This window comes from Aquarana catesbeiana, linkage group LG07 (assembly GCF_042186555.1).
Source record: "Aquarana catesbeiana isolate 2022-GZ linkage group LG07, ASM4218655v1, whole genome shotgun sequence".
NCBI classification, from domain to species: Eukaryota; Metazoa; Chordata; class Amphibia; order Anura; family Ranidae; genus Aquarana; species Aquarana catesbeiana.
The window spans coordinates 40,917,882-41,062,060 of record NC_133330.1 but is presented as its reverse complement, the minus strand read 5'-3'; the positions used below and the strand labels follow the sequence as shown (position 1 = coordinate 41,062,060).

The 144,179-nt window shown below is 43.5% G+C and overlaps 3 protein-coding genes and 1 long non-coding RNA gene across 5 annotated transcripts in view; 2 read left to right on the top strand and 2 right to left on the bottom strand.

Annotated features, from left to right (window-relative positions):
- The window catches only part of LOC141102984 (uncharacterized), a 66,336-nt gene extending 51,391 nt beyond the window's left edge, over nucleotides 1-14,945 (top strand). Inside the window, exon 3 of the long non-coding RNA XR_012235231.1 lies at nucleotides 13,799-14,945. This is a non-coding gene — a long non-coding RNA (uncharacterized lncRNA). The remainder of the gene's footprint in view (nucleotides 1-13,798) is intronic.
- An 18,904-nt stretch (nucleotides 14,946-33,849) lies between these two features.
- Nucleotides 33,850-88,586, bottom strand: EIF4E3 (eukaryotic translation initiation factor 4E family member 3). Of its 2 annotated transcripts, none has more exons than XM_073592041.1 (7): nucleotides 88,308-88,586; nucleotides 49,465-49,537; nucleotides 47,288-47,382; nucleotides 47,054-47,114; nucleotides 44,740-44,806; nucleotides 42,740-42,895; nucleotides 33,850-36,596 (listed from the first exon to the last, which is right to left on the bottom strand). In XM_073592041.1, exons 3-7 carry the CDS (start codon nucleotides 47,311-47,313, stop codon nucleotides 36,550-36,552), a joined length of 357 nt encoding a protein of 118 aa, XP_073448142.1. In that variant the 5' UTR covers nucleotides 47,314-47,382; nucleotides 49,465-49,537; nucleotides 88,308-88,586; the 3' UTR covers nucleotides 33,850-36,549. The 2 variants fall into 2 exon arrangements, with proteins under 2 accessions (XP_073448142.1, XP_073448141.1); XM_073592040.1 differs by lacking the exon at nucleotides 88,308-88,586 and adding an exon at nucleotides 65,809-66,052.
- GPR27 (G protein-coupled receptor 27) lies at nucleotides 88,323-92,637 on the top strand. The gene has a single exon (XM_073592038.1). The coding sequence runs from the start codon at nucleotides 88,534-88,536 to the stop codon at nucleotides 89,626-89,628; it is 1,095 nt and encodes a 364-aa protein (XP_073448139.1). The 5' UTR covers nucleotides 88,323-88,533; the 3' UTR covers nucleotides 89,629-92,637.
- A 30,714-nt stretch (nucleotides 92,638-123,351) lies between these two features.
- PROK2 (prokineticin 2) lies at nucleotides 123,352-144,003 on the bottom strand. Its single transcript, XM_073592037.1, has 3 exons — nucleotides 143,730-144,003; nucleotides 135,425-135,550; nucleotides 123,352-128,039 (listed from the first exon to the last, which is right to left on the bottom strand). Exons 1-3 carry the CDS (start codon nucleotides 143,811-143,813, stop codon nucleotides 127,938-127,940), a joined length of 312 nt encoding a protein of 103 aa, XP_073448138.1. The 5' UTR covers nucleotides 143,814-144,003; the 3' UTR covers nucleotides 123,352-127,937.
- Nucleotides 144,004-144,179: the final 176 nt, after the last annotated feature.

Here is a 144,179-nt window from a genome sequence, read left to right as displayed (position 1 = left end):
TTTACTTCAGAAAATTCGCTTTCTGGTCACAAGAATATTGATTTTGTCACATTTTTTTGTGACAAATATCTTTTACTGTATATAAAGCTAAAAAATAAAATTGTATGTACAAGTATAGTATAGCAGCTTAACAGTCCTTAGATGAGGTGGCTGTATTAGTTTTTTTTTTTTTTTTGTCTCAAGACTTTTTCCTTTTTTTTCCACCGGCATGTTGTTCTTAGTGCTCTTAGGAGATGCTATTCTCTATCAAGACATAATTTAGGTCCTCTACTGCAGCAGTCCCCAACCTTTTTGGCACCAGGGACCGCTTTTAGTGTAGCCAATTTTTTTCACGGACTGGGGGGGGTATATATAGGGGACTGCACTATAATGATTACAGTGCCCCTTTACAGTGCAATCCCCTTTATATCACAGTGCCCCTTGCAGTCATTGTCCCTCCTTTACAGGCCTCCTTGCAGTCATGGCCCCCCATCACAGTCCTCCCTGCAGTCATAACCCCCCATCACAGTATCACAGTCCTCCTTGCAGTCATTACCCCCATCACAATCCTCCTTGCAGTCATGACCCCCCATCACAGTCTTTCCAGTCCTCCCTGCAGTCTTGCCCGCCCCCCCTTTTCTTCTTTAAAATCACAGTGCCCCTTTTAATCCCTGCCTCCCCTGCAGTGTCTTACCTTTGGCAGGGCAGAGGCACTTAGCAGCCTGTGTCTATTCTCTCATGTCTCCCGACCAGCCGCCAATGTCAGCCTATTGGCAAGACAGAGAGCAGGAGCTGCCAAACTTATATTAACAAGCGGGCGATTACCCACTTGTTATTATGAAAAGTCTCTCTGCAGCTGCTTCCGCCCCCTGCCTTGCTAATAGGCTGACATGGGAGGCTGGTCGGGAGACATGAGAGAATAGACACAAGCTGCTAAATTGCCCGGGGGCCGTGACAGAACTTCTTGCTGTGTGATGGTGGCCTGCTTAACAACAGGGCACGAACCGGTACCGGTCTACGGTCCGGTGGTTGGGGACCCCTGCTTTACTGCATTTTATAGTGATTCTAATAACATCCATTGCTTAGGCCTTGAAAAAGGTGCGAGGCTTTTATCCCCTGAAACGCGTTGGCTGCATCTGATGCTGTTAACTAATAAATGTTTCAAAAATACTTTTTTAAGTGATACAATCCTTTGTACTGCTCCAAGACTGGAGCAGCCAGAATCTATAGCAGTTGTGCATTGAATTTGCAACCAATCAGCTTCTGGCTTTCATTTTTAAAACGTAGGCCTCATTCAAACTGGCGCTCCTGTGTTTAGATGTTCTAAATGCATGAGAAATGATCTGGGAAGTATAAACTAAATTTTTGCTTCCCATTTCCCTTATTCTTGCATTTAAATGTTCCTGCTTTAGACGCATTTAGTCACATTTAGGCCCACTGGTGTGCACAGGGTTCTGGCGTTTAGCTGCAGGGGGAGGGCACAGGTACACCATCCACCACGGCTGCTGCCGGCAGCCTATAAAACCCTATTAGAGGCTGACAGCTGGACAGTGCACCTGGTGGTATCTTTATTTTGGGCAGTATGTGCCCAGGGAGAAACACGCTGAATGCAGACTCTGTGTGTTCTGGGCATTTATCCCTGGGCGCACTCTGCACTAAACATAAGTACAGCTAGGTGCACCATCTAGCCACAGCAGCTGTCAGCCTCTCAGTTTGACAGGCTGCTGGTAGTGGGCCTGGATGGTTCCCCTGTGTCCTTTGTCCACGGCTAAATGCCAGAGCCCCACGCACCAGGGCTAAACACGGTGTGTGCATGAGGCTCAAATATGTCTAATCAGATCCTGGCTGCACAGAATTCTATTCTCTCTAATTGTAGATAAGCACACAGTGTGAATGACACCATTGAAAAAAAAAACATTACATGCATTTATATATAGAAATGTCCTCTAAAGTCAAATAAAAGCTTGACAATGTCCGCGTGAATGAGGCCTAATTGAACAAGCTTAAGATAGAAGCTGAATGGTTACTATGCACAGATGCTTCAGTTTTAGTAAATCCCCCCCCCCCCCCCCCATTATACTTTCATCATTGATCTGTTTCCAGACATCTCAAGTCTCCCGGAAGGTGCAGAAGACTCCCGCATTTCTGCGGCGGTTCCCGCACACCCGCAAGCGCCTCCCGATCTCCCGGGAATGATCAGTGCAGCGGGGATCAGCTATGATCACCGATCTCCTTTGTATAGATTTTTAGTTGACAGCCGCTTTTCCTTCTCTTCCTCCCGTGGCTGTCAGCTAAAAAGCTATACAGGGAGATCGGTGATCACAGCTGTCCCTCCAGCCACATCGATCATCCCCAGCTGCTCTGTGTGCTCCTCCCGGGCCCCCTCCATGTCCTTCTCTGCCCCCCGTTCTCCTCTGGCCCCCTCCATGTTCTTCTCCGCCCCCCTGTGTCCTGTGATAACTGTGTTTACTCTGCTCAGTTTATGAATGGACAGGAGCCTCTGACTCCCGTTCAATCATCTTTAGTGCCGAGAAAGGGACTGGGGAATGTGTGTCCTCAGTCCCTTTGTCTGTCTCAAATGGGAGATGTCAGGGGTCTGTTTAGACCCCTGACATCTCACCAAAGCCCCCCCAAAAATATTTTAAAAAATTGTAAAAAAGTTCTAAAAAAGTGAAAAAGTGTAAAAAAAAAAAAACTACTGACACCACTCTCCCCTGCCCTACCACTGTCCACTGTCCCAACCCCCTCCCCCCAAAAAGCATTGTGAAAAAAAAATTAAAAACAAATTAAATTGTAAAAAAAATCAATTATTAAAAATAGAAAAAACTAATAACACCGTCCACATACCACCCACCCCTACCCCCTTCCCCAGAAGCACTGAGAAAAAATATTGAAAAAGTGATTTAAATAATATTTTGCTGCGGGGGGTGGGGGTGGGGGTGTTTGCGGGCGCGAAGCGCCACCTCCCTGAAATGAGTTTACCACCTCCCTGAAATGAGTTTCTGCAGGTTGGGATGTCTGTGTTTCGTTAAAGGAAAACGCACTTCACTGTCTATCCATCAGAACCAATTCTCACTTCTATCAATCCAGCCCTATAGCACACATGTTAAAATTTATTTTGAACCTGGTGATTTTGTCAGTAACGTGCTAGCAACAGGGCAGGACGGGTGAATGCTGGCTATGGGAGTTTTTCAGGCAGGCTTCTGGAGGAGTGACAATGGTTTGCAGCAAAAGCAGGTACAATATTTAATATTGTTCAAAGAAGCACAGTTTATTTTTATCCACTGGTGCCCCTTAACTGCATAAGTAGTTTATTTTTGCAAAGGTGAACTAACCTTTTAAAGTCCAACTTTTGTCTCCAAACTCCTGCCTAAAGACCCCCTAGTGTTTATTACATGCTTAAGATTTTTAAAACATTACCCAGTCATATGACCCACAGGATCCATACATGTATTATTACACTCTGAGTGCATGGTGCCATGATGATGCCCCCTCAATGGATCTATGACCCTCTGTGCTCAAAAAAGGACTGAGGACATCTTGTGGTAAAGATGAGGTACTGTGGCGGGAGACAGCCCCTGCATTGTGCAAAGTCAGACTGTCAACACTGCAACAACTGTCAGGCTTCGGGTGACCTATAACCCCTGACTCCTAAGCTGAAGAGTCAGGCTCAAACATGCTTGCCTTAAGGCTGGTTATTTTGAACTTGTACGATTGATAGCCCTCTGAACTCTTTGGGAAGAATATAAAATGTTTTGTGATTTAATACAAAGAGGTACATTATATAACACCCAAATATACTCTTCCATAAAAGTTATAAAATAAAAAATTTTTGTTAAGCTGAAGAAACCATTTACTCTTAGCAACTTAATTAGAGAACTATTGTGGTGGTTGAGCATCGATGTTGGACAAGGCTTGGCCCCCGGCTGACAAACACTTTGAATTGTATGGGATTTTGCGAGGCGTTGGGTTGAAAATGTCTTGCCAGACATTAAATCTCCTTCAACAGGTCTGTTTTGCTGTGTTTATATTGTGCTGTGTTTACCTCCAGGTAATTTCCATCCAGCAACTGACTCAGAGCCCAGAAGTTATAATTATGTGTACAGAGTCACTTTTGTTACATGTCTGCCGAGCTTGGCGTTTTGTGGAAGAAGATCTCGGTCTAACTAATGTCCCTTTGTGCTCTTTCCTAATCCTCTTGTTTATTGTATACTGCTGAGAAAGAAAAACACGCTTTGAGACACTATCTTTATTTTCTTATTGTATTTGTGTGATAATTATTAAAGAGGTTGTGTTGACCTGTCTGTTATGCCCATGATCCAAAAGGCAGGTGCAGCCACTGGCAACTGATCAAGGGAGGTGACATTATTGTAGGTTTTGTTGTAGTTATTGCCACCTGCCTTTCAGAGTGACGACACTCATAGGTAGGGTTTACATATTGGCATTACTTCACATTGAGAGCCCTTCGGCTTAGTGATCATGAGACCATAACAGAGAACAATGGCAGGTCAGACCCTTTTTAAGGTATTGATGCAGGCCTCAGTTCTCTTTTGTTAGTCCCTAATGCTTCCAAATTACATTTATATGGTGACAGGTCCTCTACAAAGAAAGGAGAGAATTCTGACACACTTAGGAAAAAAAGAGGGTGTCAACAGCTTGACTTGTCTGATACACAAGTGGAGGTACTTACTTAGCACATGTGTCCTTCACAATTGGGCCTCCTAATTGATTTTCACATCACACTGTTCTCAGTGAGGTCAACCAAGCAGGACGCAGGGTCTTTCCTACACTCTGCCTTTATGGGAATCCTCCAAGCCCTGTTCATGCTGACTCATCACAAGACATGCCCTTCCAAATGAAGTCATCAAGTCAGGACATAAAGGGTATCTCCCATGCTTGAAAGAGGCTTCCTGAACATAAAGAATACCTGAACATAAATGTCTGATGCCCCTTGCATCCCCATGCTGCTGATTGTCATTGTAAGAGTGACAGGACCTGGGTCTGAACCTGCAAACGCTGCCGTGTCTGGCAATGTCACTTCTTGCTGAGCCACCTGTGATGTTCCTTGAATGATCTTGCCTTGAATCCTGTATTTTATGAACCTTGAAACAAAATGTTGCCGCGCTAAACATAGATATTGAATAAACAAGTGTCCATAAAGTGTGAACAACTGGTGCTGTTCTAAATAGTGCAGATGAATTCCTTGATGAACATCCAGTAACAATTAGTATAATTGATGTGCCTTTTGATCACCCAAGTGCACCTCCACTGATATTGATATAAAATTTCTCCTTACCAGAGGTCTAGACAAATGATAAGAGTCTAGACAGACGTGATATGCAAGTATAGAAGATCCAATCAACTTCCTCTATTATATTGCAGGTGGTGGTACTGTCATGGCTGATGTTAAAGTTTACTCCACAGTAGGGCCCATGAAGGAAAGATAAAATAGCCACATAGTGTAAAACTGCTTAACAGTTTTTAAAAGAAATCATGGCTAAACACTTACAGAAAGCCAGTATAAAACGAGCATTAATAGATCTAAGACATCCTAGAAGTCAATCAACCAGTATACAGGATTGGCTTACGTGGTACCTCACAGACATGGACTCCACCCAGCATGTTTCGTTAGAATTAACATCCTCTGGAGCATGACCTGGCCTGTTTGCCAGATTACTGTGCTCTCTCTAGGCAATATCTCGCTCTTGAAAGTGTAAAGGGCACTGATTCTATGTAAAGGGTGGGAAAACCCACAGTGGTATAAAATATAATACACAATAATGTCGCCCAATGTGAACACAATAGATATATTGGAAACAGGTGTGTGCTCACATTGAGCAATATTATTGTGCATTATATTTTATACCACTGTGGGTTTTCCCACCCTTTACATAGAATCAGCGCACCTTTACACTTTCAGTCATTTTTCATTTCTGGTATCCAGGGTTTTTCAGGTGCAGTAGACTTAATTAATTGCATTGCCAGCGCTTCCCTTCACCTACACACAAATATCTCGCTCTTGTCACTCCTGCTTCCGTCCGTATCTTCAATACCACTAGTTGCTGACCTTTGGTTTCTTTACTGCACTTCTGCTTGATCCCAACCTGCAACCAATTGTTGCCGACCTTTGGCTTGTTTATTGACTATGCTTCTGCTTATCCCTACCTGCTATATCTGCTACTGGACCTCTGCTTGCTCACCTCCTGGTGGGCGATCCTGAGGACCATGACCTGGTACTAACATACAGCAAAATTCATCTCCACTATCAGGAACTTTGCTGAACACCGGTTAATTTATAGACTCTGCACCCCTGGGGAGCCTGTGTCATCTGCCAAGGTGACCTGTTTCTGTACTTATCCAGCTGGTTCATCTCTACTGCAATTAGCTACTGGCCTCCGAGCCTGACTCCAGACTCAAAACAAGTCACCAAAGAGTTAGAGGTTGATTTAGTAATACTGGAGAGTGCACAATTTGGTGCAGCTGTGCATGGTAGCCAATCAGCTTCTAACTTCAGCTTTTTTTAAATTAAGCTTTGGCATAAAACCTGGAAGCCGATTGGTTTCAATGCAGAGCTGCACCAGATTTTTCACTCTCCAGTTTTAGTAAATCAACCCTCTAATGTCCTGGCAGAAGTTTTATTTTTGTTATTTAACTTATATTTAGGTTCTACCATTCCTCGGTTCCTCTTGGACATCACAAAAAGATACAATTGAAATCATACAAGCCATATGAGCTCATTTTAAAGGCAGGAGCTCAATTCTAAGGTCATTCTTCTGCACTTGCTTTTGTTTCTTTGAAAAAGATAGCATTGGGCATGCCACTCTAACACTTTGATGGTATGGCATGTATTAACCTTTATGGGCAGGGTTTCAACGAGTATAACAAATATCAGCAAGGACATTTGAAATTTGCTGCACCAAGGTAGATGGCCTATGGGTTTTTCCCTCAGTAGGCAGCAGACACATTGACAGGGAACTGAAACGAAGACCCCAATCATCGGGCAAGAGCACAGTCTAAAAATAAACATAAGTTAAAGATGCTTGACAGTGTGGGGGTTGATTTTTTTTTAAAAAGGCAAATAGACTGTGCTTTTTGCAAGTGCAGTTGCTCCAGAAGCAGGGGTCTCCAAACTATAGCCCTCCAGTGGTTCGGGAACTACAATTCCCATCATGCCTAGTCATGTCTGTGAATGTCAAAGTTTTACAATGCCTCATGTGACGTGTAGTTCCACAACAGCTGGAGGGCCGTAGTTTGGAGATCCCTGCTCCAGAGCTTAGTGAATGAAGGAAGTTCTGTTGGCTTCCATCATCCAATCATGTTGTGGTGGCACTATACCACAACCCAGAGTTAAGCCAGTGGTCAAAAACAACAGAAACCTGTGGGCGGGTGTCATAACCAGAACAAATATCAGGGTATGAGCAGCAGATTACTGACAACTTTATAAAAGTACTGTCCCTGCATACTAAACAAAATTTATATCAACTGCTGGATGATTTCACAGGACACACTCAATCCTTTAGCAAGGGTGTACAGAGAAGAAGAATGGCAGAATGGAGCTAGCTGTAGGAGGCCCAACCTTTTACATTTGCCCCTCATACTGATGACAACCTGGAGGAATTTTTTTAGAAAACAAAATATGAATGTGATATATTAAAATTGGTGCCATTAATAAAACTGAAATACTAAATTAGTCAATTGTTTGAACCTTCCTTTGTTGAATTTAAAGCTGTCACAAACTTAGGCAATTTAAACCAAGCATATGTGTAGCCCTCTTTTGGTGGTTGGGGGGGTTATGAGAAATGGCTCTCCCTAAACAGGATATTTCACTAAACCTGTAGGTTCTCTGTGATAGGGAGACCAAAGGGGGTTCCTTTCCTGGGGAATTGATCAGTAATCTAAATAAAGTAATTGGGAGCAGGGGAACTACTGCATCTGGTATATAACATTAACGCTAAGCATATAGATGCACACCAATATTGAAATAATACAAGCTATATAAAAGAAGAGATTAATAACAGTACATTATCCAATGTACAAATGGGCAATATCGGCAAAAGGGCCCAATAGGAGTTCTGGTGGAATTGTGAAAATACCGTATACCTGGGTATATATATATATATATATATATATATATATATATATATATATATATATATATATATATACAGTGCATCCGGAAAGTATTCACATCGCTTCACTTTTTTCACATTTTGTTATTCCAAAATGGATTAAAAACAGTATTTTCCTCAAAATTCTACAAACAATACCCCATAATGACAATGTGAAAGAAGTTTTTAGGAAATCTTTGCAAATGTATTAAAAATAGAAAATGAAAAAAATCACATGTACATAAGTATTCACAGCCTTTGCCATGACACTCAAAATTGAGCTCAGGTGCATCCTGTTTCGACTGATCATGCTTGAGATGTTTCTACAACTTGATTGGAGTCCACCTGTGGTAAATTCTGTTGATTGGACATGATTTAGAAGGCACACACCTATCTATATAAGGTCCTACAGTTAACAGTGCATCTGTCTTAGGGTCAAAGACCCGGAGACAAGATCAGTAGTCACGAGGATGTCCTTTAACTGTTGTCCGACCAGCCTGGAATGGAACTTCTCATCGGCAGGAATAGTGGTAAAGCACTGTGATTCAGAATCATCCTATCTACTTTGTGCATTAATCCCTCCATAGTAGTGTTTATAATAACACGGTATATAAATTTTATTGCAATAAACAAGTTCACTTACTATTATATAGCAAGATGACCACTACATACATACAGTACCACAGAACTAGCTATCTGGCACTGTGTATGTGAAATAATAACAAAAAGAGGACAGAGATACTTTGTCACAAATGTATTTAGATGTACACAGAGCAGCTTCAGGTAAACTATTAGCTCATAGAAAAATACTTTTGCCTCTTTACGTCCAGGATTTAGTAGCAAGGTCAGGACATGTGGCTAAGGCTTTCTATCTCTCTCCATTTTCTCCTTCTGGGGCTTTCAAGCCAACAACCAGGAGCAGGAAGTGCATACATAATATATTTACAGGCATTTACGAATTCAGACAGTAGAGGGAAATAGATCCCTACATATAACAAAAATTTGAGTTACTTTAGAGGCTACTTTCATAATCATCAGTAAATCCAGAGATATAGGCAGCTGAAATTATATGCAAATCCAGCTTGACCCTGTCCTGTTCCACCTCCAGAGCCTCCCTGCTGGCTGTTAAATGTCCAATAGGGTGGTTCAGGAGATGGGGTCAAGTTCAATTCTATGGGAACAGTTGATTGTTTGACATCTGCTTATATCTCCAGATTGATTCATCGTTTGGCATGCGGGTTTCACACTTTATATATTTTTTTAATCACATGTTTATCCACATTTAACAAGTAAATTTTAAGTATATCAGTTTCATGTTCTTTTACATGAATACATGTCACAGATATAAGGTACATATATATATATATATTTGTATACAGGTGTGTGTCTAGCTTTGTAAACTGTGTGACAGAGCTGTTGGAGCTTGCCAAAGACAAGGGGTCACATACCATGACCTCTATTCTGTTGATTTAATTAAATAGCTGAAGGATGGATTTGGTTAGCTCCAGGCACCAGCAAAGAATCAAAGGTTTGTTTGCACGTGTTGTTCTGCGAGAGGAAGAACAGGGACATTTTTATAATGTCTCAAACAAAATTAATTTTCATACACAAAACATAAGTCTTTCTAGCCGGGCCCAAGGGGCCGATCCCAGGCCGCCTCTCACAGTATATCACTGTGATCTTCTGCTGGATTATTAGGTTTCAACTTGCAGGGAAGAGAACACCTGTAGATAAATTCTGATTTAGAAGTTTTTCTGTGTACATATATGAACATATGCATGTGTATTTTCCATCAAGGCCTTCCCTCCAACCCACTCAAGCTCCACCTTATGTTTAACCCTTTATGGGTGGATCAAGCCCATAGCTTTTAGAATGCAAAAAATAATGACTGTTTTTAAAACAGATTTTTGGTTGTAAAACAGCACAGACAGTTTCTATTTCAGAAAATTGGTTATAGCAGGAGTCATAAAACATAATCTTCTGCCCGGACATAGCATTGCAAGATCCTCAATTCCTACCTGGTCTTACTGACCCAGGAGGTAGTATGCCCTGCACTTGCAGTAGTCCTGTTAGTAGTGTTCATAAAGTGATATTAAAGGCTTGTTTTTTGTTTGTTTTTTTTAATAGCAAACATGTTATACTTACCTGCTCTGTGCAGTGGTTTGCACAGAACAGCCCCAATCCTCCTTTTCTCTGGTCCCTCGCCGGCGCTCCTGGCCCGTCCCTCCTGCCGAGTGCCTCCAGAGCAAGCAGCTTTCTCCGGGGGCACCCAAGCCGAGCCCCTGCTCTGTGTGTCCATTCAGACACGGAGCCGTGGCTCAGTCCCACCCCCTTTCTCTTTTCATTGGCTCAGTGACTTTGTTTGACAGCAGCAGGAGCCAATGGTGCCCGCTGCTGTGTCTCAGCCAATCAGGAAGGAGAGATCCTGGACAGCCGAGGCTCTTGTGCAACATCGCTGGATTGATATGGGGCTCAGATAAGTATTAGAGGGGCTGAGGGGGTCTGATGCACACAGAAGGTTTTAAAAAACAAAAAAAAAAAAAAACTTCTGTCTTTAGAACCACTTCAGCCCCGGAAGGATTTGCCCCCTTAATGACCAGGCCATTTTTTGCGATACGGCACTGCATCGTTTTAACTGACAATTGCGCGGTCATGCTACACTGTACCCAAACAAAATTGATGACCTTTTTTCCCCACAAATAGAGCTTTCTTTTGGTGGTATTTGATCACCTCTGCAGTTTTTATTTTTTGTGCTATAAACAAGCAAAAAGCGACAATTTTGAAAAAAAACATTTTTTTTAACTTTTTGCTATAATACATATCCCCCAAAAAAGCTAAAAAACAAATTTATTCATCCGTTTAGGCCGATATGTATTCTTTTTGGGGAAAAAAATCACAATAGGCATATATTGATTGGTTTGCGCAAAAGTTATAGCTTCTACAAAATAGGGGATAGATTTATGGTATTTTTATTATTTTTATTTTTTTTGCTAGTAATGGCAGCGATCTGCGATTCGTAGCGGGACTGCGACATTGCGGCAAACAGATCGGACACTTTTGACACTTTTTTGACATCATTGACATTTATACAGCGATAAATGAGCTAGAAATAGCCACTGATTACTGTGTAAATGTCACAGGCAGGGAAGGGGTTAACACTAGGGGGCGATCAAGGGGTTAAATGTGTTTCCTGGGTGTGTTCTAACTGTAGGGGGGATAGTCTTACTGGAATATGACAGAGATCACAGAGAAAACAGTAGATCCCTGTCATGTCACCTGTCAGAACAGGGAATTGCTTGTTTACAAAGGCAGTTCCCCGTTCTGCCTCTGTAATAGGCGATCGTGGGTCGCCAGCGGACATCGAGTCCGCCCAACCCGCGGTCACACGGCCGCAAGCACCCACTTGCTAGCGCGCCTGCACAAGCCACCGTACAGCTACTACGATTTGCATTGATGGGGGTCTGCATTGATGGAGGGAGGAGGGGCCGGAACTGAGTGGGGTCTGCATTGATGGGGGGGTCTGCACCATGGGGGTCTGCACTGAGGAGGGGTGGTCTGCAATGAGGGGAGTCTGCATTGATGGGGGGGTGTGAACTGATGGAGGGGGGTCTGCAATGAGGGAGAGGAGGTCTGCACTGATGGAGGGGGGGTCTGTACTGAGGGGAGGTGTGAACTGATGGAGGGGGTGGTCTGCAATGAGGGGGTCTGCGTTGATGGAGGGGTCTGCACTGATTGAGGGGGGGTGGTCTGCATTGTGGGGGGCCTGCACTGATGGAGGGGGGTCTGTATTGAGGGGGGGGGTCTGCACTGATGGAGGGGGGTCTACACTGGGGTCTATAGTGATAGAGGAGGGTCTATACTGATAGATGGGGGTCTGCACTAAGGGGGTCTACACTGATAGATGGGGTCTATGCTGATAGAGGGGGGCTATACTGATAGATGGGGGGTCTGCAATGAGGGGGGCTATACTGATGGATGGGGTCTGTACTTAGTGAGGAGGATCTATACTGCAAGAGGGGGGTCTATACTGAGAGGGGAGTCTGTACTGAGGGGGGGCTATAGTTGGTGGAGGGGGGTGACACCAATTTTTTCCCCACCGGGTGACACCAACCCTAGTGATGCCACCGGAGAGACACGCTCTCCGCTCAGAGCCGTGCTGTCCTGAGAAGACAGAGGACTCTGATGGGCACTGATAGAGGACTCTGATGGGCACTGATAGAGGACACTGATGGGCACTGATAGAGGACACTGATGGGCACTGATAGAGGACACTGATGGGCACTGATAGAGGACTCTGATGGACACTGATAGAGGGCACTGATGGACACTGATAGAGGACTCTGATGGGTACTGATGGACACTGATAGAGGGCACTGATGGACACTGATAGAGGACTCTGATAGAGGACTCTGATGGACACTGATAGAGGACTCTGATGGGCACTGATAAGATTTACTGATGAGCACTGAAGTGGAGGCACTGATAGATGATTCTGATGGACACTGATAGAGGACTCTGATGGACACTGATAAGATTTACTGATGAGCACTGAAGGGAAGGCACTGATAGGGGACACTGATGGGAGGCGCTGATAGGATTTACTGATGGGCACTGAAGGGAGGGATTGCGCTGGATGCCCGTCCCAGGGGGCATGCAGGAAGCACGGTTTTGGGAGGATGTCCATGGATACCCTCCCAAAATTGGAAGCCTGGAGCTCGGATGGAAGGGGGGCCCATCACTGTTTCTTGCACCGGGGCCCTGAAGGTTCTAGTTACGCCTCTGCATAGGCTACCCCCCTTCAGTCCATCATGAATGCTGCTGCCAGACTCATCCACCTTACAAACCGCTCAGCTTCAGCTACCCCTCTCTGCCAATCCCTCCATTGGCTTCCACTCACCCAACAAATTAAATTCAGAATACTAACAATAACTTATAAAGCCATCCACAACTTGGACCCCAGCCACTTCACTAGCCTAGTCTCAAAATACCAACCAAATCGTTCTCTTTGTTCCTCTAAAGACCTTCTGCTCTCTATTTTCCTTGTCACCTCCTCCCATGCTCACCTCCAGGACTTCTCCTTGGCCTCTCCCATCCAATGGAATTTCCTACCCCAATCTGTCTGAAAGCACTCAGGTATTTTAGCGCTAAAAATAGCACCTGTAAAGCGCCTGAAAAGCGGCTCTCATGCCTACCCAGTGTGAAAGCCTGAGGGCTTTCACAGTGGGACGGTGCACTTGCGGCACGGGAAAAAAAAAGGCATGCAAGCAGCATCTTTGGAGCATCATTGAAATGAATGGGCAGAGCCCCTAAAAAGTGCTTCGGCAGCATGGGTGCTTTTAACCCCTTCTTTGGGGTTAAAAGCGCCCCGCTCCCACCCACAAAGTGGCTCTGCAGCGCCGTAGAGCGCTGCTAAAACCAGTGGCGTAGTCCTTTACCGCGACCGCGGGTCGGTCTAGGTGTGAAAGGGTACTGTTTTCTCTCATGTGCCCAGTCTGGGAAGATGAAAGAAAACTTTTGTTAACTTTCTGTGGCTTGTGCATCATATAGAACCTGGATTTGGTACTTGTTTAGACTGTCATATAGGAGCCTTTTAGCAGTACTTTAAATATTTTTTTAAATAAACTCTACCCCTAAAAAAAAGTCAATCAGATATAAATAGTTTCAATAAGTGTTAACGTTTTAATTTGCCTTGTTTTATGTTTCGTTTGTAGGTATATATATGTGCATTTGTGCAGCTATATTCAGTTATACAACACAAAGAATTCACTTCCAGCGCTAAGAGGTCCTCCACAGGTGGATAGGACTATAGGACAACAAATCCAAATGCTTGGCAGATGCAGCCCTCCACGAACAAGGGAATCCAAAGTGAAACTACAAAAACGATCAAACCGGAAGGTGCAAGCACCTAGTGCATTACCAAAAATGTATTGAAGCAATAAAAACTGGTAAAAATGGATACTCACAAGAGTGCAAGTAGCAAAAGCCAATAAACCACAAGATGCCATAAAGTGCAGGATCTGTGTACTCCAATTACACTCCGCTGTGGTGCAAAGCTGCTGCGTTTCAGGGGGCGCACCCCCTTCCTCAGAGCTATATTCAGTTATCACATACACAGGGTATGATTCCTGCTTTGAAGAACTACACAATGATTGTGTTTTATTGCTCCTTCCCACAATACAACATAATAAATCTATGTTACCCCCTATGTGGCTGATATCTTTGGACTGAATTCATTTATTTTATTTAATACAGGTACTTATATAGCGCCGTCAATTTATGCAGCACTTTTACATATATATTGTACATTCACATCAGTCCCTGCCCTAAAGGGGGTTACAATCTAAGGACCCTAACTTACATTCATACATACACATACTAGGGCCAATTTAGACAGGAGCCAATTAACCTATCAGAATGTCTTTGGAGTGTGGGAGAAAACCAGATTACCCGGAGGAAACCCACGCAGGCACAGAGAGAACATGCAAACTCCATGCAGGTAGTACCTTGGTTGGGATTCAAACCGATGACCCTAGTTCTGCTAGGCGGATTGCGAAAGGACTGGAAATTGTTCACACAATTTTGTGTGAAAATTCACCTAATTTATCCTATCACATGAAAAGACAAGCCCTATTTGCTAATTTCATGTGTACATGACTGGATAATTAAAGTAAATATTCACGCAAATTATTGTGTGAACATTCCCACTTAACCACTTCAATACCGGGCACTTTCGCACCTTCCTGCCCAGGCCAATTTTCAGCTTTCAGCGCTGCCACTTTTTAAATGACAATTGTGTGGTCATGCTTCATTGTACCCAAACTAAATTTTTATCATTTTGTTCCCATAAATAGAGCTTTCTTTTGCTGGTATTTGATAACCTCTGCGTTTTTTATTTTTTGCTAAACAAATAAAAAAAGACCGAAAATTTTGAAAAAAGAAAAAGTTTTTTCTTTGTTTTTGTTGTAAAATTTTGTAAATAAGTAAGTTTTCTCCTTCACTGATGGGCACTGATAAGCTGCACTGATGGGCACTGATAAGGCGGCACTGATGATGTGGCACCAATGAGGTGACACTGATGGGCACTGACGATGGGCACTGACAATAGTCACTGATGGGCACTGATAGGCAGCACTGATAGGTGCCACTGATGAGCATTGATAGGCGGCACTGGTGGGCACTGGTGGGCACTAATAGGCGACACTGATGGGCACTGAAAGGCTGCACTGATGGATACTTATGGGTGGCACTGATAGATGGCACTGATGGGCACTGATAGGCGGCATTGATGGGCACTGATGGCTAGCACTGGCACTGGATTTCACTGATAGGCATTACTGGCACTGGCAGGTATTTTTTCAATGGCATTGATTAGCTGCTGCCTGGGGACTGATTGGCATTTCCCTGGTGGTCTAGGGTGGCATCCCTGGTGGTCCTGGGTGGGCATCCGAGGGGGGGCTGCGCTGATAAACAATCAGCACAGATCCCCCACTGTCAGGAGAGCAGCCGCTAGGCTCTCCTCGCGTTTGTCAGACGCGAGTGAGGAAAAGCCGATCAACGGCTTTTCTTGTTTACACTGTGATCAGCCGTGATCACGTCTGTCAGGCTGACACACCGCAACAACGGGGCGCGCAGCGGCTTGATATCCTGGCAACGTCATATGATGTCCGGTCAGGATATCGCAACCACAGGCGGCAAGTGATTGAAGTGGTTGTAAACCCTTACAGACCACTTTTGATGTGCACGGTTTAGGAGATATCCCCTGTATCAGCATGTGCCAACGTCATCGGTACATGGGCACTGAAGAAACGGACCGAGCGTGCCGTTTATGCAGCTGATGTGCAGTTACCGGCGGCTCCTACGTGAATGTGCGGGAGTGACGTCATCACAGCGCCAGAGCCCGCGATACGCGCAATAACTCCGGGGGACATGTTGCTGGCCAGAGCAGTGTGCCGGGACCGCTGCGGGGGCTTCGATCTAAGGTAAATATTTAATAATGAGCTAGTATGCTATGCATACTAGCTCATTATGCCTTTGTCTTGCAGTTTTTTTTGTTTTTTTTTTCCGGTGGGTTTACAACCACTTTAACTTCTAGTAAACCAGCCTCCTAATCTCAACAGTTGGTAAACAGGGAGGTTGCATAATATTAAATCAATGACAGAGCTCCCTCTAGTGGTTAATTTGATAATTTCTCCACTTAGCACAATTATTATTATTATTATTATTATACAGGATTTATATAGCATCAACAGTTTGCGCAGCGCTTTACAACATGAGGGCAGACAGTACACTTACAATACAAACTAATACAGGAGGGATCAGAGGGCCCTGCTCATTAGAGCTTACAATAAAAAACATCAAAAATATAAAAGTAATATTAAAAGTGACAATTATAATAATAATAATAAAAACAACTCACACTATGTACTCACTGAAAATACGTTCTACTACCCCAGTAGGGGTGGCAAATGTTCACTTTTTCCTGCTATCATGGATGATGTCTTTGGAATCTGGTCTCTATAAAAACAGAACATTCCATACACACAGCAGTTTTTAAATATAGTTTAGACCACTAATGCTGTCTAGAAACAGTGACTGCACTAAAGTCAGAAAGTCTACCCAAATTAATTTTAGGGCCAGTTCACACCCACATGCAGTCCAGTGCGGTTTTTTTTCTGCATCAAAAACGCATGGAAAGTTATATGGTTTGCAAGGGCATAGTTCACACCAGTACCTGCAGTGCCAGTGCATTCCAGTTCCAGAAAAAAAAGTAGAATGTCCTTTTTTCCTGCACTGGACTGTACTGGAACGCAAATGCACTGGAACACACATATCCTTATTTAAGGTTAAGAAAAAAGAGGGGGAAAAATGCACTGGGCTGCATCAAAAATGCACTGCAATGCATCTGGAACGCGTCACAAACATGCATGCAGAAAAGCATCTGGAACACATCCAGACTGCGTTTCTATGTTGTGAACTGGCCCTTAGGCTCGATTCACACTAATGCGTTTTTTGATGCATTTTGCAGAAATGCAGGGAAATTTTTTAACATGTGTTCCTATGAAACATGTTCACATCAATGCATTTTTGTGCCTCTGCGTTTTTGGAAAGGGTCGGGGACTTTTTTTCCCGCAAAATGCAGCGTTGTTCTTGTAATAGAATTCAATGGACCCGCATCCAAAACACAAGATCCGCATTTTTACCGTTATTTTGCCACGATTTGCGGGGTTTTTTTTATTTCTTTTTTTTACACTGTATATAACTGGTTGCTAAGGAGGGGGCCAGGAAGCTGGCCGCCATCTCCCTAACAACCAATGAGTCATCAGCTGCCAGTTGGCTTCCCGCTCAATGTAAAAAAAAAAAAATGCCGGCTAAAAAAAAAAATTGTAAAAAAAAAAAAAGAAAATGTGTGGGGTCCCCCCGTTCCATACCAGCCCCTTGGGTCTAGTATGGATTCGGAGGAGACCCCCATGCCAACATTTAAAAAAAATGGCGAGGGGGTCCCCCCAAAATCCATACCAGACCCCCAAGCATGCAGCCCGGCAGGTCAGGAAAGGGAGAGGACGAATGAGCGCCCCCCCCCCCCCCTCCTGAACCATACCAGGCCGCATGCCCTCAACATGGGGGGATGGGTGCTTTGGGGCAGGGGAGCTGTGCAACCCCCCACCCCAAAGCAGCTTGCCCCCATGTTGATGGGGACAAGGGCCTCTTCCCGACAACCCTTGCCCGGTGGTTGTCGGGGTTTGCAGGCAGGGGGCTTATCGGAATCTGGAAGCCCCCTTTAACAGGGAAGAAGGGGAAAATCAGAGAAGACAGGATCAAACAGCCTTTTTTACACAATGCGGAGGATTAACCCCCTAGGTTCCACAGTGAGTATAACAAGCATGCTTTACTTTATATACAGACTGATTTCACTGTTGTGAGTTTAGTAACACTTTAATAAACATTTTATATAAACCACTGTACATTTGTACAATTCTGTGCTGTGCAACTTCACTCTCTGAGAAGTATAGGGTGGCAGAGCTCAGAATTTGGGAAAACTTTAGAAATCTTAGTTTTATTTAGAAGTTAGGAACACCAATACCATGCCGGATGAAAATTAGAGACAATCAACAGATAGACTATGTCCCCCGAGTCATTTAAAGCTGAACTCCAGGCAGCTATAAAGTACTCTTTAATTCAACTAAGTATTTGTTACAAAATCAATGATTGCAGTTTACAAAGAATATTCAGGTCTCATTCCTACCAACCCTGTTGGGTTGCATTGTGCAGTGTTGCTTAACGCAAAAACCAGACAAAAAGCCTTAATTTGAATAGGGCCTGTTCACAGCAAAGTGTTGCATTGGTGTGCTCTGTGATAAAATGATGGAAGCATACGTGTATCAATGCACAGTGTTCTATATAGTTTAATTTAAATCAAGTTAAAAAAAGCAAACACTTCATTCCATTGTAACAATGAATTGCAGCGTATTTGAACAATGTACACCGGCATCAATGGCGTCTGTAGGGTTAGTGTCACCCCCCCTCAATAATTTTGATTTGATTTTGGACCTTAGCTGCTGACATGGTGTCTTGCTAGCTGCTAGCTTGCTAGCGGGATCTGATGGCCGCAGGGAAGATGGCAAGGTGCTGTGACCTGCCGACAACAAGGAGTGTTGCTACAAGGCCCTGTAGTCAGCAAGCAGAAGATAGTAGCTGAAAAGAGAAGCACTCTGCAGGGGGCGGGCACACATGACATAATTGGTTGCTAGGATGCTGGCGGTCCTAGCAATCAATGATAGCTCTCAGCAGAGATTTGTCTTGCCTGGATCAAGGAAAATCAGGCACTGCAGAGTGGAAGGCTATTGGACCAATGGTCTATACAAATATATATATATATATATATATATATATATATATATATATATATATATATATATATAAATCGTGGTTTAAGATTGTAGATCGGGAGGTGCAGGATAGTCAGTGTGGTGGGAGTATATTGTAATGGATATGGTACACGGGACACTTGGCATGTATGCTGCCGCTTGGAGTCTGTCCTGTCCTCAGCACTTACTTACTGAAGGAGGCAGGCAGCGAGAAAGCCGAGTATATTACTCCGCCAGCAGCAGGAACTGCGAGCCAGGACTTTATGCAAGTGCGGCACTGAGTGTTGTGTAAGTCCACCTGTGCTGAAAAGGAAAAAAAAAAGTTCCTCTATCCTGTAGTCTCCTGGGCCCCTCTGCATGAACTGAATGCCCCCCCCAGGGAATATGATTTACCACCAGTGGGCCACAGGGGAACATTATTTGTTTACAGTATGTATGCCCATGTATACTACATTATGAAGTTTGAAGCTGCTGCCCGTTAAAGTGACGGGACCGGGCCCCCAACAAGAGGCCCGATGGTACCCCCATCAGCATCAACTTTACCTGTATATAATAGTATATAATAGAGCTAATAAACGGCGGAGGGGGGGGGGGGGGAGTGCTGCTGAGCACAGATAGCTATATCATATATATATATATATATATATACATACACATATATATATATATATATCCAGCAGTAAAAAAAAACGTCCCCCTCTGGCAGCTGGAGAGGACACCCACATTGTGCAGCCACGCCGCCCGGGTGGAGCAAAGAAGTGGCAGGCTCAGCTCAGCAGAGCAGTAGTGACAGGGGAGGACTCAGAGGAGGAAAAGAAAGACCATGAGCAGCCCGGCGCGTGCCAGATGTGTTCAGGCTGAAAAAAAAAAGCCAGGGCTTTCTCCACCCTCGGGATGGTGTCACCCCTCTGGCGGGTGTCACCCAGGTGGTCCAGAGGGGGACGTTTTTTTTTTACTGCTGGACATAACCCCCCCCGCCATAGCGATACCACTGCCCTGCACAGCAGCTTTGCGCAGTGCTATCTGTGAACATACTAAGGAGTGTATTTATAAAAAAAAAAATAGCAGAGCTATTCATCCTGTGAAACTACATGTCCATTTGTTCTGTGAAAATGGAGGCATAATTGAATAGTATTAGGCCATTTTCTCTCCAGATCAAATGTTGTTCATTCATACAAATTAGAGTGAATCAGGAAATACTGCATTGTGGTCACTAGATGGAGATGACTAATAAAGTAGTATTAAAGAGAACCTGTTACCCAAAAAGCACTTATTATTATTTTTTATTATTAGGAAAATGAAACTGTAGTTATAAAAACAAAATTCTTCCCCCACCCCTATCCTCCATTATCCTGATCTAATGTGTAAATGCAGTGCATGTGACATTACCATGGACAAATTCCCAAGACCTGACACCTGTCCTGAAATTCAGGACAGTTGCCAACCATATATATATATATATATATATATATATATATATGCAAGAGGAATGTAATTGCTGTGAAATACAACATGTTTACTCCATTCTCTGAAATGCATAAAATTTGGATCAGGATCTGAATATATACATTACTAGGTGGTTCTTACTGTGCCCACTGGATAAAATAAGAAGATATTCAGGCTGTTGAAGGTTAAAATTAAACATGTTTATTGATCTCCCCAGGTCAAATAATAGGGATCTGTGAAGATTTTATAAAATGCTTTCCTGCTGTCTGCAATTGTCTGGTCTTTGCTGATATGCCCATTCATCATCACGGGGATAGCTGTTCCCAGCTGTGGTATATTGATAAATTAGAAAATGATGAGATTGCACAGTGAGAGCCCTTAAGAGATGGCGTTGTCCTGCCAACAACTGTTTTGAGCATTTAGTATAAATATGATTCCTTCCTGCAGTTTAATACAGTAATATCACTTTTTTTTTCCCCCTCTGGAAAGCCTTTAGCAGGTCTATGTTTTTTTTATTGTTTATTTGCATCTTAATTGTATAACATCTATAAGGTCTTGGGGGCGGATGATGTATTATAGTTTGTCCACTAGATGGCAGCAGTTGATGCCTTTTCATTAAAGGTTCACTGTAGAAAGTTTATTGGCTAACTTAAAGTGGTTGTAATTTTTTTTTTTTTTTACCCTAATGCATTCCCTAGATTAAGATAAAGAAAAGTTTCAGTATGTGTATCCATTGCACAGAGCAGGTAAGTATAACATGTTTGTTATTTAAAAAAAAAAAAAATGTGGCTTTACAAACGCTTGGAAAACTTGGGGAGTGCTCTGGCCGTCTTGTCTTACAGATACAACTGGCCCTTTGAGGGTGGCCATAATGCTGATGTGGCCAACAATGAAATTGGTTTGATACCCCTGTGTTAAGATATCCCGTTAATTTTGAATGAGCTGCCAACACCTTACAACGCAGCCAAAAGTGGACATGCCACAGCACTACAATATTAGTACATTGGGGTGCAATTCAACACCCTCTCATTCACTATCTTACCCCCTGTGATGGTGTAAAGGTAAGAACAATACCCAAAATAGGGCAGCATGACCATCTTAGCTGGAAAAGAATAAAACTAAACTGCATATCTTAGAGAATAATAATTTTAACCAAGCAAATACTAAAATTAAGTGTGTAAGTTGTACATATTAATTGGTGAGACATCAGAAAGGTTTATGTAACCAGGTATATGCGTGCTATACTAGACATCAACTTTCTAAAAGAAAAAGTAAGAGACTTAAAGCAGTAATAAACCCAAAACCAAAATGTATTATATTGCAGCTTACCAATCTTAAAGCTGGATTCCGGCCACTATAATTTTTTTTTTAAAAGTCAGCAGCTACAAATACTGTAGCTGCTCACTTTAAATAAGTAGACTTACCTGTCCTGGGTGCCCGCGATGTCGGCCGCCCGAGGCCGACCCGTCCCTCGGCACCGCCATCCTAAGGGAAACAGGCCTTGCGGCTTCACTGCCAGTTTCCTACTGTGAACACGCACGAGCGGCGCTCTGTGAATGGCCCCGTGATTTTCTGGGAACACACACAGTTCCCAGAAGGCAACGGGGCCGTTCAGCTAGGAGCAGAACACGCCACGGAAGAGGCAGATTAGGAAGACTGCCTAGCAACAAGGGTTCAGGTAAGTTTAAAATGTTTTTTTTTCAAATGTTTTTTTTTTTTTTTTTTTAAAGATTTTTCATGCTATTTTGCTATTTTCTATTTTAGGGTGGCTCTCCACTTTAAGACATGGTGGCTGCATTTGTTTTCTTTTTTCAGAGTTTTTTTCCCTCTGTTTTCACCTAGTGCTCTGACCAGTAACAAACCTCCTGTATTAGATCCCCCTCCCCCCCATCTGAATGAAGGAGCACCAGGGCACCTTGGGATAGCAGCATTATCAGTCTAAGGAGAGGGGAGTGTTCGTTGTACTAGAAAGTTTAAATACACTAACAAATTGACGCTGAACTCCTGCTCACACTTTATAAGCAGTTACATCAAACAGTTTTTTTTCCTTTTGGGATAAAGGTTTTGGACAAACAAACAAAGCTGGTCATTGTAAGCAACCCTGTCAGTGTTAAATGGTTTGTCTAATCTCTATAACTCACACACTTGTTTGGGGAGCGTGTTTTGTTGAAAAACAACAGACGTACTGTTGGCATGGGGTTCCCCTTAAAATTCATACCAGACCCAAAGGGCCTGGTATGAATTGGGGGGGGGGGGGGCAATGCTGTTTTTTTTCTCAAGTTTTATTGCCAGCAATTCTTTTGTTTACATTCAGCTGCCAGCGAAGAACCCCGTTGACAGCTGAGTCATCGGCTGTAAAGGGTGGTTGGCTTGCCGGCCCGCTCCTTAACAACCAGCTATTGTTAAGGATGCCAGTGGCAGCCTGCTTCTACAATTCGCATGAGAACCGTGTCTAAATTGCAGCTGAACCGCTACTTTGGAGATCCGCTCTGCACATGCGTGAACCCGGCTAAAGAGGGAAAGCCTAAAAGAAAGATAATGAATGCAGCCATCTCAGCTAGGAATTGGTAAGCTGCACTATAGTAAATGTTTGCTTGTGGGTTTAATTCCACTCTAAATTGTAGTGAATGCTAATTTTCAATCCACAATAGTAGATTGACTTTGTAAAAAGTTATTTAATGTGGAAATAAATAGGATGCAGCAGGTAGAATACAACTTTCCTCACTCAGACAATGGAGAGAGGAGGTCTTTAAAGCAGACCTTGCATCAAAATGCAAGATCAGCTTATTCATCATCACAAGGAAGAAATGCGCTTGTCTTATATCCCAAGGCTTCAATTCACTGCATTTGGGCAACAGTGGCATCATGGGCCATATGCCAGGATCCTTGGCACATCTAGGATCTCAAAACTCATGGGAAGACACTTCTGCACTGTGCTTTTGTTGGATACACTGTTTTAATAAAAACCCTGTTTTTATTTTAATACAGGTTGAGAATATGCAAAAACGAAAATTAAAAAAAAAAAATATTTTGTAAATACTGTAATTGTATCAGATTATTACAATACTAAACAGATGAACACTGCCGCCTTCAGTTAGCAGTGGCATTTGCAGTGCCATGTACAGGGTGAAAGCTTATTTTGTAAATGGAGCCAGCTTATAACTATGTCCTAGTAAACACAAGATTGAGAACATTACAATTGGTTCACAATTGTCAGTAGGGACCAGAGCTATCAGTGACTGATTGAGAACCACCAACCATGCAGTGTTGGCTTGGGAAGGATGGGTTTACAAAGGGCAGACATGTATTAGTTATCCACACCACAATGTTCTTTTAATATACAGATTGTAGGAATGAAGGGGTTAAAGGGTTCTTTACAGTAAGAGCTCAGTAGACAGCTCTTAAAAAGGGTCTTCAGTCCCATCATGTGACATCAAGATGGGCTGCTCCTGAATGCTGCAGTTTAAAGCCTCATAAAGCAGCACACCAATACCCTGAATTTGGCACCTTCGAAGCAGTGAAAAGTTTTAGTATGTAAAACTGAAACAGCTACAACCAGCGCACCAATACCCTGAATTTGGCAACACCGAAGCAGTGAAAAGTTTTAGTATGTAAAAAAAAAAAAAAAAAAAAAAAACTAAAATAAATCACAAACCAATAAAGTTTGTCCTTATTAGTGTGTAAAACAAAGGTAAACTGTTACCAGCAGATGGTGCTCTGAGCCCAGAGATCACACTTGAGATTTCAGTAATTACATAAGTTTTCACTGTATTATTACATAGGGCCAACAAAGGCTGTGAATTTACTGCAATAGACTGCAGAAAGAATTCAATTTTAAAAGCCTGGAGTGCTTTTAAAAAAACCTGCTGTAAACTTTAAAATAACACATTGCAGAGCTTTATTTGAAGGTTCCAAACACTGCTACTACTGGACCAAAGTGTCTACTAAGGATCCTCCAGGGGTTGCTAGGGATTCCTTGAGCAATCGGCAAGTTCCAACTGACACCATTAATATTTTTTACTATCTGTAAGGAGGCATTCTTCCCAATGACCACAAGAGTAAGTAAGGGGCATTCTTCCCACTGGCCATCACAAGTTGTAATTATTATTAGAGGTTCCCCGAGCCCAGAAAGTTGTGTTTAAGGGTTCCTCTGTGTTGAAAAGGTTGAGAATGGCTCTTACAAACCTTAAGCATTCTTAACTTGTTTTACACATTAAGCAATTTATATTAAAAGAACATTTATGCTACTGGATGCTAAACAAAACTACTGCTAAGGCCAGAAGAGGCAATTTATAGAGGTCAGGCAATACATTGTCATCAATGACTGAAAGGGTTAATTCTGCCCAGTTAATATGAATGACCAGTGGATTCCTCTACAGAGATCTGGGAGCAAACAATCGAGGAAGACACAAAATAGTCTCAAAGTATGCACAGCTTTAATGGTAGCTTGGCTCGAGTTTTTATAAAAACTCAGAACAAAAGGCGTCATGTAGCACAAGGGGGAGGAACAAGACATTAAGCATATACATGTATATAGTATGACATTTTAGACATATAGTTCAAACTAGCAAGTAGCAACATGCATCACAGGATATTGGTGGTCAGCCTGTCCGGGGACATAGGGGGTTATTTACGAAAGGCAAATCCACTTTGCACTAAAAGTGCAAAGTGCACTTGAAATTGCACTGAAAGTGCACTTGGAAGTGCAGTCGCTGTAGATCTGAGAGGGACATGCAAGGAAAATAAAAAAATAGCATTTTAGCTTGCACATGATTGGATAATAAAATCAGCAGAGCTTCCCTCATTTCAGATCTACCCCTCAGATTTACAGCGACTGCACTTCCAAGTGCACTTTGCACTTGTAGTTTGCACTTGTAATGCAAATAATCCCCATAGTCTCACATTCAGTTATTTATGGGGTTCATTTGGTCTGCAGTTATGCTATGTGTGAAAGTACAGAAGGACACTTTGTTTCTCAAGCATTTAATGTTACAGTGCATTAACTCTTTCTAATCCTTCAATCCCCTCTTAGATCACAACGTGATCTAACCATGGTTTCCTAATAACCTTTGGGTGACTTCAGTATTCTGTTCACTGTATTTGCACTGGATAAGTTTGAGCAAAAACAAACAGCAGTTAAAATTAGCATTCCAGCTTTCCTAAACCATAAAAAAATGGAGCCAAAAAAATCACCAAAGCTTCCCAATCCTTTAAAGGGATTCCATCCATCTTTGGCAAGGTCTCTGGCTTCAGCCTGGAGGAGCGACACCTCCTGTCAGTGTTTGTTGATTATCTCATAATAATCAAGTAATAATATTTGTATTATGAATCCAGGTACAGCACTCGTAGTCCTTCGTGACTTCACAGAGTCCTCTCAGGGCAGCACTTATGGACTTGATTGCTAAATCGTGCATTTCTAGTTCCTTACAAATAGCTCTTGGCTCAATACTTAACAATTTGATATCTGCAGAGTTCTTTTCCATAACCTCATCTATAATTTTGGAGTAGTTGTTTACCTTTTCATTAATTCTATACCCCACCCTGTCAATGAGGGGAACCATGCCCAAGTCATGTCATGTTCCAAAAACAGTTTCCTTTTTCCTATGTGTTTAAGGGGATACCTGGGATGTGTATTAGCCTTCAAAAGGTGTTTACCTTCTCCATTCCCTATGATCCCCAGTACTGGGATCAGTAAGGCCAGATAACACCATTCTCGCTCTTTAACAGGAATCCAAGGACAGCACTTCTTGCCGCAACAGATATATACATTATCACCCAGAGAAAATGGTCGTCTACTGATGGTATCCTGGACATTTTCAGAAAAGGTGGCCAGGGTTCATTGGCCTAGGACAAAACCCACAGGGGGTGTCCCGTGCTGTAAAGAGGGAATTTAGAGTAGAATTGATTTCTGGGTCGTTGGTGTGAAACATGAAGGATAAATCTTTATGCAAGGATATATTAAATAGTGACTTCTAGCATATTTTGTTTTGACCTTTATCTGACGAGTTTCCTAGCGTAAAACACCAATCTGGGAAATAACGCCTACCTATTATTGAGAAGGAAATTGTGTCATTCAAAAATACAGCTGATATATTGGTTATAGTCACAGGAGGGGTACCATTCAGAAATGGGGTTATATTCAAGGGGACAGCCATTAGGGGGATTCGAGCCATGCTGGGATGCAATTTGCTACACACCCAGCATTTCTCAAATCCTGATTTCTGGGCGCAAGAGTACTTAAACTGAAGCAACTATCAGTAAAAGAGTCTGGGCTCTGTGTATTAGTCTCTCTCTTGTTTTGGGTCATGGTCTCATTGCTAGGGCGGCCACATATAATACCAATGGCACCCAAGTCCTCAGGGTGGTAACTACAGTTAGTGTTTTTGCCCACTTGGATCATTACTATTAGTGCCAGCATAAAGAGCAGACATAAGATCTTTCCAGAAGTCTGTGGAGAAAGTAGTGACAGAGGGGGGAGACGATTGTTTCCAGTTCATCGTAATGGCCTTACGTGCATAGTACAATAGCAGGGACAGGAGTATTTTCCTGGCTCTGAGCATTGACAGTTGTTCCACCAGCCCCAGCAGACAATATTTAGGATCATAAGGAACAAGAGTCTTAGTGACCTTAGCAATCACCTGGAGTACTTCTTTCCAATAATGTTCGATTGCTGGGCAAACCCCCAAAAAATGTGGAAAAAGTCACGTGGTTGGTAGGAGCAACACCAGCACGCCGGAGAATGCGACAGCAACATCTGGTGCAGCCTGTGAGGCGTGTAATGAGCTCTATGCACAATTTTGTATTGGACCAGTTTGTCCCTAGCTGAGACCAGAGGGGAGAAGGGAAAGTCTGTTTTTAATTTTTTACTTGCACCTGAAGTGAAGCTTTACCCCATTTACTAAGCTCTGGAGCAACTGCACATGCAGAGTGCAATTGCACTTTGCAAAGTGCACAGTCTATTTGCCTTTAGTAAATCAACCCCACAGTGCTGCGGGAGATGCCCGCTGTGTGATCCAGGGCAGGCTATGGTGAGTCTGCATTCATAGGCAAAGTGAGGCTGCGATTATGGGCACAGAGAGGTGACATTGATGGGCACTGAGAGGCTGCGATTATGGGCACAGAGAGTCGGCATTGATGGGCACCAGTGAGACTGCATTTATCTCTTGTATCATGTCTGCAGTCTCTAACCATCTCTTGTCTTATATCATGTCTGCAGTCTCTGAGGACAGTTTGCTTAATTAGCAATGGTATTGGTAATATACAGCAGGAAGGGGGTTAATGCACTGTCACTGATGCATTAGTATAGCTCCCATTGTCTGCAGGCGCTGTAGCTTTTCACAGCTGGGGGGCAGGGCGCAGTTTTTCATCTTCGCCCTGGGCACCGAATGACCTTGTCCCGACACTGGGTGACCCAGTGTAAATGATGTGGCCATCTCCACAACCATGGCACACGAGGCCAAGGCCCAAAGACACGCCGGCATACCTTGTACCGAAACTGGCACTACTCTAGAAAGAAAAGCTACAGGTCTCAGCTTTCCTCCATGCTCTTGAGCAAGGACTCCAGCTATGGTTTTACAGTTGTCCCTTGCAAACAAATGAAACACTTCACAATATTCAGGTAATCCCAGACCAGGAGCCGTTACCATAGCAGTTTTAAGATACACAAATACATTAACCATTTCATCATTCCATTTTACAAGGTCAGGGCTGTCAGACAAGGCAGCCTGTCTCAACACGTTGTCATAGTAGGAGCAACCAGGTATCCATTGGCAGCAGTAACCAATCATACCTAAGGGTGTGTGGGCGGGGCAGACCCACGAGAGCCGCAGCTCTTTCGTGACTGATTCTCTTTTCACCATGAGACAAAGTGAAACCAAGATATTCAACTGGCTCCTGCCACCATTGTAACTTTTTCTTAGACGCTTTGTGACCTGTCTGAGCTAGATGTTCTAACAACAAAACAGAATCTTCCTGACAGGCTTCCTGGGACTACACAACAGTAGGTCATCGACTTACTGAAGGACAGAACCATCGCTGGGTCCCAAAACTTTAAGGGGGCCTGGAGAGCTATTGAATAGACTGCCGGTGAGTCTATAAATCCTTGTGGAAGACGATTCCAGGTTATCTGGCGCCCTCCATAAGAAAAAGCGAGTAGTAGTGGAGTCTCTTCGTCAACTGAGACAGAGAAAAAGGCGTTACTTAATTCAATAACTGAAAAACATACTGCCGAAGCAGGTATGAAGAGATGAGGGATGGCACACCAGGTACAATAGGGGCAATCGGAACTACAAGGTTATTAATGGCTCTAAGGTCTTGCACAAATCTGTATGATCCTTCACTCTTTCTAACTGGATTTCTAGGGGTGTTATAGGGCAATATGATGGGTCTCAAAATTCCCGGTTTTAGAAATAATTCTATAATGGGTTTAATTCCTTCCTCTTTTTCTTTGGAGAAATGGTATTGTTTATGGTAAACTGGAGACGTTCCTTGCTTTAACCAGGCCTTGTAGGGGGTGCAAGAGATGTATCCCACATTAAGGCTGTTCTTAGCCTTGTGGGAATGAGGAAGGAACTTCAGCTTGGAAAACCAGTGGCCCCTCTTCGAGTCAAGAAAATTTCAAGAACTCCTATTAAATCTCTTCCCATCCCAAAAGATTTACTGGGCATGAGGGTATTATTCTGAATGAGTGATGCAAGAGCACTGTCCCTGTGACAGAATCAGTAATTGGGAGTCGAAGTGTTTTGTACGTTTTAGTTGGTATCCCATTAATGGCTTAGCATCCATTCTCTCACCTCTATACATCTCCTCGGATATGGTCAATTTTGTTGCCCCTGTATCCAGGAGATATGGGAGGATCCTACCAATTACCTTCAAAGGGATAATGGGAGATTTGTTGTAATTGTTGGTGAGAAGAAGTGGAAATGCTGGGACACCACCTTCTGGGCCTCCCTATGTTTGGTAATGTCATTGGTTCCAGGATAGAGGATATCTGACCTGTGGTGTGGATTGTATGGTAGGAGCCCCTTGGGGGGCAGTTTGTGCCCCATAAATGGGAGAGCAGGGATGAGGACGCCTACTCCTCCAATGTCCCTCCTGTCCCAAATTGAAACAATGGATAAATCTTTGGGGTCCAGAGTGGTTGTTTAAAAAAAAAACCCACGCTCCTCGGTCTCTGCCTCTACCACCCCCCATCTAAATTCACCTGTATCATCCTGGGTTGTAACATCCAAGGGGTTACAGTGTTGTAATCCCTCTTGATAATGCATTGTAGTGACCCCTTTGAGATCAAAACATCCTACTGCGTCCTATTCCATTATTCACAGTGAATCCTTTCACTGTTAATCCAGGCCAGTCTGAGATCAATTGGTTTCACTACCAAACCTGCATCATTTCTCAAACTAGAAATGAAGGCCTGGATAGACAAGGATCCCATTGTTTCCTCTGTTCCTGTGTACTGTTTGCTACTCGTTTCTCCCATTCCTAATTAGATCAAAAACAATCCATGGGTAGTAGCCATACAAGGCTCCACCAATCAATTAAATATCATGCAACATACTCTATTATTCAGCATGCAGAGATGGAAAGAAAAGCAGCAAAAGAATGGTAGAGAATCACTGGTCATCCACAAGTCCTTCTACAATATACAGTAGGTCTCCCAAAGACAAAATTTAGGGTGCTTACCAAAAGCACAATGAACCTGTAAGAATTTCCCCCTTATAAACACTGCATACACATAGTTTAGTCAGAGATGGGGCAAGGAGAAATGCGTCAGTTTTTCTAGACAGTAATTTTTCATACCGTAGGTAAGTATTGTGCATGTATAACAGACACAATAAAAGATACAGGACCCGTGCAAGTTGGTAAATGGTATATAGATACATTATTAAAAAAAAAAAAAAAAAAGGATTTATGCACATTTAAAGTGGATGTAAACCCAATGTCATCCTTTCTAAACTACTGCCATAGGGATTATCAATAAGGATATACATGACTCCTGCATGTATCTTTACCTGTCAAATGTCTCCCCTCTGTCTGTTCTGAGAGCGGAAAAACTGCAGATTCTGTGGGCGGGTCTGTTGTCTGGAGCTCGGTGGGTGGAGTTGTGATGTCAGTAGACTCCCCGCCCACCTCTACACTCCCCTTGTCAATATGTGTATTTCTAACACTGAACTTCTGCTATGATCTCTAACATCCAGTGAAAAGACAGGAAAGTAACCACATGACTTCAGCATGCCAAATCATGGTGAGGTATGGAACAGCCAATCCTTGCAGAGCTGCTGAAGAAAGGAGTGGGGGAGGGAATTAAAAATACTGCATGTCTCTTAGGCTGAAGCACGAGATGCAAATCACTTGTCACTCACAGCAAGGGGGAGAGTATTTGACAAAGTTTTTCTCATTTTGTCAAGAATTGTCTCACTGAACAATAAAAGAGGATTGCTCAGAGATGGATTAACTCTGTGTGGCAAGACTGGGCTCAAATGATAGGAAATCTTATACGCTACAGTACGATATAATTTTTTTTTTTTTTTTTTTTTTTTTTTTGGGTTTACATCCACTTTAAAGTAAACTTTTACAAAACAAAGTGAAAACTGTGCTGCAACACTGCCTTTGTTACATGAATGTGTAACACACACCTGTATGTAGAAGGCTTTCCACCTCTGTAGCTGAAGGTATGGTGTAGTAATTAACCCTTCAAAATAGCAGAGCCTCACTTTAGGTGTGTTTTTTACAGCATCTGCTGTTTAAAAGGAGAGAGAGAGGAGGAAAAAAAAAAAAAGCTGCAGCATTCTAAAGGGGGGGGGGGGGGGGGGCGGCATCTGCAATTTCAGTACCAGTTGTGCACTTTGAGGAAGATGAATTCCACATTGCCTTTAGATAAAAAGGCTCACACCACCCAAAATTGTTCAGTCATTTAAAGCCATACACCAAAAACATAATGGTGTCTACTATCCAAAATGGAGCAAGTTTGGCTTTAGTCAAAGATTAAAATCCCTGTCAGGTACTCTACCACTGGATGCACAAGGAAAGTGCCAAAATCCAACATGTTTCAAGGGGTCCTGTGTCCCTCATCAGGGCTTGGCACTGTTGAAGAAATTGTGTACTTGGCAACAGTAACATGCACAAATCCTCCTTGGTATCTTTATTGAAGCATTAAAAATGACATCACAGGAACATTAAAAAGGTGATGCGTTTCATGCTAAATTCAGCACACTCAAACCTCATATGGTCAGAGTAAGGGCCAAATTTAGCCAAACACTAATATTCTGGTCATAACCATTAAAAAAAAATTGCAGCACTCTAAATATTCAGAGCACTACAATTTATATGAGCTCAAGTTTATGGGAGAGTATACTACCGCTACTTGCTAGAGGCTCCTTTCAGTGTGTAGCACCAACTAACATTTTCTGCCCTGTCATTTTAATGCTTCAATAAAGATACCAAGGAGTGTAGCAATATTCCAGATTAGGTGTTCGTGTTCTCTCTCTCTCTCTCTCTCTCTATGATGGAAGTGTCACATAAGGTACAGATAAAACCCGAAAGGATGACTTGTCTGGCTCTGAAATGAAACCATTCGGGCTCCAAGCCCTGACCGGAAAAGCGAAAAGAAAAAGGGACTTTGATCGCGTAGTAGATCGAAAGCGCTTTATTCATAAAACATGTGGATAACCGCAAATGACATACAGATAAAAAAAAAAAGCTGGCTGGACAAACGAAAACAAAAACACCCGTGTGCCGGGGTCGCATGTGGCGTGATGGCGTCAGCACAACACACCGCCCTACATGTTTCGCAATACCTTGAGTCTTCCTGGTACCTTTATGTGACACTTCCATCTATCATCTGAAGCGATCCAGAGACAACACATATCAGAAGGTCCTGCATTCCCCCACAGAGGGTAATCTATCTGCTCGAATGAACCTGTGCTGGAGGGGGTTCACCTTTTCTGGTAAGGGTCTCCATACACAGATTACCACTCTGACCTTGTGATCCAGCTTTCCACCATCCATGCCCCAGGGAGCTTTGTAGCATTTCAGCTGTACTATCTCCCATTTTGGAACTCTCACCCATGTACACATTTATGTTACATTTGCAACCTATTGTGGACATTACATTATGTTTTATTTATTGCAATTTGGGAGATGGATGCATCTTTTCACGTTATAATTTACTGTTCACTATATCACATTTAGATATTTGTGTATACATACTATGCATGATCCTTTATATTTGCTTACAGTGCAACTTTATTATTTTTGGAGGTCCTTGAGCCTTACTTCTCAGTAGAGCTAAAAGTGATTCTATGGTCAGATTTAGGAGATTCTGCTCTAGGTTGCTTAAGACATGAGAACACCAATTGCTTTAATAGATCCAGGGCCTTACACCTTCACTTAACCCCAAGGTTTTCTATTGCGGTCTGCAAGATTCAACCTGTCCTGGTGACTTACAGGGACAGAAAAAGGAAAATCCAGAATTTAAGTTGTCACCAGAAAAGAAATTCCAGGAAATCTTCCAATGAGGACACTTGATTGGGTCCAACAGATTTTCTTGAGCGATTTCCTCACCTACAAATGGGCGAGAGCATAAACAGGACATGGCAAGCATAACTGTACAGTTTAAAGTGGTTGTAAAGGCAGGTTATTTGTCATCATGCATTCTATGAAAGAGAAAAAAAAAAAAAAAAACAAACAAACCACACACACCCTTCTGTGTGCAGCCACAACCCTCAGTGGCCCAAAGCCCCATCCAGCAATGTTGCAGGAGACTTAGCTGCCCGAGGGCAGAACCTAGCCACAGCCCCATGTCTAAAGGGACAGAGCTGTGGCTCGGCTCAGGTGCCCCCCCATAGCAAGCTGCTTGCTAAAGAGGGACCCAAGAAGAGGAGGATCTGGGCTGCTTTGTGCAAAACCACTACATAGGGCAGGCAAGTGACAGGTTTGTGGGGGGGGGGGGGGGGAGCGATTTACCCTCACATTGTCTCAGAAAAAACAAAGGACCAAGACATAAGTCCCATACACTCGGACAGAATGTCAGCCGGTACAGTAGACACTGGCCGACATTCAGCCTGTCGGTACAGGTCCTTGTTGTACCAGGCTTTAGGTCACTGACCCCCATCATTACAACAACCCTGTAGTATATCCAGTCCAGCAGTGTCAACAAGTGGAGTAAAAGCTCTGGGTCAATTAACAGTTTGGAATTTTGTAGACAGCAGATTTCATGCATTTGAAATGCAAGCCATTTACTTCAGACAGCGTAATGCAGATCACGGTTCTCTAGTAGCATTTGATCTCCATTTTAGATGCAGCAAATCCTATTAAGATGCATTTGCATTGCAAGTCAAACAGCACTTAGCATCCAAACAGGGCTGCGCTTTGAATGCAAAAGCAGCATTTGACAACATCTACATGGACCCCAATGTGACAGATTTACAGTATTCATAAATGATTACACGTGATGAATTAAGAAAAATCTTTATTCACAATACAACTGAATACACATATAAGCAGTTTATAAATACAGATGGAAAGCATAAAAAGTGTTTAAAAAGAAAAAAAAAAAAAAAAAAAAAAATGATAAAAGATCTCATGGCTGGATACGGTGGATGTCAGTGCAATCTTTTCCATACCGAGAACAGAACTGTCTTTACACTGGATGCAGGTATAGCCAGAAATCATGAGAAAGGGATCATTTTAGAAACCATATTAGGATAATGTAAAACTAAGTGGACATGTCACATGACCAATGAGCCATTTTGCATAAACAGATTGCCAGTACTATGTTCCTCACATCTATGTGCTTATAAACAGCCCAGTTTAAAAATGAAGCAAAATAACTCCTTTGATCTAGGACAGGTCCACCTAAAGTGATTGAATTACTGTACATTTGCTGCTAAACTTTGAAGACTACTAAATCTTTGGTTCTACAAGATTAAAATAGTTTGAATCCTGAGGGACAAAAATTGGCCTCAAAGCTTAAACATGTACAGTTAGCAACGTCTGAATTGTTAAGACTGACATTACTCAAGGGTAATCATGGTGACCCCTAAATCATCAAGTCAGACTATATCCAAGTAACACCAATGGTCTTCATAGAGAAGTGTTAAAAGAAAAAAATATATATGGATACATTAGGTTATATTGCAAATAGAACAATGATGTGTAAAGACAAAGTGACTTTGTACTGCATAAAATTGTTGGGCTTCTACATTGGCTGCCTTCTGTGAGGTTACACCATTCATCTGCTAAGTTACAATCATACCATATAAATTACTAAAAATGAACGTCTAATAAGAAAAAAAACAAAAAACAAACAGTGTAAGTATCACTGGAATTCATTGCAATTAACAGTAGACTGAACAAATGATTGGCTGCAATGATTTCCTGAACACAGCTGCTCTGAACACTACATTGAAGAGCTTCGCCAGAAAATAAGTTAGCTACTTTATAAAATCACTGGAATCCCTTCTGCATTTAAAGTTCAGCTCATTAACCACTGAAGGAGAGCTGGGGGGCTGTGTAAAACCTGGGTACTTATCTGAAACCATCTACATAAGGGCTGGATGCAATGGGACTGTTAAAACTCTCCAATTCATGGTTTTAGTACCAGGCCAGGATATCCTTCAATAAGTCACCTGAAGCCTAGCCAATTTCCAGCAAGGGCTTATTGTTACACAACCTTCAGCTCTAGTGGAAGCCAATGACTGGATGGCTGTACATCAATTAAAATGATTAAAATTGAGGGGTTCCATTTCCCCCCCCCCCCCCCCTTTAAATAGGCTAGTTGCCAGACAGTATGGCTTCAATACATCCAAGTCAGACAACAAACATAAAATCAGAATTAGAATTCCTTAATACTTGTTCAGGGTCCAACAATCTGGAAATATTTTCAGAAAGGGTCAGCAAAGAACCTTCACATATCTCCCATGAACGTGGACATTAAACTTTCAAAAGAACCTTTAAAGCAAATCCAACTGCTAGAACTTGCAAACTTGAGGCCAAGCACTGCCAAAGCCCCAGTCACTGCATGCCAAGCACCTGGAACCCATCTTGGGGGTCAGCAACATAACTTCCTGAACAGAGAAGTGTCAGCTCTGAGAAATGCAACCAACATGTCCCCCAATGTAGCACACATTGGTGTGGAATACACTGGGAGCGCTCCTCAGAATCAAGGTTTCCAATGGTGCTGATGGCTTCCTGCAAGTGTCCATTGTGCCGAGGGCTTCCTGTGGTGACAGGGCCTCAAATAAGCAGGAAAAAAAATGGGCACATGGCAATGCTTTGCCTTTGTAAAATTAATTCTAGCAGTTAGAACAGACAAGTGTATTTAAATAAACCAAGGAGTTGAATGTTATATTATAGTTACAGATTTGAGATCTTCTTCCGATAAGGACACCATCTTAAATTACATAGGCTGGTAAAACACAACAGGTAAAAAGCTCAACGACTGAGACGTTATTAAAATTGGGCACTTTCCTGCAATGCAGTCCACGCAAGATGAGATCTTTCATTAAATTACAGTGCAGTGATTCTATTGGGTTGGAAGAGGGGAAAGGGTGGGACCATCACAGGAATGTCAGATGGAAACTTCCAAGTACTAAAACATGATTGTGCATTCAGACCTCCTGCATGATCAAAATTCCATGTCTAAAAAAAGGAGTTCCATCAATTACTGCAAAGCATTATGGGAAAAAAGTGCTGGGTTATCACAGTACTTTGTAGAGAAAACTGGTTCATTCTTCTTGGAAACTTATGTGCGGGAAAACTGTTTCAAAATAACCATTTGTTTTTAAAGGAAAAGCCAGCTTTACAAACTTCACAGAAATAGCCCTGAGTTACTTAACAGATTTGGAGTCTGTTTAAAGATTCATAGGGCAGCAAGATTTGTTCTTTTATAGCAGCAAAGCCATCATACAGTTTCCAAAGAAAAAAAAAAAAAAAAAAGGCAAAAATGAAAATTGGACTTTGAGTACTATTGCCCACTCAGAAGCGGTTAAACTTTTCTAAAAAAAAAAAACGACCAGTGTAGTTCAGCATTAAAACCAGTTCCTGGCCTTTGCCGTGTTCTAACCCTCTTTACTGTACGATGGTGTACCAGCAACACTGATTTGTGGTTTCCCGTCTGATAGGTTAAGGGTTGCGATGTTGCCAGGTCACTGCTAGTGTCTTGAACGGCCACCTTCGAATGCATGGTGCTCTTCATGAGCTGCAAAAAAAAGGAGGAGAAAAGATTAGTTTGAATATGGGTTTTTTTTTAATGTTATGCTTTAAAAATGATCAAATTTACATACACATTTCAGTAAAAGGTAAAACCCTTTATAATGTTATGACCGACTACATATTCAAAATAGACTTCCTGGCAGTGTTAATTTCAACTAAAGTATTTTTATAGTCGAATACAAACCATTTCGTCTTTGGACTAATGTCGTATTTTAGTCAAACTAAATTGGACTTTATATCACAACGGGTAAATATGTCAGTAGTGCATGTTCAAACCTTAATACCATAAACATATTAGATTTTTACTTGAGTATATAATGTTTGGCAGAAAAAAAAAAAAAAAAAATAATAATGCATTAAAATTTAACTAAACCCATTAGATTTTAGTTGACTAAAACGTCATTTTAGTCAAAAGACTAATGGCCTGTACACGATCTGGAAATCGGACGAAAAATACCATGTTCGTCGCGATCGTATGATAATCGGATCGTTAGTACAGAGCTCTCAAGAGCCGATCACAATTCATCCGATTGGACAAGCACAAAAATTTCTCGTACGATACCAGATCATACGATTTTCGTTTAGTCAGTATAGTTGCCTGAAAATACAATACAAATACATAACAAATGACATTACTACTTATTTTTGTCGTACGAGAATTTGTGACTTTGGTATCCTATTCAATTTCTACTAGTGACTATTAAAAGAGAAAAAAAGTCAGACGATATGTCTTTCGATTTTCGGATCGTGTGTACAGGCCATAAGACTAGCATTAGTGGTAAAGCGCTGCTAGTTTTAGCAGCGATGTGCGGGCCAGGTGCTTTTAACCTCAAAGGGGTTAACAAGGGATTAAGAGTGCTCGAAAAGGACCGCTGCCAATTTCAATGGCAGGGGCGGTTTATATACTGCTCCCGCACCACCTCAAAGATGCTATTTGCAGGACTTCCCGTTCTGCAAGCACACCGCCCCAGTGTGAAAGCACTCAGGCTTTCACGCTGGGGAGGCTTGAAGGGCAATTTACAGGCACTATTTTTAGCGCTAAAACTCCTGAAAAGCATGTTCAGTGTGAAAGGGGTCCAACTAAAACAATTGGAATGTGATGTCAAAATTAACACTACTTCCTGGTACAGATAATAGAGGCAAAATACACTCAACGACCACTTTATTAGGTACACCTGGTCAATTGCTTGGTAACATAAATTGCCAATCACATGGCACTAACTCAATGCATTTAGACACCTAGATGTAGTGAGGGCAACTTGCTGAAGTTCAAACTGAGCATCAGAATGGGGGAAGAAAGGGGAATTAAGTGACTCTGAACATGGCATAGTTGTTGGTGCCAGAAGGGTTGGTCTGAGTACTTCAAACTGCTGATCTGAGATTCACACACAGCCATCTCTCGGGTTTACAGGGAATGGTCCAAAAAAAGAATATCCAGTGAGCAGCAGTTGGTGGAAAATGTTTTGTTGATGTCAGGAGAATGGGCAGACTGGTTTGAGATGATAGAAACCAAATAACTACGGTATGTAGAATACCATCTCTGAAAGCACACCACATTGAACCTTGAAGCAGATGAGCTATAGCAGCAGAAGACCACATTTGGGGCCACTACTGTCAGCCAAGCACAGGAAACTGAGGCTACAATTTGCACAGGCTCACCAAATTGGGACAATAGAAGATTGGGAAAACATTGCCTGGTCTGACAAGTTGATTTCAGCTATGACATTCAGATGGTCGGGTCAGAATTTGGCATCAACGTGAAAGCATTGATCCACCCTGCCTTGGATCAATGGTTCAGGCTGGTGGTGTAATGGTGTGGGGGATATTTTATTGGCACACCGTGGGCCCCTTAGTATTAATCATTGTTTAAACACCACGGCCTGTTTGAGTATTGTTGCTGACCATGTCCATCCCTTTATGACTACAATGTACCTATCTTCTGATGGCTCCTTTGAGCAGAATAATGCACCATGTCACAAAAGTCAAATAAATCTCAAACTGGTTTCTTGAACATGACAATGAGGTCCCTTTACCCAATGGCCTCCAGTCACCAGATCTCATCCAATAGAGCACCTTATGGATGTGGGGAAACGGGAGATTGGTGTCATGGATGTGCAACCGACAAATCTGCAGCAACTGTGTGATGCCATCATGTCACCAATGGACCAAAATCTGAGGAATGTTTCCAACACTGTTGAATCTATGCCCTGAGGAATTAGGAGAGTTCTGAAGGCAAAAGGGGGTCCAACTCTGTATTAACAAGGTGTACCTAATAAAGTGGCCAGTCAGTGTACATATGTCAAGGGTTTTACCTATAACAATTCTTAAAGCAGAACTAAAATCTCAGATACACCCACTTACTCAGTCCAACAATGCAGTGTTAAAATTCCTTGCTGGCCACAGTCCTCTACTTCCAGGTCCCGGGTTTGCAGCCTTTTTACTGACTGTCAGGCTAGGACATCCTGTGCATGGGAGCCAGTCATTTCAATACAGCCAGAGTGCTGGGAATTTACTCTGAGCTGCGCATGAACAGCTCAGTGTACATTCAATGGAAGATAGAGCAGCTAAGCGTTTGTTATTGCAGAGAGAGTTAACAAAACTGGAGCCCTCACTCAGATGCAGCAGTGCATAGTAACCAATCCGCTCCGCTAACTTCAGCTTGTTCAGTCAGGCCAGGTTCACACTGGAACACGACAGTCGTACACCTTTGGATCTGACTTTGCTCTGTGACTTGAAGTCTGACTTCAATCCAACAATACCAGGCATGTCTGGTATGAATCTTTAGGGGGAACGCCATGAAAAATGTTAAAACCGGCATGGGTTCCCCCTCCATGAGCATACCAGGCTCTTCGGTCTGGTATGGATTTTAAGGGGAACCCCCACTCCGAACAGCATGGGGTCCCCCCCAAAATTCATACCAAACCCTTATCCAAGCACACAGCCTGGCAGGTCAGGAAAGGGGATGGGGACGAGCGAGAAAAGAGAAAAAAAAAAAAAAAAAAAGAAGGAGCGAGAACAACCAGAGAAGGCTAGAAGACAGCAGAGAAGAACCAACAGAGGCAGAAGAGCCAGAGAGGGGAGAAGTCAGAAGACACACTGGAGCTGCCTAATAAATTTACTTTAACACCGTGTGCTGCGTTTTATTTTGACACTTTCAGGTGAGTGGGTAGGGGTACAATGTACCCCATATTCATTCACATGGGGGCCCCCAGATCCCAGCCCCCACCCGCAGACCCCGATAACCAACAGCCAGGGTTGTTGGAAGAGGTCCTTGTCCCCTGCCCCAAAGCACCCACCCCTGATGTTGAGGGCATGCCACCTGGTACGGTTCAGGAGGGGGGGGCTGCGTGCTCGTCCCCACCTCCTTTCCTGACCTGCTGGCTGTGTGCTCGGATAAGGGTCTGGTATGGATTTTGGGGGGACAGAGCACAAGTCCATGCCAAAGTAGTTAAGACAGCTGTCCGACTTCAGCAATATTCAATGGGCTGCAGTAGGACCCAAGTCGGATTAAAGTAGTGCGGGGAGCATTTTCAAAGTCGAACCGACTTGTGGCAGACCAGTTAAGAGGGCTCCCATAGGGAAATATTGATTTTCACACGTAATGCGACATGAGCTCTCAATGTTGGAGTGTTTGTCATACAAGTGTGAACCTGGCCTCAAGCTTTGACAATTAAACCTAAAAGCAGATTGTCATTATGCACAGCTGCACCAGATTATGTGCACACCAGTTTTAGTAAATCTTCCTCAAGTAATAAAGCTGCCTGCTCTAAATTTGTGTTTTATTAGTCAAGTTTAATTCCATTTTAAACCAACTAGGTAGCACCATGGTCTGAGCAAGCATCACGTATTATGAAATGTACCATTCTATCCTCTGTTCTGAAACCATGGAGATCCATACTGGGGGTATGGGCAACAGGAAATAAATTTTCAAGCCCTTTTGCCAGCATGCCTTTTCTAACTTTTAACAGTAAATTTTAAGGAAACTTATGCTGAATGAATCCTGTGCAAAACAGGAAATGTACATGTAATTTGATAAGGGTGGTTAGAGGGGCAGCCACCTGATCACTACTTCCTTTAAGTATGCTACAGCCAGAGGATTGCTGTAGAGACAGGTCGAGCATGAGCACAGAAGCCAGGATCAGACTAGCATACTATAGAGCCAAGTCTGCTGCAGAAGCTATGGATTGGACAGCAGGTACTAAAAATGTAGTTCTACCCCTGGATGGTATGTACTGTGCTTTGTATTGGCAGAATAGTCTGCCCTGCGATTTCTGCAGAATTGCAGTTTGGTACTGTCAGGCTGAAATATTGATTTTGTGAGTGGTGGATAAGCATGGGACTTTACTTCCCAGCTTTCAGTTGTTATAACTCTGGAAACTGAAATTATACTGGCGTATGATAAGGTAATCACCATCTGCTATGAGACTCCTATTGCGGTAGGTATCCCGTGTTGGTTTTGACGATTGGCAAATATACCCCCAATAAATTGCGCTGTGAAGGTCTTTGCTGTACATTTACTTCCTGGCTTGGCATTTTGAGTTTGAGGGAAAGGAGCATGGAGATCACTTTAATGCAGATCCAATAAACCATGCGACTTCACCCAAGTAACCCAAAGACTCTGGCTCAGCAAGGCAGCAGGCCTTTAAGATTAATGGCCGACAGCCTTCATCATTTCAGCATGCATAAATAATGGCCAGAAAAACAGGTCTTTGTTACCTACTGCAAAATCCCTTAGTTCATTGACGGCTCTATTTTTCAACTACATGGTTTTAGAGCTCTACCCACAGGAGTTACAAAAACCATACCACCTAGCTGGCATAGAGCCCCCTCTCGGCTTTAGGCAAGCCAGTTACAGAGCAGTGTAAGAAAAGTATAAACTCAGGAGGGAAGGGCTACAAAAAAAAAAAAAAAAAAAAACACTTAGGACATTTTTATTTTTTAATAAAGGACTTGTCCCAAGCCGTGTCGTCATTTTTACCATTTTCACACTTTGTGAAATAATAGCGGTACGTTTGTACCCAGTTACCATTTCACACGGGGGGGGGGGGTCTACCAGTTACCATTTTGTTAAAGGGGGCTTCCAGATTCCAATAAGCCCCCCACAACCACAGGGGCAAGGGTTGTGGGGATGAGGCCCTTGTCCCCATCAACATGGGGACACTGTACTTTGGGGCTACCCCAAAGCACCCTCCCATGTTGAGGGCATGTGGCCTGGTATGGTTCAGGAGGGGGGGCGCTCTATCATTTCTCTCCCCCCCTTTTCCTGCAGCCTGCATGCTCAGATAAGGGTCTGGTATGGATTTTGGGGGACCCCCCACGCCATTTTTTAAAATTTTGGCGTGGGGTTCCCCTTAAAATCCATACCAGAAGGGCTTGGTATGGAATTTGGAGAGACCCCCACGCAATTTTTTTTTTTTTAATTTTGGTTCGTGGTTCCCCTTAATATTCATACCAGACCCAAGAGGCCTGGTAATTGACTGGGGAAATCCCATGCTGTTTTTTTCAATGACTTAATGTGTATTGCCAGGACCGACAATTCATTATAGCCGCGAGTAGTTTTAAATGACTTTTTCCCCTTTAGAAATGTCATTTTGTGCAGGGACTGTTGTAAACACGGGAAACATGCGCCACTTTACAGGCATACTATAAACACCCTCCAGGTACAAAATGTAAAGGAAATTTCACTTTTATCGTTTTACTTTAAGCATTAAAAAAAAAAATCACTGCTCTTGAAAAAAAAACGGCCATTTTTAAAACTTTTTTTTACATTGATACATGTCCCCTGGGGCAGGACCAAAAAAGTGTTTCCCCAAACACTTTATGACAATACTATGCATATAAGCCTTTAAAATTAGCACTTTTGATTTCTCCCATAGAATTTTAAAGGGTGTTCTGCGGCTTTTGAATATGCCGCGAACACCCCAAATTGTTCGCTACTCAGCGAACACTCAATGTTTGAGTTGAACTTACGTTCCACGCGAACATCGGGCTCATCCCTATTCACCACCATTTCTTGTGTATACATGCACTATTTGAGTAAGATGCATCAGTCACTGAAAACAAGACACACCTGAACAGCAGGTTGTAAACCAAATAAATCCAGTCAACTTAAAGACAGTAAACACTTACGCTTATAAAATACAGCTTTAAAGGTTGTGTTTGGCAGAAGTGCGTAGATCTTTTCTAGGACTTTAGCTTCACCAACTACGGTAGCATTTCCATTCCACACCTGGACGACATCTTCACGGTCACGTACACTCACACTGACACCAATCACTTCATCTTCTAAAAAGATAGAACCAGAAATATATAAAAAAAAACAAAAAAAAAAAAAAACAAAAAAAACAAAAACAAAAAAAAAAAAAAAAACACAAAAAAGGCATTACAAGGGGAGGAGTTTAAAGGTTATGTTTCACAAAGAAACATGCATCAGAAGCCTCCAGAATGAAAGGGCCATTATGACTCCTGAACTGTATACTATCACCAATGACAATGAGCCAGCTTAACTTTGCATTAAATGCCATTATAGTGTTCAGAAATGGGTACTGGGTCACAAAGTTTGCTATACAGAATAAAATCAGGTGCTAGTTTGGGGATTTCATGCACGGTATATGCCTTTAACCGTGTATGTATTTCAGTTATGCATTTCTACTCATTGTTTATTTTGTTTATCAGTTATGCATTTAACTTCCCTGTAGTCCTACTTTAAAGTCTTGCAGGATTTTTTTTTTATTCCTTATTTGTGCAATATATGCTGCAACTAGGACATTCAAACACCCTACCAGACTAATGCATGCCTATGGGCAGGAGGAAGTTAATGTTACTAAAAAAAAAAAATAAATATAAAAATAAAACTTTATAAAAACCTGTTATATTCACCTGCTCTGTGCAATATTGCATGTTTTTAACTGCATATTTACATGCATTTGCAAGCATTTTGTGCTGTGTTTGCAGTGCATTTTCAATGTTTTTGGGCTTGGGTTTCTTGGCTTAAAGGGGAGTGATGCAGCGAGTATGAAGCGCATTTGTACTGAGTTTGTAGTGCATTCCCTGCATTTGCAGTGTGGAAAAATGCAACAGGCTCTACTTTTTTTTTTTTAACTGCTCTGAAATGTGAACTATTCCCATAGCTACCTTGATTTTGGACTGTCTGCAGTTCAAAATGCATCCAACTATGTTCAGTGTGAAAGGGCCCAAAACCTGATCTTCTGGGGTACCCTGCTGGCAATCTTTGGCTGCTCCTCTGTGTTCCCCCTATACCAAGTCGCTTGCTATGGGGGCACAGTGCATGCTCGCTCCTGAGCTGTGTATGTCTATGGAGCCATGTCTATACACCTGTCAGAACTCTGGAGTTTCTGGAGCTCAGCTGTCAGATGCAAGTTAAAAGAATAAAGGAAAGATGGATGCAGCATCTGTCTGATGCTGCATTTGTCCCACGTCTCTGCAATGAAAGCAGAGCAATCCAACATCGCCGATGGCTCAGTTCTCCCAGCTGCCCGAGCAGAGAGCTGCTGACGGTCAATCAGCAGCTCTCCATGCTCACTGGAGCACTGAGCTGTGGAGCGGCAGTCTCAGAAAGCCGCTGAGACGGCTATCAGTCCAGGCACCTGGCGGATCCAGATTCCCAGAGTGCGGATGACAGTGCCTGGACTGATCTGTGTGATGTCAGCAGAGAGACTTCTCAAAACGGGTCACAGGAGTGAAAAACTAATTGCACCCATGTGACCTGGAGAAGCCCAGCCATAGAAGCTTAGGTGGGACTTCTCCTTTAATGAGATAAGTCCACAAGATGGCATGCACCTTGGACTTAACTCACAGTATGCCAGCTCATTTTACAGATTGGCTAAATGCATGGAGTTCAGCTTTAAGAGAAGTTTGTTCAGCAGAGCAGTGTTCAGCAGGAGCAAGAATATACTAGCTTCTTTACCAGGCACAGCTGTTATTCAGTTTAGGGACACATGCCCATGCTCTATACTTACTGAAATAAGTCATCTGAAAAGAACAAACAGGTAGTGCTGTCACTTTTATACTTTTATCAGGAATAGGAGGCTTTGGCTTAATGTCAAAAGTTTTCAAAACATTGTCACAACTTCATAAAGATACATAGCAAAATTGGATCCTTTATTTACCTGCTGAACAGTGATCTGTAAACTGCTCTCCAATAGTAGCTAGCAACAGTTCTTTCCAAACCAATGCCTGCAAAACAAATGGGTAAAATTACCTGACCTTTAAGACCTTCATACAAAGAAAGTGGGAAGAACTTTAAAAGATACATAGTGCCAACAGCTGATATTCCATTTGAGCTCATTGCTGCATTGTCTCCAAGGACTAACTATTCTAATTTATATAGCAACTGTGTAGGCAATGGTCTTTTACTGTGCCTACCACAGTCTCTGCAAGGATTTCAAGGCAGAAGCTGATGAACTTTATGAACCAAGACTGCATTAAAAGAAAAAAAGATAACCCTAGAAAAGAAAGCAGAATCAAAAATTCTATGCAAACATCTTAAAAGAAAATTAAAAAAAAAAAAAAAAAGTCACAAATGAAGTTCAGAGGCTGCGTTTAACCCCTTTGGAAATTTTAGTTGCCCAGCTATAATGCTGGACCCTGGTTTGCCTCTGAACTGAAAGACACACATCTTTCCAATCCTCTCCCTAGCTCGTCTGAAAGTCTGCACTAAAACTTCCCAACATCTTGCGTCCTTCAGTACAGCCACTGCTTGCTCTAATGTTTAGTCTCTCCATATGAATCCTCATCAGGTCTGGCTGTACATGTGCCTTAGGGATGCTTAAGAGTACAGACCTATAACTATATTCTGCAGGTGTGGCAAGTGCTACAGAAGAATCTGGCCAATAAGTTTGTAAACATTGGTGTACACCGCTTTTTTTCAACTTCTAAAAATCAGTTTTAGATCCCTCCTGTGCCTGAAGGCACCCTCCTTGGGTTATTTCTTGCCTATTCTTCCCACCTTTTGACCTTGGCAGGGTGTTTGGTACTGCTATATCTGCCTTATATGCTTGCCAGTTTGGCGATAGAGTGGGGGGTGGTCGAGACAGTTTATAGACTGTTTATTGCCCCTGGTAAAGATGGGTTGTATTCTGACACTTGCCATTCATCTTCCTGGTCAATGACATGTATGCTGGCCCATTTTACTTTTGTACCACTCCTATCAGCCTCTTGGAAGTGTCCTTGTTCTGGAATATTGCTTTAGTTCTTTTGTTTGTTTTTGCACAATCCACTTAACTTGTCTGCTTTCTGTGCCTTGCTTTCTCTTATTTTGTAAATGCCCCAGATTGTCAGGGCATATGTCTGGCGTTTTGATATTTTGTATAAACTTCACATTTTTCAATAAGATACTAGATTGAACATGAAAACTGTTTCAGGTTTTCCTTCACCGGCTGCCCTAGTGATAATGGTCACCTTCACAAAGAGGAAGAATCTAGCAGAGACAAAAAACCTGGAGGTTTTAAAGTGTTGCAAACCCCCCCCCCCCCAAAACAAAACAAACTGCTGCTTTACATAGCACAAGCACTGTGTGCTGTTATGCTTTGGCCCCTTCTATCACCTAAAAATACCTGGCTAATTTGGACGTCCCCCCCCCATCATAAACTGACCACGGTTTACCACGACTGCTGATCCGACACCATGGTCAGTTTATGTGCCTCCGTCATCAGCAGTCCTCCCGTCCTCTCCTCCCTGCCAGTTCTGAGTTTGCCACCCCTCCTAGCACCGTTCTGAGCAATGCAAAAATTACTGCTCACAATCACTGCCAGCCCCTCTGCTAGGTTAAAGTATACAGTGCATGTCATTTTTTTAAAATTCATCTTATAGTGGTCACATGACCGCCCATTGCCCTCTTCCTCTGATGTATGCACTACAGAGGGAGGTCACGTGACCACTGGGCAGATGTCATAGGGAGATCTCGGCCCCTCCCTCAGTACTACACACATTGGAGGAAGAGGGCGACAGGCAGTTACACGACTGTTGATCGGCAAGAATAAAAAGGTATTTAGATGAATTTTAAACACAACACTGTATACTATGTTATCCTAGCAGAGGGTCTGGCAGTGATTGTGAGCATTGCCTTAACACCACTTTATCCAAAAATAAAAACAATTTTGGCTAAATTACACTAGATAGATACACTTTTATAGCTAAATCCAGAGGGTGGGCGAGAGCAACATCTAGGTAACTTGGATAAAAATGAGGAGTTATAGTGCCAGCCTCCATGCTTCTCATGCTAGTATTCCTTAAAGTATTTAACATTTCAAGTGTTGCATGAGGTCTGCAGCAAGGTTTTTTGTAATGACCAAAACATGCGAACAAAGGCCACTGATCTACAAGCTCTGTAGATATAATTTACTCTAGGGATCCAAATACAGCAACACATGGTTTTACTGGAAATAAATCAAAGAATTTTGATAAAAAACAGGTTATACATACTGTGCTGTCTTTAGAAACTTTCATTTTCCATACCCCTCCCTTAGCGTTGCATTCTTCCTCCCTGAAACAAAAAGGTGAAATTGAGATGGGACACCAGGCAGCTAACAAAGCAGAGATCTAAATTTAAATTTGTCAACTACAACTTAATGAGATCACTTTGTAAAGAACCCCTTTAAAAACACCAGACCGGCTGCTGTGCAGACAAAGACAAAATGGCAAAACAGTTAAACTTACCATAGTGGTTTCCTTTCTCCCCTCATTAAGTGGTAGCTACATCTTAGAGGTAGGTTTGTCACAGGAGGGATGTTGTTATACACACTCCAGAAACGCTGCAACAGAACAAGGTCAAAAGATAGCTCATGATTTACAATCTGAGAATTGAGTTACCAGATAAGTATCCTACTCTTCTAGACTTATTGTGCAGCACCATAAGGGTGTAAGCTTAGCTTGCAGGCTGGCTAAAAATAATTACATTTTTTGTAAAAAACGTATACCGCTTTGTGCAATGGTTTTGCACAGAGCAGCCCTGAAACTCTTCTGGGGTCTGCTTTGTGGGCCCAGCAGCAGGCTCCCATCCAAGCGGTGATGCCTGGATCCATAGCCAGTATGGTTTGGGCCCCCCCCAGGATTTGACAATGGCTCCAGTGAGGTCAATAAGCTTATCTCTATATCTGACAGCTTTATAGTACTCAGAAGAAAACCATCATGTATTTCCGAGCTATGCATCTTGAACAGGAGAGTTGCTGCAGCCGCTTTAACCCACCCTCCTACTGCCCATTCACAGAAGCACTGGTATTATGTGAACACATTCACAAAATATCAAGGCTTCTGTGAATGGGTAGCAGAGGAGTAGCAAGCATAGCTGCTCTGTTCCTCTCTCCCAGCAGAGCAAAAAACCTCTCAAGCATAAAAAGCCCCAGAGATGTCATGCAGCTCCTTGCACTTTACTCCGTGTTCCTTCACTTTTTACAAAGTGTCTGTAATTCAGCTTTAGGGACCTCAGGCAAAAAAAAAAAAAAAAAAAAAAAACACCCTAAATTCAAGTTGTTTTTTTTCAGTAAAATATGCACACATCCCACACATGATCATGCAAGTTTAAAGTTACATGGAATTGTGCCACTGCCCTGTAGACATTTTTCCAGCTCCATGCCGACAATGCTACCCAGCCACTATTACAATCAAGCAGTCATGTTCTATCAAAAATGTCATCCAGTCAGATAATGCCTCCAATGATCTGCGCATGTACAGATGGTCAGTGCCATTATCTGATATGCAAAGGGAGAATCGTGCAACACCAAAATCTTCCTGTCATGTGATCGGTCAATTCTCATGCATGAGCAGAAAGGCAGGCACAATCTGACGATTACATTCTCCCTTTGCAGATCATCGAATAATGCCTCTGACGTTCTGCGCATGTGCATTGTTGATGTCAAGCCAGCTGATCATCAGCTGGAGTGCCATTGTGTCCTGTGCATGCGCAGATCGTCTAGCATTATCCGTCAGGGATTCACTATTTGATAGAACACCGGCAATGTTTATCAACATTAGTCAGCGCTGAAAGCGAGAGAAGAAACATTGTATCCTTCAGTACTTTTAGGCCCCTTTCACACAGGCTTTCCGATCAGGTCCGCCTGTCAGTTTTTCAGGTGGACCTGATCGTTCACTCCATGCACTCCTATGAAACGGCGGATGTCAGCGGTGACATGTCTGCCAAAATACAATCCTGTCCGTGAAATCTAGACGTTTGGAAACCCCATTGTCCATCCGTCTGGAGAATAGGATCAAATGGGGGGGGGGAAAAAAAAAAAAAAAAAAACACTTAATTTTAGACAGAATTCTTTTTTTGCCATTCACTGGTCTGAGTCAACCCCTGACTGTTTTCAAGGGCCCCTGGCCTCAGGATGTTTGTGCTTTCGTACTTCAAAAAGCCCTGTGTGTCAGCAGCATGCTGGAAATCCAGATCAATGCTCTCCTACAGACTGCATCAGTCGAGACCTCCAGTGATCCAACATGCCTTCTACATACTCCAGTTAGCAACAGTATGCATTGGGGCACTGCTTGGACATGCTAGGGATTCAGAGTGTTTGCAGGCCTTGTGGTCTGATGCAGTGTGCTGCCAGCACAAGATATAAAAAGGCATATACTCAAAAACTCCCATTCCTACCTACACATTTTTTACTTTTAAGCCAGCCTGAATGTATCTTACCCATTAAAACAGGTTCAATTGGACTTTAAATCTGGCCAATAGAGATTGGCTCATGTGAAAGGAAAGTTAAGAAATGGGATAGAAGTGTACAAGGAAAGAAGTCATATTTGTGAAAAAACTCATTTTAGGATAAGACCCAAACAAAAATGGTCACATCAAAATTTGTGCCGAGATGGTGGTACGAGATTTTCCTATCAATACCCACCTGTACCGTGTGCACTGTGTATATCTTCTTCAGGTTTGATTCACATTCTGCTGCAGTTGTCCCAGGAAGAGACCTAAACAAAAATTACGAGAAAGGTTAGCACAGACTGCACAACCAACTAAAGCCCAACTCCAGCCAACTGTCCGCGCCCCCCCCCCCCCCCCCCAATAAAAACAGGAAAGAGTTAGAGCATCTGTCAGTTTTTTTATTGCCATCTGCATACCTATAGAAAGGATGTCACATGTCAGAAAAAGTGGTGGAATCTCTCCAATAATAGGGCAAAAACAGGCTTTTTTAGTAGATGAGAGAATAGTCAGAACTCGTGTTATTGCTGTCTGCATTCCTGTCCTGGGGAATACACCACCCATGGAGTGTAATGGACAAGAAATGATGGAAAAATCTCTCCAGACAAAAGTGAAAACCTACACAAATACAAAATACACATTTCAAATTTAAGCAGCCCATAGACCAGTCTTTTTAATGCAACCAATGGGTTGGAACAAATAGGAATTGATACCCCCATCCACACATTCAATGTGGATGAGGGAATCCTCACGCTGAGCCATTGTATTCAGACAGTGGGACAACTTCTCCCACTATAGCTTGTGGCACCAAGTGCGGGGGTTTTAAATGGTGGTTGTAGAGAAGTCTAAGTAAATCAACCTCTGTACAACCACGTTGCTTATACGTGGATCGAAATTCAGTTGGTCCCTTCTGAATCAGCTGAACTAACACAAGTATTGTTGAAAGTGGAATAAAAAAAAGCCAAAAAAAAAATAAAAATACAGCACTGCAAATATACCAGCAATAATAACTTTGCCCACAGATACAGAGTGTCCATTAGTACAGCCTCACCAGTGCACAGTCATTAGACTGCCACCGGATCACAGAACTGCTGGTAATGGTAGCTTGCAAGGGAATTCCAGTTTTAACAACTCCTAGGGACTTACCGCTGTCAACAGCACACGGATTAAAAAAGCAGTGGGAAGGACTAGGAGCTGGCTCCACTTGTGTAACTTTGCAGTGATGGACTGTTAGATGCCAGATATTGGTCCCCTTTCCCCCCTATGGGACGAGTCCATTGGGATCTCTGCAGCTCGGTAACTTCGGGAGTCCAGCTCCGGGCTGTGCACTGTAGCCTGTGTGAAGGCAGCAGGCACCAAGCTGCCAACCCTGGCTGAGTGCAGACCTTGTGCTGAGCTTGTTGTGGGGGCTCCAGTGCCCAAATGGTCAGTCCGGCAGGCCAGGTAAATTACCTCGAGGACCCCTGCCCTACAGCAATGCGCTGTCAGCAATTCATCCCATCACTTCCACCCCCGATTCACAACTGCCGCATACATGCACTCAGGAGTTACTGTATAGAACCGTGCCGAGACTGAACATTGAGCTGCACACCCCTGGATCAGTATATACAAGCCAAAAGCCATGCTGACAGGCAGAGGAAGCATCTATGAAAGATGTCACTTTGGGCTCTTTCAGTGTGGAATCTGCTCACATTCACCGCTGATCAGAGCTGAAGGGGACAGACTTATGTGCCCGCTCAGTCTATGCAGATTGAACATGGGCAGACTGATGAGCTCTATGGGCGGCTGGGTGTAAACAGACTTCCCTGTCAGCTTATATCAGGCTACCTCCGATTCGGTCTGCCAAAACAGAAAAAGGGGCAGTCCTTTTCCCTCTTTTACTGGACCCGGAGGTAAGTGGGTTGAAACGGATACAAGTTAGACCTTTCGATCAGGCCTGCCTGAAAATCTTCTTTAAAACCAATTTCCACATTTATACGATTAAATTGATTTTAAAGCACTATTCCAAGAATACAGATAGGTCATCCCAGATTTTACAGCTGAGTCATACAACAAAAATGAGCAAACAATTACGTAGGCATTTATAACTGGGATTGAACGCAGGGAGGCTGGTAATTTAAGTACGCCACCCAAAACTAAAAATACCCTTGGATGAAGTCCAAAGGGTTTAAGTGCCAACATAGGTTAACAGCATAATGATCAATAATTGAAGTGCTGTGTCACTGGTTAAGCATTTTTCAGGACATGCTGAACTCAACTGTAGTGCATACACATTAAGGACCATTTTCATGCAGTTAACTAGACAGCAATAGAAAGTGAAACTATACAAGGGGAGGTCAAATGTGCATGTCTACGGTCTGGCTGTCATGTCAGTAAGTACTCACGTAGGCAAGTCCTGCTGTAAACCATGTCCTAATTAACCACTTCACTACTGTCATTAACATTTTAGAAGGGTGGAGTGGTGGGCGTGCATTTCTGGAGTCTGCTTTATAAACACAGGGCCTGTCAGTGCGCCCATCAGACAGCTCAGAAAACAAAATACAGAGCCAAATGGAGCTGCTCTGTACCTTATGATCAAAGTGAAGGCAATTCACAAATTGGAACACTTTAGTGGGGATGTTTATATTGTCCTGGCATATTTCATATGTTTTACACCATAAATTAAAAAAAAAAACAAAAAAAAACAAAAAAAAAAACCACCAATGTAAGCCTCCCGGTCATTGGTAAATCGTTTTGCAACCCTTCAACTTCTAAAGGACAACTTGCTCTGTTCAAAAATACTTGAAGCACCAAGTGAAACACACACACACACACACACACACACACACACACACACACACTTTCCCCTGCAAAATAGCATAATGTGCATTGCATACTAGCACATTATGAAATACTTGCCTTAAAAAACAAAGCCCTCCAGCGCAGGCTATCACTCCCGAGAGGGCTTCATCCTGGGTTTGCGGACTGAGTGGCCGGAGCCACGATGACGTTACTCCTGCGCATGCCCTCGGTTACAGCACGGTGCCGTGAAGGTCTGTCAAACCTTCAGATCACATGCAACGGTGCTCATTTAGGAGATTCATTTTACCTACTGGCAAGCCTCATAGGCTTACCGGCAGGTAAAAACAAAAAAAAAAAAAAAAATTAAACATACACATCTAATGACTTAAGGTGAAGTACAATGAACATTTTTTGAATTTAATACCTTTAAAAAAAAGGAAAAACTTTTCAAAATTTGTGGTCTTTGAATTTTTTTTGTCTATACAAAGTAAAATACCCACCAATTTACAACAAAAGAAAGCTTTGTCTCAAATTATATAAAATTCATTTGAGTACAGTGCTGCATGACGTAGTAATTGACAAACTATCACAGCACTGAATAGCCTGGTAATGACGGGGTTTATAAAGCCTGCATTGACCTGCAGCTCATCTACATCTCAACACAAAAACCATGAAAAACTCAGCCTTTGAGCAGTCATTTATATTACTACATTTAAATGAATAGGAAATAGGAATTTGCTGCCTTGTGCTCGGCTTGTATCAAATAAAGGAATCGAGAGTCTATATAGCTCCAAACAGGTCTGGTAGCCTCACACAGGAGACTTATGCCAAGTAGGACGGGTAGGAGGGGGCACAGGCAGACATGTTCAGTCTGACTTCTCTTCAGGGTAAAAAGCAAAGATCACAAAAAGGTATCCAAACCTGTTCAACTGATCTCTCCTACTGAGCATTCGTCCAGGGGGCGTCTGCTGCCATAGACAAAGCTTATCTACAGACAGTTTAATGGATTTTCAAACTCATTTTGAAAAAGCTAGTTGCCATAGCGATGTCCCGGTTTGAATACTGTACACTGACACATACAAGCACACAGGTCAAAAGACCAGAGACTAGTCTAAAGCGGGGTTGGCAACCCCTCCCCTATCCAGATAGTTGCTGCAAAGGGATCTTCAGGATGGAGAGCTGGGGGAGGGAGAGCCAGTAAATAGGAAATTTACCAACCCCGTGCTTTCTAACTGAACAGCAAGTGATCAGTACCAATCACTCACTGGGTTGATTCATAACTGAATCTTGCTTTGCTTCAATTTATGAACAGGAAGCTCTGTACAAAGCCATTTGTTTTTTTTCCATTCTGTGCAGCAGAGGCATTCCGTCTCAAAAGTGAGCCTTTAGGGGTCCATTTAGACATATTTTTCTAGATTTTCTTAATATTTGTTAGGCCTTGCTAGTTAAAGTGGAAGTAAAGGCAAAACCCAAACTCTAAACCCATTTCTAAATCTTAATCTAAGCCTAATCTATTTAGCTCTGTATAGAAAAATTATATATCACTATACCTACCTATTCTGAAGCTACTTTGGTCTCCAGTGGCACCCTGCGTGCAGGAGAAAGTGGTCAACGTCAGGGAATTGCCTGGGAAGTGACATCACTCCTGTGGGGCTCCCGTTGTCCGCTGACACCTCAGCTTGAGACTGAACCGGAAATGCTATAGAATAGGCAAGTATAGGATTTTCTTTACAAGGCTAGAAAAATTAGGCTTAGAGTAGTAGGCTAATGCCCCGTACACACGGTCGGATTTTCCGATGGAAAAATGTCTGATCGGAGCATGTTGTCGGAAATTCTGACCGTGTGTGGGCTCCACCACACATTTTTCAAATCGGATTTTCTGACACACAAAGTTTGAGAGCAGGATATAAAATTTTCCGACAACAAAATCCGTTGTTGGAAATTCCGATTGTGTGTACACAAATCCGACGGACAAAGTGCCACGCATGCTCAGAATAAATAAAGAGATGAAAGCTATTGGCTACTGCCCCATTTATAGTCCTGACGTACATGTTTTACGTCACCGCGTTTAGAATGATCGGATTTTCCGACAACTTTGTGTGACCGTGTGTATGCAAGACAAGTTTGAGCCAACATCTGTCGGAAAAAAATCCATGGATTTTGTTGTCGGAATGTTCAAACAAAGTCCGACCGTGTGTACGGGGCATTAGAGTAGGTTTTCTCTTTTAATCCCCCTTTAAAAAAGTTGTTCAGGTAGATCTCCACCTCAAAAGGTTACCATGACAGTCAGGAGACTTAAGCCTCAAACACATGATACAATTGTTGGCAGGGGATTGTCTTGATAGATTGTTGTCCTAAAATCTTATAGTTTGTACAGTCCTTTTGACAATTGTTGTCCAACTTTCGGCCAACAATCGTTGGATGACAGGCTAGTAAATTTTCGGTGGACAACGGTTTGGCGTCAGATTTTTGTATGGTCAGTACACAAATCCGTCACACAAGTGTCGAAAGTACAAACATGCAGGCTCAGAATCAATGATCAAACATGAAATTAGCAAAGCAAAAAAAAAAAAAAAAAAAAAAAAAAAAAAAAAAAAAAAAAAAAAAAGCCTAAAAAGGGTGGCACTCAAGAGCTGAAATTCCTCGTAGTACGTCACTACATACGTGTTTGTGGCATGACAATTGTGTACCATTAGTAAGCAAGACAGGATCCTGGCACACGTGCTTTTGAAAAATCAGATGCTCGGTTGGCCAACAATCGTACCGTGTGTAAGGCTTAAGGCTGGGTTCGCACTAGTGCAATGCCAGAGATGGCATGTGAGTCGCAATGCAATGTGGTGTACATCCCATGCAAATTCAGCCATACAAACTATGGCTGAAATTGCATCACATTAGCACCAAAAATCACACAGGACTTTTTGGTCCGCACTGGAATCGGATCGCATTGGGTGTTCACACTGCAATCCGATTTGAGGTTTGCAATAATTTTACATTGAAACCCGCAGCAGTTCACAAAGAGCAGTGTGAACTGCCTGCGAGAGATTCAGGAACCCACAAAGGAATCGCGCTGGTACCCGCATCGCACAAGTGTACCGGGACTAACTTGTAGAAGAGGCCAGCATTGGAAGCCTCCATATTTCTCATGACAGGCTTTTTTTTTTTTTTTAAAGACCCTATCCTGTGTAATAGAAGTATATTTTTGCAATTATATTAGGAAATGTAAAATTAAGCCTCCATCTTATTCTCTTTTTTTTTTAAACAGATGACAAGGTCAAACTATTGTTCTGAAGAGTGTCTAATCATTAAAGAGCAAGGCCAAGCTGCTAGCAAAGTGATGGAACGTTTTCTAACATAATAGAAACAATTGCCAATAATTTACAGTCTAAATACCTAGCTATTCTATGCAATTGTATTATTGTATTCCAAGGGTCTCTCTTGCAAACATTGCTTGAAACAAAAGTCATTTGGTAAGAAATACACTAATCAAAATTGAATGTTTACCAGGCAAATACTAAATACTCAGCTGCTCTTCCTATCCATTGACTAATGGGTGATCTATTTCTTAAGAATGTATAAAATACCAGCTACACTTGCAATTAAACCAAAAATATCCTGTTCATTGATGAGGTCACTGAAATTTCTCATGCTTGGCTTGTAGCAGCTTTCCTTGAGAACAGAATTTTTACGACATCTGGCCTAGATATAAACTTAAACACTACGCAAACAATATCTCCAGTGCAATTTGCATCCAGGGCAAATTAGCTGCTAGACCACAAAGCTAACCACTTTAAACGTGAACCTGGCCAAAAGCGAAGGCGACACCACTGGAATTCAGTTGCCTTGTACCACCAAGCACCTGGGTGAGTGTTCCAAGAACACACAGTATCTTGTCAAAATCATCTGAGCTGGACTTGCACATGTGCTAAGCACGCTTCATATAACCCTATGGAGTTCATCCTCCACCAGACTTCCATTGGAGCCCTGCTGGATTATAGACCCAGGTTCAAACTCCTCTCCAAGTTGTCAAAATCAAGTGCCAGACCCTCAGTGGGTGAAAGGGGCTCTGGCATGTGACCGCTAAATGAAAAGGCGCAAGGATTTAAAGTGACACTAAACATTCTCCAAAATAATCTATACACATTGACTATTGCAATTGTATGCCTCCTTGCAATGTAATTGTAATTCTCCTTCAGCACCCAAACCGTTCCTCCCCCCTCTGTTCTGTGTTTGGAATGAGTGGTGTGCGTTTGTTGTGGTCATGTACATTGCTCTATTCACACTACAAATCCCATAGTTTCTCAGCAAGAGAGGGTTGCCATTTTCAGAAGCAAGCAGTATAGCACTGCAAAGGTTAATGCATAACCTTAAATCTAAGAACTCTAAGGCTGGCCATAGCTTATACAAATTTACTTTAGCTGTACCAAAACCATATAATATGAGGCTGAACCATTTCAATTTGTATGCAATCAGGCAGGCTCTTGCACTACATAGTAGAAAGTAAATCTAAAGGAAATAGTCCAAGAAAATTGTATAAGTGTGTGGCCAGCTTAATTTGTGGCAAAGAAACTATATATCCCACAATCCCTGGGTCCCTCAGTCTAGTGCAGGTGAGAGCCAATGAGATCTGACAGACACAGAGCATGTGACCTAGAACAGAAGTTGTCCTGTCCCCTTGGTTATTATGGACTGGCTAGCTGTAGCACACCAATGACAAAGGGGAATTCATACCTTTAACCACTTGCCGACTGCCACATGTACACATTACGTCCCTAAATTTGGGGGCAGATATTGTTATGGCAGCAGCTAGCTACCATAACCCCGGTAACCCCGTTTTGGCCAGCGGTTGGCTACAAGATAAAAGTGGCTCTGCGGCAGATTTGCCGCAAGATCACTTATTGGTGGGAGAGGACCTTTCCGTAGCTGTGCATGGAGACGAGTGAGGGGAAGATGGCCCCCACCCGTCTCCATGACACTACAGGGCGGAAGCGATGTCAAAACGTCACTTCCGCCCATACCTCTTAAAAAGGCACACATTTTTCCAGTGTCATTTTTTCAAATGACTTTATTGCATTTAAGTCCAAATATGGGAGCTGAGGACTTTGACCCCAGACCTCATATTTAAGAGGACCTGTCATGCTTTTTTCTATTACAAGGGAGGTTTACATTCCTTGTAATAGGAATAAAAGGGACACTTTTTTTAAACCGTGTAAAAATAAAATCAAGTAAAAGAATTTTTTTTTTTTTTTTAAACATCCCGACGAGCTCGCACGCAGAAGCGAACACATACGTGAGTAGCGCCCGCATATGAAAATGGTGGTCAAACCACACATGTGAGGTATCACCGCGATCGTTAGAGCGAGAGCAATAATTCTAACCCTAGACCTCCTCTAACGCAAAACATGCAACCTGTAGAATTTTTTTAAACGTCGCCTATGAAGATTTGAGGGTAAAAGTTGACGCCATTTCACAAGCAGGCGCAAATTTAAAGCATGACATGTTGGGTATCAATTTACTCAGCGTAAAAAAAAAAAAAAAAAAAAAAAGGGCTAACCTTACTGTTGTCTTATTTTTTTATTCAAAAAAGTAATTTTTTTTTCCCCAAAAAAAAAAAGCACGCTTGTAAGACCGCTGCGCAAATACGGTGTGAAAAAATTATTGCAATGACCGCCATTTTATTCTCTAGGGTGAGAAAAAAAAAAAAAATATATATATATACAATGTTTGGAGGTTCCAAGTAATTTTCTAGCAAAAAAAAAAACCTGTTTTAAACATGTAAACACCTAAATTCCAAAACGAGGCTGGTCTTTAAGTGGTTAAGACATTGTTTCTCAAACTGTGCTGCAGGAGAATTGCAGGTGTGCTGTGGGATCATTCATGTTCGCCAGGCCCGGTGGTGGCTGCGCTGGCGCCACCCCTTTGCCAGCATAGTGCTGTCTGTCACTCACTGAGCAAGTGTGCAAGCCTCACACAAACATCTGTGCTGCCTGGCCATGAATTGGATTGTCCCTGGCTGTCCCACAAGGTGCAGAGCTGAGAAGAGAATAGATGGGGATAAACAGACCAGTATGATTAAATTAGCAGCAGTCTAGTGTGAGCCCCAATATTATAGATCAGTGATATACAATATTGGGGATCACACCAGACTGCTGCTTTTGTAAATAGGTTTACTGCTGACCACAAAAATTGTAAATTTTCAGGTGTGCCGTGAAAATTTAGATTTTTGGTGTGCTGCAATAGAAACAAGTTTTAAAAACACTGCTTTAAACAATTTGAAGATCAGGTCGGTTTAATTTTAACTAGGTTAGCAGTATGGGCTTGCTATATCCAAATAAGAACTTGCATGGAGTTTGTATATGCGGGTTTCTCTGGAGTCCTCTTGTATCCTATGACACAAAACACACTGGCAAACTATCGGGTCTACAAATTGTGACTGTATAATGATCAGGCGTACAGTTTCCCAGCTGTCACGTAAATGGATGTCAACAGTCTGTATTCTGTAAATGATTTCGAAATAGGTCAGCGCTTCATAAAAAAGGTAAATAAATATTGCAGACGCAGCAATGACTTTGGAAAGCTTAGATGGGATATTTTTAGCTGCATGTATATTAAGAGAACACTGACATATGGCCACTACCTACCCTGGGCATGTCATGTTTGCAAACACTACTATATTAAGAAAATAAACAGGATGTATACAAACCAAGGTCACAAACCACCACATTTTACCTGCAGACTATGGGTCCATTTAAAGGGGTTGTAAACCCTTGTGTTTTTTTCCACCTTAATGCATCCTATGCATTAAGGTGAAAAACACCTGGCAGTCATCGGCCCCCCAATTTTTCTTACTTGAGCCCCTTCATCTCCTCGGCGGGGATGCACTGTCCCTCTCTCCATGGGATGCCGGATCTTGATTGGATAGATTGATAGCAGCGCAGCCATTGGCTCCCGCTGCTGTCAATCAAATCCAATGACGCGGGCGTAGGGGCCAAGTCCAGCATTCGTATCTGGATGCAAATGCTGGACTTGGGAGCACACTTGCAAGTTAAACCCCTCGAGAGCTTCTCCTAGGGGGTTATCTGATGTGGGGAGGAGCCACGAGAGCTGCCAGGGGACCACAGAAGAGGATGTTTGGGACCACTGTGCAAAACAAGCTGCATAGTGGAGGTATGACATGTTTGTTATTTAAAAAAAAATAAAAATGACCCTTTACAATCACTTTAAAGTGATCGTAAAGTCTTTGTTTTTTGTAAAACAAACATGTTATACTTACCACCTCTGCAGTTGGTTTTGCACAGAGCAGCCCCGATCCTCCTCTTCTCTGGTCCCTCTACTGCTCCTGGCCCCTCCCTCCTATCGAGTGCCCCTCAGCCAGCAGCTTTCTATGGGGGCACCCAAGCAGAGTTAGGGCTCTGTGTATCCATTCAGATATGGAGCCCTGACCCCTTTTCCCCCCAGATTGGCTGGCTGACTGAGCCAATGGCACCGCTGCTGTGTCTCAGCCAATCAGGAGTGTCCCGGACGTAGGGTTGCCACATCATCCCTTTAATCCAGGACACCCATTTAATTACACAGGTTCTGAGGCTGATTTAATGCAGATAAGGCACCAAATGAGTTTAATTACCACCTTAATTAGCCACAGAACCTGTGTAATTAATATGTGACCTGGATTAAAGGGATGACGTGGCAACCCTACCCGGATGGCTTAGACATTTGTGGACATCGGTGGAGAGAGAAGGGCCCAGGTAAGTAATTAGGGGAGGCTGCAACACACAAGGTTTTTTTTATCTTAATGCATTAAGAAAAAAACCTGCCTTTACAACTCCTTTAATCCATACTAAAGAAATGGTATCCAGACTAACCAGAGGGCACCCAAAGTGAAAGTGTAGTAAGGCCGCTTTCACAAGGGCACCTCTGGCTTGCAGATCACTCAACTGAGCAGGCTGATGACAGGTCCAGTCTCCTATATGGGGAAATCGGCTGGAAACTGACCACATGTCCGTTTTTATTTGATCCCATCTGCCAGATAGATGCAAAATAGGACCACCATCCGTTTGGATTTTGTGGGCAGGTGTGGACCAGATGGTGGCGGTCGCCAACAGACAGGTGTCTGCTGACATCCACCGCTTCATAGGAGGAAACTGCAAGGTCTGATCAGGTCCACCTGAAAAACTGACAGGCTAACCTGATTGGAAGCCTGTTTGAAAGGACCCTATAGGCAAGAAGAAAAAAAAAAAAAATCCTCCTTTTCCTGACCGGTCACATATTGGCTTCATTAGTTCCAATCCTCCAACAATTCATTGGCTTCCAGGTGGGGACATTTGCTGCAGAGCTCTAAAGGGTATGAACGTTAATGCTGACTTGTCACTAAAAGCTTTACCACTTTACCTCTGGAAGATTTACCCCCCTTCATGACCAGGCCATTTTTTGTTTAGATGTCAAGATCAGTATTTTCTTGCTAGAAATTACTTAGAACCCTGAAACACTTTTTAGCAATGACCATAGAGAATAAAATGCGGCTGTTGCAATATTTAGTTTTTTTGTATAATGTGAAAGACGTTACGCAATGAGAATAGTGATCTTTATGCCAAGAAAAAAAAAAAAAAAAAAAGTTTCTTATTTTAGCCAGAATCGTGCAGCTCTACTATCCAATAAAAAAAAAAACAAAAACAAAAAACAAAAATGTCTTCATAAATTTAGGTCAATACATATTCTGCTACATATTTGTAAGAAAAAAAAAGTGTATATTGATTGGTTTGCGCAAAAGTTACAGCATCTACGAACTATAGGATATGCACCTAAAGCCTAGTACACACAATGAGATCAGACGTTGCGATTTACCGTGCAAAAATCGGGGCAAAATCACATCACGATTGGGGTGCCATTAGAAGTAATGGCATCACAAATGCATCCTGCGTTTTGCAGCCATTTGAAATCGTGAAGTGGAATTGCAGCGATCCTGTCCACGATCATGTGTGAATACAGCCTTAGTGGAGATAAGGTGGCAACAGAACCACCAGATAATACATCTACCAGTTTCTGCTTCACTCATTTTGTGGATGCTTCCTCCACCTCTCTTGCTGCTACTTGAATACTATCCCATCAGTCGGCAAAGGGATGCACCCCTACCAAAGAGGTCCACCACCGCACAATGACAGGGTGGAAGCCAGTCAACAATTTCTAGTGCTGTTAAGACCATTTCGTGCCAATGGGTGCATATTATTCGGTTTAGTTTTTCAGATGTCTTGGACACTGCTTTGCTAAATAACATTTGTAAAAAACAAAAAAAAAAAAAACAAACCCTATTCTGTATCAAGCCTTAAAGTAGAACTATAGGCCCTTTATTTGGCTGCTAGCAGGGGTTAAAAGCACCCCGCTTCCAGCTGAATTGCGCTGCTAAAAACGCTGTTGCCACTAGCGGCGTTTTACCATCAACGCCCACGTGTGAAAGCAGCCTGAGGGTTTAATACTACTATAAGAAATATGGGGGCCATGGAGATCATATTCTTTACAATCTGGTCAACCCCATTTTCAAAATTTCTCTGCGGGTTCATTTATGGCGAGCTTAAAGCGGAACTAAAACGCGCTCAATCAGCATTAACCATTTTTAATCCTTATACTGCTGGCCTTAGTAAAAGATATATTCTATTTACTGGTTTTAAACTTTACATTTCTTCATTTACTTCCATATTTCTGGCCTAGGTCAAAATGTCATACACCCGAGGAATCTTCATGGGCATTTTTTTTTTTAATACCTAGAGGGAGGGGCTCTCAGCTAAGCACACCCTCCATGCCTGAGCTAAGAGCAGACGGATTCCAGGAAGTAAATGCTACATGAATCTGCTCTTACTCAAGATGGATGTGGCTAGGAGTGTTAAGTTGACATTTTTCAAGGGGTTTCTCAAAATATGGAGACACTGACAGAGGAGCTTGCTATGATTATTAAGAATTAAACAGCTTTTTCAGTTTGTGGTGTTCATACACAGTTGCGTTGCACTTTAACACATTAGAAAACACAGCATTTGCATATGACTCATGTGGCTTTGCTTGCAGTGTAAAGGGACAAAACATTTACTGCAAGCTTTTTTTACAACATGCTGGAAAATCCCTTTAGAAAATCCCTCTGATCAAATGAGAATTGGGACGGATCTGTCTTCAGTACTCAGAGCTAGTGCAGACATTGAGAACATTGTATGGCCAGCCTGGGCCCACGGGCTGGCAGAACGGTTAGATTGGCAAAGATCTGCACACCACAGCCAACTCAACTTTCCTGCTCTACTGGGTTGATGCCGAGTGCCGGTGTCAGGAATGCGAGAACAATTATGGAGTCTGCTCCAAGGAACTTTAATTTGTTGCCCGTTTGTATACAATATAACCTCAGTGGTTTGTGTTAATTATTAATAATGAACAGCATAGGGTGGGAAACATAAGGAAAAAGGAGCCGGGGCTATAGATAGTGATGCTGGAAAACAGGGTAATAAGAGACAATGAGAAGATGGTAAATAATCAAAGATACACAGCACTGGGACAGAGGATGTGACAGGGAAAGGGGGGGGAGGTGGGACAACGTAAGGTCAGAGGGGGGGGTGGGGGGGACCGTGCAGAGGGACTGAACTGTATAGACTGAACAAGGGGCACAGAACAGCTAAAAAAAAATAAAGAGCACAAAGAGGTGGAGAGGCCACAAGGAAAGAGGGGGGGGCACACTGGAGGGATTTCAGATCATGGGTAGTTGAAGGGGGGGGGGGTGTCAGGACACAGAGGGACAGAGGAATGTCAGGACGCATAAAGGGGTGGGCACAGTCGCGGAAGGGGGGGGGGGGGGGACGCATTAAGGGGTGGGCAGTCGCGGAAGGGGGGGGGACGCATTAAGGGGTGGGCAGTCGCAGAAGGGGGGGGGGGGACGCATTAAGGGGTGGGCAGTCGCAGAAGGGGGGGGGGGGGGGGAACGCATTAAGGGGTGGGCAGTCGCAGAAGGGGGGGGGACGCATTAAGGGGTGGGCAGTCGCAGAAGGGGGGGGGGGACGCATTAAGGGGTGGGCAGTCGCAGAAGGGGGGGGGGACGCATTAAGGGGTGGGCAGTCGCAGAAGGGGGGGGGACACGCATTAAGGGGTGGGCACAGTCGCGGAAGGGGGGGGGACACGCATTAAGGGGTGGGCACAGTCGCGGAAGGGGGGGGACACGCATTAAGGGGTGGGCACAGTCGCGGAAGGGGGGGGGACACGCATTAAGGGGTGGGCACAGTCGCGGAAGGGGGGGGACACGCATTAAGGGGTGGGCACAGTCGCGGAAGGGGGGGGCACGCATTAAGGGGTGGGCACAGTCGCGGAAGGGGGGGGGGACGCATTAAGGGGTGGGCAGTCGCGGAAGGGGGGGGGGGAGACGCATTAAGGGGTGGGCAGTCGCGGAAGGGGGGGGGGGGACGCATTAAGGGGTGGGCAGTCGCGGAAGGGGGGGGGACGCATTAAGGGGTGGGCAGTCGCGGAAGGGGGGGGGGACGCATTAAGGGGTGGGCAGTCGCGGAAGGGGGGGGGGGACGCATTAAGGGGTGGGCAGTCGCGGAAGGGGGGGGGGGGACGCATTAAGGGGTGGGCAGTCGCGGAAGGGGGGGGGACGCATTAAGGGGTGGGCAGTCGCGGAAGGGGGGGGGACGCATTAAGGGGTGGGCAGTCGCGGAAGGGGGGGGGGACGCATTAAGGGGTGGGCAGTCGCGGAAGGGGGGGGGGGGACACACGCATTAAGGGGTGGGCACAGTCGCGGAAGGGGGGGGGACGCATTAAGGGGTGGGCACAGTCGCGGAAGGGGGGGGGACGCATTAAGGGGTGGGCACAGTCGCGGAAGGGGGGGGGACGCATTAAGGGGTGGGCACAGTCGCGGAAGGGGGGGGGACGCATTAAGGGGTGGGCACAGTCGCGGAAGGGGGGGGGACGCATTAAGGGGTGGGCACAGTCGCGGAAGGGGGGGGGACGCATTAAGGGGTGGGCACAGTCGCGGAAGGGGGGGACGCATTAAGGGGTGGGCGCAGTCGCGGAAGGGGGGGGCGCATTAAGGGGTGGGCGCAGTCGCGGAAGGGGGGGGCGCATTAAGGGGTGGGCACAGTCGCGGAAGGGGGGAGATGCATTAAGGGGTGGGCACAGTCACGGAAGGGGGGAGATGCATTAAGGGGTGGGCACAGTCACGGAAGGGGGGAGATGCATTAAGGGGTGGGCACAGTCACGGAAGGGGGGAGATGCATTAAGGGGTGGGCACAGTCACGGAAGGGGGGAGATGCATTAAGGGGTGGGCACAGTCACGGAAGGGGGGGAGATGCATTAAGGGGTGGGCACAGTCACGGAAGGGGGGAGATGCATTAAGGGGTGGGCACAGTCACGGAACGGGGATGCATAAACGGATGGACAAAGGAGGGACACATTGTGGGGGGGAGCACAGTGGGACACATTAGGGGTGCAACACTCCACGTTCTTATCACACATGTCCCTGGATAAAGCTCTAGAAGATTTGGGTGCTGCATCAACCACCAGGTGGAAACTGGATCAGAAAGCCACAATGAGGATATTTGGAGGAAGTATCGTCCAATAGATTTTATTGAAGTATAAACTGATCACAGAACAGCTAGTGCAACATTTCAGAGTCATGTAGGACCCCTTAGTCGGGCATGTGATGGCCTGATGAACGGGGTCCTGCGTGACTCTGAAACGTTACATTAGAGGGGGAGGGATACCAGGACACCGAGGGAATACATTAGGTGGCGGAATACCAAGGGACACATTCAGGCAGTTGAATAGTGAGGGGGAGGGTTACCAGGACACAGTGAACACATTAGGGAGTTGCACAGCGGAAGGTGGGGAGGGGGATACCAGGGGACACATTAGTGGGTTGCACAGTGGGGGCACACACTAGGGCGAAGGGATACCAGGGGGGGGACTCATTAGGGCAAAGGGATACCGGGGGGGGGACACACACACACACACACACACACACACATTATGACGAAGGGATACCAGGGGGCACACACACATTAGGGCGAAGGGATACCGGGCGGGGGGGACACATTAGGGCGAAGGGATACCGGGCGGGGGGGGTGGGGCGACGACACACATTAGGGCGAAGGGATACCGGGCGGTGGGGGGGGGGGGGGGACGACACACACACTAGGGCAAAGGGATACCGGGCGGGGGGGGGGGGGGGGGGACGGGGACGACACACTAGGGCGAAGGTATACCGGGCAGGGGGGGGGACGACGACACATTATGGCGAAGGGATACCGGGCGTGGGGGATACACATTAGGGCGAAAGGATACCGGGCGGGGGGGGGGGGGGGGGGGGGGGAGACGACACACACATTAGGGCAAAGGGATACCGGGACGGACACACACACACACACACACACACACACTAGGGCAAAGGGACACATTAGGGGGTTGCACCGTGGGGGAAGGGATACCAGGGGGACACATTAGGGGGTTGCACCGTGGGGGAAGGGATACCAGGGGGACACATTAGGGGGTTGCACCGTGGGGGAAGGGATACCAGGGGGACACATTAGGGGGTTGCACCGTGGGGGAAGGGATACCAGGGGGGCACATTAGGGGGTTGCACCGTGGGGGAAGGGATACCAGGGGGACACATTAGGGGGTTGCACAGTGGGGGAGGGTAGAACACCAGCCCCTCACACATCACGGAGCTCACCCACTATACACGTCACTGTTGGAAGGGATCCTCCGACCCTCCCCCTCCTCCCTTGTTCCCTTCCCCGGTTACCTGTCCAACCAGAAGGTCCATGTCGTGTGTAGCGGGATGCCCTCGCTCTCGGCCTCCTGCGGCAGCTCCAGGTTCCCCAGCTCGCTCCGGTGGTTGTTGAGGCACAGCTGCTGATCTTCGGTGTCAGACTTGAGCCGCCGGTCCGCAGCCGCGGGGAGCGCCATCTTCCTGTGGACGAGCCGCTTCAGCTCCACCCTCGCTGGCATCGTCATCAACCCGGCCGCCGCGTGCTGACTCATTTATCTGATGCTGCGCGCGGCCGCTGCAGCTATAGCAACACGGGCGTGTGACGTCACCGGCAACCAGCCGATTGGCTCATCGCTGCTTTGGCTACCTGAAAGTCTTGTTTAACCACTTGCCACCCAGGCCAATTCTGACACTTCTCTCCTACATGTAAAAATCAGCATTTTTTTTGCTAGAAAATTACATAGAACCTCCAAACATTATATATGTTAATATTTTTTTTTTTTTACCAAAGACCCTAGAGAATACAATGGCGGTTGTTGCAACTTTTTATCTTGCACGGTATTTGCGCAGCAATTTTTCGAACGTTTTTTTGGGGGGGAAAAAAACAGTTTTGTGCTTTAAAAAAAAACAAAACGGTAAAGTTAGCCCAATGTTTTTGCATAATGTGAAAGATGAAGTTACGCTGAGTAAATAGATACCTAACATGTCACGCTTAAAAATTGCGCACGCTCGTGGAATGGCGCCAAAGTTCGGTACTTAAAAATCCCCATAGGCGACGCTTGAAATTTTTTTACTGGTTACATGTTTTGAGTTACAGAGCAGGGACAGAGCAGGGACAAAAGTATTACTCTCGCTCAACGTTCGCGGCGATACTTCACATGTGCGGTTTGAATACCATTTTCATATGTTTCGCTCACGGGGACAAGGGCGCTTTAAAAAAATTGTATTTTTTATTGTTAATTTTACTTTCTTTTTTTTTAGTTTACAACTTTTTTGAAAAAAAACATTTCTGATCACTTTTATTCCTATTACAAGGAATGTAAACACCCCTTGTAAATAGGAGTATGACATCACAGGTCCTCTTTACAGTGAGATTTGCGGTCAATAAGACCCCGCATCTCACCTCTAGGCTGGGAAGCCTGAAATAAAAAAAAAAGATAACAAAAAAAACGATCTAGGCTTCCCAGCCGAAGCGGCGCCGTTTTTTTGAATGCAGAGGCCGGGCGTGACGTCATAACATCGCACCCGGCCTCCGAACAATCATAGAGACTCCGGAAACCATTTGGTCTGCCGGAAATGTCTACGTTCGACATCCGGGGCAGGCGGATTCTGTGTCCGACTCACCGATCGTAGCGGTGAGTCGGTAGAAGCACCGGAGGGTGGCGGGAGGGGGGGGTGTCCTCTCTCACCTCTCATAAGAACGATCAAGCGTCGGAACAGCCTCTATGATCGTTCTTATGGTGTAGGGAATCGCCGGGTGAAAACGGCAATATCTTGAATGATTTCTGTAGCTACAGGCATCATTCAGATATCAGCGCTCAAAGTCTATCACGTCATATGACGGCGGGCGGGCGGCAACAGGTTAAAGGAGCTGTGAACATGGAATGGAATAAGCTGAATAAACCTCATCAAAGTCCAATACACAAATGTAAACACAAACTGTGGAGTGTTGTCCCAAATGATCAGACTGTAGGACTTAGCCCTCGTTCACACTGAAGGCGGGTTTGAAATTTGCAAGTTTTTATTTCAAAGTGTCATTTCAGTGCAAGTTCGGGGGGGGCGACTTGAAAGACACCTGTGCGGGTTCATGCACCGATATCTATTGAAATCGCCCCCGAATTCACCAAACGCATTGCAGGAACTACTTTTGGAAATCGGTGTGGTGCCACAAAGTCGGTGTCACACCAATTGGGACAATGCCGTCTCTGGCAATAGGCTGCGATTTTGCATGCGATTTGACATGTTAAATCGCGCCGACGTGAACGGGGTGGGGCGAAGACCCCTTTCACATGGGGTGGACTCCTTTAAGTGGATCTGCCTGCTCAGCGGGGGATCTGTCCGATGATCCTTGATGAGCAGGCGGATGACAAGTCTGTGTCCACTCCGCTTATGCAGAGCGGACACGGACACAGCTCGCTGTTCTCTATGGGGCGGTTGGATGGAAACGGACCACCTGTCCATTTCCATCCGACTCTCACTCGATTTGCTAGTTGGATGTGGAACGGATCCCCCTCCGTCTTTTTTTGGTGGCCCGGATCGGATTGGTTTCCTGGCGTGTGATATGTGTCCGTTTACATCCACCTCGTCATAAAGAACAATGGGTGGTCCGCCTGAAAAACGAACATGCAGACCTAACTGGTCCACTGGCTTCAAAGGGGCCTAAAGCCGAATCATGCCCTTGCTATAGGAGTAGGCCATTTACATATCTCATGAATCCTGATTGGAAAATTCTAGGATGTTGCTACTAGGCATGTGCAAATCGTTTAGTTCCAAATTAGTTTTTTAACGAATTTCGACAAATTGGTTAATTCGGAAATATCCGAATTAAGGAAAACCTGTTTAACAAATTTTTCCAAATATTCGTAAATTCGAAAAATTTGTAAATTCGTAAATTCATACATTCGTACATTAGTAAAATAGTGAATTCGGAAATTCAGAAATCTGAAATAATAATTAACTAATAATAACTTAACTACTATTACTAGTAACTATTAAATTATAGGTATTGTAGTTTCCTTTCAAATTTGGCTGTTAGTGAACGTAACACATACAAATTTATCCGAAGTTTACGAATGATCCGAAATAAGGAATGCCGTATCCAAACAAATGGAACGTAATGAATTAATATGAATAAATAACAATAATAATAATAAAACCTTTTTTATTATTATTTATTATTAATTTGTTCCGTTCCATTTGTTTAGATGCAGCATTCGTTATTTTGGATAATTCGTAACTTCGGATAAATTCGTATTTGTTACGTTCACTGACAGCCAAATTTGAAAGGAAATTACAATACCTATAATTTAATAATTGGTTACTATTTCAGATTTTCAAATTTTGGGGTTTTTGGATTTTCAAATTTCGAATTTACAAATGTACAAATGTACGAATTCACGAATGTACGAATTCACGAATGTACGAATTTAAGAATGTACGAATGAACGAATTTACGAATTAACGAATTTACGAATGTAGGAATTGCGATCATAACAAATGACCTGAAAAACGGAAAAAAAAATAAATAAACGAATGAAACGGAAACGAAAATGAACTAATTTTTTGGCTGTGCACATGTCTAGTTGCTACAAGTAGCCCAGCTGTTACTGCTCTCCATCACACATCAAACACCGACCTCAGAGCTGCTGTATCAGGAGGGTGAGAGAGAGAGCACGAAAAGGCGATGAATCAGAGAAAGAACTCACTCCTGGGATGGTGGAGGTGAACAGTAACAGCTAGGAGTCTCTTAGCAGCATCCTAGAAGTTTTCCAGTTAGGCTTCGTGAGGTACATAAATGGCCTACACCTACAGCAAGAGCAATATTCAACTTTAAAACTATTCAAAACTCGTGCTAAAGTATTAAATCAAAATAAATTTATACAAAAATAATAAACACAGAACTGCAGCTGCTGTGCAAAGGTGCTGTAACCTTAAAAGTGCTAGAAATTATGAAACAACGCTATTCAATACACATCGAGGTGATTAGTGCCATACACATCAATGTGTTTGTGCCATACAAAATCAAAATGCAACAAAAAAAAATATATAATATAATATTCACAAGTCTATAAAGTGCTTATATGAAAAAAAAGTGCAATGGTGCTCCAAACTTTGCAAAGTGTGAGGTGACTCCCCACTTCGGTAACCTCACGCACCAGAAACAATGGACCCTCAGCTTCGCAGTCTGGGGTCACAAAAGCAGCGATCTATTGATCTGGGCATGTGTTGGATGGTTTCTCAAAAAACTCTTAAAAGAGGGTACTTTATAAGAGAAAGGAAGCACCACACTCCATAGATGGGGAAATAGAGCAAATGCTCATAGTGAAATACCGCTAAAATAAGTTATCAAGCGCATTAAAGGCGCCACTTACAGGATATCTGGCAAGAACAGGCATCAGTGAAAACATCTGAGTTTACCGCTGTATAGCATGCATTCCACGTAGGCGGAAATTGCATCAATGGTTAACATGAACCGGAAGTGCGTTGACGTGTTTCGCCCCTCCTCCATCTTCAAAGGTCATGTCCCAAACCTATATCTACTTTATACAAATCCCTTCATCCTAATATACATGAGGGCCTTAACAAACTTCTAGATTGCTGGCGCGGGGGTGTTCCGAAACTAGACTCTGAGGACTGGGAGGGCATTTGGGATTTGGGATTAAAAAAATTGGTCTCTACCAGAAATCGATTGATCCAATTAAAAATTCTCTATAGGGTATATTTTACCCCCCAAAAACTGCACAGGATTTTCCCCTCACACCCATCGAACTGTTGGCGTTGTCCAGAGGACCCAGCCACATTCATACATGTTTTTTGGGATGTCCAGACATTAGGCACTTTCGGGCAGATGTCTCTAAGTGTATTTGTTCCATCACAACTGTTTTGATGCCCTTATCAATTGATATCTGTATACTTGGTCTATCTGGAAGTCCATAGTTAGTAAAATGGCACCACTGTATATATATATATATATATATATATATATATATATATATATATATATATATATATACTTATGAGTCTAGAGGATGCCCTAAAAAAAATTCTAAGGGCTGGAATGTTTGGACTGAATGTTTGGACTGAATCCAAGGAGACGGTGGCTTCCATCCTCATGTCCCCCTAGCACTTGTAGTAGTATTTCCTAGGCAGCGGTTATGGTTCATTTCAGAGTGCTATAGGATCATTCCTCTTTGTATTTAGAACTACTGCCCTAGGGCATTGGTTACCCTTTCAAGTGTGTTTTGTGTTCAATTGTTTTGTTAGGTCAAATTGTGTTTGTTTAAGCCCGGGTATGCAAAATAGGCTTTGTTTTGTATAACTATACCCTTTGAAATTCAATAGAAAACAATTTACAAACAAAAAAGCAGAGCTGTGAAGGTGATTGCAATATACAAGCACTACTTGGGTCTCAGCTTGGGCTCAGGCCATACCTGGAAGGAAGTTGTTACTTCCATGGAATCAACAGGAAGCTGAATATGGCCATGCAGCCATATTAGGACAATGATGTAATGAGAATCCTTGCCCCTTTGTGTACATGCTGCTGTAGGGTGGGGAATGCCCTGGCCACAGTTGTTTGGACTTCTGTGGGTGAGGTTGAAAGCTTCCTTTTGGTACAAACTTGTGCTCCTCCTTATGCTGGCCTTACATGTATAGATGTGCAAGTGAAAATATTCGTACAAACATTTGTACACATTTTTTTTATAGATTCATTGTTGGACAAATGTTGTTGAAAAACTTTACTTGCTTTTAACATTTGATTTTATAATGAATGTAAAAAAAAATCCTTCCTGCTCCTTTAAATTGTGCTTGAAAACGAATGTCGATTTGACCCCACTAACAATTAGAAAAAGAAATGAACGTTCTTAACCTCCCTGGCGGTATGATTATTTCGGATTTTAGGTGCTGAAAGCGGTACAATTATTTTGCATGGAAATTTGGCGTTTTATATTGTAGGTCTGTAAATCTTAACAATAACACACTTAAATCTGTCCAAACCAGAGTCTAGTAGATATCCCGGGTATGATAAAGTTTGAAACACAAAAACATAAATTATAATATAATAAATAAAAATAAATAATTTAAAAAAATTAAAAAAAATAGTAATAAAATAAATTTCCCCACAATTCACTATCGCTCAATTCTGCAAGTGTTCTAATTTACTATCGCTGTTTTCTAGCTGGTCTAAAGCCACTTTTGACGTAAAGGGACACTTTTTGGTTGCTATGGACAATCTCCAGTTTCCAGGCAGAAAGAACAGTGTATATCATGTAAAACTGCATGCAGGGCATAGGACAAAGCACTGGGGACAAAAGGGATGTGAAATCATTTTATACAGTACTGTAATCTGTAAGATTACAGTACTGTATGTGTTATGATTTTTACTTTTTTTTAAATTTGCCGCCAGGCTCCGCCCCCGTGCGTCGCACCGCTCGCAGGGAACGGAGCCTGGCACAGAGAGGCTTCAGAGGAGGACGGAGCCCTCGGACACTGCGGGCGACATCGCAGGATCCCCGGGGACAAGGTAAGTAACGCCGCCCCAGGATCCTGCAATGCGATCCCGAGTGTGGCTCGGGGTTACCGCTAATGGGACTGAATTTTAACCCCGAGCCACACTCGGGAAAACCGCCAGGGAGGCTACAGCGGAACTAAACACTGTTCTTTTCAGCCAAGGAAGCTGTCATCTTACTCTCTGTATGATCTGCAACTGCCATGGAGCTGCACATGTGATCAGTTATGATACCAGCCATTTGGTGGTTTGACAGTTTGGTTGAGAACACAAGCAAATGTGACAGTTAGCCTTAACTGTTTTTTTTTTTAAACTGGTAAATCGATGGGTTTAGTTCTGCTTTAAAATAAAAATTTTCAAATTATAAATGCAGCACTTAGTACAAAAACACATTTTCCACCCCCAAAATAGTCACATCCAAAAAAAAAAAGTCACATCCAATGTGTGCATTCAATGGTGCCAAGCCCTTTTGCACAAGTGAAAATAAAAATTATCAATTTCAACAGGGAAACACATTTCACACCACCAAAGTTGGAATATCCAATGTCTAAATATAACTCTTCTATGTCAGAAACACATGTAACAATATTCCCAAGTGTTATATAAAATTAACTCCTTATGCCCATTGAGCTTGGTAGGGGTCACAAGTGGGGTGGGGCTGTAACAAGGAGCTGCAACATGCTGCTCATTGGTGCTTCATAAAGTGGTTGTAAAGGCTATTTTTTTTAACTAAACTAAAAAAAATGCAGTACTTACCTTACGACAGCGGTCACCAACCAGTGGTATGTGGATAAGCGTGGTCGCTTTCCTCCTCTTTGGTTGTCCTCCGTCGGCACTGTCTGCTCCTCCTCTCTCCCAAGTGCCCCAAAGCAACCCGTGGGGGCACATGTGTGGGCGTGCTCTTGATCTAGGCTGTGTGCATCCATAGTCACACATAGGGTGGCTCGCCCACGCCCCTGATCCCCCCTCACAGGATTTGACTGACAGCAGTGGGAACCTATGGCTCAGTCAAGCCTGTGAGAGTAGGAAGAGGGGAGACAAGAGCTACAGCCAGGCACAGCGCTGGATTGATAGAGGACCCAGGTAAGTGTTTAGGGGCTGGGGGCTAAAAAGGTAGGGGGGGGGGGTGTTTTAATGCAGGGAATGCATTAAGGTAAAAAAAAATGGTTTAGGCTTAGAACCACTTTAAAGTGAAAGAAAATCTCAAATGTTGGGTTATCATCAGAACAGGAATATAGAGACACTAGTTCTGGTGACCCTGAGGACTGCCAAGAGTTTCCTCACTCTAAAGTGATTTTCTCTCACTTTCTGTTTTGCTTATGGGACAGGAAGTTAAGGAAAACTCCCCATGGAGATGCAGCTGGCGAAAATCTGACTGGGGTTTTAAGAGCTCATGCACACAGGACGTTTTAAAAATGCCAGCGCTACAGCAGCGCTAAAAATGCCTGTTTTTCCGCGTTTAGCCGCGTATTTACATTAGCGTTACTGTGCGTTTCCCCATGTTTTTGCGTGTTTTCCCGCATTTTTTGCATTGGCGTTTTTGGTCATTTTTTCATTAAAATGTAAAAACACCTAAAAATGTCAAGCCGCGATTTTTTTTTTTTTTTTTGCATTTTTAATTTTTACAGTTTGATTTTACTGCTCCTGGAAGCACAGGCTGTCATTTTATTTCTACTGCCCCTAAACACTTTATGTATCCAAACACCTCTGCCAGTTTATGTGTGCATGGACACATAGGCTAACATGGAGGGGCTTTTTGAGGCAATTATAAAAAAAATAAATAAACGCCCCTAACAGCAGCTGTAAAAATGTCCTGTGTGCATGAGCCCTAAACCTTTTTTACTCTATCCAAAAAAAAAGCGTTTAGTTCTACTTTAGGCTAGGTTCACACTAGATGCGGTTGCAGGGCCACATGTAATTGCACGCTTATCAGCACCCGCAGCAAAAAAATAATTCATTATTAATCCCCCCCCACACACACACACACACACACACACACACACACACACACACACACACACACACACACACACACACACACACACACACACACACATACACACGCACTGGAAACCCTGGAGCGTTTTCCCATGCTGGGAACTGCATAACCCAATGCGGTTTCCCTGCAGCTGCAATTTTGAAAAAGGCATGGGGGCCTTTTCCCTGCATTTTCCATAGATACAGCATCCCATTCAAATTAATAGTCTGCTGAGCCTGTGCAAATGTAGCTGCAGGGAAACTGCAATAATGTGAGCCCAGAAAGTGGGGTGAGTAGTTTTTCAATTTTAGGTGGTAGATCAGCATCATTTAGCAACGGTTCACACTACTGCAATGCAATTTTGATGCGATTTTCAGTGTGCTTATGTAGTGCAACTTTGATGAGACTTTGGTTGCTTTTTGGATGTGGTTTGCATATTCTAAATGGCACCAAAGTAGCAATAGAACCTTTTTCAAAATCGCACTGCACAGAGTCGCATTGATATGAACGGGCACCATTGAAAATAATGTGATTTCTCTTGTCATGCGATTCTGTGCGAATCAAGTCGCATCAGAAATTGCACCAGAGTGAACCAGCATTTATGAATGGAGTAATTAGAAGAGGCAGTGTAGATTGAAGCCACTGGATATGGGAAAAGACTTGCTTGAACTGTGATAGAAGGACTGATTCATATATTTTTGCAACATTTGTAACAAAACACTCACTGGATACAATCAAGGCTGCATTTTTGTGGACATAAGGAGTTCATTTTATTTATATAACACTTGGGAATATTGTTACATGTGTTTCTGACATGGGAGAGTTTGATACACACATTGGATATTCATATTTTAGTGGTGTGAAATATATTTCCCTGTTGAATTAGAGCAATGCGTTTATCATTTTACATTTTCACTTGTGCTGCAAAAGGACTTGGAACTATTGAATGCAGCAGCTGGGGTTTTGCTAATTATTATTAATTTCAGTGGTAATTTGAGTTTTTTTTAGAGAGCAGTGAATTTATTATAATTATAACATAACTGAAAGTGCCTAAATAGAGAACCTTAATAGCAGGATTACCAGGTCTTTTTTAAAGCCTAATGCCGCGTACACACGACCAGACTTTCCGGCAGAAAAGGTCAGACAGAATCATTCCATCGGATATTCCGATCGTGTGTGGGCTTCATCGGACTTTTCCTTTTGAAATTTCTGACAGACCTAGAAATAGAACATGTTTTAAATCTTTCCGACGGAATCAATTCCTATCGGGAAAACCGTTCGTCTGTATGCTATTCCGACGGACCAAAAATGACGCAAGGGCAGCTATTGGCTACTGGCTATTGAACTTCCTTTTTCTAGTCCTGTTGTACGTCATCGCATTCTAAACAATCGGACTTTGTTGTGATCGTGTGTAGGCAAGTCCGTTTCAGCGGAACTCCATAGGAACTCTGTCGGAAAAACCATCAGAGTTTATTCTGACAGAAAAAATGGTCGTGAGTACGCGGCATAAGTCCAGGAACTAAAAAAAGGACCCTTGAAGTGGAGGCTTTTCACACTGCAAGGGTTAAATGCTGATTAGGTCTAGGCGGTTAAGAAGTAAGCTGTAATATGTACCTTATTCATGCTCCAGCAGGCTTCTTCCGTACAGCCTATCATCTAAAGTACTCCGGCTTGCACCATGCTGATGAAAACAACTTCTAAAATTTAACTCAAAGCTTTTATGATTTTATTTTCTTTTTACACGCTTCAGTTTCCTTTTTTTGTTGTTTTAAAAAATATAGAAATTCGTAGGGAAGCTTCTTGCAGGGGATCCTCCTGGTATTTGCTATAAGTTGGCTGTGTGCCCAACTCTCTGGCCACTGGAATGTTCAACATCTGACTATATGTCAGATAAATAGTGTTGATCCTAAAATTATTATTTTTTTTTTTAATTAGTTTTTGTCTACCTAGTCACTGTTAACATTATAAATGAGAATGTCATTCATACAGGCCAAACTGAAAAAGATTAAGGCTCGGTTCACACTATTGCCAGTGTGGACCATTGAATGGGCTGCTGTGCCCGTACAGTGGGAAGAACGTCCCTTACATTGGTGGTCAGTGGGAAGAATGGCACTTATATTGGTGATGAGTGGGAAGAATGTTCCTTACATTGGTGATCAATTAGAAGAATGTCCCTTACATTGGTGGTCAGTGAGAAGAATGCCTCTTATATTGGTGGTCACTGGTCAGTTGGAAGAATGCTTCTTATTTTGGTGGCCAGTGGGAAAAATGTTCCTTACATTGGTGATCAGTGAGAAGAATGTTCCTTACATTGGAGGTTAGTGGGGAGAATGCCCCTTGCATTGGTGGTCAGTGAGGACAATGCCCCTTGCATTTGTGGTCAGTAAGAAGAATGCTCTCCTTATATTGGTGATCAGTGGGAAGAATGTTCCTTACATTGGTTGTCGGTGGGAAGAATGCCCCTTACATTGGCAGTCAGTGGGGAGAATGCCCCTTACATTGGTGGTTAGTGAGAAGAATGCTCCTTATATTGATGATCAGTGGGAAGAATGCCCCTTAAATTGGTGATCAGTGGGAAGAATGCCCCTTACATTGGTAGTCAGTGGGAAGAATGTTCCTTATATTGGTGGTCAGTGGGAAGAATGCCTCTTACATTGGTGGTCACTGGGAAGAATGTTTCTGGATGGATGAGGAGGGTGAAAGCTTCAAACTTCCAGAAGCCTTACCAGAGCCCCAGCAGGAAATTAAAGTGTTGGGCATCAAATTTGCTCCTGGTGACTATGGTCACTGAAATTGGGAGAGCAGGTTGGTGGATGCCAATGCCAAAGTTGCAAGCTGAAGGAAATGGAAGTGGGTGGGAGTGGGTTGACTTGATCAAAAACGTACCTGATCCGGATTTTTATATATGATAGCTTCATCTGTATCTGAATCTCTCTATGCCAGGGTCTGAAAAACAAACAAAGGCGCCTCTAAGTGCAGAAGGTAAACAATTTTAATACCCCAACTGGGTTAAAAACACTTACAAAATAGGAGTGGTTAACAGGCACATCGTGGGTAAGGCTGCATAGGAAGGGGTCACGATCAGAGGAAGCCTTCAGGAGGATGGATGTGGTCACTGTCAGCAGCGGTGTAAAGCACAGGGAGCCGCTGTGAAGCCGGCGTCGTCAGGGTGTGAGGGCTGCGAACCCGGAAGTGATGTCATCCGATGAGCAGCTCTGTGACCAGCCTGAACCGCAAACGAAGGGCCAGAGAGGGGATGTGATGTCATCAATGAGGAACGCGTTTCGGAACCGTCATTCGTTCCTTTCTCAACCTCGGACTAAACTGATGGCTGGGGAAGATTTATGCAAGCACACTGGCAGTGGATTGGCCGGGGGGCGGGGGCAACAAGGTATAATAACAATAAGACTAGTAAATACATATGAATGTAAGCGAATACCTGCAACAGCATACTAAAAAACAGAACAATGGAGGAAAATGGAATAAAATAAAATAAAATCAAGGATGGTGATAATAAAAGTTTAAAAACGATCTGTATGACGATCAGAGTGCCTAATATCTAGGACTGACAGATCATGAAAAGTGCATGCACATAACAGATAATCAGCAAATGGGTAACATGGGGGGGGGGGGGAGGGTTTCACATGCATGATATTGGTAACATTGAGATCTCATCATATGAAAGTGTGTAAAATGTGGCATGAAAACGCCCATAGATTCAAATTAAAACAGGGGGGTATGTTAAAATGAAGAAGTAATGGTGATAATAAAACATCTTTTTATTAAAAATTTTTTAAAAAAGGAGGAGGGGAGCCTAGATAAGTGTGGAAAGGGAATGTATTGTCAAAGTATGGCACTAACTTCGAAGTCCTCGTTTAACCCCCCAGGGGCCAAAACATTTAATAGGAATATCCAATACATTTCTCTGTGGCATAGTCGTCGGTAGCGTTCGGCTGGGGGGAGATCTTTTGGCATTGCCTCAATTACCCATACTCTAAGGCCGCTAGTGGACTTATCATGGACATGAAGATAGTGTTTGGGGACACTGTGATTATCTAGTCCGCCTTCGATGAAGCGACGATGTTCACCAAACCGTTTCCGTAGTGGCCGGATGGTGCGCCCTACATAAAATAGACCACAGGGACAAGTGAGGCAATATATGACATGGTCAGAGGAACATGTGTGGAAACCCTTAATTGGGTATATTTTGCCTTTAACGTGAAAGTCTTTCTGACCATGTGTCACAAACCGACAGGTCTTGCAGAGGGGTTTACGGCACTGATACATCCCAGAAATAGCTAGGAAGGTGGGCATATGGTGACCCGGAGGTGGAGGTCTAACCCTAAGTTTACTGGTCGCTACCTTGCTCTTGATGTTAGGTGCTTTCCTATAGGCAAATTGAGGTCTATTAGGCAGAGTAGGAAGTAGATGTTCGTCTTGTAGTAGTAAAGGCCAATGTTTTTTAACGATATTTTCCATTTGTTTATGTTGGGTATGGAATTGGGTAATAAATCGTAAATTACTATTGTCAGTGTTTTGGCGTGGATGAGAATGTTCAATAGGCGGTTTACTCTTATATTTTTGATAAGCTGTATCCACAAGGTCAACGGGGAATCCCTTTTCAAGAAATTTTTCTTTTAGGATTAGACCTTCAGTGTCATAATCACTCTTCAATGTACAGTTCTTGTTTAGCCTACAGAACTGACTCTTAGGTACATTGTTTAGCCATAGGGGGTGGTGGCAGCTCTTATAATGGAGGAAGGAATTTCCAGCTGTTGGTTTGGTGAAGTTTTTGGCGTGTATCTCCTTACCTATCCAAAAAAGTTCGAGGTCCAAAAAAGCTAATTTGTTTGGGTCAATGACAGAGGTAAAGGTGAGGCCCATATTATTGGTGTTGCAATATGTTACAAAGTTTGAGAATACTGATACACTGCCATCCCAAATGATGATCACGTCATCTATATAGCGGCCATAAAAAACAATATGGGAAAAAAACGGGTTGTTGTTCCATATATATTGATGTTCCCAGTGCCCCATAGTGAGATTCGCATATGAGGGTGCAAAGTGCGCCCCCATAGCTGTCCCCTGTAGCTGCAGAAAGAAGTTGTCCTCAAATTTAAAATAATTATGTGTAAGACAAAAGGAGGTGGCCTCAACAATAAAGGAAGCTTGCCTTGGATTGAGCATGGGGTCTTGACAGAGAAAAAACTGTAGGGCATTGAGGCCCACTTCATGAGGTATAGATGTATATAGAGATTGAACATCTAAAGAGGCCCAGTGGTAATTTTTGTCCCAGGAGTAGGTAGTTAAGGTTTCCAGCAGATGAACGCCATCTCTTATATGTGACTGAAGGGATTGGGCCAGTGGCTGGAGGAATTGATCTATGTACTGTGATAGTCCACTGCTGATGCTATCCATAGAGGCCACGATCGGTCGCCCAGGTGGTGTTTTAAGGTCTTTGTGCACCTTGGGCAGGTGGTAAAAGTAGGGAGTGAAATGTACTTCTTTAACTAGAAAAGAGGCCTCTTGTTGTGTGATGATGTTTTCCTTCAGTGCTTTTTTAACAAGGGAAGAAGCTTCGATGGTGAATACGGGTAAGGGATCTTTATTGAGTCTGATATATGTATTGGTGTCAGATAATAGTCGGGTGGCTTCAGAGACATAGTCAGCTCTATTTTGTATCACTATACCTCCCCCTTTATCAGCACTCTTTATAACCAGTTCTAGATTGTTGGTGAGTGTGTCAAGAGCTCTTTGTTCATGATGGGTGAGATTGGAAATTAATTTCCACCTCCTTTTGTCTTACACATAATTATTTTAAATTTGAGGACAACTTCTTTCTGCAGCTACAGGGGACAGCTATGGGGGCGCACTTTGCACCCTCATATGCGAATCTCACTATGGGGCACTGGGAACATCAATATATATGGAACAACAACCCGTTTTTTTCCCATATTGTTTTTTATGGCCGCTATATAGATGACGTGATCATCATTTGGGATGGCAGTGTATCAGTATTCTCAAACTTTGTAACATATTGCAACACCAATAATATGGGCCTCACCTTTACCTCTGTCATTGACCCAAACAAATTAGCTTTTTTGGACCTCGAACTTTTTTGGATAGGTAAGGAGATACACGCCAAAAACTTCACCAAACCAACAGCTGGAAATTCCTTCCTCCATTATAAGAGCTGCCACCACCCCCTATGGCTAAACAATGTACCTAAGAGTCAGTTCTGTAGGCTAAACAAGAACTGTACATTGAAGAGTGATTATGACACTGAAGGTCTAATCCTAAAAGAAAAATTTCTTGAAAAGGGATTCCCCGTTGACCTTGTGGATACAGCTTATCAAAAATATAAGAGTAAACCGCCTATTGAACATTCTCATCCACGCCAAAACACTGACAATAGTAATTTACGATTTATTACCCAATTCCATACCCAACATAAACAAATGGAAAATATCGTTAAAAAACATTGGCCTTTACTACTACAAGACGAACATCTACTTCCTACTCTGCCTAATAGACCTCAATTTGCCTATAGGAAAGCACCTAACATCAAGAGCAAGGTAGCGACCAGTAAACTTAGGGCTAGACCTCCACCTCCGGGTCACCATATGCCCACCTTCCTAGCTATTTCTGGGATGTATCAGTGCCGTAAACCCCTCTGCAAGACCTGTCGGTTTGTGACACATGGTCAGAAAGACTTTCACGTTAAAGGCAAAATATACCCAATTAAGGGTTTCCACACATGTTCCTCTGACCATGTCATATATTGCCTCACTTGTCCCTGTGGTCTATTTTATGTAGGGCGCACCATCCGGCCACTACGGAAACGGTTTGGTGAACATCGTCGCTTCATCGAAGGCGGACTAGATAATCACAGTGTCCCCAAACACTATCTTCATGTCCATGATAAGTCCACTAGCGGCCTTAGAGTATGGGTAATTGAGGCAATGCCAAAAGATCTCCCCCCAGCCGAACGCTACCGACGACTATGCCACAGAGAAATGTATTGGATATTCCTATTAAATGTTTTGGCCCCTGGGGGGTTAAACGAGGACTTCGAAGTTAGTGCCATACTTTGACAATACATTCCCTTTCCACACTTATCTACGCTCCCCTCCTCCTTTTTTAAAAAAATTTTAATAAAAAGATGTTTTATTATCACCATTACTTCTTCATTTTAACATACCCCCCTGTTTTAATTTGAATCTATGGGCGTTTTCATGCCACATTTTACACACTTTCATATGATGAGATCTCAATGTTACCAATATCATGCATGTGAAACCCCCCCCCCCCCCCCCCCATGTTACCCATTTGCTGATTATCTGTTATGTGCATGCACTTTTCATGATCTGTCAGTCCTAGATATTAGGCACTCTGATCGTCATACAGATCGTTTTTAAACTTTTATTATCACCATCCTTGATTTTATTTTATTTTATTCCATTTTCCTCCATTGTTCTGTTTTTTAGTATGCTGTTGCAGGTATTCGCTTACATTCATATGTATTTACTAATCTTATTGTTATTATACCTTGTTGCCCCCGCCCCCCGGCGAATCCACTGCCAGTGTGCTTGCATAAATCTTCCCCAGCCATCAGTTTAGTCCGAGGTTGAGAAAGGAACGAATGACGGTTCCGAAACGCGTTCCTCATTGATGACATCACATCCCCTCTCTGGCCCTTCGTTTGCGGTTCAGGCTGGTCACAGAGCTGCTCATCGGATGACATCACTTCCGGGTTCGCAGCCCTCACACCCTGACGACGCCGGCTTCACAGCGGCTCCCTGTGCTTTACACCGCTGCTGACAGTGACCACATCCATCCTCCTGAAGGCTTCCTCTGATCGTGACCCCTTCCTATGCAGCCTTACCCACGATGTGCCTGTTAACCACTCCTATTTTGTAAGTGTTTTTAACCCAGTTGGGGTATTAAAATTGTTTACCTTCTGCACTTAGAGGCGCCTTTGTTTGTTTTTCATGTCATTTTAGACCCTGCTTCAAGTCTTTTAAAGTTGCAGCCCTTTTTGCTGAAGATTACCATCCTCTCATCCCTATCCACCAACATTTCTCCTGCTCATTTTGGACTGTCGATCCTTTATAGAGACATTATTTGGACTACAACAGTCCTGTGCGCCCTAGACCACTTTTTATTTCCTATGCCAGGGTCTACAGCTGCTTTTTCCAACTGTTATGGGGAAATAGGCTGAACCTGATCAAATGCAATGTAACTTACCTGACCAGGCGGGAGGGTTGCCTAGGAGTGGTCAACCTGATAGTTTTATTTTCTTTGCTCTTTATAAAGTACAATCTTGGTATTTTTTTTTTTCCTGAGACCTCACTGAGATGGGTGGGTAGTTTTCAATCTTGATTTAGGCCTTTTCTGCAATGCTGGGAAGATTGTGAGCTAGTGAAAAGTCTAATGCCGCGTACACACGAGCGGAATTTCCGACAGAAAGAGTGCGATGGGAGCTTTTCATCGTATATTCCGACCGTGTGTATGCCCCATTGGACTTTTTCCATCAAAAATTCAGAAAGACTTAGATAGAGAACATGTTCTATATTTTTCCGATGGAACAAATTACTATCGGAAAAACTGCTCGTCTGTATGCTGTTCCGACGCACCAAAAACAACGCATGCTCTGGAGCAAGTACGAGATGGAAGCTATTGGCTACTGGCTATTGAACTTCCGTTTTCTATCCCTGTCGTACGTGCTGTATGTCACCGCGTTCTGGACGGTCGGAATTTGGTGTGACCGTGTGTATGCAAGACAGCTTGAGCGGAATTCCGTCTGAACTCCGTTGAAAAAAAAGAGTTTATTCCAACGGCAAAACCGGTCGTGTGTATAGGGCATGAGAGTTAGACATGGTGAGTTCCTGGCATATGTTGCCCCGTGTCCAAAAATACTTCGGCAGTGGCATGTGACAGTGGAGGAAACCAGGTCCTTCCCCAGGAAGCTTCTGGAGAAAGGGATTTTGAGTAGTGCTTTCAGTGTGTTGGTAAAGTGGAGTCTATGTGTGCAGTGTGTTGGTAAAGTGGAGTCTATGGACCACTTTTTGCTCCAGTATCCCTTTATCATAGCGGTGTATAACAGGGTGGGGAGGGTTCTAGGCATCCCCTTCCGTCATCACTTGAGTTATGAGTGTACGGGGCATTCCTGACTCGCTGGAAGTTTGAATTAGATACAATTTTTCTAGTTAGTATAGTTGCTCAATACTTCATGTGGAATGCACAGTGCCAGGTTACCCTGTGGAAGAATTTCCTCCCTGTTGTGGTGCATGATATTCTGGGTGAGATTGAGAAGAGTCAAGCTCTTGAGATGGACAGGGACCCTCGGGTGGTCTGGATAAGGTCATGGAGGAATATCAGACCTGCCTTTGGTGAACTGTCCATCCCTGGGTGAAGAGCTCTTTTATTATGCTGTTCTTTTCACTCCCTTTTTGTTGGTTAGTATCTTCTTTTTAAAGAAGGGCAGTATGCATGACTGGGGTGGGTTTTGTTTTTTGACTTTGCAGGTTTGATGTCTGGTGTAATGGTGTAATAGGAAGATTTATTTTCCCCAGTAATATCTTTATTGATGTGATTTTTGCTTTTGCTATGAAGCCATCTTTTGTTGAGAGCAAAATTTGCTATATTTATTTTCTTTTTTTGTGTGTAAATATGTACTGTATATTCTTATATATTTTATGTTTATTGAAAAATTGGGAAGAATGTTCCTTACATTGGTAGCCAGTGGGAAGAATACCCCTTATATTGGTGGTCACTGGGGAAAAATGCCCCTTACATTGGTAGCTAGTAGGAAGAATACCCCTTACATTGGTTGTCACTGGGAAAAATGCCCCTTACATTGGTAGCTAGTAGGAAGAATACCCCTTACATTAGTGGTCACTGGGAAGAATGCCCCTTACATTGGTAGCCAGTGGGAAGAATACCCCTACATTAGTGGTAAGTGGGAAGAATGCTCCTTTCATTCGTGGTCACCAGGAAGAATGCCCCTTACATTGGTAGTCGGTGGAAAGAATGGCACTTATTTTAGTGGTCAGTGGGGAGAATGTTCTTTACATTGGTAATCAGTGAGAAGAATGTTCCTTATCCTTATATCGGTGGTTAGTGGGGAGAATGCCCTTTACATTGGGGGTCAGTGGGGAGAATGCCCCTTACATTGGTGGTCAGTGGGGAGAATAATCCTTACATTGGTGGTCTGTGGGGAAAATGGTCCTTAAATTGGTGGTCAGTGAGGAGAATACACACCTAACATTCGTAGTCAGCGGGGAGAATGCCCCTTATAGTGGTGGTCAGTGGAAAAAAATCCCCCCTTATGGATGGCTTAAAAAGATAATAATTTTAAGTGGTTAATGATTTTACAGAAGACATTGTTCATTTGTGACATTGATGGTCAGTGGGAAGAATGTCACTTACATAGGTGGTCAGTGGGGAGAATGCTCCTTACATTGGTGGTCAGTGGGAAGACTGTCCCTTATATTGGTGGTCTATGGGAAGATTGATCCTTATATTGGTGGTTAGTGGAAAGAATGGCACTCATATTTGTGGTCAGTGGGGAGAATACCCCTTATATTGGTGGTCAGTGTAGGGAATGGCACTTACATTGGTGGCAAGTGGGGAGAATGGCACTTACAGTGGTGGTCAATGAGAATAGTCCTTACATTGGTGGTCCGTGGGGAAAATGGTCCTTAAATTGGTGGTCAGTGAGGAGAATGCTCCTTATATTGGTGGTCAGTGGGAAGAATGCTCTTTACATTGGTGGTCAGTGGGGAGAATGCCCCTTATATTGGTGGTCAGTGGGAAAAATCCCCCCTTATGGATGGCTAAAAAAGATAATTGTTTTTAGTGGTTACTGATTTTACAGAAGACATTGCTCATTTGTGACATTGGTGGTCAGTGAGAAGAATGTCCCTTATACTGATGGTCGATGGGAAGATTTGTCCTTATTTTGGTGGTTAGTAGGGCTGGGGAAAAAATGGATTTGAATCTTGAATCGAGTTGAGAGGTCAAATCGATTCAAATTTTCAGCAAATCGATTTTTTTGATTTTTTTTTCTCCACCAGGACCAGCGCTGACACCGCGCCAGTCCTGAGGAGCTGCGGGCAGAAGTTTTTAGGTGAGGCCGTGGCTTCGGCCTAGTCCGGGAGGCCGGACACCGCGGACTAGGCCGGAGCCACGGCCTTGCCTAAAAACTCCTGCCTGCAGCTCCTCAGGACCGGCGTGGTGTCCTTAAAAAAAAAAAAAAACTTAATTCGAATCGTGAGTCGAGTTTTTTCTTAAAAAATCGCAGATTTTTTTTTTTTGGAGAAAATCGCCCAGCTCTAGTGGTTAGTGGAAATAATGGCACTCATATTTGTAGTCAGTGGGGAGAATACCCCTTACATTGGTGGTCAGTGGGGGGAATGGCACTTACAGTGGTGGTCAGTGAGAAGAATGCCCCTTACTTTGGTGGTCAGTGGAGAGAATGCCCCTTACATTGGTGGTCAGTGGGGAGAATGCCCCTTACATTGGTGGTCAGTGGGGAAAATAATCCTTACATTGGTGGTCAGTGGGGAGAATAATCCTTACATTGGTGGTCCGTGGGGAAAATGGTCCTTAAATTGGTGGTCAGTGAGGAGAATGCTCCTTATATTGGTGGTCAGTGGGAAGAATGCTCTTTACATTGGTGGTCAGTGGGGAGAATGCCCCTTATATTGGTGGTCAGTGGAAAAAAATCCCCCTTTATGGATGGCTTTAAAAGATAATTGTTTTTAGTGGTTATTGATTTTACAGAAGACATTGTTCAGTTATGACATTGATGGTCAGTGGGAGGAATGTCACTTACATAGGTGGTCAGTGGGGAGAATGCTCCTTACATTGGTTGTCAGTGGGAAGAATGTCCCTTATATTGGTGGTCAATGGGAAGATTGGTCCTTATATTGGTGGTTATTGGAAAGAATGGCACTCATATTTGTGGTCAGTGGGGAGAATACCCCTTACATTGGTGGTCAGTGGAGGGAATGGCACTTACATTGGTGGCCAGTGGGGAGAATGGCACTTACAGGGGCCGGACACTGCGGACTAGGCCGAAGCCGCGGCCTCGCCTAAAAACTCCTGCCCGCAGCTCCTCAGGTCCGGCGCGGTGTCCATAAAAAAAAAAAAAACTTGATTCACGATTCAAAATCACATTTTTTTTTGGAGCAAATCGCCCAGCTCTAGTGGTTAGTGGAAAGAATGGCACTCATATTTGTGGTCAGTGGGGCGAATATCCCTTACATTGGTGGTCAGTGGGGGGAATGGCACTTACATTGGTGGCCAGTGGGGAGAATGGCACTTACAGTGGTGGTCAGTGAGAAGAATGCCCCTTACTTTGGTAGTCAGTGGGAAGAATGCTCCTTACATTGGTGGTCAGTGGAAAGAATGGCACTTGTATTGGTGGTCAGTGTTAAGAATGTCCCTTATATTGGTGGTCAGTGGGAAAAATCCCCCTTATGGATGGCTAAAAAAGATGATTGTTTTTAGTAGTTACTGATTTTACAGAAGACATTGCTCATTTGTGACATTGGTGATCAGTGGGAAGAATGTCCCTTACAGTGGTGGTCAGTGGGAAGAATGGTCCTTACATTGGTGGTTAGTGGGGAGAATGCCCCTTATATTGGTGGTCAGCGGGGAGACTGCTCCTTACATTGGTTGTCAGTGGGAAGAATACCCCCTACATTGGTAGCCAGTGGGAAGAATACCCTTTACATTGGTAGTCACTGGGTAGAATGCCCCTTACATTGGTGGTCACTGGGAAGAATGCCCTTTAGATTGGTGGTCACTGGGAAGAATGCCCCTTACATTGGTGGTCAGTGGGAAGAATGCTCCTTATATTGGTGGTCAGTGAGAAGAATGACCCCTACTTTGGTGGTCAGTGGGAAGAATGCCTCTGGTGGTCAGTGGAAAGAATGGCACTTGCATTGGAGGTCAGTGGGGAGAATGCCCCTTACATTTGTGGTCAGTGGGAAGAATGGTACTTACATTGGTGGTCAGTGGGGAGAATGCCCCTTAGTTTGATCAATGGTAAGAATGTTTCTTACACTGGTGATTAGTGAGAAGAATGTTCCTTACATTGGAGGTTAGTGGGGAGAATGCCCCCTACTTTAGTGGTCAGTGGAAAGAATGCCTCTTACATTGGTGGTCAGTAAAAAGAATGGCACTTGCTTTGGTGGTCAGAGGGAAGAATGCCCCTTACATTTGTGGTCTGAGGGAAGAATGTTTCTTACATTGGATATCAGTGGGGAGACTGACTCTTACATTGGTGGCCATTGAAAAAAAGAATGTTCCTTACATTGGTAGTCAGTGGGAAGAATACCCCTTACATTGGTAGCCAATGGGAATAATACCCCTTACATTGGTGGTCTGGGGGAAGAATGGCACTTACATTAGTGGTCAGTGGGGAGAATGCTGCTTTCATTCGTGGTCAGTGGGAAGAATGGTACTTACATTGGTGGTCAGTGGGGAGAATGCCCCTTAGTTTGATCAATGTAAAGAATGTTTCTTACATTGGAGATCAGTGGGGAGACTGACCCTAACATTGGTGGCCATTGGGAGGAAGAATGTTCCTTAGTCAGTGGGAAGAATGCTCCTTACATTGGTAGTCAGTGGGAATAATGCTGCTCACATTGGTAGTCAGTAGGAAGAATGCGCCTTACATTGATAGTCAGTTGGAACAATGCTCCTTACATTGGTGATCAGTTAGAACAATGCTTCTTACATTGGGGGTCAGCGGAAAGAATGGTCCTTACATTGGTGGTCAGTAGGGAAAATGCCCCTTACATTGGTGGCCAGTAGGAAGAATGCTCCTTACATTGGTGGTCAGTGGGAAGAATGTTCCTTACATTGGTGGTCAGTGGGGAGAATGCCCTTACATTGGTGGTCAGTGGGGAGAATGCTCCTTGTATTGGTGGTCAGTGGGAAAAATCCCCCCATACGGATGGCTAAAAAAGATCATTGTTGCTAGTGGTTACTGATTTTCCAGAAGACATTGCTCATTTATCAAGGAACCCCTAGCAACTTCTCGAGGACCCCTAGTTGGAGGAAAGGCTGCTTTGAATTGAGAAAGGAATGCAAATGAAATCTTTTCCAAATCTCCTGAGTACCAAACCCAGTTTAGCCCTATTAGTCATCTCTAGCTCAGTATTTTTCATATGTATGGTTTATAGAGGAATAAATTACCATGAGATGATGTGATTTGATTGATGCATAACAATCCTTGCATATAATGTCCATAAATGATATCAGTGACCCATCCTGAGCAATAAGTGATATATCCCTGATATGTCATCACTGTACCTGCTATATGCCCGACTCCTGCCTTCATGACACAGACTGCAGCTGTGTCCATAGACCAGCGATGGAAGTCATAGCAGCTCTGCATTCAGACGTGGTCTCTGTGCATGTAGCACGCAGCTTGCTGTTCCTTCACCTTGCATATATTATTGGAGCTGCTGTCTGATCAGATCCTTGATCTGCACATGAGTCGGAGGGGAATCCTGCTTCAGCAGCAGCTGTTGTCTCCATGGCTGGCCAGGAGCTGGAGAAAAGCAACGCATCCCTTCTCCCCGCCGACCTCATCAAGCTGGCATCCCTGGGCATGATCGCCTGCGTCAGCCTGCTTGGCAGTCTCCTGTTCGCCTTCATCACCCTGCGAGACCGGAGCCTGCACAGAGCCCCCTATTATCTCCTGCTGGATGTGTGCCTAGGCGACTTCATGCGCTCATTGCTTTGTTTCCCTCTGGTGCTGAAATCCATCAGCAGTGGCTCCCATTGGACCTACAGCAAGAGGAGCTGCAGGGTCATGGCATTTGGCACGGTGCTCCTCTGCTTCCACGCCGCCTTTATGCTGCTGTCCATCAGCCTGACCAGGTACATGGCCATAGCCCACCATAGGTTCTACTGCAAGAAGATGAACGGCTGGGCATGTGCCCTGGTCATCTCCATGGCCTGGATCCTTTCCATGGCCATGGCCTTGCCTCCTGTCTTCGAGGTGGGCACCTACAAGTTCATCAGAGAAGAAGACCAGTGCACATTTGAACACCGTTATGTCAAAGCCAACGACAGCCTTGGCTTTCTGCTGATGTTGGCCTTCATCTTGGCTGCCACTCATTTTATCTACATGAAGCTTTTGTTCTTCATCTATGACCACCGGAAAATGAAGCCAGCTCAGTTGACCCCTGCCATCAGCCAAAACTGGAGCTTCCATGGGCCAGGGGCGGCTGGCCAAGCAGCTGCCAACTGGATTGCAGGTTTTGGAAGGGGACCCACACCACCCACCTTGGTGGGGATGAGGCAGAGCACCCAACATCAGATCAAGAGGCTGCTGGTGTTGGAGGAATTTAAACAAGAGAAGAGGCTCTGCAAGATGTTCTATATCATCACTTTTCTGTTCCTGCTTTTTTGGGGCCCCTACTTAGTGAGTTGCTATCTGAGGATCTTCTCAAGAACCTCCTTGCCTCAGGGTTTTCTTACTGTTGCTGTGTGGCTGACGTTTGCTCAGGCAGGTGTGAACCCTATTGTGTCCTTCATGTTGAACAAAGAGCTCAGGATGTCTTTCAGGGCTCATCTGCCTTGCAGGAACACCCAGACCCAAAGGGAGCCCTATATCGACACCTAAGTATTGGAACCTCCTTATAGACACCTGGACTTGGGATATGCAAAGTTCTGGTTGCCATGGAGATCGAATGCCTCTTCAATTAGAGGCAACCAGGGTTTAGGTGAGACAATAGCAACATTCAACTGTATCTTGCACTGATGATGTATTGGGTGCTTTTCTTTAGCAAGGTGGCTGCAGTGTTGTATGCAAGCACCATTGTCTCAATGTAGTGCAGATAAGCCAACATAGTTAAATGAGAATAATTACCTTATAGTAATTTAAGTTGCTAATATACTGTATGTGTTGCTGCTGGACACCTCCTGATGTTGTCCTCCTCCTGTCATTCATAAATATTCTTCTGGCATGGTCACCCAGATGATATAGAATAGACACTGTATGCATAGTTACACATACATAAAATGCATGTCCCAGTTTTATCCAGGCATTTTATTTGAAGCACATGATTGTTTTTTTTTAAATAATTGTTTGAGGGCCCATTTACATTTGTGCATTATTGCACATGCTTTAATGAGCATTAGATCACAAGTTAATGTGCATTGCATTAGTGGAGCCCATTGAAATCAATGGCTTCCACCAAACCAAAATGACCCAAATAGCAGATATGTCATAAAATGTTTGCTGCAACGCACTATGGTGGCATTGTGGTATGTGTTGTTTTCCAACACAGGTGGAATGCATTGACATGCATTAACAACAACACAGTGGGGTTGATTTACTAAAGGCAAATAGACTGTGCATTTTCCAAAGTGCAGTTGCTCCAGAGCTTAGTAAACGAGGAAAACCATCACTTTGCAAAGAATACCCAATCACATGCAAGCAAAATATAAAGCAGCATTATTGATTGCACATGATTGGATGATAAAAGTCAGCAGAGTTTCCCCTCATTTGCTAAGCCCTGGAGCAACTCCTCTTGCAGAGTGCAACTGCAAAGTGCACATTCTATTTGCCTTTAGTAAATCAACCCCATTGCGTTATGGTGCATTAGAAAAAAAAAGTCCTTTGCATTTGTGATGCGTTGACCTGCATTATTTAATTCAAGTCAGTTGAATGAAGTCCCTTATGTTGTGTAAAACTGCAGCACACAGCAGCAGAATTGCACGTTAATGCGCATATGTTGTGAATCTGGTAATCGAGGTATTAAAGTGTATGTTCAGACAATTTTGTTTTTGTTTCAAATAGAGTGGCAAAAAATTAGAACCCCTGTCTGGTTTTACTGCTGTTCAGATTTCCTCTCATAAAGGTTTCATCAGAAGAGAATTAATGGTTAATCTCCAAGGGCTACACAGACAGAATGCAATTGTTTTTGTTAGTAGACAAGGAATTTCTAAAACCCCTTTCAGATTTTTATTTCTGTTGATAGCTGTAAGGGCACTACATCGATGAAGATAGTCTTGAATAGTTTATTACTAAAGGATCAACAAAACAATAAAAAAAGTCAATGCGTTTCGGGGGTTTGCAAACTCCCCCTTCATCAGGGCTTGTATGTTATGTCCTTCAGGAATGCCTGGACTCAGGAAGGTTTGAATGCATTTGAGGATTTCACGTCCAATAAGTTTTTTCTGCATTACCTGCTGGTGCTAGTATTGAATGTAAAGTCCAGGCATTCTTGAAGGACATAACATACGAACCTTGATAAGGGGAATTTTGAGATCCCCTGAAACAGGTTGGCTTTCTTATCTTATTATTTTATTATGGGTTCATAAAATAGCACCCACATCTTACTCAACGCTTTACATATGTATTCTACACATCAGTCCCTGCCTTCAAGGGGCTTACAATCTAAAGTCCCTAACTCACATTCTTACATACAAGGGCCTGTTTAGACAGGAGCCAATCAAGCAACCATGTCTTTGGAGTGTGGGAGGAAACCCACACAGGCACAGGAAGAACATATTATTTCAAGAACAACCTCCTGCGCTTGAGTGTGCTGCTTTACAACTTGATAAACTGTCTGCTTCCCCGGTTTCCAAATGTAGCGCTGACGTGCCTTGCTGCCCCTTCAGGACTTGTGGGTATCCCTTCATGTACCAATACAAAACAACAAACAGAGGACGCCCTGGCCTAGTGCATTAATGTTACACAATTTTATTCATAAATGAAACAAGTAATATACTCACAAACACATGACAGTGACAACTACAGATGAGACTGCCTCCAAATCCACACCGTTCAATAGGTAGCATGGGAAGGCCTTTCAGCGTCCAATGTGGCTTACGCATTTCAAGGGACAAACCTTCTTCCTCAGAGCCAAAAGTATTAATGACTGGGGACTCCAAACTCCAGGCAGTGGGGCTGAGGTTGGGATTTGAACCAACCACCCTAATGCTGCTAGGCAGAAGTGCTAACCACTTGTGTTTACTTCTAATTATAAACTCCTCTGGGCTCTGTCTCCATTGGTGTGGCCCCCCTTACTATCTACTGGATTTCCCCCAGCACCTCCTCTTTCATTTGGAGTTCTTGGTTTTATGGCCATATCCTCACCTTAAGCTCAACTAATAAGATGTTCAAAAGCAATATTGGACATTAACAGTTAGAGGATCTCAGCACCTCTTATAAATTCCTCCAGATTCATATTTCTATCTGTGTTACAGATTTTCCCTTACTTCCTGTTTAAAGAGGAGCTCCAGTCTCCTCCCAAAAAATTAAAAGTCAGCAGCTACAAATACTGTAAGTACTGACTTTTAATATAAGGACACTTTCCTGTCCAGGGACTCAGCGAGTCGGCACCCGAGCTGATTCTTCAATTGGCTTCAGCTGCAGGCACCGGGCATTTTAGGTAAGGGAAACTGGCAGCAAATAAAAAAAAGCAGAGGTGGGGTGCTACTACCTAATAAGATGTGGGAATTTTCAGAGCTGCCGGGTACAAAAAGGCAGTCACACAGCTGCAATGGCAATCATGAAAAGAGATAGTCTGCAACTCCTTCCTTGCTCCTTAAAATCTTTAACATTTATTGGTTCTCCATAAAAGACACAGTATCAGACAGCAAATGTAAATGCGTTTCAGCCTTGTGGGCCTTGTTCACTAATAGGGGGGGGGGGGGATAGAGGGGCCGGACACCGTAGATCGCCATGGCGAATTGAGCAGGGAATGGGAGTGGGTACCTGTCAAAACCAGGTACTTGCTCCCCCCAAAAAGTGCCAAATGTGGCAGCGGAGGGGTGAAAACAATCGGAGCTTACCCTTTTGGGTTGAGCTCCGCTTTAATTAAATCATTGTTAGCGATACAGGAACTGAGGGCAAATCTCTCTAATAAAGTAATGGATAGCAGTAAAACCCAAGAGTTGTTCTTACCCTTCCCCACTCTATCCAGAATTAAAAACATTTTTGGCTACAGAGGCACTTTATAGGCAACCTTTTTTCCTTTATTATACATCACAACATTGGCAGGTTCCAGGTACTGCAATTTGTCCCTGGACATGTCTTTTTTTTTTTTTACAAAGATCTGCATGTTAAAAAAAAATTGATCTACAGTCCACACTAATGCCGTGTACACACGGGCGGACTTTTCGCCCGTACTGGTCCGACGGACCAAATCCGGTGGACTATCCGACCATGCGTGGGCTCCATCGGACCTGCAGCGGACTTTTTCGGTCAAAAATTTGATGGACTTTAGATTTGGAACATGTTTCAAATTTGTCCGGACGGACTCGAGCCCGGTCGAAAAAATCCGCTAGTCTGTATGCTAGTCCGACAGAAGAAAACCCACGCTAGGGCAGCTATTGGCTACCGGCTATCAACTTCCTTATTTTAGTCCGGTCGTACGTCATCACGAACAAATCCGTCGGACTTTGGTGTGATCGTGTGTAGGCAAGTCCGTTCGTTCAAAAGTCCATCGGAAGTCCGTCAAAAGTCAGTCGGACCAGTCCGGTCGAAAAGTCCGCCCGTGTGTACGCGGCATAACTGTTCATATTTTCACAGCTTTGTAAGATATAATTTTAAAGAATATCTTTGCAATTTAGGAATTTTTGGTACTGTCCAGCTCCATAAATATCAATTTATGGGGTTGTTGTGGCCAATACAGTTTACCAGTGCTATTAATGCCTAGCTTGGATACTCAACAGCAGACGGGTTTTTAAATGATTGTAAATGCTGGCAATGTGTTCATCATTGTGTAAAACTCTGCTACTGCTTGAAAAACAGACAATTAAATATTAAAAAGCCACAAAATTTGTGCTTGTTTTGTAACATCTTTTTTTACTTTTCGCAAAAGGACTCTTTCTCCTTTATACATACTTAAAAAAAATACACTGTATATAGACTCCACTTTGAAAGTTTGTAACGTTTAATGTAACTTTTTATGTGCATGGGGGTTTCATCAATACTGTTATTGTTTTGAAACATTTTATGGGAAAATTATTCTTTTCATTCGAACATATAATGATTGTTTGGTTCAGGACAGCCTTTCTCAACCAGGGTTCCATGGGACCCTATGGTTTCTTTAGAGACTACTAGGGTTTTTTGAGTATTGCTAAGGGTTCAGGACAGCCACTCTCAACCAGGGTTCCTCCAGAGATTACCAGTGGTTCTTCCACTTGGAGCCTAAAATTGGTCTTAACTGTAAAGACAATGTTGCTGAAAGAGCTTCATTCATATTAAAGCTAGCTAATGAGACAAAATCTACACTTGCAGTGGAGCCCTCTTGGATAAGGTAAAGAAAAAGCATGGCTTAAACTATTTCTCCTATGGATCACAGAAGTGCACTTCATTCTGCACTCCTGTGACTCGTGACGTCACTCAGCTGTTAGAGACTCTGGAAAAATCCTGACTTTAAAGTCAGAATCCATCCAGAAGGTTGAATCAGTGAATGGCTCAGCCAGATGCTCCCGCCCCCTCCACAGCCCAGTACTCCAGTGAGCGCTGGAGGGGATGAGCTCCTGTACCAATCACAACTCCAGGCTGTGGATGGTCCCTTGACATCATCACGTGCAGTGTAGGGCTATTAAAGTGTTACTAAACCCACAACAGTAAAATCAGTTTGTATATGCAGTAAAGCATGCCTAAGGGGTTAATCCTCCGCATTGTGTATAAAGGCTGTTTGATCCTGTCTTTTCTGATCCTCCCCTCCTTTTACTGTCCCCAATCCATCTGCTGTTAGTACAGAGCCTTGGAGGCACTCTGCACATGCTCAGTTTGGTGTGTATTAGAGAGTTTTTTTTTTGGGGGGGGGGGGGGGGTGCATGTGATCAGTACAGGGCCAATCAGCACTGTCCAGACAGTGGGGCAGGGGGCATGCAGCCTCATAGGACAGTCAGAGGGGAATGAAAACAAGCTTTAACCAGTGCTCGGCCAGACACTGATAGAAGTCATATGACTGCTATATACTACTCATCAAAAAAGGTATTTAGCAGTTAATATTTACTGAAATAATTGCATTTCCGTGTTCTGTGTACTGTGGGAGACCAGATATAAAACTTTAACCCTGCATTGTACATGAGGCAAGTCTGTAACCATAGCTTGAAGTTGCTTAGAGAGGATGTTGCAGGGGACCAGTTGCATGGATTGAGGGACCCTGCCAGAACTAACAATAACCCTTAAATTAAAACAGGCATTCAACATTTGCAGTGCAAAGGACCCAAATAAAAGGGTAGATTTAATCTAATTCCCACAAATCAGCTTTAAGTAGCCTGGTGTGATATGAGATTTTCTAGAAAATATAGCCCCATTTGTAATCTGCAGATATGTTTTTTGTAGTCCTTTGCAACCAGATTCCCTCTTTGTAAGAAAGAAGGCATAACCTTGGCTGTTATGGCCAACACAGAAAGCTCTCTGGTTCTGACCCTCTCATCCCTAGTATAGAAATAGAGGCTGTTTAACATAGAATCTTTTAACATGAGCGTGACCAGAAGAAGTTTGAAAAACTAGCACACTGGTTGCAGATTATAAAAAAACACTCAAAACTTTAATGTGAATTAAGTAGTTTTGCAATCATTAGCACAGTTAAAGTTTTTTTTCCATTGCATCAGCGGTCCACTAACTGATTGTAATTGTCTGGAGTAGGTCTTTAAAGCTAGATAGATCATGTGGGGTTACCCTCTTCAGTCATTAGTTGCAACTAGGGACAAGTTAATCCAATTCAAAATCCTGCATAGAATATAACTATATGCCCCATCGCCTTAACCGCATATACCCAACCTCATCGGCCGGTTGCTGGAGATGCTCTGGTACCCCTGCGGGCTTCCTACATATATTCTGGGGTTGCCCACAGGTCCAAGAGTATTGAAGGGAGGTGACCCACTTTATCCAGGGGTTAACTACCATATCTATTCCTCTGACAATCAGCGTCTGTCTCCTTGGCCTTGTGGAAAAACTGGCGTTAGCTAAAGCAATCCAGCCCTCATTTACACGAGGCGGACTCCGCTTCCACGGAGCCCGCCTCGGTCCGCTGGCTCAGCGGGAGATCTCTCCATTGATCTCCGCTGAGCCGGCGGATGACAGGTCCCTCTCTGCTCACTGAGCGGGGAGGGGCTTGTCAGGTGCCGCTGCTGCCTATGGAAGGATCGGATGAAAACAGACAGCATGTCCATTTTCATCAGATCTCACCCGATCCGCCAGTGACAGATCTGGAAGTAGGGCCATCCGTCTGCTTTTAGCGGATCGGACGGGGTCGGATGTCAGCGGACATGTCTCCGCTGACATCCGTCGCTCCATAGGCTAACATGGAGCGCTCGTTCAGGTCCGACGTCAAAACTGACAGGTGGATCTGGACAGTCTGATCGTGTAAAAGGGGCCTAATAGAAAGCTATTGTACTAAAATGGAAGTCAGCTGTCCCCCCTACCCTGTCCTCATGGAAAAAGTTAATCAATACAATGATACCCCTCAACAAAGCAACATATTTGTCCCGAGCATGCCCCCAAAAATATGAAAAGGTTTGGCACCTGTGGATGGACTCTGAGTCTACGATGGATGATCAACCCATTGGAGATCGCCCTGGTTAGATACCCTCCATACTTACCTGGCCCTGTTGAGTGCTGAGGTCCACGCACCAGAGTGGTGGTGTTAGTCCAGAGGGTCATATGATCACTTAATTATATCTGTTCTCGTAATGTCCGGCTCAGACAGAAGAGAGGGAAAAGTAGTCCCGCAGGAAAAGATATCTCCTGCCACCATCCTACCATGCAAAACCTGGGTACCCATTTTGTGGTTGTTTTGTTTTCTTTTTGTTTTTTAGTTAAATATGTTTAATTTTGAGATGCACAGTGAGTTGAAAACTGTTATTCACATGGCTATGTGCAACAATTGGCCGGGGTATGCCCCAAAGGCCCTGTTTTGTACCTTCACAGTGAAAATTTTCAATAAAATTTTTTTCAAAAAACAAATAAAAAAAACTAGATAGATAGATAGATAGATAGATAGATAGATAGATAGATAGATAGATAGATAGATAGATAGATAGATAGATAGAGTTCTAAATATAAAATTACCATTCCAACAGTAATCTATTATGTATTTTAAAAAATCTATTTATACATACAATTGGCATAAGTACCTGAATTGATCTTGATGTTATTCCCCATATTCTCCTGCACAGCACTGGAAGAAGGATGGCCAATGTCATGCACTAGCCATGGCCCTATTGCTTTGCATAGTGCTGTCATTCTAAAGCTAGCCATTTTTTTATTGAGCAGAGTAGTGCCAACCTGGGCCACACACAGCTCGATTTTCGGCCAACTCAGCAGAAATTTGCACAATTTGTGCCATGTATGGCTAGTAGGGATGAGCTCAGATGGATTCAGACATGAGTCCGAACCCACATGAGCTATGCTGCTAGGAAGTTGTCACTGCGGGCAGTCAATCATAAGCATCCAAGGCAATCCCCACCCTGCAACTGCACATATCAAAGGAGAGTGCATATGTGCGGCTGCGGGGCAGGGAATGCTATGGCCACATATGATTGGTTGTCCACATTGACAGCTTCCTGGGTTCAGATTCATGTCCAAACAGGGCTGTGCTCATGCCTGATGGTTAGCATAAGGGTCTTTGTTGATGGGCTTTGGGCTTGAGTCGATAATGCAGCTTGCTTTAAGTGCATTTCTCCTGCATCCAACATCAGTTTGAGACAATTCTGAGATCATTGATGCCATGATCTGCAGATGGCCTCCTTCTGACCTGCATCTTTTAAATGGTATCAACCTCCTAGAAAGTGCTTTGTCTTTTCCATTGGCTTGTATAGGAAGCAGTTTTTTTGGCACATTTAAAAGCCCTATCAATGTGAACATGCTCACAGGTGGAGATAGCACAGCATGCTGCTGCTCTTTCATTGTCCAGTCACAGGCTAGATGGGCCCTGGAGCAGGCTATATTGAATATCACTAACAATTTCAGTCAGCAGAGAGGTCCAGGATATAGCAGTGCTGTCTGCTAGAAGTGTCTGGATCATAAAACTGCCTGAACAGATGTAAATCTTTCATTTAATTTCCATTTTATCTGTGTATTTAAATGTTTGCATGGGCTTCATCTTTAAAGCTGAAGTTTAGGTATGAATTTATTTTATAGCTACATTGGTCCAGCTTGGATCAATGCAAGTATGCCTATCTCAGAACTGAGTGATCCCCGTGGAAGTTGCAAATCACCGTAGTAGTCAGCGCTACTGCAGTGATATCAGTGGTTTCAAAGGTCCCAGGCTGAGCAGCTTACCTTCTGCATAGTAACCACAGGGGGTTGCTCAGTGGGCAATGCCACCATTCACAGAACATCTTGTATTCATGATGGCACCACCCTGCCTTCAGCTTCAAAGGCAGCAGTACTTTAACTATTTGGTATGTAAGAGGTACATACCATTGTTAAGATAATTGTCCTTTCTACAGTTATTAATATGATTTATCCATGTCTTTATTATTAATATTATTGGTAGTATAGTAGCATTAATTTCTTACAGAAAATGTGAATCTTTACTCAGCCTCTCTTGACATTAAATGTATCAGGCCAATATGCAGTATACCTGCTGCAGCCTCTGCAAAAATAAAAAAAAAGCCAGCTCTCTGCATCATTAATGCCCAGAGCTGGAGAAGAAGCAAAGAGCAAGGAGACCCTATTTATAAAGTATTATACCTGCTAAAGAGGTTGTAATTCTGTTCAGCCATTTTTCGAATACATGCACCTCTGCCAGACACCATAACCATGCCCTTACCATTATCTTCTCTCCACTTATGCAAATCTTTGCCCTCATTTTGCACATTCCTTAATACTACTTCTTATCCCCTCCTTTAACATAGTTGCATATTCATCTTTTTTTATAAATACCTTTTGTTGTGGAAAATTTTATATTAATGAATTGTCATAAGAGTCTCCCAGTGTCTGTTCAATCACAGCCCGCTCTAAAGAGCTGACTGGGGTAGACTGACGCTGGTTGAGACCTGTTAGGTAGTGGAAAACGTCCTGGTGTTTGGAGAGAGGTGTTTGCGGTGAGAGGACCTGTCCGCCAGCAAAGGGCCCCTGTGCAGTGCACAGAACGATCGTCTGGTGGGCATGCGTTCGCTCTGCAAAGACATTATTGGTTTAGTGGTGGTTTGCTCTTGTCATCCCTGGTATGCCTGATCAACATGTTTGGGGTGCCATGACATACACCTGCAGATAATATCCCATGCACGAGGAACTTTAGTCATCGTCATTTGGTTGTATGTATGTATTGTGTTGTTAAATCCTTATATGATCATTCACATCCTGTGAGGTCACAAGCTTTGTCCCTCCTTTAACATAGTTGCATATTCATCTTTTTTTATAAATACCTTTTCTGACATTCTTGTACTGGTACTTCTATCTTTCTTATCTAAATGAGAATGTACTGCCCGCACACTCCTGGCATATAAGGGTCATATATCCCTGGAGTTTTCAGGCAACTCCGATGCTTGCAATCCAATGCATGTGCACTTTTTTGTACAAAATTATAATTACAAAATTGTATTATTTATAGCCATTCTAAGTCATGGTTCCTCTTGAGGTTTCTAGGGGTTCCTTGAACTGTGGCTGACCTCCAATCTGATGGTTTCTAAATAGTTCCGAGGCTAATGCCACTAAGACCAAACTGCATGACACCAATCATTTCTTTAGCTGTCTGTAAGGGTGGCATTCTAAATATCACTCTAATGCCCTGTACACATGATAGGATTTTCCAACAACAAATGTTGGATGTAAGCTTGTTGTCGGAAAGTCCGACCGTGTGTATGCTCCATAGAACATTTGTTGTAATTTCAACAACAAATGTTTGAGAGCAGGTTCTCAAATTTTCCAACAACAAAACTTGTCGGAAATTCCGATTGTGTGTACATAAGTCCGACCCACCAAATTCCACGCATGCTCGGAATCAAGCAGAAGAGCCGCACTGGCTATTGAATTTCATTTTTCTCGGCTCGTACATCACGCATTCTTGACGCTCAGAATTTCTGACAACATTTGTGTGACCGTGTGTATGCAAGACAAGTTTGAGCCAACATCCTTCGGAAAAAAATCCACGGTTTTGTTGTCGGAAAATCCTATCGTGTGTACAGGGCATTAGAGGGGCATTCCTCCTATTGATCACCAAGAAGCATTCTTCCCAATGAACATCAACGTAGGGAGCATTCTCTACTGACCCCCAATATAAGGGGCATTTTTCCCATTGATCCCAACAACATCTTAATCAGTGGTTTCCTAGGACCTGAAAATGATTTCAAGGGTTCCTGTAAGGTAAAAAGGTTGGGAAAGGCTGATACCATGTCAAGTGTAAACAATATGATTCCCCCACTAAAGCACTGAATGAACAACTCTGCTAATCCTTTGCACACAAACCCAGCACTCTATGTGAGGAATCATATTATTAACACGGTGCCAATAAAATGGCAAATAACATGATTCACCAGCTAGGTCACCGATTGAACAGGCAGTAGATTGTCCAACTCATCATCTCGTTGGGGGTGGCACAGAATACCAGGAAGTAAAGTAACAGATGATTATCTGTCTCTTTACCTCCTGGTAAAGGCACCATTACAAATGTTGTAAAAATGTAAAAACAGATGCAGGCTATCATATTCATGGATACTGTTCAACTCTTTTCCCTTACTGAAAATGGCTGCTCTTTTGTATTCTATGCCCATACTACACATGGCTGCCAGGCTACGATCAGGGAATATGACAGATTAAAAGTATTAAAAAAGATGCATTTAAGGCTAGGTTTACACTTTGTGCATGTCAGGAACATTTGCAAAATCATGAACTTTCCCAACATGCATGGAAATGCTCTGCCCTTTAGCTGACGCCCAGTGGTACCATTGTCAATAACACCCCCACTTATCTGCTAACACGTGTGTTTTCGCGTGTGCCAAACCACATGGTGCAGCAGCACTATATGGTTTAGTGTGGCTTGATTTCGAAAAAGAGTCAGGGACTTCTTTTGTGTATTTCTCACACATAGGGCAGTCCTTTTAAATAATTGGGCTTGCCCTACATGCGACGCATGGACACGTGCAGTGCTCTGTCGCACCTGTATGGTGTAAATGTAGTATAATGCCCTGTACACACGGTCGGACATTGATCGGACATTCCGACAACAAAATCCATGGATTTTTTCCGACGGATGTTGGCTCAAACTTGTCTTGCATACACACGGTCACACAAAGTTGTCGGAAAATCCGATCGTTCTGAACGCGGTGATGTAAAACATGTACGTCGGGACTATAAATGGGGCAGTAGCCAATAGCTTTTGTCTCTTAATTTATTCTGAGCATGCGTGGCACTTTGCGCGTCGGATTTGTGTACACACGATCGGAATTTCCGACAACGGATTTTGTTGTCGGAAAATTTTATAGCAAGCTCTTAAACTTTGTGTGTCGGAAATTCCTATGGAAAATGTGTGATGGAGCCTACACACGGTCGGAATTTCCGACAACATGGTCCTATCACACATTTTCCATCGGAAAATCCTATCGTGTGTACAGGGCATAACAGTAAACATCATTTTGGCATTACATTGATGTTTTACAACATTTTTAATGGTTCCTTTTTTCATTTGTACAATTTGGGCGAAGTTCCTCTTTAGGTTAGTGTTGCTCTACCAAGTCTGTGATTGGATAGTGAAGGAGCATCAGCTCACTGATGAGGCCATCTCTGCATGCTCATTTTTTTTTTTAAATTCATAGCACTATGCATTGCCTTAGAGCCTGACTGGCTTAAACTGCTGTGCATTTCTTTCACAGGCCGATTGTTGATATGCAGAGGATTACAGCTGGCCTGCATAGTATGAACTGGTTAAAACAAATCTTCTGTACACCGCAAGGAATGGGTTGGTGTTGAGTTAATGGTGGATAGGGATGGGACATTATTCCCTATCATTTCAGAACACTCCACACATTTAATGTCAGACCCCCTTGAGATATAAGTCACCAATGGTTGACCCAACTTACCAGTTTTCACTTGGGTGGACCGACCCTTTTATTTTATACAATATATAGTATTTTAAAACATTACTTTTTTGTAAGGCACTGATTTTAAATTATGTTTACTGGCCTTTAAAATATTTGTACCATACATACATGATTTTTTTTTTTTTTTTTTAGAAAAACCATACAATTGTGTTGTGAAATGTGACCTGTTGTGACAGTAAGTGTGATATATATTCAGTATAGTGATGCTTACAATTTTGCAGATATGCTTTTGATAACTGTAAATATGTAACTGAGTGTATATTAGTGAACATTACATCAAAGAACATTACAAATATTTTTCACTTGTTGGATTTCAATGACTTTTTCCTCTTTTCTCTTCTACTTTTATGCATTGTTATAAGGAAACCACGACTTGCTGTTTTCTAAACGATATTTGCTAATGTTTTTAGAATGAGTTGACGTTTTTTTATAAGCTGGAAATATATTCTCCTGAAATGTAACTTATTACCAGGATCAATTTTTGAATATGAAAATCTTTTTTCAATATTATAAACCGTACTTAAAAACTGTGCCATTGTAATGCTGTTTCAAATTTATGCATTTTCAATAAAATGATTTAACAATTTACAAATGAACAAATTTGTGTGGTTATTTAGTGATTTGAGTGAATTTAAGTGTGTATGGTGGGGATTGTGGACCTTCTTTTGCTTTTTTTTATGTTAAGTTGAACCTTAAGAGAGATATAAAATACACATATGAATGCTATTCTGTATTCTTTAATACATTGTTACATTTATGTTTTCTTTATACAATAAAATCTTTGAGGAGTCGTTGACACCTACTCCGAAGATCGCCCTCCTATCCATGCTCCCAGGCTCCATAGCTTCACAGAAACGGGGCTTATTATGCTTTTTTTTTTTATCTGAAGCACGGCAAATCATCCCCTTATTTTGGAAGACAGATGTTATCCCGTCATTATCATTGTGGGTTTCCACTGTAAATGATATTATGCGAATCGAGACAATGTTAGCACTTGAAAATGATTCTTTTGACAAATATAAAGTTTAATGATGTATCTGGATCCATTTTTTTTCTTCTGATACCCTCGCAGGGATGCTCACTACGCCTGGAGGCTCACACTCTGTTCCCCCTAACTCAGGTGAGGCGCGACTTAGCTAACCCCCGAGATTCTTTTAGATCCTTAGTACTGGTCAACTACGTTAAGCATTCCCTCTGATTCTCCTTCCCCTTGACAACCATTCTACAGTGTTCTTTTAATTATTTGATACCTCTCTGGATACAATCGATCACTTGGTCCTTCATATCTCTCTTCCTATTCCAATTCTCTTTCATTATCCTTTATTTTTCTCTTCTCTTATCCTTCCCCTCTTCCCTACTTTTTTTCTTCCTTTTCTTTTTTTTTTTTTTAATTAATAATTTTGTAATTTTATGGTATACCAGGCAATGGCCTCCTTGTCCATCTTATGAGTCCAAATGCTTGAAGTCCTAGTAGCCTTGCCACACACGTATTTGATACTCCATTTATATGATTACTAATAAATTCTTTTCATCTGTGGTTTTCATGATTAGCCTGGTCCGCCTTATGTGATACACTCTTAGCTTGTAATTTTTGCTTTACGTATGACATGTTTTGGCGATAGCCATTACTGAAAAAAAAAAAAAGTATATATATATATATATATATATATATATATATATATATATATATATATATATATATATATATATATATCCGTGCTATGGACTGCAGGTGCTATTAATATCTGCTGCCTCCACTAATGTCAGCCACAATAAGGCGGATGGCAAAATTATATGGGTATCTAAGGGTAAGTGTCCTTGCTTTTAAATAATATCCTAATGTGTGCAGTGAATACCATAAAAATAAACAAATCAATCAACAGATTAATCAACAAGTGACAAATTTCAAAAGCGCTAATTGCAAAATCATGATGCATAGGTTTCCATATTCAATATTAAGGTGCTATGTGCAATAAATCGATAAAGGTGCTGTAGTATAAATTGAATATTCAAAAGTGCATAGTGTCATCAGATGAGAAATGTCAATAAAATCATATCAAACATTTAATAAATTATTTCCGCAAGGTGAAAACGGTGCTGTGATTGCGTGCACACTTGTGCCCTCTTGTACTGCACTTACGGGAAAATCTCACCCACCAAGGGGCAACAAGCCTTCACAGTACCCCTGACTGTAATGAGGATTTCCATGGCTGGCTATTATGGTCTCCTCCACCCCAGTATTATCATGAAAATACATCAGTGGTACTCATAGCGTGACTCCATATAACATTGTTTATTTGTGGAAAAAAGTGAACACTAATGCCCCATACACACGGTCGGACTTTGTTCGGACATTCCGACAACAAAATCCTAGGATTTTTTCCAACGGATGTTGGCTCAAACTTGTCTTGCATACACACGGTCACACAAAGTTGTCGGAAAATCCGATCGTTCTAAACGCGGTGACGTAAAACGCGTACGTCGGGACTATAAACGGGGCAGTGGCCAATAGCTTTCATCTCTTTATTTATTCTGAGCATGCGTGGCACTTTGTTCGTCGGATTTGTGTACACACGATCGGAATTTCTGACAACGGATTTTGTTGTTGGAAAATTTTATAGCCTGCTCTCAAACTTTGTGTGTCGGAAAATCCGATGGAAAATGTGTGATGGAGCCTACACAAGGTCAGAATTTCCAACAACAAGGTCCTATCACACATTTTCCGTCGGAAAATCCGACCGTGTGTACGGGGCATTACAGGATTCCAGCAGGTAACAAGCTTGTATGGTATTAAAACAGGAAGTCTGGGTCACGATGCGTTCCACGGACTGAAACCAGATGTGACGCAATGACGCAGTAGCTCCGCCTTATGTGTTTTGTCACGAGCACGTCATCAGAAGTGGCACCATCTTGCTACACCATCCGCAGTTTATAGGCCACCATACCTGCACATACTGCCAATCTTTGTATAATAAATATTGTTGCTAACATGTACTTTATTCAATACTAAAACAAGAGAATATTTTAAAACTAAAATACACTGAATTGTCTAACTGTGTAGGTAAAATTAATATACTGAACCGTACATGATCTCGGGGGACAATGCAAGCCATATGATAGGTAGGTACATAACATTAAAAATACATATATAAAAAAATTAAAAATATATAAAAAATTGTATATAAAAAAGTATATATATAAAAAACACACCTATTAACCCCTTACTAAACCGATTTGGAGGAGGTGGAAAATGTATATATAAGGAGGGGGCACACAAAAGACTCATAATAACCCATTGTTACAACTAATTAAAGGAGGAGAAGATTGTGTGTATAAGGAGGGAACAGACAAAAGATATTACAGTAGTAGGTATGAGTGGAGGAGATGGGCTGTACCTTTTATTACAGAAATTAAGAAATCAAAGGTATTTTAATTAATAATTAATGATTAAAAAAAAAACATTCAAATCTATGTCTATATTTACTCCTTCAGGTTGAAGGGAATTTAATGAAAAGATCCATTTTGTTTCATTCTTAGATACTTTATTCCTCTTATTACCTCCACGCAAATGGCCTTTTACCATATCTCTGGCGTAAAACACTAGGACCGAAGGGTCCCTCCTTTGGACTTCCCTAAAGTGGTCCTACCCATGCATTGATAGCGGCATGGGCATTTGATGATGTATGTCACATGTGTACTTCTGCATGTTATTAATTCCTTAATTTTGTATTCCTTGCCCATAACCGTAGAGCTGGATATCTTCTTCCTTGGTTGCCTCTGGCTAGTTCTACAAGGTAGGCCTTTTAAATTTGGGAACAAATTTATTGATTTGGCGGGATCCAAAACACCGAGAACTAATTTGTTCCTCAACGTAGGTGTTTTTCTGTAAATAAACTTTGGTCATTGTGGGAGTAGCTTCTTTAGTGTCTTGTCTGATTTCAAGATGGGCCAGTGCTTTTTTAAATTACTTTCCACTTTTTTGTATTGTCTATTGAACCCCTTTAGGAAGGCAAATTCCATGTTCATACCATCTTTTTTGTCTTTTTTATCTTGAAGGAGTGTTTCTCTTTTCATATTCTTGACCTTCTCCTTTAACCACTTCAGCCCCGGAAGAATTGACCTCAATGACATTACATTTTGGCACTGCGCTGCTTTAACTGGTAATTTGCGCAGTCATGCAATGCTGTACCCAATCTAAATTTGTGTCCTTTTTTCATACAAATAGAGCTTTCTTTTGATGGTATTTGATTGCCTCTGCGATTTTTATTTTTTGTGATATAAACGGAAAAAGACCATCAATTTTGAATAAAATTATATTTTCTACTTTTTGTTATAAAAAAAATCCAATAAACTCAATTTTATTGGATTTTTTTTAATAACAAAAAATAGAAAATATAATTTTATTCAAAATTGTCGGAAAAGTTATAGCGTCTACAAACTAGGGTACATTTTCTCTGCAATTTACGCAGCTTTTAGTTTATGACTACCGATCTCATTTTTTGAGGTGCTAAAATGGCAAGGCAGTACACCCCCCCCCCCAATGACCCCAATTTGGAAAGTAGACACCCCGAGGAAATTGCCGACAGGTATGTTGAGCCCTTGAATATTTTATTTTTTTGTCACAAGTGATTGAAAAATTACAAAAAAAAAAAAAAAAAATTACAAGTTGTCACTAAATGATATATTGCTCACACATGCCATGGTTATATATGCAATTATACCCAAAAATACATTCTGCTGCTTCTCCTGAGTACGGGGATACCACATATGTGAGACTTTTTGGGAGCCTAGCCGCGTACAGGACCCTGAAAACCAATCACCGCCTTCAGGATTTCTATGAGCGTAAATTTTTGATTTCACTCCTCACTAACTATCACAGTTTCGAAGGCCATAAAATGCCAAGATAGCACAACCCCCCCCCCAATGACCCCATTTTGGAAAGTAGACACCCCAAGCTATTTGCTGAGAGGCATGTTGAGTCCATGGAATATTTCATATTTTGCCAATAGTTGCGGGAAAATGACAAACTTTTTTTTTTGCACAAAAATGTCACTAAATGATATATTGCTCAAACATGCCATGGTTAGATGTAAAATTACACCCCAAAATACATTATGCTGCTTCTCCTGAGTACGGAGATACCACATGTGTGAGACTTTTTGGGAGCCTAGCCGTGTACAGGACCCCGAAAACCAATCGCCGCCTTCACGCTTTCTAAGGGTGTAAAATAGTGATTTCACTTCCTCACTACCTATCACAGTTTCAGAGGCCATGAAATGTCAAGATAGCACAAACCCCCCCCCCCCCCCCCAAATTACCCCATTTTGGAAAGAAGACATTTCAAGCTATTTGCTGAGAGGCATGTTGAGTCCATGGAATATTTTATATTTTGCCACAAGTTTTAGGAATACCCCTTTCTGGTAACCCCTATTATTATTATTATTATTATTATTCAGGATTTATATAGCGCCAACAGTTTACGCAGCGCTTTACAATATAAAAGGGAGACAATACAGTTATAATACAATACAATACAAAAGGATTAAGAGGGCCCTGCTCAGAAGAGCTTAAAATCTAATAGGGTGGGGCAGGTGGTACAAAATGTTGTAACTGTGGGGAATGAGCTGGAGGAAGTGGTAGGAGATTAGTTGGAGACGTGATAGGCTTTCCTGAAGAGATGAGTTTTCAGGGATTGCCTGAAGGTAGCAAGAGTAGGGGATAGCCGGATAGATGGAGGTAGCGAGTTTCAGAGGATGGGAGAGGCTCTGGAGAAATCCTGGAGACGAGCATGGGAGGAGGAGATGAGAGAGCTTGAAAGGAGGAGGTCTTGAGAAGAGCGGAGAGGTCGATTTGGGTGATATTTGGAGACAAGATTAGTGATGTAGCTTGGGGCAGAGTTGTGAATGGCTTTGTATGTTGTGGTTAGAATTTAGAATTTAATTCGCTGGGTGATTGGGAGCCAGTGTAGGGATTGAAGTAGAGGGTTGGCAGACACTGAGCGGTTGGTAAGGTGGATAAGTCTGGCAGCAGCATTCATGATAGACTGAAGAGGGGATAGCCTATGGAGCGGTAGGCCAATGAGAAGGGAGTTGCAATAGTCAAGGCGAGAGATAACAAGGGAGTGAATGAGGAGCTTGGTGGTTTCATTTGTTAAAAAAGGGCGAATTTTAGAGATGTTACGGAGGTGAATCCTACAAACTTTTGACAGCGATTGGATTTGAGGCTGAAATGACAAGTCAGAGTCTAGGATTACACCTAGTACCCTGGCGTGAGGGGAGGGACTGATGGTTGCATTGTTGATTTTGATGGAAAAGTCATGGAGGGAGGCACGGGCGGGGGGGAATATTAATAGCTCACTTTTAGAGAGATTTAGTTTACGGAAGTGGTGCGACATCCATGCTGATATGTCAGTTTGTAAGTTAGTAATGCGAGAGGAGACTGAAGGAGTGAGGTGAGGAGTAGACAGATAGATTTGGGTGTCATCAGCGTATAAGTGGTATTGGAAGCCGTGGGCAGTTATTAAGTGACCAAGGGAGGAGGTGTAGATAGAGAAGAGAAAGGGTCCAAGAACCGAGCCTTGGGGGACCCCCACAGAAAGGGGCAATGGAGAGGAGGAGACAGAGTTGTAGGTGACACTGAAGGAGCGCTGTGATAAATAGCCAGAGAACCAGGATAGAGCAGAATCTCGGAGGCCAAGGGAATGTAGTTTATTGAGAAGGAGCGGGTGGTCAACAGTATCAAAGGCCGCAGAGAGGTCAAGTAGTAGGAGTATGGAGTACTGGCTGTTGGTTTTAGCAGTTAGTAAATCGTTAGTGAGTTTTAGTAAGGTAGTTTCCGTGGAGTGCTGCGAGTGAAAGCCAGACTGTAAGGGGTCAAGAAGGTTATTTTCATTGAGGTAGGAGCTAAGACGGTTGTAGACTAAGCGTTCTAGAAGTTTAGAGGTGAATGGGAGTAATGAGATGGGTCTTAAGTTGTTCAGGTCGGTAGGGTCCAGTGAGGGCTTTTTAAGAATGGGAGTGATCTGTGCATGTTTTAGAGGGGAGGGGAAAATGCCACTAGAAAGGGAGAGATTGAAGATGTGGGTGAGGGAGCATAGGATAGAAGAAGAGGGTGACCGTAGTAGTTGTGAGGGAACAGGATCCAAGGGACAATTGGTTAGGTGGGCATCCGAGAAAATTTTTGTAACCTCTTCCGTAGTAGCCAATTCAAAAGAGGAGAGTGTTGAATGTGCTGCTGGGCAACCCCTACTTGGGCTATGATATCTATTTTCTTTGGTGGATCTAGTGACCTGATTCGATCTATTAGATTGAACTGGGGTTCGGACATTAGATTCTCTCTGGTGGGTCTTGGTGCCCCCCCCTCAGTCCATTCTTCTTTATTTTCTTCTCTTTCAATAGAGGTCTCTCTTGATACACCAGTCATTAAGGCATCAGTGATCTCCTCAATGTCATATTCATCCTCTGCTTGCCCTTTACTGTATACACTTTCTGGTTCTTGTAGTCCAGCACATCTCTTTTATATTTCTTTTGTTTTTTTTGTGTTGAATTACTTTATCATATTTGGAAAGTTTGTGTTGTCTCCTTTTGACAATCATATGCAGTAGGTCTGTCTCTTTCTGATTAAAAAACTTATACCATTCTTCCATTAGACCATTCTCATTAATGCCATCATTTGGGGAAATATCCCACCTTAATTTCCTGGGTGAGCTATTCTCTGAGATATACATCTCTAGAGTAGCGATGTCCCACCACACCCTTAATTGTTTCTCCATGTTATTTTTTAGTTGTTTAAATAGACTCTATATCTTGATCTTTTACTACATGTTCTTGATTGAAAACCTTGTCTAAATTGACTGCTCTACTATTCATATATTTAAAAATGTCCATGGCTGCAGAAATGGGCATTTCCTGATGACGTGCGCACAGCGTGAAATGTATTGAAAGGGAGGCTCGGCGCGCAGCAACGAGTCCTCCGTTCCTGATATTTGCTGGAGCGCACTCCGAGACATACACCGAGTACAATCGTTTAAGGTACCTCTTTGGTCTCTGCTTTTCCTCCGTAGCTGCAGCCCGGTCTGTTTCTCGTCCTGTACCCTACATACTTGTTTGGATGTAAAGGTTTTACCCATATGGAATAAAGACGTTTTTACACTATTTGAGCCTTTGTGGCTTTCATGGGGAGCCACTCTTTTCAGATTTGGTTGGTGAATTGAGGCACCAAGGCGCAGGTTCAAGAAGTTATATATTACATACTCCTGTTGTCCTGTGATTGGAGTCCTTCTGCATTGATTATTTCGAACCAGGATATCCGGATAGCCACTTCTGATGAATCATTTGCCTTTTTTTTCCATGCCTGAGGGTCACTCTGTGGCCACTACTGTCTGGTGAGCGCTTTGATATACCACATTGGGTGAAGCACGAATAATATTGTATTTGCACTCTATCATGTGGTGATTGGATTTATTAAGAAGATTCTCATATTCATAAGAAGATATATTGAACTTTTTTGCACTATATTCACTTTATTGGTTATATATGATTTAATTTGATTTATTTACCTTAAATACACTGATGCACTTTATTTACATGATTGAGGTAACACGATATTTAGTGTAATTATTGCACTATTGATGCACCCTTTATTGTTTTGTCTATTGTCTATTAGTATTTACTAATTTTAGGAGCAGCATCATGTTGTGAGAGTGCACGTTCATATTTGGCGCCGTGCCCATTATTTTTCACTTGACAAGTAGCAAATTATTTTTGCTTGGCAAGGAGTATTCTGATAGGAGAAGAAAGGAGGGTGATGGGAAGAGGAACTCATCACTAAACTTCTTCTCCTTCACTGTGCGGTGATGGGCTGGTCCATAACAGCCTAGGCTCAAAGAAAATGGGTTAAACGAAGTTGGCTGTTAAAGCCCATACACACGATAGGACTTTTTGACAACAAACATGCACATTAGCTGTTTTAAGGCAACATCCTACCCTGTGTACGCTCCATCGGACAAACTTTTTTGGTTTTCATCGGAGACAAATGTTGGCTGTGCAAACAGACAAACTTTCCAGCAACAAAAGTCCTATGGTGCAAAATCCTATCGTGTGTACACAAGTCCATAGAACTTTAGTCCAAAGTACAAACACGCATGCTCGGAACCAAAAGATCAAACAACAATACAGAAGTAGACCAAAGGGTGGCGGTAAAGAGCTGAAAAACTATGTGATTTGGTGAAAGTTGGCTGAAAAAGTCCTGCCGTGTGTATGCTTAATTAGTTTACGGCCAACGCCCTTTGTACAAAAATCCATGGGAAAGTTTGTACAAAGTCTGACTGTGTGTATGAGGCTTAAGACTGAGAACATCTAGCAGTGGAAAATAAGCATTGCAGTTGCATCTCCTAACCAAGCATACATTTTGCAGTAAAAGCTGCTTTTTATTTGATTTTTCTTAATGAGCTATTCATTTTTTTTTTTTTTATTGACCGGGGTTATGCTTTATGTTGTAAAGCATTGTGTGAGCAGTTCAACATTATCTGCTTGTTGGCCATATGTTGAAGATGGAGATATATTTGTTTAAAAAAAAGCAGTGTTTAGACACAGATACAAACACCAGAAATGTGTTAAAATCATGTGCTGACCTCTTGCTATGGAGAATCCATTCCCAATTAACAGGCCAACTGCCTGGTTTCAAAACAAGCTTGATGCATTCTGCTCTCAAAGTGGAAAACTACTGCAAGTGTAAATCGTCTACTTCATAAAACTGTATGTGGTTCCTATCTAGAATAATATCATTCAGTTATCACTAAGGCTAGGTTCACACTGCTGCGAATTCTATTGCGAATTTGAGCCGTTGCGATCGCTCAAATTCGCAAGTCATTTAAATTACATAGATTAACATTAGTGCCGTTCACATCGACGCGTTGCGAATATAACCTGCGTGAAAAAAAGGTCCTGTGCGAGTTTACTGCGTTGCGTTGCGAATTTAGTCTCCATAGACATCAATGTAAATCGTTCTTGAATCGCATTGATGGTTCACATATGTGCGAATTCCACCACACTACTCTCCACAAAAACCAGGAAGTACACAGGAAGTTAAGACCCTTTTTTTTTTTACATTATGATTCCATTGGCTAGACTATCAATCGCAGCTATATCCAACTCCTGAAATTCGCGGTAAAATCGCGGTAAATTCGCGGTAAAATCGCGGTAAATTCGCACCAAAAAACGGAACAAAATCACAAAGCATCAGTGTGAACCGGGCCTTAAAGAGGAAGTAAACCCTTTTTTTGTTCCCTCCAAAGTAAAAGCATAATGGGCTAGTATGCAACACGGCACTCGTTCGGGAAGAAACGGCACGGAGGGCTGTTTCTTCACAGCGCATGCACCAATGACATCATCGGCACACTACAAGGTAAACATCTCCTAAACGGTGCACGTTAAGGAGATATTTACAGTACCTATAGGTAAACCTTATTCTGGGCTTACCTAAAGGTACAAGTTCTGAAAAGGTGGTGTGCAACTACGTTAAAATAGAGGAGGTTACAGGCAGGGCAAACATTTTAAAGCAGAATTGTCCATAATGTTTCTGTATTTGCTTTGTGCGACTCAGCAATAATATTGTTAGTAAAGCAACATGCTGAATGCATGGACTTTGTTTTTCTGTAGAAATCCCTGTCTGATCTGTGCACTCTCAGTTATGTCCATATCCTTGGTCCTTAGTTCAACTGGTCAAAGGTCAAGTTTGCTTTTTTGGTCACAGCCCACACACACATGTCACTCTGTCATTTTTTTAAGGGTTTTTATCTAATGTATGTTCTCTTGTATACATTATGGTAGAGATAACATACAGGTATATATATATATATATATATATATATATATATACACAGTATCTCACAAAAGTGAGTTCACCCCTCACATTTTTGTAAATATTTTATTATATCTTTTCATGTGACAACACTGAAGAAATGACACTTTGCTACAATGTAAAGTAGTGAGTGTACAGCTTGTATAACAGTGTAAATTTGCTGCCCCCTCAAAATAACTCAACACACAAACATTAATGTCTAAACCGCTGGCAACAAAACTGAGTACACCCCTAAGTGAAAATGTCCAAATTGGGCCAAAAAAGTGTCAATATTTTGTGTGGCCACCATTATTTTCCAGCACTGCCTTAAACCTCTTGGGCATGGAGTTCACCAGAGCTTCACAGGTTGCCACTGGAGTCTTCTTCCACTCCTCCATGATGACATCACAGAGCTGGTGGATGTTAGAGACCTTGCGCTCCTCCACCTTCCGTTTGAGGATGCCCCACAGATGCTCAAAAGGGTTTAGGTCAGGAGACATGCTTGGCCAGTCCATCACCTTAACCCTCAACTTCTTTAGCAAGGCAGTGGTAGTCTTGGAGGTGTGTTTGGAGTCATTATCATGTTGGAATACTGCCCTGCGGCCCAGTCTCTGAAGGGAGGGGATCATGCTCTGCTTCGGTATGTCACAGTACATGTTGGCATTCATAGTTCCCTCAATGAACTGTAGCTTCCCAGTGCCGGCAGCACTCATGCAGCCCCAGACCATGACACTCCCACCACCATGCTTGACTGTAGGCAAGACACACTTGTCTTTGTACTCCTCACCTGGTTGCCGCCACACAGGCTTGACACCATCTGAACCAAATAAGTTTATCTTGGTCTCATCAAAGCTCAGGACATGGTTCCAGTAATCCATGCCCCTAGTCTGTTTGTCTTCAGCAAACTGTTTGCGTTGTTTCCTGTGCATCTGTCAGAAACCACGAATCAGACTGAGACAGAAGTACAGTTAAATCACACTTGTTTAATAATAAAAAAGGTAAACAGAGTAAACGTAGTCAAAACATAGCCAGAGTTCAGGAACTGGAACGGATAGTCAGACAAGCCAAAACGTCAGGAAGCCAGAGATGAGCGTAGTAGAACAGCAAGCAGGATCTGGAGCCAGAAGGAATGTCAGCCAAGTAAGTCTTTAACAGGAACACAGGAGAGCGTCTCTAGAGATGTGACCAAAGAGATCATCTGGGCTGGGCGGCTTAAGTAGGCAGGACTGACGAGCAGGATATCCTCAACAGGTGAGTCACTGTGGAGAGATAGAAGCTGGCAATTAGCCGACAGCTGAGTGGCCAGCTTAGAGAAGGAAGGGCTGAGCCTAGCCCTGACAGCATCATCTTTAGAAGAGGCTTCATTCTGGGACGACAGCCATGCAGACCAATTTTATGCAGTGTGCAGCGTATGGTCTGAGCACTGGCACCATGTCCTGTGGTCTGATAAGACCAAGATAAACTTATTTGGTTCAGATGGTGTCAAGCCTGTGTGGCGGCAACCAGGTGAGGAGTACAAAGACAAGTGTGTCTTGCCTACAGTCAAGCATGGTGGTGGGAGTGTCATGATCTCGGGCTGCATGAGTGCTGCCGGCACTGGGAAGCTACAGTTCATTGAGGGAACCATGAATGCCAACATGTACTGTGACATACCGAAGCAGAGCATGATCCCCTCCCTTCGAAGAGTGGGCCGCAGGGCAGTATTCCAACATGATAATGACCCCAAACACACCTCCAAGACGACCACTGCCTTGCTAAAGAAGCTGAGGGTAAAGGTGATGGACTGACCAAACATGTCTCCAGACCTAAACCCTTTTGAGCATTTGTGGGGCATTCTCAAACGGAAGGTGGAGGAGCGCAAGGTCTCTAACATCTACCAGCTCCATGATGTCATCATGGAGAAGTGGAAGAACCACTGTCAACCTGTGAAGCTCTGGTGAATGCCATGCTCAAAAGGGTTAAGGCAGTGCTGGAAAATAATGGTGGTCACAAAATATTGACACTTTTGGCCCAATTTGGACATTTTTACTTAGGGGTGTACTCACTTTTGTTGCCAGCGCTTTAGACATTAATGGTTGTGTGTTGAGTTATTTTGAGGGGACAGCACATTTACGCTGTTATACAAGCTGTACACTCACTACTTTACATTGTAGCAAAGTGTAATTTCTTCAGTGTTGTCACATGAAAAGATATAATAAAATATTTACAAAAATGTGTGGGATGTGCTCACTTTTTTGAGATACTGTGTATATATATACACAGTGCCTTGAAAAAGTAATCATACCCCTTGAAATTTTCCAAATTTTTCCATGTTACAACCAAATATTTAAATCTATTTTATAGAGCAACATGGGAGAAATCAAAGATCACCGGGCACAACGTACTATTTTTGGGAGCTAACCTAGCAAGGCCATTAAAAAGTAAGGCAGCTTGAAGAAAACTTGGGGCCAATTCACTCCGGGATCACACGGTAATGCGGTACACACTCCTGTGCATTTATCACGTTTTTCCCGTGTGGTACATTTTGACAGCCTATTCATTTGAATGGGCTGCAAATCACACTGGAATGCAGAAAAAGTAATGCATGCATTACTTTTAAAAGCACGCTGCAGCAAACCACATGGTACTGCGGAAACCATCCGATATGGTGCCCACAAACACACTGCATTTGCGATTTGGTGTGCTGTTATCAATACACTGGCGCCTGCATGCAGATCGCAGTGTGCTCACCTGTAGTGTGGGAAACGCGCATGGAATGCATGTTTCCTAAACCACATTCTGGTGTGAACCAGCCCTTAGAAAAATATAATAATACAAATGTCAATGTAAAAATGTGGACTTATCCAGGTAACTAAAGTTCACAGATGAAGAGTATATAGCCCAGCATTATAGGTCAGGAGTACATAGCCCAATTTACAGGTCAGGAGTATATAGCCCAGCATTACAGGTCAGGAGTATATAGCGCAGCATGGAGTATACAGCTCAACATCACAGGTCAGGAGTATACAGCCCAGCATCACAGGTCAGGAGTATACAGCCCAGCACCAGCATCACAGGTCAGGAGTATACAGCCCAGCACCAGCATCACAGATCAGAAGTATACAGCTCATCATCACAGATCAGGAGTATACAGCTCAGCATTACAGCTCAGGAGTATACAGCTCAGCATTACAGGTCAGGAGTATACAGCTCAGCATCACAGGTCAGGAGTATACAGTTCAGCATCACAGGTCAGTAGTATACAGCTCAGCATCACAGGTCAGGAGTATACAGCTCAGCATCACAGGTCAGGAGTATATAGCGCAGCATTCACAGGTCAGGAGTATACAGCTCAGCATTACAGGTCAGGAATATACAGTCCAGAATCACAGGTCAGGAGTATACAGCTCATCATCACAGATCAGGAGTATACAGCTCAGCATTACAGGTCAGGAGTATATAACTCAGCATCACAGGCCAGGAGTATACAGCTCAACATCACAGGTCAGGAGTATACAGCCCAGCATCACAGGTCAGAAGTATACAGCTCAGCATTACAGGTCAGGAGTATACAGATCATCACCACAGATCAGGAGTATACAGCCCAGCATCACAGGTCAGAAGTATACAGCATAGCATCACAGGTCAGGAGTATACAGCTCATCATCACAGATCAGGAGTATATAGCTCAGCATTACAGATCAGGAGTATACAGCTCAGCATTTCAGGTCAGGAATATACAGCTCAGCATCACAGGTCAGGGGTATACAGCTCAGCATCACAGGTCAGGAGTATACAGACCAGCATCACAGGTCAGGAGTATACAGCTCAGCATTACAGGTCAGGAGTATACAGTCCAACATCACAGGTCAGGAGTATACAGCTCAGCATTACAGGTCAGGAGTATACAGCTCAGCACCACAGGTCAGGAGTATACAGCTCAGCATCACAGGTCAGGAGTATACAGCTCAGCATCACAGGTCAGGAGTATACAGCCCAGAATCACAGGTCAGGAGTATACAGCTCAGCATTACAGGTCAGGAGTATATAGCTCAGCATCACAGGTCAGGAGTATACAGCTCAGCATCACAGGTTAGGAGTATACAGCTCAGCATCACAGGTCAGGAGTATAAAGCCCAGCATCACAGGTCAGGAGTATACAGCTCAGCACCACAGGGCAGGAGTATACAGCTCAGCATCACAGGTCAGGGGTATACAGCCCAGCATCACAGGTCAGGAGTATACAGCTCAGCATTACAGGTCAGGAGTATATAGCTCAGCATCACAGGTCAGGAGTATACAGCTCAGCATCACAGGTCAGGAGTATACAGCTCATCATTACAGATCAGGAGTATACAGCTCACTACTGTTTACCCTTCCCCAATGATCAGTTCCTTACCTGCTTGTTCAGACATGCTGCTTTCTGTCCCCTCCCCTCACATCTATACAGAGTGCCTGTATAAGATGTAGAAAATTGGCGGGACGGATGTGAGGGGAGGATCACAGGAGTCAGTGAAGCCATGCGGCAGAGGGGCTGCTTGTGTGTGCTGCTCTGCTTGGGAATTAAGAAGTAATTGTTTTAACAGTGGGGTCGGCACTGGAGACACAAAATCTACCCGTCACCCTCTCGCGATTGACGGGTAGATCACGATCGACGGGTTGCCGGCCCCATGATAGACCAACATGAAGTGGCATATAACTGTGAAGTGGAAGGAAAAAGATAAATGGTTTTCTAAATTTTTTATAAATAAATATCTGAAATGGGCGGCATGCATTTGTATTCAAATCTAAAATCTAGTGGAACCAATTGCCTTTAGAAGTCACCTAATTAGTAAATAGAGTCCACCTGTGTGTAATTTAATCTCAGTATAAATACAGCTGTTCTGTATAGCCCTCAGAGGTTTGTTAGAGAACCTTAGTGAACAAACAACATCCTGAAGGCCAAGGAACACACCAGACAGGTCAGGGATATAGTTGTGGAGAAGTTTAAGGCAGGGTTAGGTTATAAAAATATCCCAAGCTTTGAACATCTCACGGAGCACTGTTCAATCCATCTTCCGAAAATGAAAAGAGTATGGCCCAACTGCAAACCTACCAAGACATGGCCGTCCACCTAAACTGACAGGCCGGGCAAGGAGAGCATTAATCAGAGAAGCAGCCAAGAGGCTCATGGTAACTCTGGAGGAGCTGCAGAGATCCACAGCTCAGGTGGGAGAATCTATACACTAGAATCTATATACCTGGTAACCAACTACAAGATATGTCTTACCTCTGTGCTTGCCAATAAGGGTTTTTCCACCAAGTACTAAGTCATGTTTTGCTTGGGGATCAAATACTTATTTTACTCACTGAACTGCAACTCAATTGTTAACATTTGTATCATGTGTTTTTTCTGGATTTTTAGTTGATATTCTGTCTCTATCATTTAAAATACACCTATGATAAAAAAAAATATAGACCATTCATTGCTTTGTAAGTGGGCAAACTTACAAAATCTGCAGGGCATCAAATAATTATTTAGTGCACTGTATATGTTGCCTTATATTGTGCATTCACAGCTAACCCTGAAAATGTGTTTGTATTAGGGGTGCACATCTGCACTGGTCTCACGATTCGATTACGATTATCCTGTCCACGATTCTACTTGATTCTGCGATGCATCACGAATACTGCGCATGGTTTTTATCCAAGAATTCAAGCAGTTAGAACTCCATTTTTTTAATTTTCATTTGCTCTTAGCGCAATATCCTGTTTGGGGAGGATAATTCTCATAACCATCCCAAAAGAGGGCTACAAGTTATTCACCTTCAGTTCACTGCAGAGAACAAAGGGGCATTCCTTACAGAAAGGCTTCTTTGCCGTAAGAGCTGTGAAAATGTGGAACAGACTGACTCTCTCATAAACTAGTTCTGGGCTGATCAGTAGATTGTTTCAACAAATACCTGGAATGCATTCCTGTCCCAAATGCACAAAATATAAGTGATAGTGACAGAGGGATGGTATCAGGCAGAGGGAGGGATGGTGGGATGGATGGGATCAGTGGCAGAGGGACGGTGGGATGGATAGGATCAGAGGCAGAGGGATGGTGGGATCAGTGGCAGAGGAATGGTGGGGTCAGAGGCAGAGGGATGGTGGGGTCAGAGGCAGAGGGATGGTGAGATCAGGCAGAGGGATGGTGGGATCAGTAGCAGAGGGATGGTGGGATCAGGTAGAGGGATGGTGGGATCAGAGGCAGAGGGATGGTGGGATCAGAGTCAGAGGGATGGTGGGATTAGAGGCAGAGGGATGGTGGGATCAGTGGCAGAGGGATGGTGGGTTCAGTGGCAGAGGGATAGTGGGATCAGGCAGAGGGATACTGGGATCAGAGGCAGAGGGATAGTGGAATCAGTGGCAGAGGGATGGTGGAATCAGAGGGATGTTGGGATCAGAGGCAGGGGGATGGTGGGATCAGAGGCAGAGGGTGGTGGGATCAGCGGCAGAGGGATGGATGGGATCAGAGGCAGAGGGATGGTGGGATCAGGGGTAGAGGGATGGTGAGATCAGAGGCAGAGGGATGGTGGGATCAGTGTCAGAGGGATGGTTGGATCAGAGGCAGAGGGATGGTGGGATCAGAGGCAGAGGGAAGGGGGATCAAAGGCAGAGGGGTGGTGGGGTCAGTGTCAGAGGGATAGCGGGATCTGTGTCAAAGGGATGGTGGGATCAGAGGCAGAGGGATGGATGGGATCAGAGGCAGAGGGATGGTGGGATCAGTGGCAGAGGGATGGTGGGATCAGAGACAGAGGGATGGTGGGATCAGTGGCAGAGGGATGGTGGGATCAGAGACAGAGGGATGGGGAGATCAGAGGCAGAGAGATGGTGGGATCAGTGGCAGAGGTATGGTGGGATCATTAGCAGAGGGATGGAGGGATCAGAGGCAGAGGGATGGTGGGATAAAAGGCATGGTGGGATGGATGTCAGAGGGGTGATGGTAGTGGAGGGATGGGATCAGTGACACTGGCACTCACCAGCTCTCAGTGTCAGTTGATTCCCACTCCTCCATGCTCAGTGTGTTTTCTCCCTTCCGGTGCCTCCAGTGAAGCCTCTCCTGATGTCGAGTCTTCTTGAGCTCCTCCTCCTGCACTGTACTGGCTGTCAGCTCATCAGCTGACTTTCTGCTTCATCTCTGTGGGCGGGGAAGGAGGCTTTATCTACCAGGCAGGCTCTGCCTCTGCGTGTCTCCAGGAGAGGCAGAGCACCGCACGGAGCGACGGACATCGATTCGGCAGCATCGATGCAGAATCTCTAACATCTGAATCGTGATGCATGCTGCGATTATATTCACACATATTAACACCCCTAGTTTGTATGCACCATGACTTCTAAATTTGTAGACTCAGAACAGATTTTGAGGGCTTGTGTATGTGGCGCTTAAAGCGGAGTTCCAGCTGTTTCTGTGTTTAATTAAAGTGTAGCTGCTGACATTTAACCACTTCAGCCCCGGAAAATTTTACACCCTTAATGACCAGAGAATTTTTGCGATATGGCACTTTCGTCACTTTAACTGACAGTTGCGCGGTTGTGCGATGTTATACCCAACAAAATTGACGTCCTTTTTTCCCCACAAATAGAGATTTCTTTTGGTGGTATTTGATCGCCTCTGTAGTTTTTATTTTTTGCACTATAAACAAAAAAAGACCAACAATTAAAAAAAAAATAAAGTAATATTTTTTACTTTTTGCTATAATGAATATCCCCAAAAAATATATAAAAAAACCTAATTTCTTCCTCAGTTTAGGCCGATATGTATTGTTCTACATATTTTTAGTAAAATAAAACCGCAATAAGTGTATATTGATTGGTTTGTGCAAAAAGTTATAGCGTCTACAAAATAAGGGATAGTTATGGCATTTTTATTATTAATTTTTCTTTTCATTAGTAATGGCGATCTGCGATTTTTATCGAGACTGCGACATTGCGGCGGACAGATCGGACACTTTTGACACTATTTTGGGACCATTGACATTTATACAGCGATCAAAGCTAAAAATAGCTACTGATTACTGTATAAATGTCACTTGCAGGGAAGGGGTTAAACAGTAGGGGGCGATCAAGGGGTTAAGTGTGTTCCCTCAGCGTGTTCTAACTGTAGGGAGGATGGGCTACCACTGACATGACAGAGATCACTATTCCCGATGACAGGGAACAGAAGATCCCTGTCATGTCACTAAGCAGAATAGGGAAATGCCTTGTTTACATAGGCATCTCCCCGTTCTGCCTCTCCTCGCCGAGATCGCGGGCCGCTGGCAGGTACAGGTACAGGTATGTCGGTTTGTGCAGGAGTGCCATTCTGCCGACATATATCGGCATGAGCCGATCGGCAAGCGGTTAATAAACACACACTCATCTGTCCCACGATCCAGCGAAGCAGCCGTCCGAAGCCTCGGTTCTCTCCTGCACCTCTCCCCGGCACCTTACTGTAACAGCTTTGAATGGGACTAAGGCTGCCCCGTACATTATACAATATTCTTGTACAATTTCCTTTAGATTTACCAAAACCATATAATATGAGGTCAAACCTAAACACTTTCAATTTCTATGCAATCAGGCTGGCTCTTGCACTACATATTTGAAGGTAAATTTAAAGAAAATTGAACAAGAAAATTGTATAATGTACGCCCAGTTTTAGAGATTCCTTCTCACCTCCTGGTCCAGTGTCAATGGTGGGATTTCTTTTTTTCTTTTTTCATATAATTGAAGTAATACCTTTGATTTAATCTACCTGCAGCCAAAAAACTATGCACTCCAAGAATTTCTGTAGCCCTCAATACAAGTATGATAAATATTTTTTTACACCATATTGCAAAAGCTTTTTTTTTTATTTCATTGCCTTTATTGGTATACAGCTCATCCATTTTTGAATGGAGCCTAGCAGTTGTCGTGCGAAAAAGTATGAAAGCATAAGCCAAGAATACAGAGCTGGTGAAAAGCGCAGTGGCATGTATTCCATAACATTCAGAAAAGTTCAGTGATGTGCAAACTTTTAAAATGAATGCAGAACTCTGGGCACCTGATTTTACAATAGTAATGTTAGTATTCCTTTAGCTGTGCTGTTTAGGTTTAACTTTTTTTTTTAAACTTTATTAATTAAATAAAAGTGATATATATTTTTACAATGAATAATATAAGAAAAATAAAAGCTAAAAGTGGTAAAGCTAAGTATAAACTAACAGCTAAAATAATTGGGAGTTCTAGTGTATGCATCTTTAAATAGCCAAATAGATAAAAGCTCATTTCGGATCCCCCTTCATAAGTAACTACACATCACAATTTATATATTTAAATAAATAAGTCTACAAAAGTACCTGATAAGTTGTTTAAGAAAAGACTTTGCACTTAATTTTACTAGAATTCTACATGTACTGTAAATAAGTTGAATATTTGGATAGTTTTGTTTCCCTGTACTATTAAAAAACATATTGTTAAATAAGGAAAAAAAATACATCTGTGATAAAAAAATAAACCTCATCTTCAAAAAGTCGATGTCCATATTCTGATACAGAATTATAACACTGCTGTGTGTGTATATATATATATATATATATATATATATATATATATATATATACACTATATTACAAAAAGTATTGGGACGCCTGCCTTTACACACACACATGAACTTTCATGACATCCCAGTTTTAGTCCGTAGGGTTCAATATTGAGTTGGCCCACCCTTTGCAGCTACAACAGCTTCAACTCTTCTGGGAAGGCTGTCCACAAGGTTTAGGAGTGTGTCTATGGGTATGTTTGACCATTCTTCCAGAAGCGGATTTGTGAGGTCAGGCACTGTAGTGGACAAGAGGTCAGGACTCTGTGCAGGCCAGTCAAGTTCCTCCACCCCAAACTCGCTCATCCATGTCTTTATGGACCTTGCTTTGTGCATTAGTCCAAATCATTTGGTGGGGGGGTTATGGCGTGGGGTTGTTTTTCAGGGGTTGGGCTTGGCCCCTTAGTTCCAGTGAAGGGAACTGTTAAGGCGTCAGAATACCAAGACATTTTGGACAATTTCATGCTCAAAACTTTGTGGGAACAGTTTGGGGATGGCCCCTTCCTGTTCCAGCATGGTTGCACACTAGTGCACAAAGCAAGGTTCAAAAAGACAGAGATGAGCGAGTTTGGGGTGGAGGAACTTGACTGGCCTGCACAGAGTTCTGATCTCAACCCGACAGAACACCTTTGGGATGCATTCGAGCAGAGACTGCGAGCCAGACCTTCTCGTCCAATATCAGTGCCTGACCTCACAAATGCGCTTCTGGAAGAATGGTCAAACATTCCCATAGACACACTCCTAAACCTTGTGGACAGCCTTTCCAGAAGAGCTGAAGCTGTTATATCTGCAAAGGGTGGGCCAACTCAATATTGAACCCTACGGACTAAGACTGGGATGCCATTAAAGTTCATGTGCGTGTAAAGGCAGGCGTCCCAATAATTTAGGTAATGTACAATGGTTAAATATTGAGCACAGCAAAGTGTATTTCTCTGAAAATGTCATTGTTATTGCAGAAACAAATAAATAACACAATGCATCAAGCTCCGTTTTGAGGAAAGTAAAAGTACAGCAGAGGTGCAAAAATAATTTAGAAAATAAATACTAAATCTACTACAATTTCTATAGATAGGGTTAACAAAAAGTTTCACTGTATAAATTATCAAAAATAAATGTATGCCTCATTTAGGAGACATCGTCACTCTGCTCATTCACGGTAAAGGGAGAGTGTCTTTAGCCAGTCCACCAACCTACCCAAGCTTGTATTTCCACTGAGCCATCTTCCCAGCACCCTATCTAATGGAGCAGGACTGCTGGATATGATGATGCACAAGATTTCCCCCATGTGGCAGTGCTCGAGCCTGAATGGCCATTCACCAGAACGGAATACTTCACTTCATGTCACTTAGGGGGGACCTATAACGTCATCCCCGTCTACACTCCGAGGCTAGAGAATAAAATGGCTGGGATACTGCAGTAGGTAGGTGGTGAGGCAGTGTGTGGCAAGCACTGGGTTGAGGGGATGCAATCTTCTTAAGTGTATCCAAAGCCAAAACTTTTTTTTTGGGAGGGGGGGGGGGTAATAGTCTTGGATACAATTGGGAATGGTTAGAAGATCTCCCCCCACCTTCTGATGCTGTGACAACTGTAACATTTTGTATTTATCATCCCCTTCTGTTCTGGCGAAAATGGACATTAAAACAAATAGGGAAGGTAATTCTTCCCAGTGGGCACGCAGACATCAAGAAAGACCTGGCTGGGGGTTTAACCCTCTCTCATAGAAATATATATATTTTACAGTGGAATATGCTGTTACAGGGATTTTACAGTTGCAACAAAAAAGTAGACGATCCCTGAAACAGGTGAATAAACACTACATCATGCCTAAAATTTATTAGCAGTTTGGTTTGAATCCCGGTCAGGACACCATGCATGGAGTTTAGATGTTCTCTGTACTTGTGTGAGCATCTGCCAGGTTCTATGGTTTCCACACACACTCCAAAAGATATGCTGATAGAGGTTATTTAGCCTGTTAGACTTTCTCTAAAAGGACACTTTGGTCCCGCAGCCTCCTGGGACCTGTGACATGTCCCAGGATGTTACAGGCAGGGAAGGGGGAGAGAACTGCTGGAATCACCTAGGCCTGACAAAACTAGATAACTGCAACCCCCAAAAAAGTGGTAGAGGGGGAGGAGGACATAAAGTGGAATTTCCCTTTTAGGGTGAAGTTCTGCTTTAATCGGTCCTATCTAAATTGTCCCTAGTACTGTATGTGAGATAAGGACCTTAGATTGTAAGCTCCTTGAGGACAGGGGCTGATGTGAATGTGCAGTATGTAAAGAGCTGTTTAAATTGACAACGCTATATAAACAACTGTAATAGGTAAATAAAAATCTTGGTTTAGAGGAACCAACACACCATATTTCACCAGCAGATTAGCGAAGGGGTTCTTCCTAATGCCGGTAAAACTATATGGCTGCAGATGGGTGGCGCTTTGTACTCTACACCCCCTGGGAGCTAAGCTAAGCAGTCTCTGGCTTAAACTATGTAGTGTTTGCAGTGCTAAAAATTCTTTGTAGCTTTCTGACAGATGTAAAATACTCTGGGGAGACTTTCTAAAACTGGAGCACTCAGTATCTGGTGCAGCTCAGCATGGTAGTCAATCAGCTTCTAACTTCTGCTTGTTCAATTTAACTTTGACAATAAAACGTGGAAACTGGTATCCACGCAGAGCTGCACTAGGTTTTGCACTCTCCAGTTCTGGTAAACCCCCCCAGTTTGTATTTTCAGATCATTGTCTGCTAATTGTTAGAGATGACTGAAGACAGCCCATGCAGCTTGTGCTTACTTATTACAATTTTTTTGTGAACATAATCCATCATAAATACTTAAATAAACATGGATGATTTCACAGAGCAGAGTTTGCTTTGCAGCTTCCCAAGTTTCTATCACTCCAAGCCTTATAAATTATTTCACTAAGCAGTTTATTGTGGATTGAAGGGCAGTTGGGGAATTTAAACACTTAAAGAGGAAGTATCAACATAATTTAAAACGTCATTATTTAATCCCCCAGGAGACACTGTAGCTGTGCAGTGGTTGTTGAGCTAGGCATGGTTGACATCATGTCCCCTTCCCCATCTGATGTCCAACCACACTGCTCACAAGGAGATAAATATTTATTTGGTTCTGACTAACAGGCACAAAGTGGAGAGCCCACACAAACCCCACCGCTGCTTCCTCTAAAAGCTGCCGGGACAGAACATTCCAAAATCTGCAGCTCTGCCATCTAATCTTCCAGCCTTGTGCCCCTCCTGCTCTGCCTATCTGCCATCTTCCATGTACTGAAAAGTCTTCCCTGTACTGAAAGGAAAGACTAAGTACAGACCCAGCCGCCAGCTATTTTCATGAGAGAGACTAGAGTAGTAGCTGGTGGCTTGTTGATGATGGCAGAAATCTGAAGGGCTTTCTTCTCCTGTCTACAGACATTTATGGACAGGAGAAAAGCGACATTTTTTTTACAAACTGACTGTAACTGTCCATCTGGGTTTTAGTAACCCAGACTGTGACTATCCCCATGTTTCCTGCTCTGCCTGTCTCCATCTCCCCATGTCCCCTGCTCTGTTCCCATCTTCCCTACTCTGTCCACATCTCACCAATCACCATGTCTTCTGTTTTGTCCCCATCTCCTTTGCTCTGTTCTTGTGTATACTTCTCTGACAGCCTTTATGTCCCCTTCTGTCCCCCTCTCTCTATGTCCCCTTCTCAGTCCCCATTATGCCCTCATGTGTTCAGGAGCTCTGTCTCTATGATATACAGGCTGTATAATAAGATAGATGGTTAAGCACCTTTCACTGAGGCTGCAGGATCCCACCGTACCATTCTGGCTCCTGTGCCTGTTGACCCCTCCCCCTTGTCTCACTCAGCTCCTCCCCCTCATCTCACACACACCTCCAGTTCAGCAGTGAGTGTCTCCAAGACTCTACTACCACCCAGATGGGAAGGCATTAATTGTCATTGCAGGGGCTAGAGAGTGAGAAGTGGGTGGTGGAGGTGGGTCAGGTGGTTTTTTGGAAACCAAAGGCATCTGTTTTTCATCTGAGAGGGAGGAGGAAGAGGGGGTGCATGTGGAAGTCGTAGGGAGGCAGTGGCTTAAGATCACAGAGCCTGAGGCTGTGCTGGTAGTTGCCGAACACTATGCCTGACCTCAGCTAGGTAAAACTGCCTGTAAGCAGGGCCCGCGCCAGCATAAGCACTTCCTGAGGGACCCCAGGTTTAGCACCCCCTATCATGGCACCTTAAGTGGCTGCCTGAGTTGCCTTATGCTGGCGCCGTCCCTGCACAAGCCCACAACACACACCAACTACTACTCCAGTCTCTCTCAGACAGCTGAGCCCAGACCTGCCAGCCTGCTGTTCTGGGGAAAGAGACTAGAGTAGTAGCTGGTGTGTGTTGTTGTAGCGAGGATCTGCCAACAACTCTAGTCTCCTGAGAAAAGTTGGTGGCTGGCGGTCCTGGCTCAGTCTTTCCTTTCAGTACAAGGAAGTATTTTCAAAACATGGAAAATGGCAGTGAGGTAGAGCAGTGGACTGGAAGATTAGATAGCAGAATCTGTTAGAATGAATAGGGAGTTGGTGGCTTCAGTGCTAGCTGTAACACCTCCATAGGAATGCCCATAACTTGGGCTACAACCTGGGGTGGAACTACAGCCAACAAATAGAAAAGAAACATCTTTTTTTTATCCAAACCACTGCATGTATCTGAACAGAGTCCCTTGGGGGATTCAACAAAGATTTTAACTGCTGGTGATAATTCTTCTTTAGATTGTGGAGACAGAAGGCTTTATGATTGAATTAACTGGAAAAAGAACTTCTTGTTAGCTAAAGCAACAAATCAGATTCTCCCTTTCATGTTGCTAGTGAACAATGAAAAAAATTATACTAAGCACAAAATATTGGGATTTCCATGGTGCCTAACCTTAATAATAACACTATCGTTAAAAAATCCTCACAATTATTGTTTCAAAAAAAGAATTTAAAATATTAAATGAAGAACATGAAAGTAGACCACCAGCCAATTGCAATATGTAACACCTATACATCAGAGTATATGTTTTTGCTTCTGTGCACCAACTCTCACAGTTCTAGGGCTTCATTAGTTTAGTATGGCATTATCATCCTCTACACAAACCATATTGTGAGAGTGGTTCAGTTCAACGCATTTCACAGTTAAACCTATTCAGGAACCCAGAGATGTTTTCTATGTATACATACAATGCATGTGGCTGGTGCAGCAATCCACAGGCCAAAAACTCCCAATATTTTGTGTTTAGTATCTTTGTTCACTAATTGGGTGTGGTGCCATTTGGGTAGTTTTTCAAAATCAAGGATTATTTGTCAATTAAATAAATGAAACAGAAATTCTGATTCGAAGCTAAGGGCAACAAGAGCTAATAGTTGCAACTTTTTGGAATTTAACTTCCACAAAAGGTTTCAAGAATACAACCCGAGAGCATAAATGAATCCTTTGCAATAGCATGTGTTGAAATCTTCTAAAAAGAAATAATCTTTGCTTTTTTAGCTTGGCATGCACTGGTATTTGCCATTGGTCAACTTCTTACAGGCTAGGTTTGATTGGCATGGACATGAGTTATGCAATCTTGGACCAGCAAACGGAACCTAAAGAAGAAAATACATGAAATAGTTAACGATAGGCAGAATACAGTTTTTTTTTTAAATCCCTTCCTGTCCACAATCTGTATATAAATGATTCCCAGCATGATGTCCTATGCTGTAGATTAATTTATAAACACCCCCACTTTGAGAGCCAACAGCCGACACTTTGTGTGGTTGGTATCTCTCAATCCCAGTTGACAGCTTGTGTCCCATCTGATCAAAATGCCAGTCATGTGATCATTATGTCAGCTATGACCTATAGGCTTCATTGAAAATAAAAAAAATGTCTTCAGCCTGCCGTGTAATCGCTTTAATACTGTAATTGTAACAAAAAATAATATACAATACATTTACTTATATTTTTGAAAATTTGTCAGCCTATAATAATAAAAACAGTATACCAAAAAAGACCTTACAGGCCCTAAAAAATATAAAAAATGCAGCCATGATCTTGGTATCATTTTTAGAGCCGGTGATTGGCTTTACTGTAAAAGTGGTCTGAGCAGCTGTACAGCCAGCCGCTCACTGATTGGGCTGCAAATATAATTAGATTGAGGAACATCCGTTCCCCAATCTCCTCTGTGACGAATGAAGCCAGAAGCAAGGTGGATTTTGTCACTTTTGTCACTGATAACCTGTAAAGGCGCTTAACGTGTCACCTATGGATAATTTTAGGTACACCATTCCACAGGTGTGCACAATTTGAAATCTTAGCATGTTTGGTATCTATTTACTCGACACAACATCGTCTTTTATATTTTTTTTAAAAATTGGGTATTTTATTGTGTTTGTGTGCACTAAAATGAATTTAAGTGTATCTTTTCCTGAAAATTTGCATTTGATAATTAGCTGCGCAAATATTGTGTGACAAATTTTTTTTTTAAACAGCCACCATTTTATTCTCAGGGCGTCTGCTTTCAGAAAATATAAAAATAATGTTTAGGCGTTCTAAGTAATTTTCTAGCAAAAAAAAAATAAAAAATACAGATTTAGCATGTACAGTACATCACAAAAGTGAGTACACCCCTTGCATTTTTGTAAATATTTTATTATAACTTTGCATGCGACAACACTGAAAAAATAACACTTTGCTACATTGTAATGTAGTGAGTGTACAGCTTGTATAACAGTGTAAATTTTCTGTCCCCTCAAAATAACTCAACATACAGCCATTAATGTCTAAACCGCTGGCAACAAAAGTGAGTACATCCCTAAGTAAAAATGTCCAAATTGGGCCCAATTAGCCATTTTCCCTCCTGGTGTAGTGTGACTCGTTAGTGTTACAAGGTCTCAGGTGTGAATGGGGAGCAGGTGTGTTAAATTTGGTGTTATCGCTCTCACTCTCTCATACTGGTCACTGGAAGTTCAACATGGCACCTCATGGCAAATAACCCTCTGAGGATCTGAAAAAAATGTATTTTGCTCTACATAAAGATGGCCTAGGCTATTAGAAGATTGCTAAGACCCTGAAACTGAGCTGCGGCACGGTGGCCAAGACCATACAGCGGTTTAACAGGACAGGTTCTACTCAGAACAGGCCTCGCCATGGTCAACCAAAGAAGTTGAGTGCACATGCTCATCGTCATATCCAGAGGTTGTCTTTGGGAAATAGAAGTATGAGTGCAGCCAGCATTGCTGCAGAGGTTGAAGGGGTGGGGGGTCAGCCTGTCAGTGCTCAGACCATATGCCGCACAATGCATTAAATTCGTCTGCATGGTTGTCATCCCAGAAGGAAGCCTCTTCTAAAAATGATGCACAAGAAAGCCTGCAAACAGTTTGCTAAAGACAAGCAGATTAAGGACATGGATTACTGGAACCATGTCCTGTGGTCTGATGAAACCAAGATAAACGTGTTTGGTTCAGATAATGTAAAGTGTGTGTGGCAGCAACCAGGTGAGGAGGACAAAGACAAGTGTGTCTTGCCTACAGTCAAGCATGGTGGTGGGAGTGTCATGGTCTGGGGCTGAATGAGTGCTGCACGCACTGGGGAGCTACAGCTCATTGAGGGAACCATGAATGGAAACATGTACTGTGACATACTGAAGCCAAGTATTATCCCCTCCCTTCTGAGACTGGGCTGCAGGGCAGTATTCCAATATGATAACGACCCCAAATACACCTCCAAGACAATCACTGCCTTGCTAAAGAAGCTGAGAGTAAAGGTGATGGACTGGCCAAGCATGTCTCCAGACCTAAGCCCTATTGAGCATCTGTGGCTCCTCAAGCGGAAGGTGGAGAAGCACAAGGTCTCTAACATCCACCAGCTCCATGATGTCATCATGGAGGAGTGGAAGAGGACTCCAGTGGCGACCTGTGAAGCTCTGGTGAACTCCATGCCCAAGAGGGTTAAGGCAGTGCTGAAAAATAATGGTAGCCACACAAAATATTGACACTTTGGGCCCATATTTGGACATTTTCACTTCGGGGTGTACTCACTTTTGTTGCCAGCGGTTTAGACATTAATGGCTGTGTGTTGAGTTATTTTGAGGGGACAGCAAATTTACACTGTTATACAAGCTGTACACTCACTACTTTACATTGTAGCAAAGTGTAATTTCTTCAGTGTTGTCACATGAAAAGATATAGTAAAATATTTACAAAAATGTGAGGGGTGTACTCACTTTTGTGTGATACTGTATGCGAAAAATGTCACCCTTGACCACACCTTCTATTCTGGTACTACAAACTCCGGGCAGACAGCTAAATACAGAGTAGGTTCCCTTTAGACTACACTACAGTTGAGCAAAGCAATTTAGAACTCCAGGACCTGTGGCTATGCAAATGTCCTTCTACAAGATCTAGAAATTTTGGCCGTACATTTAAATCTCACAGATTTTGACTTTAATACATTCTGATAAATCCAATTAACATTCTACAATAAAGAGTTATTTATATTTGTGCCCAAGCATTCACGGTTTATGCATTACAAAGACACTACTCTTCAAGTGCTGCTTTCCCAAACTACCTGCCAGGAAAAACGCTTATTGACTGAGGGCCCTTTAAGACATGCAAACCATTTGTTTCATCAGTTCAGTCGTGTTTTTTCAACAAAACAAAGTGTACATCTGTTTTTACATCAGTATTTTACATCCGCCAGCTAGAGTTCTTAACCACTTGAGTCCCAGAGCCATTCTTTCATGCAAAAACAGTCCTTTTGTCAGTTTACATCAGTTTTGTCACTTGATCTGTTTTTTTAAAAGTAGAAAAATAGGGCGTTGATCCTTTCCAAAAAATGGATGTTGATGGAAGCGGATGCAAATGGATGATCATCCATTTACACCCATTTTCCATAGAGATGTGTGTGTCCAAACGGTCCGCATGTGTGAATGGGGCCTAAGTAACATGGGGCCGGTCACAAGGGACAGCACAGTCTCTAGCTGCTGTTAACTGATTAACTTGGAGGTTGGAGGAGGGGAGAAGGGTCATAGATTGCTGTCTCTAGATTTCGGGATTGTGTTTTTGTGTTGGTGTACAAAAGCGCAAGGATAGCTCCATAGAACCCTGCGAGGCAATGGAGCCACCTTAAAACGGGAAACCTGCGTTGGTGATCTTTGGACTGGCTCAATTAAGAAGGCACACAAGATTAGAAGAAGATGAAGCAGCAGGCAAAGTGAGTAATCGGTGTCGCAGCCTAAATAAGCTGATCAAAATATTTAGTTTGTCATAAATGCAAAAGGATGAAAAAATACATACTTTTGGCATCATTCCAAAATTCTGTTTCTCTGACAGCTTCATGTCAGCACACCTGGGCACAGGGCCCAGCCCCACCTACACTTCCAGGACCTTAACTCATAAATTTGCGCCCACCTACAGCCTCTGCGTTCCTATTTATTCCTCCTGTGTGCAGGCCCTGGCGTGTTCCTTTACCTGGCCGGCCTAAAGGGCTGGTAGTCTGCCCATACATGGTAGCTTGCGGCTGAACGTGGTCCCTGGTGTACTGGGTAAATACCCCTTAATCCAAAGAGCCCTGCAGCTGGTCCATGGGATGGCAGTAATCATGGCTGAAAGAGCCTTGTCTGGGGTCTGCTGTGTCCCTCTGTGCTGGCAGAGATTCCTCTAGGCATGCATGCACGAAGAGTGCTGACGTTTATCGCCGGGCGGTAGAAATTTGGGTGACTTTTACCTTTTACCATTTTAGACTCGAGATTACCTCAGGCGCAGGGGTCTCGAAACAGCGGCCTTTTGCTTGTCTTTATCCAGCCCTTGGGGCACTATTCATCCCACTGATATGAGACACTATTCTGGCCACTGACACCAACAATGGGACATAATTCCTGCCACTTACATCATCATGGGGCACTTTTCCTTCCCCTAATACCAAAGATGAGGCACCGTTTACTCTCACTGATGCTGAAAAAAAATTCTATTCCTGCTGGCCACAGTCCAGCCCCCCTAAAGTCTGAAGGACAGTAAGCTGGCCCTTTGTGTGGAAAGTTGGAGACTCCTGCCTTAGGAAAGATAGACACTCGAGCAAAAGTGGAGGCCCTGACAGAGGCCAAGGTCCTGGTTATGCTAAAGATGATGGTGGCAGCCTGAGCAGGTATTCAGCTCCCGGCGGTAGAATGCATGCGTATCATGGCATCAGCCACTCTGATCAAATGGGCCAAGTGGAATTCTTGTTCTTTTCAGATCGGATTCCTGGATCAATGGAGATCAGAAGACTTCGGACAAAGCATAAAGGTCCCACTCCACATAAGAGTGAGCCTAGATTGGAGGTCGAGCTGTCGGAACTTGGTGACGAGTCAGTGGCTAGTGGTTAAAGTGTTTGTAAAGTCAATAAAGTGACTTTACATGTATCTAATGCAGATATCCAACCATTACCAAAACTGTAAGTGTTTGTTAGCAATGAAAAGGCTAAATATCTTTTCTGACACTGCAGCCGTGCGGTCACATGATTCCCCTGTGCTGGCCAGCCTCGATCTACAGAGAGAAGTGGGAGGGGCCCCTGTGACATCAGCCGGCCAGCAGAGGGGAATCTCCGCCCCTCCTGCTTTTCTCCATAGATCGAGGCTGGCCAGCACAGAGGAATCGTGTGACCGCACGGATGCGGTGTCAGAAACTATATTTAGCTTTTTCAATTCTAACAAACACTTACAGTTTTGGTAATGGTTGGATATCTGCATTAAATACAGAGCATTGAAATGTGCTGCATTATACAGTGGAATAGAGGGTGGGGAGGAAACGCTCTTGTGTGGACAGGGAGGGAGGGGGGAGAGACTGTCAGAGGAGAGACAAGGGCTGCGGATGACGGAGATACGTAAGATGACCATTCAGGGCTCAGCAGCCATGATTATCGTGATCAGCAGAGGCAGGGGGACTCAGAAACAGGCAGGATCAAACAGATTTAATACCAGTTAGGAAGAGAAGAACTGTGCTGTTATTCATGCCTTAGAGGAACAGGATCTTAGGTTTTTTTTTTAGGTTTAAAAACACTTTAAGTCAGACACCAGCAGGTCAGGCTGGGGATCCCTCTTACAAGCCAATGGGCTAATGCCAATGAACCTTTCAAACACCCTGGCATTAATAGCAGCAGTTCAGGTTCTCCTGGCCTTCAGGCACCTAATCTGGGGTGATGCAGTGCTCATGAAGCTGGACAATACAACAACTGTGGCTTACATACGGAAACAAGGAGCCACCTGCAGTATCTCATTCCTGAGGGAGGTTGCACCAATCTTAGAGTGGGCCCAGGTCAACTTACATCTGCTAACAGCAGTCTATGTGACTGGCTGGACGAAAACTCAGACAGACTACCTCTCCAGAATGACCTTGAACAACAACGAGTGGTCTTTAGGGACCTATTAGTCTGGTCCTTTCTCCCAGAGGTGAACCTGTTTGCCTCTCCACTCAACAACAAATTGCCACAATTCTCAGCTTCCTGCAGAGGTTGTGGCAGGAGAGAGTGACAATTCTGGCAGTCATTCTGGACTGGCCGAAGAGGCTCTGGTAACCTCTGCTCCTCTTGTTAATTGTTAGGAAGCCTCTGCCAGTGTGCCAAGGCCATTCTTCATCCAGCACCATGAAAGGCAGAGGCTAATGGATCACGGGTGCTCAGCGAGGGTTGTGAATACCCTCATGAAAGTCAGGAAAGACAGCACCAACAGTAGGTTGTGGAGTAAATTCACAGAGTTTGAAACCATACAAAATTTTCCAGCAAACTCTCTGCAAGTATGCCACATTCTGGAGCTCCACCAGTCAGGGCTTGAGCTCAGCCTTTGCATAAGGAAGCTGAAGACCCACGTTTCAGCCATCTCTGTCTTCACCGGCACCTAGTGAGCGACTAATGCCTTGATTATGCAATTCTTTAAAGCTGCAATTCGTATGAGACCGCTAAAAGCCCTGATGTTCCCAAAATGGGATCTTCCATTGGTACTGGACTTCCTGATATCAGACACTTTCAAGCAGAATATAGCTCTGTGGTATGTCTTGTTGAAACAGCATTTCTGGTAGCAATCATGTCAGCCAGGAGGGTAGGAGGGTGTCGGAGTTGGCAGCCCTAGGGTTTGAAGGAACCCTTTCTTACAGTCTGCAGAATGGTTGTACTCAGATCAATGCTTGGGTTTGTGCCTAAGGTGGCCTCCAGATTTCACATCACACGGGAAATTGTGCTCCCTAAGTCCTAAGTCACAGCAACAGCTGATATCAGGAAAGCGAAAAACACCTGTTCGTCATCCCGACTGGAACATAGAAGGGCCAAAAGGCTTCAAGTAGGACTATTGCCTCTTGGTTGGTGAAGCTCATCTTGTTGGCCTACAAGTCAAAGGGGCTGCCTGTACCAGAGGGGGGCCACAATGCACCCCTCTAGAAGTGTATCTGCCTCGTGGGCGGTAGCAGGTCGAGTGTCCCTAGAGACAGTTTGCAAGGCGGGCTACATGGACCTCAATACATACCGTACATTCATGGCTCATTACTGTATCGAGCAAGCAACTTTAAGGACAGTTGAGTTTGGAAGATGCATCCTGGCCTTTGCAAGCCAAAATGAAAGTGTGTATAGAATTATCCTTCCCTTGGCTAGTTATTTTCCAGGTGTGCTGACATGGAGCCATCAGGGCAAACAGAAAATTGATTGTCAAATACCGCAATTTTCCTTTCCTGACGAGCTCCATGGCAGCACAGCTCCCAGCTTAGTAGGACTACATACAGGATGCCGAGGCTTCAGGTGGGCACAAAATGTATGAGATAGGGCCTTGGGGGAGGGGGGGGGGGGTGAAGGTGGGGCCCTGCCTGTACCCAGGTGTACTGCCATGGAGGTTGTCAGGAAAGGAAAATTGTGGTAAGTATTTGACGTTCAATTTTCTTTTTTTGCACAGGGAACAACGGGATAATAAACTTGGAGTTTTCTATTCACAAATATGCAGCATTAGTTTCAGTTATTATCAGCAAGGACTTACTTTACGACTAGCTGGATGACAGTCTTCACCCTGTCTGCCAAGCGGAGTACATATACGAAGGCCTTGCATCCAAATACTCACTGCACAACACATCCCTCCTCCACACTGAACATCCCTTTCACAAGCCTGTCAATAAAAAAAATTTACAAACTTAATTTCACACTACAAAAATGTGTCACATTCTTGAAACGCATAATGGAAGCAACAAAATTCTGTGGAATTCCATTAACAAAAGTCCTTGCATTACCATAAAATTACGATTTGTTAAAAAAAATCAAAGACTTTCCAGAATGGCACTATAAATTGTATTGTACATGTTCAATCTGTGTTGACTGATGCTTCAAAATCAATTGCAAGCAGGTGTCAAGGCCTTTACCAGGAAAGCTAAATGTAACCTATAATTGTCAGCGTTTAATTGTATTTTATGAGTAAGACCTATGTTATTACATTTTAAAGCGCAACTTTGAGCTTTGAGTGTATTTTATTTTATTATTAACATTTTTTTACTACTATTAATATTTTTTAATACTTACCTTTATTCAGACGTCTTCAGGTCAGTCATGTGACATACAGGGACCTCTCTAATCTCCATGCCAGGCCCCGGCCGCATGGAGTTCTACGGGGTTTTTTTTTAATTTGTGAAGCACATGATTAGAGCCGGAGGCTTTAAATTGACTTCAAAAAGGTTGGGCTTGGGGCTGTGCCCTGAGCCCACCCACTTGTGACAATAGCGAATCAACATTCGCTATTGTCTTCCTGCTTCTCCTCCCAGCCAATCAGGACAGGAAGCAGGTCCTGAGACCAGTTTGGCCGGGAGGAAAAGCTGAGGAAGCCACCTGCGACCTGGATGGGGTAAGTGCGGGGCTGGCAAGCAGACGAGGGGGGCCGGCGAGCAGGCAGAGGGTTGGTTGGGGGTTTGCCACCCCCTCCAAAAAATGGAGCACCAGCCACCGTTACTCGGTGATACAGAGTCCCAGTCATTGCATCATTACACTCGGGGCCACACGGTTAAGTAAACAGGTGGCCTCGCCCCCCTCTGATGCCAGGGGAAGCCGTAGGGAAGTCCCTGTGCATCAGAGGGGGGCGGGGTCACCCGGGTACGTCACCGTGTGTCCCCACCCTCAGTTATATAAGAACTGTCAAAGGCGCTGAAGCGTCATACGGTGGGAGCCTCCCATGGAGGCGTATCGGTGGCGTTTTTTTTGTTTTGTTTTTTTTTTTCGGTCCGTTGGCGGAGCGATAGAAGAAGATGAATGGAGTTCGTGGGACATTTTTATTTTTTAATAAAGGACTTGTCCCAAGCTGTGTTTTTTTAACATTTTGACACTTTTTTTTGTGAAATGGTACGGGTACCCATTACCATTTCACACGGGGGGGCCGGGATCTGGGGGTCCCCTTGCTAAGCCCCCTGTCCACAGACCCCCACAACCACCATGCAAGGGTTGTGGGGATGAGGCCCTTGCCCCCATCAACATGGGGACAAGGTGCTTTGGGGGGCTACCCCAAAGCACCCTCCCCAAGTTGAGAGCATGTGGCCTGGTACGGCTCAGGAGGGGGGGACGCTCTCTCATCCCCCCTCTTTTCCTGCGGCTTGCCAGGCTGCGTGCTCAGATAAGGGTCTGGTGTGGATTTTGGGGGGGCCTACGCCATTTTTTTAAAATTTTGGCGCAGGGTTCCCCTTAAAATACATACCAGACCTCCAGGTCTGGTATGGATTTTGGGGGGGACCCCTATGCCATTTTTTTTTAAATTTGGCGCAGGGTTCCCCTTCATTTCCATATCAGACCCAAAGGGCCTGGTATGGATTTTAGGGGGACCCCCACGCAATTTTTAAAAAAAAATTTGGTTCGGGGTTCCCCTTAATATTCATACCAGACCCAAAGGGCCTAGTAATGGACTGGGGGGGGGGATCCCATGCTCTTTTTTTCAATGAGTTTTATCTATATTGCCGAGACCTGACAATTCATTACAGCCGCGAGCAGTTTTTAATGACAATTTTTCCTTTAGAAATGTAATTTTGCTGCAGTACTGTTCTAAACAACTGTGCCACTTTACAGGCATACTATAGACACCCCCCAGGTACAATATTTAAAGGAATATTTCATTTTTATTGTTTCACTTTAAGCATTAAAAAAATCACTGCTCCCGAAAAAACGGCCGTATTTAAAAACAAATTTTGCATTGATACATGTCCCCTGGGGCAGGAACCGGGTCCCCAAACACTTTTATGACAATAACTTGCATATAAGCCTTTAAAATGAGCACTTTTGATTATTCATGTTAGTGTCCCATAGACTTTAATGGTGTTCGTGTGTTCTGCCGAATGTTTTGCCTGTTCGGTATGTTCTGGTGCAAACCGAACCGGGGGTGTTCGGCCCGTCCCTAGTGTCTAGGAGTTCCTTGAGAGGAGAGCAGTGGCAGATTGATCTCTTGTCTACATTGACCCCCAAAGTAAATGATCACTACAAATGTCAGTTTATTATTTGTTTAATTCAATGATTATCACTAAAGATAATTTTGTTTTGTAGTGTGTGAGAGCTAAAGCTTAACTTCGGTAAACTTTGAAATGATCCTTTCCAGTGGGGCTGTACTCATACTGTAAGGTATATTTGCTCATTTTGTCTGTAGGGAAACATAAGCAGGAGGAGCTTCTAGTTCTTTGCTACTGGTCACATGTTCAAAATAAAAAAACAGCCTTTGGAATACAGAGTAAAAATAAATGATTAATATCAATAAACTGTTTTACATTGTTATACAAATATATATTTGAAATCAAATCTTTATTAGTTTTTGGCAGTAACATGGTGTGCGCAGATTTCTGCCAGTCACAGGCTGTTTCATGCCCTTCGGCCTGTGACTTAGAATAAGAAGGAGGTGAAGCCTCCATCAATCTACATGTAATATCCCACCCCCATTGTGTTTAGCTTGTTAGTGGGCATGTTGGAGGAGGGAGGGAGTGGGCTGTCATTTATCACTGTGTATGCTCCCACACGTGTGACTCTATAGTCACATGGGCTGCTCAGATGTGATAGGGAGGAAATGTTCAGCAGAGAGCATGTGCATTGCTGCCAACACTGCCCTGCAAAATCCCTAGCTGTGGTGGGGACTTGGGCAGAAGAAGGAGATAGAGAATAGCAGGAGCAACCAGGTTTTTTGCAGAATACAAAAAACGAATCTCATAGTGACTGAGTATTAACAGCATTTATTGATTGTTTTTGATGATGTGGGTTTAGTGACACATTAAGTTTGTGAATGAACAGGAAGCCGCTCGGGGCTTAGCACTTCCCATTCATTCACTGTCCAGTGCAGCTGAGGAAGCAGAGAAAGGGACTGGGCAATCTCTGTCCTCAGTCCCTTTCTCTGTCTCAAAAGCGAGACATCAGGGGTCTGTTTAGACCCCTGATATTTCACCAAAACTCCCATATGGGGCTCCTAAAAAAAATGTAAAAAAAAAAAATAATAAAAAATATATATAAAAAAATAATAAAAGAATAAAATTGAAAAATAAAAATAAAACTGCTGACACCATCTACTGCCTTACTGACACCAATCTCTGCCCTACTAACACTGTTCACTGCTCTACTGACACCGTCTTCTGCCCTTCTGAGAAATTCCACTGCACTACTGATATGTCCACTGCTCTACTGATATCATCCATGTTTTAATACTTTTTAAAATATTAGTGTACATTTATTTATAAAAGTATGTGTGCCTGTGTGTTTATATATATATATATATATATATATATATATATATATATATATATATACAGTGGCGTCACTAGGGTTGGTGTCACCTGGTGCGGTAATACATGGTGTCACCCCCACCCCCCCACCCCCCGGCACTAAGCAGGCTAGTGGGTCGGTGTGGTTTCCCCCCCTTAATCTACCACAATAGATGGAGCTGGGATGTGATTGGGGTGATGGATGGAGCCGGAATTGGATCGGGGGGGATGGATGGCGCGGGGATGGGATCAGGGGGGTGGATGACGTGGGTATGGGATCAGGCGGGGGATGTATGGAGCCAGGATGGGATTGAGGAGATGGATGGAGCCGGGATGGGATCAGGGGAATGGCTGGAGCGGGTATGGGATCGGGGGCTGGGTGGAGCTGGGAAGGGATGGGGGGAATGAATGGAGCCAGGATGTGATCGGGGGAATGGATAGAGCGGGGATGGGATCGCGGGAATAGATGGAGCCGGGATGGGATTGGGGATGGGATCGGGGGGATGGATGGAGCAGGTATGGGATCAGGGGGATGGATGAAGCCGGAATGGGAACGGGGGGATGGATAGAGGGGTGATGGATGAAGCCAGAATGGGATTGGGGGATGGATGGAGCCGGGATGGGATCAGAGGGGATGGATGAGTGGGTATGGGATCAGGGGGGGTGGATGAGCGGGTATGGGATCAGGGAGGGTGGATGAGCGGGTATGGGATCAGGGGGGGGTGGATGAGCGGGTATAAGATCAGGGGGGGGGTGGATGAGCGGGTATGGGATCAGGGGGATGGATGGAGCCGGGATGGGATCGGGGGGGGTGAATGAGTGGGTATGGGATCAGGGGGATGGATGAGCAGGTATGGGATCGGTAGGTGGGTGGAGCTGGATGGGATTGGGGGTGGATGGAGCCAGAATGGGATTTGGGGTGGATGGATCCGAGATAGGATCTTTGATTTGGGGGGGTGAAAGGATATGTGCTAGGGGGTGCTTTGGGAGGGGAGAGGAATTGCGCTGGGGGGAGGGGGGTCAAACTTCAAATCTGCCCTCTCCTACTTCTAGTACAAGTCCTCTCCAACCCAAAACAAAGAGCACCCCCTAGCACCTATTCTCTAACCCCCCTAAAATCACTCCTGGCAGCATAATTGTTACCTACCAGTGTCCCCAACCACTATGTCCCCCTCCTCTGCAACACTCCTGTTGCATACCTCAGGGCAGGTGCTGTAGCATGGATGGTGTGCATCCACATCCTCGGGTCTTCCTCCCTGCCTGTGTACACCACGTCAGAGTCAACTCAGCCAAGGAGGAAGCTGCAGTGAGTGCAGCCGCGGCCGTGCCATGTGGAGGTGTGTGTGGGGACAGTCGGATCCTGGGCAGCCAGTCTATCTCTGCCTCACTCCCTCCTCCCCCACTCTCCCCGCAGATCGCATAGAGCAGAGGAGAGGAGGAGATCCCGGAAGGGAAGGAGGGAGCCGAGGCGGCGGCGCCCCTCTCAATGCGGCGCCGGTGCCAGTCTGAGCCGGGTGTCACCCTCTGACGGGTGTCACCCGGGTGCGGGCCGCACCCCCCGCACCCCCATAGCAACGCCACTGTATATATATATATATATATACAGCCCTCAAAAATTCCACTTGCATTTTGGAATCAGTGGAATCAGTGGAATCTGAGGGCTGGCGAGGGTGGGCTGCCTGGGGGGGCAAGCAGGCAGCCGGATGATCAGAGCGCAGAGGAACATAACAGCTTTCATTTTTCAATTGCCGCATGTTCCCCACACTCGCTGTCACATACAGCGCCTCCTCCTTGTCCGGGGACTTTGATGGACAGATCTAATCCCAGGACGTGTGACGTATATCAAAGTTCCCTGGCCAGGAGGAGGGGCTTTATGTGACAGCGAGCAATTGAACATATAGCAATTGAAATCCAGCCGGCAATTCCCCTCCTCTCTTCACCTGCACAGGTAGGCTGCATAGGTGGACGAAGGCTGCATTGGTGGTCACAGGCTGCATTAATGGACACAGGCTGCATTGTTAGGCACAGGCTGCATTGATGGACACAGGCTGCATTGTTAGGCACAGGCTGCAATGACAGACACAGGCTGCATTGTTAGGCACAGGCTGCATTGGTGGACACAGGCTACATTGTTAGGCACAGGCTGCATTGATGGACACAGGCTGCATTGTTGGACACAGGCGGCATTGTTAGGCACAGGCTGCATTGATGGACACAGGCTGCATTGTTAGGCACAGGCTGCATTGGTGGACACAGGCTGCATTGGTGGACACAGGCTGCATTGATGGACACAGGCTGCATTGATGGACACAGGCTGCATTGTTAGGCACAGGCTGCATTGATGGACACAGGCTGCATTGTTAGGCACAGGCTGCATTGGTGGACACAGGCTGCATTGGTGGACACAGGCTGTATTGTTAGGCACAGGCTGCATTGGTGGACACAGGCTGCATTGGTGGACACAGGCTGCATTGGTGGACACAGGCTGCATTGTTAGGCACAGGCTGCAATGACAGACACAGGCTGCATTGTTAGGCACAGGCTGCATTGGTGGACACAGGCTACATTGTTAGGCACAGGCTGCATTGATGGACACAGGCTGCATTGTTGGACACAGGCTGCATTGTTAGGCACAGGCTGCATTGATGGACACAGGCTGCATTGTTAGGCACAGGCTGCATTGATGGACACAGGCTGCATTGTTAGGCACAGGCTGCATTGGTGGACACAGGCTGCATTGGTGGACACAGGCTGCATTGATGGACACAGGCTGCATTGTTAGGCACAGGCTGCATTGGTGGACACAGGCTGCATTGGTGGACACAGGCTGCATTGGTGGACACAGGCTGTATTGTTAGGCACAGGCTGCATTGGTGGACAGGGGCAGGCTGCATTGGTGGAGATGGGCAGGCTGCATTTGTGGACACGGGCAGGCTGCATTGGTGGACATAGGTAGGCTGCTCTGTTGGGCACAGGTGAGGCTGCACTGATGGACACACATTGTATATATACACAAATTCACACACGTGTTTAGAGCTTTGGGGTGCACATCTTAATGCAGTAGGCTGCGCACACCTATGAAAGTTGCTATAGCCCTCCTCTTTTTTATTTTTTAATAGAATCACTTACCCTGAGGCAGCCTACAGCATTTTTTGGAGAGCGGGGCCGAACCACAATGTGTGTGTCTATGGATGCATACAGCCTGGCTTGGGAACGTGCCTGCATGTGTGCCCCCATAGCACATGACTTGCTATGGGGGCACATTCAGAAGGGGAGGAGTGGCCAGAGCCAGCATGGGACCCCTGAAAAGGAGGTGCACACCCAGATTTCAGTTCTGCCCCCCAGGCCAGCCCATCCAATGGAGGTTGTGCTGGCCGGCGGCTGCTGAGCCCAATTACCCGCGAACCCCCACCCACACTCTGGACCAGAATAAGGAGACGGGAGGCTGGAGCACTGAGAGGAGAGAAGGCAAAGAGGAAACAGCCAGGAAGAGGTGCCCTGTGTTGTCCTCCCCCCTCCTGTCAGAAGAGCGCTTGTCTATACAGCACATGAGATCAGATCCCTCTTAGATCGCACTGGAACATTTCCTGCTGATGGAAGATGAGCAGCCCTTGGAGGAGATAGGGGACGGTGTGTGTGTGTGTATGTGTTTGTGTATGTGTGTGTGTGTACAGTCCAATGTGATCTAAGAGCGATCCGGTCTCATGTTCTGTATAGACAAGCGCTCTTCTGGAAGGAGGGGAGAGCACAAAACAGCGCACCTCCTCCTGGCTTTGTAGTTGCTTCCCGCTGTTAATTGGGGGAGGTGGATGGGGGGCTATCTATGCTGGGAAGTGTAATGGGGATTTGGGGAGGGGGGAATATGTGCTAGAAGGAAGAATGGGGGAGGGGGGGATATGTGATAAGAGGGGGATTGGGGGGGGGGGTTGAGCCAGGAGGTGAGAGTGTTTGTGCTAGGAAGGGTAGGGGGGATTTGGGTAGGGAGGGAGGATTTGTGCTGGGAAGGGTAATGTAGAAGGGGTTGTGCTAGAATGGGGCGTTTGTGGGAATTTGTCCTAGGAGGGGGAATGGAGAAAGAAGATTTGTGCTGGGAGGGGGGATGGCGGGATTTTGTGGCAGAATGGGGTGGGAAAATTTTGTCCAATAGGAGGGATTGGGGGGGATTTGTGCTGGCAGGAAGGATTTGGGGGAGATTTGTGCTAAGGTAGAAAGTTTGAGAAGGAAGAGGATCTGTGCTGGGGGGGGGGGGTGGTTGGGTTGAGGGATATTTGTGCTAGGAGGGGGAAATTAGGGTGGTATTTGAGCTGGGGATGGGATTGGGTGGGAGCAAAGATTTGTAATAGAAGGGGGATTTGAACTGGGAGCTAGGGGTTCCAGACAAAATTTATGGGGTGGGGGGCCGTCAGTTAGACTGTGGGGGGCCCCATAATTTCTGACAGGGGCCCTGGGAAGTGGAGCCACAAGAGTACAGAGGAAGTCAGAATGCTAGCAAGTGACAGGCTGCAGACAGAAAGCAAAGAGCAAACACGGAAAGCCCTGCAGTATGATGCTATCACGTTGAAGATTTAGTAAATCACTCACCCCTGTGATGACAGCGGCGTCCCCGTACTCCAGAAGAAGGAAAACGGAGACCAGGAGAAGCAATAGACAGGTCAGTGTCCTCATAATGATGAAGGTGTGGCCAGAGGTGAGATCCGCAGGGGGGAGGTCAAGGTTTGCTCAGGTGAGGAGCAGATGAAGAAATAGAAGATCACCGGACGGGAGCCAGGTAAAGTCTGACGCTGGTTGCATCTCTCCGAACTTCGGTGCCGTTATAAAGCTCTGCTCATCCTCACCAACCTCCATGACTCACCGAGAGCCGCACAAAGGTGCGTAGCCACTGCCAATCACAGGAAGGCAGACAGGCGGACACGCCCCCAAGCTGACTCGATGTGTTCTTCTCACTGGTTTAGTCCTGGAACTCCCAGTTCTCACCAGCAAGGTTACTGGAGATGTGGTCACCCAGACAGTGATAGTAATGGGGTTAGAAGG

What these genes read in the sequence shown, in the direction of transcription:
- EIF4E3 (XM_073592040.1), bottom strand. Translation starts at nt 66,047, where the DNA reads ATGAGTCAGCACGCGGCGGCCGGGTTGATGACGATGCCAGCGAGGGTG. An exon ending in TGGACCTTCTGGTTGGACAG is followed by an intron (nt 49,538 to 65,808) that starts GTAACCGGGGAA and finishes ATTTTTGTTTAG; the next exon opens with GTCTCTTCCTGGGACAACTG. An exon ending in AAGTTTCTAAAGACAGCACA is followed by an intron (nt 44,807 to 47,053) that starts GTATGTATAACC and finishes TTTGTTTTGCAG; the next exon opens with GCATTGGTTTGGAAAGAACT.
- GPR27 (XM_073592038.1), top strand. Translation starts at nt 88,534, where the DNA reads ATGGCTGGCCAGGAGCTGGAGAAAAGCAACGCATCCCTTCTCCCCGCC.
- PROK2 (XM_073592037.1), bottom strand. Translation starts at nt 143,813, where the DNA reads ATGAGGACACTGACCTGTCTATTGCTTCTCCTGGTCTCCGTTTTCCTT. An exon ending in ACGCCGCTGTCATCACAGGG is followed by an intron (nt 135,551 to 143,729) that starts GTGAGTGATTTA and finishes TTTTATTGACAG; the next exon opens with GCTTGTGAAAGGGATGTTCA. An exon ending in GTCATCCAGCTAGTCGTAAA is followed by an intron (nt 128,040 to 135,424) that starts GTAAGTCCTTGC and finishes TTTCTTCTTTAG; the next exon opens with GTTCCGTTTGCTGGTCCAAG.